This window comes from Phocoena phocoena, chromosome 3 (assembly GCF_963924675.1).
Source record: "Phocoena phocoena chromosome 3, mPhoPho1.1, whole genome shotgun sequence".
NCBI lineage: Eukaryota > Metazoa > Chordata > Mammalia > Artiodactyla > Phocoenidae > Phocoena > Phocoena phocoena.
This window is the reverse complement of record NC_089221.1, coordinates 152,461,390-152,599,923: the sequence shown is the minus strand read 5'-3', so window position 1 is coordinate 152,599,923 and position 138,534 is coordinate 152,461,390. Positions and strand designations below refer to the sequence as shown.

Here is a 138,534-nt window from a genome sequence, read left to right as displayed (position 1 = left end):
CATCCTTCAAAATTAGGGGCCCAGGGCTTCCCTGGTGGCGCAGTGGTTGAGAGTCCGCCTGCCGATGCAGGGGACGCGGGGTCGTGCCCCAGTCCGGGAAGATCCCACATGCCGCGGAGCGGCTGGACCCGGGAGCCATGGCCGCTGAGCCTGCGCGTCCGGAGCCTGTGCTCCGCAACGGGAGAGGCCACAACAGTGAGAGGCCCGCGTACCGCAACAAAACAAAACAAAAACAAAAACAAAAACAAAAAAAATTAGGGGCCTGGAGAGGGACTATGACTTGTCCAGGACCATCCAGAGCCTCTGTGTGTGGGGGTGGGGGGGGCGGCTCGGTCCTTTGTCCCACTTGCTGACACAATTAATAGCTGCCTTTGCATCCTTTCTCAAAGTGTACTCCATGGAACCCCAGCCCTGTAAGATGTCCCATAACAGAAGGGTTCCCTGGTCAAGTCAGTTTGGGAAGGGCTTTGTGCTCTACTTGCTGATTGACAGCTGGGCAGGAACGCTTGGAAAACCTTGCCCTGCCCAGTCTTCTTGGTCATCTTACATTGCAAGCTATCCTTCATCTGGGAAAAGAGGGGCTTTGATTCACTGTCCTCGAGAGATACCTGAACCCCCAAGGCTCTTTCATCCCAAAAGACAATTGTTACCAAAGCAAGAGGGAGAGCAGGATACATTTCGCAAATGCTTCTTGCTCTCTGTCAAGAAAATGTGTTGCGTGCTTGCATGTACATAATCATTCCATAAGACAGGATTTTTATTGCATACTCTTTTGTACCTTTTGGATTTCGTGCTAAGTGAATATATTAACTTTTCCAAAGATAAATTAAAGCTATAAAGCACACAAAGGAACACAGCTGCTGCTAAGCACCCTGACTGGGTCCTGGGCAGCTCCCACTCCTGCCCCAGTACGGCTGAGACAGGCACTGTTTTCCAGAGGAGCCCAGCTCCAAAGCTACGGGAGAACCAAGAAGGAGGGACCCTCACCCACAGTAGACTCCATATGACAGGCCCTCCAAGGGGGATGCGGAATGGCTTCCAGAGCTGAACCTTGACCGTGAAACACATCAGAAACCACAACTCCTCTCCCTCCCACCACCTACCCCTCCTCCTGTGTTCCTGCCTCAGGGATCACCCATTTCCCCCGTCACCCTTGACTCCCCCTCTCCCGAATGTCCCACATCAAATCCAGTCCCTGAACCTCTTACACTGCTCTCCATCCTGCAACAGGCTTCCTCTCTCCCCGGCTCAGCCCTCCTCACGGTCTCCTTCCCTTCCGTCTCTAATCAAGTCCTCTCAACCAAAATTATCCTTCCTCACTCCCTCTAATCACCTTTCTCCCCTGCTCCAAACTTTTCAGTGACTCCCCATTGCTAAACTGCATACAAAGGCTTCGAACAGACCATCCGGCCCTGCTTCCCTCCCTCACACCTCCCACATCCACAGACCCACTCCGTTTTCCCTCATTTTGCATATGCAGTTCCCTCTTTCTGGAATGCCTTTCCCTGCCTTGCTAACTGATGAGCAGCCCCAAGGTCATCTTCTGTCCAGACACTCCTTCAGTGTTCCCACAGGAGGAGTTGACTCCTGCGCTGGCCTAGAGACCTCACCAGACGCTGCTCAGATCCTAGCCTAACCTCTGTAGCTCTCAGGGCCCATTATCTCTTTGCAGATCAGCCTCTCCCTCCAGACCAGGAGAGATGTGAAGGCAAGGTCCAGGTCTGATTCATCTCTGTGACCCCAGGACAGAGCCCAGGGCTGAGCCCAGGGCAAGCTCAGGGGGCATTTCAGAAATGAATAAATGAGTGTGCCAGTGAATCACTGTAACCCCAGAGGCCTGACGTGGAAAGCCTGAGAGATGGGGCAGGGTGCAAGGGGTAAACATACGGGCTAGAGAGCCTGAGGGTCAATCCAATGTAATCTTGGGCAAGTAACTTAACCTCTCTAGGCCTCAGTTCCACCATCTGTAAATTGGGAATAATAACAGCACCTACACTACAGGGTCTGTGTGAGGCTTACACAGTGCCTGGCTCAAAGTATGTTAGCAAAAATATGTCAGCAACTATTATTATGGAGGAGATAAAAGTCTGTCTTCTGCCCCCCTCATCATTGGGAGCCCCATATTCTGCCCTGGCCAGCCTTGGTCACCTCACAGGCCCCTCTCAGTCAATGTCCCCTAGATAGCCAGAGGGACACTGGCACCAATCTGGCCACCATCCTCTGGGCTTGGCTTGCCTCCACCTGTCCTGAAGTTCCAGCTTTAGTCTTCCCCCTTTAACTCAGAGTTGTCTTTGCCCAACTTTGCCCAGATCTACTGGGGTATCAAGAGGGCTGGTCATTTTAAATACCTGCTGACATTTCCTGAGCACCTACTCTGTGCTGAGTACCCTTATTTATCCATTCATTCCCCTAACAAATACTTATTGGGTGTCCTTGATCCACTATGTGCCAGACCTTGTTCCTAGCACTGGGGAGATACAACAGTAGGTATAACAGTCAAGGTGCTGCCTTCACCAAATTTATGCTTAGTGAATAAGGCAGACCCTAAACAAGCAAGGAAAGTACTGTCTAATTGTTTACTGCATTAAGTGCTATGAAGGAAGAGAATGTGGGCATTGCGAGAGTACAGTAAAGGGACACTACTTTAGGCAGTCTGGCAGATAAAGTGGGCTGCAGACTTTTTAAAACTCCTCTCAGCAAGATGTGAGAATTGCTCCCCTTCAATCTGGTGCATTCATCATGTTTTTATTTTCTGTATTTTATGATGCTTTGACATTTTGGGGGCTTTGCTGGTCTGGGAAAGGCTGCCCCTATCAGGGCTAGCTAATTCTTAGAGATAACAAGTGATTTGTCTGCAAACACTCCTCTCATGTATAAACCAACCAAATCAAAGCCTGTATTCCCAGCTGCCACCTTTATCAACTCACACACACCAAACCAATATTCCTGCTGCCTCAAATCTCCCCAGCATCAGGTACTGGATGACTAAGCATGACTCCTATAACCTGCCAAAATTAATCAAACTATCCAATCCTACGCCTGCTCAGTTGCTTAACCTGTAGCTTCCTTCCCACCTTCGTTCCCATGGAAAATGCAGTAAGGGCTCTGGGCCCTGCTTTCCCCTCGCTTCTTCTGCCTCCTGACCAAACCTGGTGCTTCCCCATGTGGCCCTGCATGGAGTGGCATGCCCCCTCCTCTAGGGAACTGTGAGTAATAAAATCTTCCTTCAATGGCTTTAGTCTCTCCAGGTCATCACTACGTCATCTGCATAAATTAAAAATCCTGGGGAGGGGCTTCCCTGGTGGCGCAATGGTTGAGAGTCCGCCTGCCGATGCAGGGGACGCGGGTTCGTGCCCCGGTCTGGGAAGATCCCACATGCCGTGGAGCGGCTGGGCCCGTGAGCCATGGCCGCTGAGCCTGCGCGTCCGGAGCCTGTGCTCTGCAAAGGGAGAGGCCACACAGTGAGAGGCCCGCCTACCACAAAAAAAAAAAAAAAAAAAAATCCTGGGGAATTCCCTGGCAGTCCAGTGGTTAGGACTCCGCACTTTCACTGCCGAGGCCCTGGGTTCAATCCCTCGCTGGGGAACTAAGATCCCACAAGCTGTGCAACGTGGCCAAATAAAATAAACACAAAAATGTACAATGGAGAAAAGATGGTCTCTTCAATAACTGGTGCTGGGAAAATTGGACAGCTATATGTAAATATTAAATTAGAAAAATTTATCATACCATATACAAAAATAAACTCAAAATGGATTAAAGACCTAAATGTAAGACAGGTAAACCGTAAACCTCCTAGTAGAAAACATAGGCAGAACACTTTTTGACAAAAATTGTTGCAATATTTTTTTGATCTGCCTCCTAAATCAAAGGAAATAAAAGCAAAACTTAAAAAAAGGGACCTAGGGCTTCCCTGGTGGCGCAGTGGTTGAGAGTCCGCCTGCCGATGCAGGGGACATGGGTTCGTGCCCCGGTCCGGGAAGATCCCGCATGCCGCGGAGCAGCTGGGCCCGTGAGTCACGGCCGCTGAGCCTGCGTGTCCGGAGCCTGTGCTCTGCAATGGGAGAGGCCACAAAAGTGAGAGGCCCGTGTACCAAAAAAAAAAAAAAAAAAGGGACCTAATTAAACTTAAAAGCTTTTGCACAGCAAAGGAAACCATCAACAAAACGAAAAGACAACCTACCAAGTAGGAGAAAATATTTGCAAATGATGCAACTGACAAGGGCTCAGTATCCAAAATACATGAACAGTTCATATAACTCAACATCAATAAAAACAAACAACCTGATTAAGAAATGGGCAGAAGATGTGAATAGATATTTTTCCAAAGAAGACATACAGATGGCCAACAGGCACATGAAAAGATGCTTGATGTTGAGCATCATCAGAGAAATGCAAATTAAAGCCACAATGAGATATCACCTCACACCTGTCAGAACGGCTATCATCAAAAAGAATAGAAATAACAAATGTTGATGAGGATGTGGAGAAAAGGGGAACCCTTGTACACTGTTGGTGGGAACGTAAATTGGTACAGCCACTAAGAAAACAACATGGAGGTTTCTCAAAAAATTAAAAATAGAACTACCATATGACCCAGCATTTCCACTCCCATGTATGTACCTGGAAAAAAATGAACACTAATTCAAAAACATAAATGCACCCCAATGTTCATAGCAGCATCATTTACAATTGCCTAGATATGGAAGCAACCTAAGTGTCCACCACACACACACATACATACAGTAGAATACTACTTAGCCATAAAAAAGAATAAAAATTTGCCACTTGCAACAACATGGGTGGACCTAGAGGGTATTATACTAAGTGAAATAAGTCATACTGTATCATATCATTTATATGTAGAATCTAAAAAATAAAACTAACTAGTGAATATCACAAAAAAGAAACAGACACAGATATAGAGAACAAACTAGTGGTTACCAGTGGGAACAGGGAAGAAAGGGGCAAGATAGGGGTAGGGGATGAAGTACAAACTACTGGGTATAAAATAAATAAGCTAATAAGATACATTGTACAACACAGGGAATATAGCCAACATTTTATAATAACTAGAAGTGGATTGTAACCTTTAAAGATTGTGAATCACTATGTTGTACACCTGAAACTTATATAATATTGTACAGCAACCATACCTCAATAAAAATAAATAAATAAAAATCCCACAGGTTTTACAATTAAGACATCTGGGCAGGCCCTGTGAGCGAGCACTGTTATAGGGTCCTTCCAGGTTGTACGGACAATACAAGAGATGGCCCCGGGTCAGGTAAGAACCAGGTGTGTTCCAGGAATTGAAAGAGGGGCTGTGTGGCTGGAGCACAGGGACAGAGGGGAGAGGGGTGGGAGATGAGACTGGAGAAGTAGGCTGGGGCCAGATCATGCTGGGCCCTGTAAGACATGGTGAGGATGGTTTGTTTTATTCTAAGAAAAACAGAAGGTCGTTTCAGGGTTTTGAGCAGGGGAGCGACAGGGATTCATTTACTTTTCTTAAAGATCTTTCCAGCTGCTGTGTGCCAGTGGGCTGAAATGGTGGCAGCAGGGCTGGAGAGAAGAGGCGAGAGTAGAGATATATTTTGGAGGCCGGATGTTTGGAATTCACATAATTTAATCTCCTTTTGCAGACAGGGAAACTGGGGCTCAGACTGATCCGCTAAGCATCTCACAGCTAGAAATGAGTGGGATTCAAACACAGTTCTCCAAGCTCAAGGCCCTGGTCTCTCCCATGCACAGAGGGAAGGGTGCAGCCCCACCTTCCACCAGGACTCCAGCAGGGGAGGAAAAACCCAGTTCAGCTGTGGACTCAAAATCTTTAAAACACGCGCCCTCTTTGACCCAGTAATCTAACTAACCTAAAATAAAGAAACTTTTTGCAGGAAGTTGCTCATCACAAGCGATTATTTCTGACCTTGGAAAATGGAAGTAACCTAAACATGAAACACAAGCAAATGCTTAAGAAAAATGCGGCCGAGCCCTTGGCAGAACGTGTGGCAGCCATTCAACATTGTGGTGATGAACAGTAAGAGCTGCCACGTAAGGAACAGCTACGACGTGCCAGACCCTGGCCCGGGTGCTATGTAACACTCACAAGAGCACTTAAGAGTGAAAGCCATTATACCCACTTTACACCTGGGGGAACTAAAGCTCAGAGAGGTGAAGAGCCTTGCTTGAGTTTACAGAGATGAGAAGCTGCAGAGCTGCAGTGGGCAATTCACTGCCCTTCCCTGGGCCTGTTTCCTCATCTGTAGAATGGGAATGATACCTCCAATAAGTGATAAGTTGGGGGCGGAGGGGGGGAGGCGGTGAATGAGAATAGAATGTGCCAGCTCAGTGCCTGGCACACAGTAGGTGCTCAGCAAATGCAAATCCCTTCCTTGTGCATCTTGTGGGGCCATCTTCACTTTATGACTGCTACTCCCAGTGCGGTCACCACAGAAACCTCTCCCATCTCTCCCCTGTGCCCATGATCCTGCCCATGCCCTGAGATTGAGTGTAGAGGTCAAGAACAGAGCAGGGCTGTGTGTGGATGACACCAAGGACTGTATTTCTGGGTCATCACCTGCAGTGGGACTCTAGCCAGTGCCCCTGGGGAAGCGGCTGTGAAAACTATTGGCTTGCCAAGGTCTCCAAAGATGATAGCTGAGGACAGCCCACATGCTGGACAGCAGGGTTATGCTCAGTCAGGTTGGGAAGTGCAGATGGACCCGCTTCCTGGAAGGAATTAATAAGCCCTCAGGGGCTTCCCTGGTGGCGCAGTGGTTGAGAGTCTGCCTACCGATGCAGGGGACGCGGGTTTGTGCCCCGGTCTGGGAAGATCCCGCATGCCGCGGAGCGTCTGGGCCTGTGAGCCGTAGTCGCTAGGCCTGCGCATCCAGAGCATGTGCTCCGCAATGGGAGAGGCCACAGCAGTGAGAGGCCCACGTACCACCAAAAAAAAAAAAAAGCCCTCAGTCCTCAGAATCACGTGTGCTGAGCCACAGTCCTCAGTGAGACGACGACTGTGCTGTGGGGATGGCGATGCCATGAGAGGTGCTGGCGCGATGGAGTTGGGGTTCAGAGAGAGCAGTTTGGTTAGGAGTAGGGATGGCAGAGGGCGTGGAAGTGGTGATGGCGGTGGGGATGAGGTGGGGGTGGACGCAACAGTGATGTTCGTGATGATGCAGGTGGGGATGCAGATGGAGCTGGTGGTGCTGATGGTTGTGGGGCGGAGATGATGATGGTGGTGGTGGGCTGATAGCGGAGATGCAGATGGAGCTGGGCTCCGGTGATGCTGATAGACTGCTGGCATCCACTGTGCGAGCAAAATCCGGGACACTTAACAGTAGCCGGATGCAGCTAGCCCTGGCACCCCCTTGGGGTGTGATCTTGGACCTAACACCCTCACCTCTTTTGCTCCCTCGCTTCCCCTCCTTTAGAGGTGAATCAGCAGCCATAGGACTGTTGGACATTTAAGTGTGCAGCTACAGGTATGCCAGCCGTGCTCCTCACCAAGTCAAAGTGCAGTAGGGAAGACAGGAGACTCCTGTCCTGGGATCCAGTCCCCAGGGGAAGGGAGCAGGCACGATGGCCGAGTGCTGTGGCTGGAACTTTGCACCCATTACCACTGATTCCTCAGTGCACTGTGGTCCTGGATGGGAAGGGCCGTGACCCAATGAGTAATGGGATCAGAACTCAGAGCAGGATGACTGTGCTCTCTCTTGCCAGGCTTCTGGTTTTCTCTTCCCCTTTGGCCAGACTCTCCCACAGGCCGTGCAGAGCCCCCAGGGTCGAGATGGGGGCAGAACAGCCTTAAACACAGGCTTCATTCTGCAGGGTCCCTGAGGCCTCTGCCTCCAGGCCCCCTTCCCCCGCCCAGCTCTACCCATCACTCATCAAAGTTTCTTCTGACTCCCCCCTCCCATTCTCATGGGGCCTCAAGAAGCCTGTGACCCTTACTCAGAGCAGCATGATGACCTTTGATGTTCTGTGTGAGGCACACGGAGTCTTTTACCTGCGTCAAGCCCTCACCATCCCCCGGGAAGGAAGAGAGGGCTGAGTCCCAGGGCAGCTCAGGCTCCTGTTCAACACGCCACGCCCAGGGCAGAGCCTGGACGCCAACCTGCTGCCTCCCGGTCCAGCGCTCTTTCACACTGCCTCGCCCCAGCCCTGGGTTTCACGCAATCTTGCCTCCTCCCTGTCACAAAAACTTTTATAAATGCACACTAACTTGATCATAATGAGGCCAAAGTTCTACAGTCAGAGCATCATCCCCTGGATTCAGTCACCTGAGAAAAATGCACAGAGTCTGTGTGAGCCGGGGAAGGCTCAGGCTGAACCTGCCCCACCAGTGAGCCTGCCCACGTCACCAGGCTCGGCCACTCCCAAGCTCAAACCTCCGCCATGGCTCCCACTGGCTGCGGAAGCCACTTCCTGTCCCTCTGCTTGGCAAGCTAGGGCCTCACAGCTGCTGGGTCTCTTCCCACACACGCCGTTCTTCTCCTCCTGTGGCCCATGGGCATTGAATGCTCCTGTTCTCAGTACACAGCCTGTTTTCCTGCCTCCAGACATTTGCAAATGTCCTCCCCTCTGCCCAGAACACCTTCCCTAGTCTTCTGCATATGTGCAAATTCTCTCTATCCTCCAAGGCCAGGTCAGGTGTGGAGCCGAATTCAGGCGTTGGTGGCCCCTCCACTGGCCCCTAAGCTCGTGGCCCGCCAGCAGGGGCAAGGGACAGAGCGAGCACCAATGAACAAGAAGTGAATGGAGTAAAATAGATAACCAGCAAGGACCTAATGTATAGCACAGGGAACTATACTCAATATTTTGTAATAACCTATAAGGGAAAAAAATCTGAAAAAAGAATATTTGTATAACTGAATCACTTTGCTGTACACCTGAAACTAACAACATTGAAAATACTATTAAATAGAAGAAGAAGAAGAAGAAGAAGGAGAAGGAGGAGAAGAGAAGAGGAGGGGAGGGGGAGGGAGAGGGGGAGGAGAATTGAATGGAGTTGCCCATGGACTATACTGGGGAAGGGACCTGACAGGGCCCAGGCCAGTCCCTTCCCCAGGGCTCCTTCATGCCAGGCAGCCCTAGGCCGAGGCATGGGAGTGAAGGAGGCATGGCTTTCTCCAGGCCCCAGTCCCTGCACAGCTGAGCCCTGGGGCTCTGCTTTGCTCCTCTCTGACTCTCAGTTTGTCTCCTGAAAAATGAGACTACCTACATTCTAGAAATTACAGCTTCTTTTCCCCCAAGCCCCGTCCCCAAAGCTCTCTCTACACTTCCCCTTTCCCAGACCTCAAAAAGTGCTTGGGAAAGGGTCAAAAAGGATGCAGAGGGCTTCCCTGGTGGCGCAGTGGTTGAGAGTCCGCCTGCCGATGCAGGGGACGCGGGTTCGTGCCCCGGTCCGGGAAGATCCCACATGCCGCGGAGCGGCTGGGCCCGTGAGCCATGGCCGCTGAGCCTGCGCATCCAGAGCCCGTGCTCCGCAACGGGAGAGGCCACAACAGTGAAAGGCCCGTGTACCGCAAAACAAAAACAAAACAAAACAAAGCAAAAAGGATGCAGAGGTAAATTAGAGTGGCTCTGGCCCCCACCCCATGAGACACGCAGGCCCTTGGGCCTGTCCCTTTGGGAGGGGCATACCCACCCCCTGCGACAGCCACAGCTCTCAACAGCCCACAGCTCCAAGACTTTCTAGAATTCGGAGGCACTGGGAGTGTGGACCCTAGGACTGCTCAGGGCCTCCAGGAGGGTCAGAGAGGGAGGTGGCCCTCCTCACCCATGGGGCCCCTGCAGGCAGGCTCAGCCACCAGTCACTCCACCACTTCCAACTGACCACAAACTCTCATTTCTGCTTTCTCACCTTCTTGTTTACTTTTCACAGTTGTTTCCCAGCTGTAGGAATTATTATTCTGGGGTCCAGGTGAAGAAACTGAGGCTCAGAGAAGCTCAGAGAGGGATGGCCCAGAGGAAGGGGCAGAGTGTTAGACCCAGACTGGCTCCCAAGCCAGGAGCCCCTGGGCCAGCCTCGATCTGGGCTCCACTTGGTGCCACCAGGGCCCTGGGGCCCCGCCAGTCCCATCCCCAGGCTGCTTCCCTGGTAAACAGACATGGAGTCAAATGATCCGGAGTTTGGATTGCCTCATTTCACTTACCCCAGGCAAGGCCTTATCCTCCTGGCCTCAGTTTCTCCCCCTACCCCACCCCCCCCGCCTGAGAATAGGGTGTGGATAAGAACCAGAGTCCACACACTGGTCACAGCCTGTTTCCATAAGTTGGATCTCAGTGTCCCCAGGCCCCTGCTTTTGTGCCTGGTGCCCCAACTCAGCAGTCCCTGCCTCAGGGAAGAGGCCCAGGCCCGGCTCAGCTCTCAGCCAAGTCCCACCTGGTACCCCAGGGCAAAGAGATGTGTCGGGGCCTGGGAATGTGCCAGAGCTGGGGGCCACCTGTAGTGAGTCCCAGCTAGACACTTCCTTGTCTGGGCCGAGGAGGCACCGGACATCATTACCGACCACAGGCCAAACTGCTCTGGGGCTCTCCAGCGTCTTTCCTGCACTATTACCGTCCCCATTCTACAGATGAGGAAACTGAGGCCCAGAAGAGTTATGGAGCCCACCCAAAGTCAGGATGGAGCTGGGATCTGAACCCAAGCACCTGGAGTTGGAGCCCAGTCCTTTCTCTTTGAGCTCTGGAGCCCCTGGCTCAGCCACCCTGTCTTCCCCACTTCAGGCTTCCCGTGAAAGGGGCTGGGGCATGTGAATTCATTTTTCTAGGGCACCTGCCTCCCTCTGTCCTGAGAAGAAACCTCATTGGATCCAAAGCGCCCAAGGCCTTAGAAGGAAGGGAGCCATCGGAACCTTGAGAATAGGTATTACTAGCCTCACGCTGCAAGAGACACTGAGGCCTTGCGGCCAGGCTGGGACTCACTCCAGGTCTGCTCAGTGCTTGCTCCCTCCTCCCAGCGCTCCCACCCAGCTGCGGGGGAGACCCCCAGAGCACGCCATGGCCCCAACCACCCCACTCAGTCCCTAACCCTGGCCAGGAGACCCCGCACGCCTGCTGCAGAGGAGCTATGCCCTCCCTACCTGTGCCCCAGAAGGGGCCCCGGAGGCAGATGATGGGCCCTGCGGCACAGGTGGGCACCTTCTGGGGCCTGCGGTGGTGTGGCCAGCAGACTTTGACACCACCTCCGCCTCTCCTGAGCAATCATTAACCCTGAGAGAGACCACACCTCCTGGGATGGAAAGGACTCCTCAGGAGGCCCGGAGCACAGATGAGGAGAGGGTAGGAGGGCAGGATCAAGGTGACAGTCCCTGTGCTCCCAGGCCTGGGGGCCTAGGTCACAGGAGCCAGGGTCTGGCAGAACCGAGGGCAGATAATGTGGGAACCAGGCCCAGCCCTGGGGCAGGCGGGAGGCGGGGAGGGTGAGCCCTCCATCCCCTCCTTGCTACAAGAGTCTTCCGTGGCAGAGGACCTGTGAGGAAGGTGAGAAAGGCAATAGGTCAGGGAAGGGAACTAGTAAAATAGCGTAATAATCAAACACGAGGTCTTCACTGAGGAGTGAAGGCAACCTTGATTGTTCCCCTCCTTTGAGGCCCTCAGAGGGTATCTACCCCCCCACACCAGGAGCTCATCCACCCTCAGACTGGCTTTAAATATCCTCCCAGAACCCACGGCCTCCCAGCAGAGGCCGAACCCCCAACTCCTCCTCCAGTCTCAGGCCCAACCATCCCCGTGTTGACACAGGAGAAAGGGGATCTCAAGTTCTTGGGGCTGGGAGGCCTGGGGAAGTCACCGCCCCTCTCTGAGCCATGCTGCCTGTGTCTGGACCATGGGGCGCTGGGTCCTCCCACACCAGGGGCAAGTGAGGGTGGCCAGGGAGACACCCAGCCCAGGATGGGCACTCAGTGAGGCCTCAAACAACCAAAAGAGATTGTGAGATGCAAATACACTCTCAGCTCCAGGGAAGTCCTAGGGGAGGATGTCCTTGAGCCTCCTGAGTGGAGTTGGAATCAGCATTTACTGAGCACCTATGGTGTGCTTTACATCATGGTCTCTGTGATGTCTGACATTGCCCAGGAGAGGCAGGCTCCATTATAACCATGCCTACGCTACAGAGAAGTGTCGTGGGGCTCAGAGAGGGGAAGTGGCCGTAAGCCAGGAACCAACTCTGACCGCAGCACCAAGGCCCTGCAATGAGGGAAGAGTCCTCCTCGCTCACCTCAGCCCTCCCCATTTCTCCTCACCCAGTGGGGCCTCTTCCACACTTACCCATGCCCACCCCCTGTTCTGGCCACCTAGCAGCTCTCCTCGCTTCCCTGGTAACAACACCCAGTTTTCCTTTGGGGAACTTCCTCACCCCTCCTTCTCCTTACCCCATGGGGTGCATGTGATGAGGCCTGACCAGTCTGACACAGCATCCCCCTGGCCAGAGCTGTTGGTTTGAGTTTGGGTATGTGCCCCAAAGCTGGGTCAGTTATAACCAGTGGGACTCAAATAAAGGACTTTTGTTGGAACTGCTGAGAGTGAGAACCTCGTTGCTCCCCGCTGGGATGTCCAAGCTGTGAGAAAGCGACTTCCAACAGCTGTCTGTCTTACTACCATGAGGGAAAGATCTACAGAGAAATAATCCAAGACTGAGTAAAGCAGAGCTGAGAAATGGAGACACGTGGACTTCTGAAGACTTTGTGTGAGCCCCTAGATGTAGCCATGCCTGAAGCCATCACCACCAGACTCTTCCATTATTGAAACAATACATTCTTTTTTTTTGCTAGGTCTGGTTGAATTAGTCTGTCCTGACTACAATGTCCCTCAGGCAGGAAGTTCCCCATCCCTATACCGCCCCACCCAGATGCTAAGGATGGGGCACAGAGTTAGGGTAAGAGAGGCCAGAGTTTTAACTTGGCTTGGCCATCTCCCTGTTAAGCCTCCTGGAGTCCCCACTTCTCCCTGTAGCATGATATTGGACATCTTCATTCATAACTTAGAGAAAATAATATTCCTTACTTCACAGGATTCTTGTGAGGATAAAACCAGATCACTGAGATACTGTTCCTGGCACGGGGACTGGCACATAGCAAGGACCCCACCCACCAATTGTTTGAGCTCCCAGGGCATTGAATCCATAGCTTGCTCAGGACACATGCCCACTGTCTTGTCATCATCCTGGGTGGCCCTCTCCTCGTGGCAGGTGCCACATCTGACTTACACTCAATAGATATGTATCAGGTAGTTAAAATATGCCAGGCACTTTTAAAGAATGTTTGTTTCCTAAACCTTCAATTTTAAAACAGATTATCAAAATATATATGCTGCATGTATACCCGTGTTCATAGCAGTGTTATTCACAATAGCTAAAATGTGGAAGCAACCCAAATGTCCACTGACAGATGGATGAGCGAAATGTGGTCTATACGCACAATGGAATATTAGTCAGCCTTAAAAAGGAAGGGAATTTGGACACATGCTACAAATGCTATAAATGAACCTCGTTACGCTAAGTGAAACAAGCCAGTCACAAAAAGACAAAAATTGATTCCACTTATGGGAGCTACTTAGAGTAGTCAAAATTACAGATAGAAAGGAAAATGGTAGTTACCAGGGGCTGGGGGAGGGAGGAATGGGGAGTAATTGTTTAATGGATACAGACTTTCAGTTTTGCAAGATGAAATAAGTTCTGGAGACAGATGGCAGTGATGTTTGCACAGCAATATGAGTGTACTTAATACCACTGAACTGTACATTTGAAAATGGTTAAGATGGTAAACTTTATGTTATATATTTTACCACAATTTTTAAAAACTGGAAAAATTATGTGCTACAACAAGCTTAAAAAGTGAAGAAACCTGGATGAAAGGAAAACAAATGAGAAAAATGAGGAAAATTTAGGTCTGAGTAGAGTCCATAAAATATTTAAATATTTACCCTGAAGTTCTGGATAAATGTCAGAGGTAGGCCATGAATTGGGTTCTGAGCTTCCCAGCAGGCAAGGCAAAGAGGGAAACAGGATCTGGGATCCATTAAGTTCAGCATCCATGCAACAGAGACCGGGGGTGGAAGAGAGACAGAGGAATCGTGAACCAGGATCTGGGAGCTATGGTGCAATTCCTAATACCTAAGATGTGTTTCCTCTTGTGTGTCTCCAAGGAAAGGATGCTGCAGGAGGTTGGATGGCACTTGACACGGCTATTATAACGTAGCTGTCAAGAGATCAGGTTCAGAGTCGGGGCTGCGTTCAATTGTAGTGAGGCAAGTTACAGAATCTCTCTAAGCCTCAATTTCCTCATCTGTAAATTATGGGCTATGTATGAAACCTACCTCAGAAGGTGGTGGTAAGGAAGAAATGAATTCATGCACTTAAAGTCCCGAGCACAGTGACTAACAGACTGAAGGCTCATGGAATATTAGCTTTGTAGTGGTGTGGTGGGATCACTGGTGGCTTAATTGGTAGGCGGAGAGGTAGGCAACACTGCCCAAAGCTCCAGGCTCCAGGCCCACCGCAGACCAAGGGAGCTAGCCTGGTCTCTCTGCCCAGGACCAAGTAGGGCAGATCCCAACCTAAGGCCCTGCTATCCCTCCCTGCTCTGACCGCTGGGGCCAACAGCTCTGGATCACTGCTCCGGCCCCCACAGGGCATGTCCTGGCCTGCCCAGACCTTTGGCCAGTGTGTGGATGAGCCGGGTATGGCCAGATGGTGCCATAACCATCTCAAGGGGCACCTGTCTGCCTGCCACAAGGCGGCCTGAAAATCTCACTGGGCTCTGGGCTGTGGTGATCCAGGTCTGAGTCACAGATCCAGACCCAGAGTCAGTTTTGGGTACTGGCAGACAGCCAGGCACACAGTAGGGCTAAGAGGCCAGAATGTGGACTCAGATGACCTGGGTCCTAATCATCTCCCTACCGCTTACCAGCTGGGGACTTGGGCAAGGGAGTTCATCTCCCTGACCCTCAAAATCCTCATCTGTAAAATGGGCACAACAGCAGAAACCAACTCATAGGTTTGTTATAAAGATGAAGCCGGGGCTTCCCTGGTGGCGCAGCAGTTGATAGTCTGCCTGCCGATGCAGGGGACACGGGTTCATGCCCCGGTCCGGGAGGATCCCACATGCCGCGGAGCGGCTGGGCCCGTGAGCCATGGCCGCTGAGCCTGCGCGTCCGGAGCCTGTGCTCCGCAACAGGAGAGGCCACAACAGTGAGAGGCCTGCGTACCGCAAAAAAAAAAAAAAAAAAAAAAGATGAAGCAGGTAACATGGTAAAGCACCAGCACAGGGCAAGTGATAAAGAGGTGTGCACCTGAGGTAGCAATTCAGACACACATCAGGGATCCTTCATAGCCACTGTCTCAGGGGTGTGGTTTTTAAAAGTTTTGATCAGAAAAACTTCTCATTGCTTGTCTTTGCTGGCAACCTATTGTGTGCACTCACTATGTGCTCAGAAATTAATCAAGCTGAAATCAAGTCCTCACTTGCCCTCTGACCAGCTGTATGATGTCCAACAAGTCACTCACCTCAGCTGCCACTTCTTCATCAGCAACATGGAGGCGCCACCACTCCCCCACAGCGTGCAGCTTCAGAGGTGACCTGGAGAGCCTGCGCTGAGTGTGGCTCTTTTCTGTGCATGTGTCTGATCCCTCCTCAACCTTCCAGTCATCCCTCCCTGTTGCACACAGCTTTGCAGAGTAAAAGTTTCTTTCATCGCTCTGTCTTATAGCTGAGGGGCCAGACCAAGAGGAGCCCCTTGGTGTCAGAGACTCACAACCTCCCACCTTAGAAAGAACTTGGGGACCCATAAGACCAACTCCTCACCTCCCCCCAGACCACTGAGCCCCTTCCCAGGGCACACAGTCCCTCTAAAGGACCACTTCCAAGGGGCTGTTCTGCCACGGCTTGCACACCTCCAGTGATGGGGAGCTCACCTCATCCCATGACCTCCACTCCATGGCCACAATTGTATTTGTTTTATTGAGTTGAGAGCTGCCCAGCCACTTCCACGGGGCTGGACTTTCCGGAGCAGCAGGCCCCACTTCCCCACTCTGCTCTGGAACAACTCTCCCAGGGCCTTCCCTCGGGCTCTTCCCATCACTCCCCACCACCACCATCCCAGGCCCGCATTGCGGCCAGGCAGACCTGGGTTCCCATTCCAGCTCTGTCCCTTCCTGGCTGTGTGCCCTAGGGCAAACCACTCTCCATTTCTGAGCCTCAGTTTCCACATCAGGAAAATAGGGGGAAGTGAAATGACATGTGCTTTTTTTCTGTCAGTCCAGTTCGTGGAGCTCTGAGATTGAACAGGCCTCTGAGCCCTCTAGGAATGCAACCTGGTGTCACACGGCCCTCCTGGGGTCCCCTGCCACTTCTGGGTCCATTCAACAGACAGGGGCTTACTGCTCACCTTAGCCAGGCACTGTGCTTTGCGGTGGGCACTGGTGGGGTGGGGACCAGCATCCCTGCCCCCACTGAGGGACACTCTGTATGAGAGCAGAGTAGTCCAGGCCAAGAGGAAGGAAAGGGAAGCCCAGACAGAGGGAACAGTGTGTCCAAACCCCACTGTGGAAAGAACTGGGCCCTCGGGGGAACTGAAAGACCAAGGTGGCTGGAACTCAAGGGTCATTTGTTCAAAGGATTAGGTTTCAAAAACTACTGTACATTCATACAATGAATTACTAGACAGCAAGTTAACAAACACAACAAAACTAAAACAAAAAACTTACCTGTGCTCATTGCAGTATTATTCACAATAGCTAAGACTTGAAAACAACCTAAGTGTCCAGCAATGGATGAATGGATAAAGAAACTGTGATATATATATATATATATATATATATATATATACACACACACATACACATACACACACACACACACACACAATGGAATATTATTCAGCCATAAAAAATAAAGAAATCTTGCCATTTGTGACCATATGGATGGTCCTGGAGGGCACCTTGCTGAGTGAAATAAGCCAGATAAAGAAAGACAAGCACTGGATGATCTCATTTATGTGTAGACCTTTTTTTTTTTTAAAGTCAAATACATAGAAACAGATTGTAGAATGGTGTTTGCCAGGAGCTGTGGGCTGTGGGAAACTGGGAGGTGTTGCTCAAAAGATACAAACTTTCAGTTATAAGATGAGTAAGTTCTGGGGATCTAATGTACAGCAAGGTGACTATAGTTAACAGTACTGTATCTATCTTTTTTTCTTAAATAAATTTATTTATTTTTATTTATTTATTTTTGGCTGTGTTGGGTCTTCGTTGCTGCGCGCGGGCTTTCTCTAGTTGTAGCAAGCGGGGGGCACTCTTCGCCATGGTGCGCGGGCTTCTCATTGCGGTGGTCTCTCTTGTTGTGGAGCACCGGCTCTAGGCACACGGGCTTCAGTAGTTGTGGCACATGGGCTTAGTTGCTCCACGGCATGTGGGATCTTCATGGACCAGGGCTCAAACCCGTATCCCCTGCATTGTCAGGTGGATTCTCAACCTCTCTGCCACCGGGGAAACCCTGGATCTATCTTATACTTGAAAGTTGCTATGAGAGTAGACCTTTAATGTTCTCACCAAAACAACAACAAAATGGCAACTGTGTAGGTGAAGGATGTGTTAACTAACCTTATCTTGGGAAACATTTTGCAATATATACATGTATCGAATAATACTGTACACCTTAAACTTACACAATGTTATATGTCACTTAGATCTCAATAAAGCTGGGGGTAAAAAAAGGACAGACTACTGATACGCACCACAGGTTGGATCTCAAAAAACATGGTGCAGAATGAAAGAAGTCAGTATTTATACAGTCAGCCATTCCATTGGCATGAAGTTCTAAACATGAAAAACAAATCTATAGTGATAGGAAACAGATCGATAGTTATGACCGGAGTAAATTGACTCGAAGCGGGTGAGAGGAAACTTTCTGGAGTGATGGAAATTTTCTAGATCTTGATTGGATTTTAGTCATACAGAGGTATACATTTATGAAGAGTGCACTAAGCTATACACGTAAGATTTGTTTATTTTACTGTAGAGTTACAAAGTATACCCTAATTTAGGCTTTAATGTAGTTCTGATTTAAAAAGAAAAACACAAACAAAAAAAAACCCAAAAAACAAACTTGTTTGTTTAAAGGATGAACCAGAGTGGGGTAGAAAGCAGGCTCTGAATGTCCCACCTGAGCAGAAATCCTGAGCCCTGTTGCTTCCTAGCAAAATCCCTTAGCTGGCTATTGTCTCGGTTTCAAATCTATAAAACAGGGACAATAATAATATTCCCTCACTGGGTTGCTGGATTTTATGGACCAACTAAGTTAATTCATTTTAAGCACTTAGTATATTGTTTGGCACGTGGGAAGAGCTCAACAAATGCAAGCTTTAACAAATAAATCGGCCTCGAGGTAGCGGGTCTAAAACAGTCCTCTGCAGGGGTGCCAAGTCCTGGGCTGAGAAAAGGGGGCCTCCTGAGGGCAGCCTCTGAGAGGTGAGGACTTCGGGGACTACAACTCCCGTAAAGACCCAGCCGGAGCGGGGCGCGCTGGAAGTTGTAGTCCTTGACGGCTAATTATACCCAAGGATGCAGGCGGCGGGGATCCCCTCTGGGACTGGGGATGCCCGGCCTGAGCAGGTATCAGCCACGCTCTGGTCCAGGCTAGCTCTAGCCATGGGCACACGCATTCTCTTATCACTAGTCTCCCTACTGCCCAAAGGCGGTATCATCGCTCACATTTCACAGACGAAGAAACTGAAGCTCACAGAACGACACAAAGGGAGGAACCAAGAAATGCTGACCCCATAGTCTTTAATCTTTGTATATCGATCCTTGACACACACACACACACACACACACACACCCCACACACACAATTCCGAGGCTGAGGGAGGGGAACAAACTGTCCGCTAAGGGAAGGTTCTTTGAACGACCACGGAGTCGTAATATCTTTCCTATTTAGTCACTCGCCAAGGGCACACAGTAGTAAGGGGGCGGCTGGAAGGCCAGGCCCCGGACTCTTTGCCCTTGCGCGCCCTTTGCCGCTGGACACTGAGTGGGCGTGGCCGAAACACGCTCCTCCTCCTCCCACCCTCCGCTCCCGCGCGCTTGGTGCAGTCCAGGTACTTCCATACACCCGCGGGAGGGAGGGTGAAGCTGCGTAGCCGGCGTGGACCCCGCGCGCGCGTGCGCGCGCCCGGGCGAAGAGGTTCGTGGACGGTTCCACTGCCTGGGACCAGAGGGGGGGCCGCGGCAGGCGGCGCGAGCCGCAGCTGGACCGGGACCCCCGGCTGCAGCGGGAGCGACGCGCCGGCCTCCCGGTGGGGGTGGAGCCCCGCCGCGGCCCCAGGTAACGCCCGGCCTGGACCCCGCGCCTTGCGCCCCAGGCGCGGGGCCAGAGAGACGGAGCGATAGGGGGCGGCCGCGGGCTGGCAGTGTAGCACAGGGACATCCAGCGAGGCCGCTGCCTGCGCCCGCAGGGCCGGAGCTCGCTGTCCCGGGACCCGGAGCCAGAGCTGCTCCGCCCGGTAGGTCTAAGAGCCCGAGTACGGGAGGCCCTGGGAACTACGAGTCCCAGCGTGCCCTGCGCCCCACTCATGCCCCGATCGCAACCCCTGGCGAGTGTCGGCTTCGGCTGGGCCCCAGGCGTCCGGGACAGAGCTGCAGTCCTTTGGCCTCGTCACGGCTGCCCCAAACACTTTACCAATGCTCCTTGTCCCAGCCGCTGGGGATCCAGAGCGACCCGAGCCCTGCCCTGGGGCTGCTGCGGGTCCGGGAAACAGACGGCCGCGCGCCAGCGGCTTGGTTACTGCTTTGACGGCGTAGGAAGGCGGGGACTCCAGAGGGTCTGTGTCTTCTCCAAGGTCACACACCTTCTGTTGCCTGAGGGCTATTAAGCCTGAGTCGAGATGGTATCGGGGGCAGGAAGGAGATGTGGGTGTAGGAAACTGGTCTTGGATAGAGGGAAAATGGGGAATTCGGCTGGATTCATCTCTCCCTGGGTCTGCCAGGCTCCCCCACTCTTACAGCCCCCGATTTTCATCACCGGATGATGTGGTGATGGTACCTGCTCCTTCCTCTGCAGACCCTGCGGGTTCCAGTGGTGAGAGCTACAGCGGGGAGGTAGTCAGAAAGGGGAGCCCCTCCCAACGCCCTACCCTCAAAGCTCACACATTCAAGCGCAGACCCAGACCCAGAAAGCCAGGCAGGTACCGCCGAAGATGCACACACAAGTGAGAGCCACTATTGACTCATTGAGGTAGGTATAATCACCCCCATTTTACACCTGGACAAACTGTGAGCCTCATAGAGGTGGTGACTTCCTCAAGGTCACCAAGCTGATAAAAGGCAGAGCCAGGGTCCAAGCCTCGGTGGGCTGGTTTCAGAGGCTCTGTATTTAACCATCAGTGTATGCCTGCCCCCTCAGTAGCCTATAGGAGATGAACAGCAGTGCTACACACACTAAGTGCTCAGTAAATGTCATCTGTCATTAGTGTTGTCATCATCCTGGTTTTACAGATGAGACTGAAGAAGAGTGAGACCACATAAGTGACCAAGTCTCAAAGCTGGAGCCAGAGTGCTGCAGCCCTGAACCCAGACCTGGGAACACCTTTACAGACACTCTGCCCTCCCCCATATGCACAAACAGCCTCTGCTTTTTAGGGGAGACAAAGCTTGGGGCTCAGGTGTGTTCAGGCCTGCCCTGAGCAGAGAGGACTTGGCCGGGGGCCTGTCAACCCCCAGCCTGGAGCGTGAGGCTCAAGTCTGATGCCCTGGGGTAGCTGGGAGGTCTGTGTCCTGAGCTGGCTTTACCAGGCTGTGTTGTGTGTCCCTGGATGGTCCCTCAGTCTCTATGTTCTGCCAGCTCCACTTGGGAAGGCCCTGCATCTGGAGGAGAGTTTGAGGGGTCTTAGAAAAAAGGAGTGGAGTACTTTCTGATCCTGATGGAGGGAAGGAGGCAGCCAGCTGTCCAGGTCTTAGGTAGGCAGATGGAACAGGGGAGGGCTCCAGCAGGAACCGATGACCCCACCTTCTTCCTGCCTGCACAGAATCCCTCCCATATCCTGCAGAGGAGGCCTGGGAGTGGAAGCTGGATTGTAGCATCCAGTACTTTGCACTCGAGGGACCAGGATTCAAATCCCTCTCTGCCACTCTTCCACTTTGGGATCTGGAGAGTCTCTTGCCCCAGGACATCTGTGCTTTTGATTATTGAGCAACACTTGGGGACCCTGTGTTGGCATTTGCATTGCATGCACCAAACTTAATGTTCGTTTAAAATGTGATCCCAGGTTTGCCCCTTGATGGCTGTGTGACGGTGGGTGAATCATATCCTCTCTTGCCCAAGCTTCTTGGAGCAAACACTGGTACCTAGCTCTTAGGTCATTGGAAGGACCAATGAGATGATCAGGGTAGGACTTGCCCAGATCATGCAGAAGACTCTAGAACCCTGATTTCTCCACAGAGCTTCGAGGCAGATGCCTGGGCAAGAGTGAGCCACACCCCCACCTGGGCCACACTTCTGGGATCTGTGGCAAGGGGAGTCATTTCCTTAGCCACTTTCCTCATCTGTGTAAGGTGAAAGTAACCTGCCTTCAAGGGAGTGGGGGTGGGGTGACAAGAATGGGGCACAGAGTAGGTATGCAGGCCGTTGGGCCCACATTGGGGTTCCAAAGCATAAGACTTGTCAGTGAACCTGAGAGGAAAGTCCAGACTTCTGACTTCTCTGGGAAATCTGGTAAAATTGAGCCTCCCTCCCTCTTGCTCCAGAGTGATTCTGCATGCACCCAGCAAGGTTTTTCAGAGGGAGATGTGTTATTGGCCTCCGGTCCTGGGGGGAACCCAGAGGTCTGTGGGAATTTACTGAGGGCCTCCCAGGGGCGTAAACTAGAGGGTCATGCATGAGAGAACACAGGGCAAGGATTTCCTGGCCCTGAAGCATCAGGGGCAAGGAAGGGCAATACAGAGTCCCTTCCTTGGGCATCCAAGGAAGTGTGAGCCAGGCCCTGCTGCGGGTAGGGAGAGCAGTCCCATGGAGATACCTTCTGCCATCCTGATGTGGTGTGATAATAGTCATGCCGTATATTGAAGAAGCCAGCAGATGGTCAGGAGAGGCTCCGAGGAGGCAGCCTTTGAGCTGAGCCCCGAAGGTTGAGCAGGGTTTGGCCAGAGGTGAGTAGGGGTGTTGGGGACATTTTAGACTGAGAGAATGGCACAGTCAGAGGCTTGGTGGCTTCAAAGGAGTAACTGGATTGTGGAGTAGTTACTGGAGTCGCTTTCTGAGGGTGGGGAGTGGTAAAGGATTTTCACATTGTGGCCTCGGGCAAGTCACTTTCACCTCCTTGAGCCTCAGATCCTCAACCATAAAATGAGACTGGTTACCCCTGTGGTGTCTGCCTCTCAGTGAAGGCTGAATGTCAGTGCAGTTAAAAATGCTGTATCCTCTTCCGCCAGGAGGAGATTCTTTATTTATTTATTTATTTATGGCTGTGTTGGGTCTTCGCTGCTGCGCACGGGCTTTCTCTAGTTGCGGCGAGCGGGGGCTACTTTTAGTTGCGGTGCGCGGGCTTCTTGTTGCAGTGGCTTCTCTTGTCGCAGAGCACAGGCTCTAGGCGCGCCGGCTTTGGTAGTTGCGGCACGCAGGCTCAGTAGTTGTGGCGCATGGGCTGTAGAGCACAGGTTCAGTAGTTGTGGTGCACGGGCTTCATTGCTCCACGGCATGTGGGATCTTCTCGGACCAGAGATTGAACCCGTGTCCCCTGCTTTGGCAGGCGGATTCTTAACCACTGTGCCACCAGGGAAGCCCAGGAGGAGATTACTGAGTGAGACACGAAGCAATCATAACAGGGTTGTGTGCAAATTAAATGGCATGAAGTGAAGGTCAGGGTGTGTCTAGGCCTGAGTTCAGAGACAGAGGAGTTCAGTACAAGCTAGAGACTTCACAGCTTCCTATAAGAGGTGAGATGGCAGCAGAGCCTCAAGGGACAGAGAAGAGGAATGGATTCGTAGAAAGGAAGAGAGAGAGCATCTCAGGCAGGGAAGGCCAGAGGGAGCACTGCCATGGTCGTGGGAGAGAGGCTGGGGAGAGGTGAGCCTGAAAAGTTTGGTAAGGGGGGCTTCCCTGGTGGCACAGTGGTTGAGACAACGCCTGCCGATGCAGGGGACGCGGGTTCGTGCCCCAGTCCAGGAAGATCCCACATGCCGCGGAGCGGCTGGGCCCATGAGCCATGGCCGCTGAGCTTGCGCGTCCAGAGCCTGTGCTCTGCAACGGGAGAGGCCACAGCAGTGAGAGGCCCGCGTACCGCAAAAAAAAAAAAAAAAAAAGTTTGGTAAGGGAAGCTTGTCTTGTTAAACAGAGCCCTGAAAGCCAGGCATTAGGGAGCCATTGCAGGTTTTATCCCTACACAGGCAAGCAGGGGGGTGGTCTTAACAATGTAGGCACTTCGAATGTGGGAAGGATTTTCTGATTGCTCTTACAGAGTGAGAAAAATAAAAGGTTGGAAGGGATTTAGGAGAAGGGAGAGTTGCTGATAAGGAGATGGTTAGAGAAACGCAACCCCATTTATTCTCATGCACACATAGTTTAACTATGATGGATAGAGTTTGGCATTCCAGGTAACATCTGTAGCACTGCATCATGAACTTGATCTTCTGTCCTTAGAGATATGCAAACAGCGAGTGGGTACCATTTTCAGTCATTGTGTTGCTGGCTGCCATCCACATTATGGTGTCAGATTGTTGCTGGTCTAAACAACACTTGGATAAGCATGTCTGTTCCCCAGCTTCCTTCTGGATTGTTTCCACTGGATACCCTTTCCAAAGGGGGATTTCTGACTCTAAAGGAACACAAGTTTTTTATGGCTTAAAATATTTAAAACGTACTCTTTCACAGTAATTTTCTTTAGAATTTTCAGTAGGTTATACTGTATAGAGTTTTTCTTGTTTTGTTTTGTTTTTAAGGAGCAAACGTACAAAAGCGTATACAATAAAAAGTCTATCCTGACCCAGTGCTCTCCTCCAGTTCTCCCTGAGGACAGTTATTAATCAGTCTCCTGTATATCCTTCCAGGAATATTCTATATACAGCTACTGTATATATCCAATTTTTAAAAACATTGATACTGTTATACTCTGTTCAGTATCTTTCTTTCAGTTTTTAAATTTGGGATTATGAAATATACCAAAGAAGCATAGAAAATCACACACACACACCCAGCAACCCCACCACACAGGCTTAACAAATGTTTATCATTTTTTGCTGGTATCTTGTTTAGGGCTGTGCTGGAGGTAACCCTATGTCAGTGCAGCTGCATACAGAGGAGTCCGGTTATTGATTATATGCATAATTTATTTGACCTGTTCCCAGCTCCCAGCTTTTTTTTTTTTTTTTTTTGCTATCGATGTAGAGATAATACCCCACTTTGTATAACGTCTGCCTGAGGAGGCGTCGAGTCAAAGGGGAACGACGCTGGGCTTTGGCTTGGGTTCAAGTATCTGCTCGGCCATTCTTCCTCGCTTTGTAACCTGGGGTGAATGACACCCCTCTTGATTCTCTCTACCCATCTGTAAAATGGGCAGGTTGTAGTAATGCGTCTCATAATTGCTAGGAGGAGTACAGTAGAAAACTAAAGACTTAATTGGGTTTAGTTCCCCAATCCCCCTAATTAGGAAGCTCTCCGAGGCCTCGCCTAGAGCTATTAGAGCGCGGGACGACTACTGCTCCAGCTTCAAACTGTTCCCCGCCCTTTTCCCGGGCCACGCTGGGGGCGGGGTGTTTAAATGTCTCTGTGACGTCAACGCGAGCCGGGCCAATCCTTCCCGACAAGCGTTAGCTTATTTGCATGTGTTGCCCATTATTGGTTCGTTGGGCAATCCAGCCCCTCCCAACTTTTTAAAGCCACCGCGCAGTATAAACAAGGAGATGCGAGGCGGCCAGGCCATGATGTCATCGCGGCGCAGTAGCTTTCGGGGCTGACGTCATCTCCGGGGAGGTTGCCGGCCCAGGGCTGTTAGAGCCTTCCTAACCACTCTGACTGGCTTAAGAGCCGCTCCTGCCCCGTCGAAGGTCAGGTCCATTGCACTTGTGTCCCAGGCGCCGTCCCAAGAAGGGGACCATGACACAGTAAGTCCGGGCTGCGGCTCTCCCGGCGGGACCCACTTCTGTGGCGGGGAAAATGAGCCTCAGAAGCATGAGTGATTTGTGAGTTTGCATAGCAAGTTAGAGTTACAGCCAATTTGTCTTGCTTACCGCGCTGTCTCCCGTCTTTAGGTCAGACCGTGTGGCCCCGCCCCTTTCCTGTGATGGCTGCGGGCACTTTAAGTGAGGAGGTGGGGGCGAGAGGAGGTTTAAAAAAAAAAAAAAAAATCTGCCTTCCAAGATGGCGGCCCACTAAATCACGTGCCGAGTCTCGGCGAATGATTGGCTCTTGGCGCCCCCGAGAGGCGGAACTCTTAGCAAGGGGCGGGGCCCTCGCGGGGAGCAGCCGGCTACTGTTTGCCGGAACCTCCCGGCGCGCCCCCGCGAGCCCCCCTCCCGCCCGGCGCGCGACCCCGCCGCTTCGAATGTTGTGAATCAAATGTGGGGTTTGTTACATTCCGCTGCCGCCGCGGACAGTTCTTAAAGGGCCAGTCGCCGGCAGCTGCGCAAACCCGGCCACGTCCTGCGCCGCCTCCCGCTACCAGAGGGCCTGGGCCGAGAGACTGACCGCGCGTGGGCCTCGCGAGGCAGACGCCCGGCGGACGGACAACAAAGAAAGAGGGCCGCGGAAGGAGCCGGACTGCCCCCGGACCGGGGGTGGGGAAGGGAGCACATTGTTCCTCAGGGCGGGGGCTCTTAAAGGGTCCAGGCAGCACACTCCCACCCCCCCCGCCTCTTGCCCAGCTTGGCCGTCCTAGATCGGGAACAAAGGAGTCAACGTGTAGCCAGGCGGCCGAAGGTGAGTCGGGGCCAGAGCCCCCAGCTCCCGATTTCCGCATCCCTGGAATTCCTGCCCCCCCTTCCCCTGGGACTGAGGGCTGTGATCTAGCTGGCTCTGCAGGAGTTAATTACGGGCAGTCCGGAGGGGAGATGGCGAGGCCTCTAGAATCCGGGACCCTTCCCCACCCCCAGCGCCCCCCAAGGCCAGGCCGAGTCTCCCTTCTCCAGAGGCAGAGCGCTGCGGTTGGAGAGGAAGGAGCCGCCCCCTCCCCCTGCCGCCGCCACTTCCTTTGTTGTTGCTTTTGTCTCACGCCGAGCACATGGTCCGGGATCCTCGGCTCTTAAAGTCACAGCGCTCTGGCCCCGGCGCCGCCGTATGGCCTCCAGCCCCCGATGTCCCTCCGAGCCCGGCACAAAGGAGTGAGAGGGGGACGAGGGAGGCCCCTCTCTGGGCGAGTATCTGTACCACGTCCTCCCCACCCACGTCTCCAGTCCCAGGGACGGGTGGCTGAGGAAGCTCCCCGAATCCCGCAACCTGCTCCTGGCCCACATTGAGGAGGGGCCTGCTCTTCAGGGACACTGGTTTCCTCCCCCAGTAATGTGACCACCTGGTTTTTTGCGTCTTGCCTCTTGTGGCTTTATTTGGGAGCTCTGGGAAGGAGAGATTTCCACTCCCATTTTACAGTTGTGGCAACTGAGGCTCAAAGAAGGGAAGATTCCCTTGACCAAGGTCACCCAGGGAGTCTGGGCTGGCCAACAACTCTTAACTCAAAGCCTGGTGGTCCTGCTCTCAGCTGCCTCCAGGCACCACAGTTAGGGAGCTCTGCTTGCCCACCAGTCAGTGCTGGGCCCAACCCGCCTCTTTTTTGAGGGGTGGGAGGGGGGCTTCTTAGCCTGCCTGAGTCTGCTCCTGTTCTCAGGGCCTGACTTAGCTTATCTGCAAAACAGTCCCTGTACCTGCAAACAGCCCCCAGGCCCAAATGATATGTCGGGGTCTCCCTAGACCAGGATGGGGATAGGGAGTTGGCTGCCTCCTGGGGGAGGGGGTGGATGCAAGGTGCAGTCCCTGCTTCTGGGCGAGATTGGATTTAGGGACCCTCAAGACCCTTTTAGGGAGACCTCACTGAGAGCCCAGCGCAGAGGAGGTGTGGTGAAAGAGCAGTTAGGTGGTGGCCTTGTTGTTTGACCTTGAGCAAGTTGCTGCTCCAGCTCTGGGCCTTACTTGCTTCTTTCCACAATAGGTCTAGTCAGGATGCCTGAAGGAGAAAGCTCTCCTGATCTCCTTTAGGGCCTGCAGTAGAGAATTGGCATTAGGTAATTCTTGAGGTTACTGATGGTAATGAGAGTCAGGGGTTGAGGAAATCTGGGCCTAACGGGCCAGCCAGGACTAATTCTGTCCTTCTTTGGCTTTGTGGTCTGCAGCAAGTTACTTTCTTTCTCCTGGTCTCAGTTTCCTCAACTGTGAAGTGGGTGAGTTCCCCATGGGCCATCTCTGTCTCCAGTCAAGAACCAGGGTCCCCTCCCTTGCCAGCTGGGAGGGGATATTCCCTGAGGGAGGCATGTTTCCCAGCTGCCTCCTGCAGAGCTTAAAATAGCATCTTTAAGCTGCTTGGGGGGTGGGAGTGAAGGTCAGCCTGTTGTATTTTCTGATAGTGATCGTTCACACCTAAGCTTTACAAATCAGTGCAGCAGCCTTTAAGCAGTCTTGGCAGGTGATTATTGGGCTATTCCCATTTTACAGATAAATAAACTGAGGCTCAGAGAGGGGAGGCAATGTGCCCAATCCTCAGCCAAGACTCTGGCCAGAAGTCAGGGTATTGTGTGTAAGAATGCAAGGGTCAACACTGTCATCTTAGGCACCATCAGTCACAGTTAGAGGCCTTCTGTCTGGTGGTTGGGTTTCTCAGCTCCTTGCCACTTCCTTTCCTGAGGTGTGGGTGTCCTTGAAGAGGCTGGCCAGAGCAGATTCCCATGGGCCTAGGCCTCTGTGATTCTGCACCCCTGAGCCTTGACACTGCCCGGACTTCAAGACAGCCTGGCACAAGAGGAGCAGTTGAAGCCACTGCCATGTCCCAGAGCACTCACAGCTCCAACTCACTGGCCTTGGACCTCACTTCTCTGAGCCTCAGCATGCCTACTTCTGAAGGTTGCTATGAGGACTTATCAGGATGGCACATGGGAAGTATTGTATACTCCTCATAGGCAGGACTGTGGGCTCCCAGGATCTCAGAGGTCAGTTAGAACAGAGGTTCTCAAGCACCTGCCTGTGCTGTAGAAACTGCTGGGGAGTTTAGTAGAAATCTAGGTGCCCTTGTTCCCCAACCCTCCAAAGATTCTGATCCAAAAATCTGGGGTGGGTCAGGAGCCTGTTGTTTTAAGTTATTTAGGGGTTTCCTCTGAGTCTCTCTTGGCCTTTGTTTGCTTGGCTGGATTATCAGCAGGAATCAAGGAGGCTGTGTGTGTACACATGAGTGTAAGGATATGCACTTGGCCCACGCTGGGGGCTCACAACCCCAGTCACCTGTGGTGGGCAGGCAAGGAATGGGCCTGGGGTGGCCTGGAGAGAAAACTCATGCCCAGAGTGAGGTGGGTCAAGCAGAAATGAGGGCCCAGTGGGACCAGATTTTCTGCTTCCTTCCCCCCGCCACACACACAACACACTGAAAGGACAGGTTTTTTTATGTCCCAGTTTTTAATCATTGGCACTAACTTCACTGCTGCCAGACATGGCCTTAGACCTGTGTAATTGGCTCTCCAGTGTGCATTTACCACATCAGGCCTGCCCTGTGCTGGACACAAGCTGGTCACTGGGCCCTGCCCACCCCTCTGCCAAGTGCTGGAGCCCAGGTTGGGTGGGAGAAATGTGAATTTCAGCTCTACTGTGGCTGTGGCCTTGGCCCTGTGCTGTCTTATCAGGTTAAGAGCCTCCCTTTCAGGCTCATTTTGAAAGTCAGGGCCCATGCACATAAAGCCCAGCACAGAGGAAAGGAACAAGGTGTTGAGGGAACAGTACACCGGTTCCCTAGCTGTGTTAGCAGGGAGGTGACACTTAAAGCTGGGTATGAAGGAAGCATAGGAGTTTTGTTAGATAGAGGCAGGGTTCCCTGTGGCAGGAACAGCCAAAGTCTGGTCCTGTTGGATGCGCCCTTCAGCATTGCAGCGTCTGACAGGTTCCAGAGTTTTCCCTCCCAGGGCCTCATTCCAACCTCTGGAGTTAATGAGTGGTCCCCCCAACTTGCCCCACCTGGACCCTAGCTCCTGCCCCCCCCCCCATTCTCACTCAACTTCCTCCCTTAGGTTTAGGTTCTTGCTTCCTCTTTTCTCAGCAAGCCCCACCTCCCACTTGGGGGCTGTGTTGGGTCTGGTTTGCATGCACTCCCCCCACACACAAAGGGCCTGGCTGCACGCCAGACCCACCAGTTCACCAGAGGTTGACTTCCTTCATCACGTCCTGCCAGAACCCTTGGGCTAGACCCCTTCCCATCAGCATCAGTGTGCAGCAAGAGGCTGGTAGTCAGCCCACCTCCCAGCTTTGACACTTACTGTGAGGCCTTGGGCAAGTCCTTTCGTCTCTGAGCCTCAGTTTTCTCTTCTGCAAAATGAGGCCAACAGTACCTTACTTGAAAAGTAGGTGAAGTCCCATTTGGGTAGGCACTGTGGGAACAGATTATGGAAAGAAAGTATACAGTCAGCTCTCTCTATCCATGGGTTCCACATCCATGGATGTAACCAATTGCAGATTTAAAATACTTAGGGGAAAAAATTCCATAAAGTTGCAAAAAGCAAAACTTGAATTTGTCACTTACATAGCATTTACATCATATTTACATAGCATTTACATTGTATTAGGTATCATAAGTAATGTAGAAATGATTTAAAGTCCATGGGAGGATGTGTGTAGATTATATGCAAATATTATACTATTTTATATAAGGGACTTAAGCATCCTCGGATTTTGGTGTCGTGGGGGTCCTAGAACCAATCCCTCGTGGGTACTGAGGAACGACTGTACTGACTTGGCTTGGACTGGGAACCCCGAGGGCAAGAACCAAGTCAGAACCTCTCACCTGTTACTAGTGGAAGGAGAACTAGGCCCCAGGCCTGTTTGCAATCCATCTTGAGCCAACCAGACAGAAGGGAGGAAGCTGGAGTCCCCTCAGGAGCCCCAGTTACCTAGAGGTCAGAGTTGTAGATCCCCACGCCAGGACAGGTTTTCCTGGAGACCCCACCCTGAGGGGGCCTTACCAGAGCCCCCTGGCCTGGAAGCATGCCGGCCAGCCCTCTGAACTTAACCCTGAGGCGGACCCTGATCTCATTTCACAGAGCAGGAAACTAAGGTCTGGACTCCCTGCAGGCCAAGCCTGAACCCTAGTGCCAGAGCGCAGCGCTGCCTGGGGAGCCCAGGGTGTGGTGGGCATCAGTGGCCTCTGGAACCAGGCTGCAGAGGTTTGAATCTGTCTCCCCGACCCCTAATGGAGCAAGGGACTGGCCTTCTCTGTACCTTAGTTCCTTTGTCGGTTTGCTTCCTAGGGTTGTGAGCCCTGGCCCAGCCCCTCCACCCCTCTGCCTCCCCTGATGCAGCCATGGGCTCTGGCAGTGACTAGGTGGCCACCCTCTGCCCCTGTGGGTCAGCGGCGATTCTCTGCAGGACCCAGCAGCAGCCCAGGCCAGCTCTGGGGAAGGTAGGAGGGAACCTCCCAGTCCTGTGGAGCCCGGAGCCCCTGGTACTGGAGCTTTCAGCCTGGGCTGGGGCACAGGGGCCAGGGGTGGTAGGGCACAGGGCCCTGAGCTGTCTTCCTTCCCCAGTGGGTAGTGACCTTGGCTTCTCTCCATGCTCTGTGAATGAGCGGCCCCCGTCAGTGCTACTGGGGCTTCCTCTCTGTGGTGCAGCCCTGGCCGTGAGGGCCCCCTGGCCAGCCCACCTACCCAGGATGAGCGCTTACCCTCCCAGCAGCCGCCGACCCGACCAGCATACCTCCCCGTAGAGGAGCGCCGAGCCTCGGCTCCTGCCGGCGGGAGCCCCCGAATGCTGCACCCAGCCTCCCAGCAGAGCCCGTTCATGGTTGATCTCCACGAGCAGGTAAGCGGAACCCCCCACGCCCACGCCCCGCTGCCCCTGGCCTCTGGCGAGCCGGTCTGAGGAGCAGAGGGAACAAGCCCTGACTTCACCTTCACCAGAGCTGGCCCGGCAGGACTTTGCTTCTCACCTGGGGGCAGCAGAGTGGCCTCCCTACAGTTCCTGGGTCTCTCCTCCTGCAGGTGCACCAGGGACCTGTCCCTCTGTCCTACACAGTCACCACAGTGACGACCCAAGGCTTCCCCTTGCCTACAGGCCAACACATCCCTGGCTGCAGCACCCAGCAGCTCCCAGCATGCTCCGTGATGTTCAGCGGGCAGCACTATCCCCTCTGCTGCCTCCCGCCCCCGGTGAGTGAGCGCCTGGGCCTCCTGCCCTGCCCCCAGCTGAAGGCCCCAGGCACAGGCCAGTGTCGGAACTGAGCTGAGCTTACAGCGCCCATCCAGGCTGTCAGTGTCTGCTCGGCTCCAGGCCACAGCCCTGTCCAGAACGGCATATGTGCGTTCACGTCCAGTGGGAGGGCACTTCAGAGTTCAGGGACCTCCCTGCTCCCAGTGCCTGCTTTGTGGTTTGGAGTGGTAACTGTGGATCTTAAGAGCAAGACATCCTGCCTGGGAGGCCTAGGCCAGGGATGGATGGTCCAGAGGCCTTTGATTGGGACCGCTCGCTGGGTGGAATGGCCCCTGGCCCAGCCACAAGCAGACCCAGCCCAGAGCCCAGAAGAACATTCTCCAGCCTCTGCCCCCTTTCTCAGCAGCTGATCCAGGCATGTACCATGCAGCAGCTCCCTGTGCCCTATCAGGCCTACCCCCACCTTATCTCCAGTGACCACTATATCCTGCACCCTCCACCGCCAGCCCCACACCCCCAGCCCGCTCATATGGCGCCTCTTGGGCAGTTTGTGTCGCTGCAGACCCAGCACCCACGTATGGTGAGTCTGAGCGATGGGTCTGATGCTAGAGGGGATGGCAAGTGGGGCAGGGAGGTGGGGGCTTTCCTTGTCACTGACTCTGCTGACTCACCCCTGCTTCTTCCAGCCCCTGCAGCGGCTCGACAGTGATGTGGACCTGCGGGGGGATCAGCACCCCCTGGGGAGCTTCACCTACTCCACCTCTGCCCCGGGCCCAACTCTGTCCCCATCCGTGCCCCTGCACTACCTGCCCCACGATACCCTGCACCAGGAGCTGTCCTTTGGTGTGGTAAGTGCCACTCCCCACCCAGGATCTAGGGTGACCGGGAGACAGGCCCATGACTGACGTGCACCTGGCCCCCCTCTTGCAGCCATATTCCCACATGATGCCCCGGAGACTGAGCACCCAGAGATACCGCCTACAACAGCCGCTCCCGCCACCACCCCCGCCGCCTCCGCCACCACCGTATTACCCCAGCTTCCTGCCCTACTTCCTGTAAGTACCTGCACATCTGCCCCAGAGCTGTGGTGCCCTGTTCTTCTGGGGCCTCTAGTGGTTAGACCCAAACACAGCCCCGTGGGGTCCCGGGGCCTCTCGAGCCACCTAGCATCCCCGCCAAACCATACATGCACACTCACGCTCACCAGCTGGGCTCCCTGCCCTACTGCGACATCTTGGGACAGACACTGGGGTCCCTGGCGTGAACAGTGCAGAGTTCTGGGCTTTGTTTCATGGCGGGAGTCGGGAGCAGCTCTGCGCTCCTTACACCTACTGACCTTGACCCCGGGCCCGCGTACCTATCTCCCCCTAGCTCGATGCTGCCAATGTCACCAACAGCAATGGGGCCCACCATCAGCCTGGATCTTGATGTGGATGACGTGGAGATGGAGAACTATGAGGTCCCGTGGAGCCCTGTCCTGGGAGGTGGGGGCTTGGGGGACTTCCAGCCCTGGCTGCCACTGACCCTCCCCTCCTGCACACGTCCAGGCCCTCCTGAACCTGGCAGAGCGGCTGGGAGACGCCAAGCCTCGCGGCCTCACCAAAGCGGACATCGAGCAGCTTCCATCGTACCGCTTTCATCCCGACAGCCACCAGTCAGAGCAGACGCTGTGAGTGCCCTGCGCCCCCTCCTGTCTCTCTGTGAGCACAAATGGGTTGCGGTCTTCCCAGGGTAGCGCTTTGTGCTCTGCCGTGAACCTGCCCTCGCCTTCGGTGTGCGGGTGACGCTCTGTGCCCTCCTCCCAGGTGTGTTGTCTGCTTCAGCGACTTCGAGGCACGGCAGCTGCTCCGGGTCCTCCCCTGCAACCACGAATTCCACACCAAGTGTGTCGACAAGTGGTTGAAGGTAACGTAGCCACGCCCGCTCCCAGGTGTTCCTGGCGTAGTGAGGGAGGAGGGTGGACTGGAGGGCTTCCCTTCGTGTCCTCTTCAGCATCCAGAAGTTCCGGCTCCACTCAGGGAGCCAGGTCCCCACCGGGCAGCAGAACAGCCCCGGATGGGTTGGGGGTCCGGTGAGAGTGGAGCCTGATGTGCGGCTGCTCCCCCCAGGCCAACCGGACGTGTCCCATTTGTCGGGCTGACGCTTCCGAGGTGCCCAGGGAGGCTGAGTGAGGTCCACAGCCACCCAGGAGAACCCTGCCCAAAGCTCTGGAAACTCCGGGGGCCCCGGAAGGCCGGGGAGGGCGTGGCCCAGGCCTGCCCTGCCGTTCCTGCCTGCATCTCCAGAGCTGGTGCCAGGGTCAGCCCGAGAGAAGCCCCTGCAATAAGCCCTTGCATTTGCCAAGCTCCAAAGACTCCCTCCCCGTTTGCCCACCAGTCTAAAAGATGCCCGCCAGGGAGCGGCCTGAGAGTCCCTAACTCAGTCTCCCCTGTTTGCCCTCGGGTCTGTCTCCTTTTCTTGCCGGCCCTGGGAGCCAGGGGTTCATTCCCCTCGTGTGGCTGGTGGAGATCCTTGGCCCCGGGATGGGCAAAGGGGGTGCGCTGTCCTCGGTCGCCTGGTCTCTTGCACTGAAGTGGTGTGCTCTCTGCTCAGGTGGCACTGACAGGCGTGGACAGACAGTGGCAGGAAGCCAGTGGGTTCTCCTGCCTTGACCCCAGACAGACTCAGGCAGCCAGCCCCACCCAGGTTGCTGTGGGGTGGGGCTGGCTCCCTAGAGGACCCTCACCTCGGGTACAACATTCCTGCCCCAAGCCCAGGCTGGAGGGCATCAGAGCCAACCTCCCGAGCAGGTGGGAGGCAGGCCCTGACCGGGGACGGCATGTGTCCTGAGGGGGCCTGGACCAGGCCAGGGAGAATGATTTCCTGTGTTGCTGGTGGCTGCCCCTGCCTGGCGGTGACAGGGCCCAGACCCACGCCCCACCCCCCTCTCTGTCGTTTTGCATGAACGTGAGGAGCAGCAGTTTTTGTTTATTCATTTGGCCCAAAATCGCGTGTAGGATTTGAGGGTGTGGATTTTTTAAACAATTTCTTTTCTTTTGGTTTAATGGGAGGGGGGGTGTATAGGGACCAACCAGGACCAGGTGCCCAGGGGCAGGGAATGGTCTGGTGGTGCCGCCTGGTCTGCATGCATGTGCGCGGCTGGGGCGGGGCCAGGCGGCTGGCGGTCATGGGTGGGGTTGGGGGGGCGGGGGGGGGGGGGTCTGTGCTCAGCTGATAACTGCCATGCACTGTACTGCACACGTCCCCAGAGCCTACCGGGACCGTACGCTTTTCAGGGCATTTCTCCCTCTCTAGCCAGGGCCTGTCTCCCACCTGCCTGGGCGTGTCTCCTCCAGGGAAGTCCCAGGGGGACAGGGTCCAAGGAGGGTGTGGACCCCGCCTCCAGGGGCCCCCTCCCAGCCTGAGCCCTGCCCTCCAAGACCTGGAGGAGCCCCCAGAGAGTCTGGCCGAGCTCCCTACCCTCACCCACCCGGGTCCCATTCCGTTTCTTCCTCACCCCCCCGCTGGGGTTGCTGCCCCGAACGAACCGCGTGTGGGGCCGGCACATCCTAGCAGGCAGCCCCTGGCGCCTGCTGCCTCAGGGATGCTCCAACCACCCTCGTTCTCCCGCAGCGGCCCTGGCCCACCACCTCCCCCCAGCCTGCCGTGGGGCCCCATCAGCCTGGCCCCCACCCCATGGAGAACCCAGAGTCTTACTGTATATAACTCCAGGTGACATTTCTATATTTATAGCAGTGTTGAAACCCCACCTGTTTTACACAGCGAACTACCCTCTCCGACCCCCTCCCTTCCCCACCCCCCAAAAAAAAGGTTTTCGAAACCCTTAACGGTTCCTGGGGCAGGTAGAAACAGGCTCACGGATGGTGTGTTGACTGCAGCAGTGATTCCAACGAGCAGCTATTGGGGGGGAAACACAACATTTAAAAAAAAAAAACGTTAAAAAAAAAGAGATTTATAAAACAATTATTTAGGATGTTTGTGATTTGCCGACCTTGCTATAGATGCCATGTTACCAATGATTTCCTGTGGTGGGGGCTTGTCATTGTTTACTCTTTTATTTACCAACTTCTGGCCTAGGCATGACAGTGGGTGCTGTCCCCCAGCCCTGGCTGGGCCCAGTGCCTGTGTTCTGTGTTAGAAAGGTCTTTTATATATATATATATATATATATATATATATATATATATATATATGTATATATATATATATATATGTATAAAATTACATATATATATATAAATATATGTAATTTGGGGGGCCCTGTTCCTTGCACATTTTACAGTTACCTCATTTTTCCCATGTATGTATTTGAGAAAATGCTAATATATAGAGAAAAAAATGGTTCTTAAAGCTTAAATGTGTGGTTTTCTCCATTCCATTGGATTCACATTGGTTTGTAGCATTTAACATAACTAGTATGTTGTATTATATATGTGTATACTGATTGAAATTTTTAACAGATTTGTACTTTTTTTAAAATGAAACTTGCTAGTTCTGCTTGACCAAGTAGTGCAATCATTATTTTTTTTAATATTGTTGCTGATTTCAGAGGGATATTCACTAATAATAAATGTATGATGTATATCGAGTACTGCCCAAGCTGCCTTTGGCCGCCTGTGTTCTCGTCTTTTTGATGGGAAGCGCACGTGGGGGTGTCGATCTGAGGGTGGGTAGGGGACAGGGATGAGGGGGGCAGAAAAGATTGTTCTTCGCTGTGGAATCTTGGGGGAAATGATACCTCCTGATGGAAAGGGATCTACGGGGCCAGTTCAGTGACAACTTGCTCCGGGCCACACTGCTTCACGGGCAAATTAGGATGCTGTTGGCAACCGACAGGATTCCATCTAACTGGTTTGAGGGAGGCGGCACTTAACTAGTCTGTCATTTAAGTTCTGGAGGGAGGTTCTGCTTCAGCCCGACCAGATGGGGCTCAGGCATGTCCTAAGGAACCAGGTCTCTCTTCATCTTACAACGTTGTTCTGCCTGGTGCTTCCTGGTACCTCTAGCTCAGTTTCTTCTAATTTAGCATCATCTCCATGCAAAAACTGTTTTCCCCCCCAAGTAATTCTAATAATTCCTGGTCTGGAGTCTTGTTAGACCAACAGGTTGCACGCCCATCCCTGAAACGTGTGCTACCGTTGGGGAGCTAGAACAGCATGACTGGCCCAGCCTGCATTACATACCCACCCACCCATGGACCCCCCCCCACTGAACCTATAAGGATTTGAGCCCCTGATCCTCAAGCTCAGTGGGGACGAAGGGCCCGAGAGCCACTAAAGGGGCCAGACTGGTGATGTGGGTACGTTCTTCTTCTCCATGGTGGCGTGTGGTATGGCAGGGCTGCCCGCTGACTTGGTAGTATGTCAAAGCAGCATGGTCAGGGGCAGGAGACCTGTTGCGCCTGTCTGTGATGCCACTATCTGTGTGACCTTGGTCAGGGGACTTCTCTTTCAACCTTTGGATCATCGGCAAATTAAGGGTCAGGTTCAGTTGAGTGGCTCCCTAAGTGTGTTTCAGAGAAAGTCTTGCGGAACATAATGGAGTTTGCGCAAAAAAGGACTCTGGTAAGATAAGTTTGGGAAATTCCATGTTGAGAGTAACAGCCTATATCGCAGGGCTTTTCTGAGCCTTGGCTATGCTGATGTGTGTTGTAAATCTCTAGCAGTGGATACGTACTCTGGGCAGCATTTCCTACATTGGGCTTCTTTGGCCACATGCCAGGCCAAGTTGCATTCTCTGGAACACACTGAGGCATGCTGCACTAGATGAGTGGTAGGAGCTGAGTTCCCAGTCTGAGCGAATTGTCAGATGGGGAAGTCTCTAAGCTTTTTTTCAGTATTTCAAAAAGACTGTAGGAAAGGAAAATCACAGATCGTATCAATGGATGCAAAAAATTTTTTTTGGCCAAAATTCAACATTCATTCATGATAAAACTTGACAAGATCATCTATACAAAAACCTACAGCTAACATCATCCTTAATGATGTGAAAGACTAGGTGCTTACCAGCCCTGAGATCAGGACAGGCAAGGATATCTGCTTTCACCAGTTCTATTCAACATCATACTGGAAGTCCTAGCCAGTACAACAAGGCAAGAAAAAGGAAATGAAATTAGGAATGCAGATTAAAATGGAAGAAATCAAACTAACTCTATTGTAGATAATATGATGAAGATCTATGTAGAAAATTCCAAGGAATCTACAAATAACTAGAACTAAATGAGTTCGTCAGGTCACAGGATATAAGATCAATATACAAAAATTAATTGTATTATTTCTACATACTAGCAATGAACACATGGAAATGGAAATTAAAAACCTGATGACACTATTTACAATCACTTGAAAGACAAGAGACATGTAAATCTAACAAAACATAAGACTTGTATGTTGAAAACTACAAAACACTGATGAAACAAGGCAAAGACCTACACAGAGAAACATGTCATGTTCTTGGATTGGAAGACTCAGCATAGTAAGTTGTCATTTCTTCCCAAAGTAATCTCTAGGTTTAATGCAATTCCTATTAAAATCCAGCAAAGTTTTGTGGGGTTTTTTGACATATTGCCATGCTTATTTTAAAATTTACATGAAAAGGCAAAAGAAACCAGAGTAGCTAAGACAATTTTTAGAAACAAAAATAAAGTGAGAAGAATCACTGCCTGATTGCAATATTTCACTGAAGAGATGCATTAAGACAGTTTATCAGGAGAGGGATAGACAAATAGATCAACGGAACAGAATAAAGAACCCAGAAATAGACCCACACAAGTACAGCCAACTGATTTTGGAACATTCAATGAAGAATAGTTTTTTTCAACAAATATTACTGGAGTAATTGGAAAGCCATAAGAAAAAAAGAAAAAAATCATAAATTTAAAGGTGAAACATGAAACTAGAAGACGTTTAGAAGAAAACAAATGAAAATCTTCACTGGGATCTAGGGCTAGGTGAAGAATTCTTAGGTATGATGCCAAAAACTCCATAATGCTCAACATCACTGATCATTAGAGATATGCAAATCAAAACTACAATGAGGTATTACCTCACACCAGTCAGAATGGACGTCATTAAAAAATCTACAAACAATAAATGCTGGAGCGGGTGTGGAGAAAAGGGAACCCTCTTGCACTGTTGGTGGGAATGTAAATTGATATAGCCACTATGGAGAACAGTATGAAGGTTCCTTAAAAAACTAAAAATAGAACTACCATACAACCCAGCAATCCCACCACTGGGCATATACCCTGAGTAAACCATAATTCAAAACAGAGTCATGTACCACAATGTTCATTGCAGCTCTATTTACAATAGCCAGGACATGGAAGCAATCTAAGTGTCCATCAACAGATGAATGGATAAAGAAGATGTGGCACATATATACAACGGAATATTACTCAGTCATAAAAAGAAACGAAATTGAGCTATTTGTAGTGAGGTGGATGGACCTATAGTCTGTCATACAGAGTGAAGTTAAGTCAGAAAGATAAAATCAAATACCATATGCTAACACATATATATGGAATCTAAAAAAACCCCAACAAAATGGTTCTGAAGAACCTAGGGGCAGGACAGGAATAAAGACGCAGACGTAGAGAATGGACTTGAGGACATGGGGAGGGGGAAGGGTAAGCTGGGACGAAGTGAGAGAGTGGCATGGACTTATATATACTACCAAATGTAAAATAGATAGCTAGTGGGAAGCAGCTGCATAGCACAGGGAGATCAGCTCAGTGCTTTGTGACCACCTAGAGGGGTGGGATAGGGCGGGTGGGAGGGAGACGTGAGAGGGAGGAGGTAATGGGGATATATGTATATGTATAGCTGATTCACTTTGTTATAAAGCAGAAACTAACACACCATTGTAAAGCAATTATACTCCAATACAGATGTTCAAAAAAAGAAAAAGTCCATAAAAGAAAAAAACTGAAACTTGAACTTCGTCAAAAATTAAAACCTAATTTGCAAGTCACATATCTGACAAAGGACTCATGTTAGATATATAAACAACTCACAAAACTCAGTGAAAATCAATCCAATTAAAACATGGGCAAAAGACATCAACATACATTTTAGCAAAGAGGATATTTATTGCGTTCAACACAATTAGCCATTAGGGATACACAAGTTAAACCACAATAAGATTATTACACCTATTAAAACAACTAAAATAATAGTGACAATGTCAAATTCTGACAAGGATACAGAGAAATTTGATTTCTCATAAGTTTTGGTGGGAATGTTAAATAGCACAGCTACTCTGGAATATAGTTTGGCAGTTTCTTTTTTATATTTTAAAACCGTGTTTAAAATATTAATTTTGATGCAGTCTATCATAAATAAGTCAGTAGAGATGCATCTGTGAAGTAAGAGCCATGTGCCATTGGTTGGTGAGCACTGTTCCAGCTCATCCCAGCCAGAGCGCACACCTTCCATGTTGTTCCTGTCCATTGATTGCTTGCAAATCCAGATGACCAAATAGTCATTGATCCCCAAAGTAAACTCAAAATAGGTTGGCTCGGCCATTCCCAGCATCTGCACCCCTCTTAAATCCTGGGTAAACCAAGATAGGCATAAAAACCCCCAGCAAGTGGCAAATTGGCCGCTCTTGAAGAGCTGCTGCAGCCCCTGCTCTGCCGCTTTGCCCAGCTTCACCATGGTAATGGCCCAGCATTTTCTTATAAAACTGAACATGCACTTACTATATGACCCACCAACTGCACTCCTGGGCATTTTGTCCCAGAAAAATGAAAACGTGTCTACACAAAAAATATACACACAAAAGTTCAGTAGCCATTTTTATTCTTAATATCCCCAAACTGGGACAACCCAAATTGTCCTTCAATGAGTAAATGGATAAACTGTAGTCCATCCAGATGGTGGAATACCACTTAGCAGTGAAAAGGAATGAATGATTTTTTAAAAAAAAATATGTATGCATGTATTTATTTATTTTTGGGTGGTCGGGTCTTAGTTGGGGCACGTGGGATCTTGTTTTGCAGCACACGGGCTTCTCTCTAGTTCTGGGCGCGCCAGCTCAGTTGCCCCGCAGCATGTGGGATCTTAGTTCCCTACCAGGGATCAAACCCGCATCCCCTGCATTGGAAGGCGGATTCTTAACCACTGGACCACCAGGGAGGTCACCAGGAATAAACTATTGACACTTGTGACAACTTGGAGGATCTCAAGGGAATTATGCTGAGTGAAAAAAGCCAATCACAAAGGTGACATGTAATTCCATTTTTACGATACTGTTGAAATGTCACCATTAGAGAGATGGAGAATAGATTAGTGATTGCCAGGGGTTGGTGAAGGATGGGGGACTAAGGTGGAATGTGTGTGACTACTAAGGGGTAGCAGGAGCAAGATCTTTGTGGTGATGGAACAGTTCCATGTCTTGATTATGGTGAGGTTACATGAATTTACACGGGTGATGAAATTGACAGAACTACACACACCCACACAAATGGGGTATGTAAAACTGGCAAAATCTGTGGATGGTGCCAACGTCAATTTTCTGGTTTTATACAGGATGTTATTGTTGAGGGAAACTAAATGTATGTAAGACCTTTTTGTAATGTTTTTGGAACTTCCTGTAAACCTATATTTATTTCAAAATAAAAAGTAAAGAAAGGGAAATTGGGTAAAGATTCAACATTATGAATCAGAGTAAAATCATATCATCTTTGGGCTGCGATTCTGCTACGTAAGGTGTGGCAGTGGCGGGGGGTAAGAGATTATTGTGGTTACCTCCTTTCTGTCCAAAGCTCTGCCTGCCACCAACTACAACAATGCCTGGCCCATGGTGGCCATTTTTTTGAATGAATGAATTGCCAGTAAAGTGTGTCTTTATTTTAATAACAGTTGGTGTCATTGGCAACACCTTTCCAAGGGTCACACACTACAAGTTGTCCTTGGAGGGAGGAGGGTGGAGCTCCAGGACTGGATGCTCTCTCACTTTTGGGCTCAGTGTCCCTTGAACTCAGCTTGTATGCTGACAGAACATTCAGAGTTCTCCTCTGGGCACAGAGGGTGTAACAGTCTAAACATTCCATAAAGGCAGTTTAGTTGCCACTGGGTCTCAAGGCCTGGTAGGGTGCTTAGTTTGTCATTCAACAAACCTGGCTGAGTGCTTCTGCCCAAAGCCAGGCACTGTTCTAGGCCTTGGGGAAACTCCAGTGAATGAAACAAAGTTCCTGCCTCCCAGAAACTGGCGTTCCAGAAGGAGGGACAGACAAAATACAAAAAAACAATAGTTTCAAATACAACAAGGGCCATGAAGGAGAATACAGGGAGGGGCTCCCTGACATAGCAGTGGTCTTTCAGAGGAGGCAACATTGAGATTACTGAGACCTGAGTGATGAGAAGGAGCTAGTCAGGAGAAGAGCATTCTAGAGGGAGGGGACAGAATGTGCAAAGGCCCAGAGGCAAGAATGATTTTGGGCAGGAGCACAGGGTGAAGTTGGAGAGGAGGCAGGGGCCAGGTCCCATAGTGTTTGCCCCTCAACACGCTGAGTTGAGGTATTTATTATCTTCGGTTTCCATTTGGGGGCACCGAGGTTATAGAGGCCTAGTTTCTAGGCCCAGTTAGAAAATGCGAGAATCAAGATAGCCTTGTAGTCTCCACTTATAAATTCTCCAAGTCAGAGAATCTACCTCTGAAAAGCCTGCACGGAGGCCTCCCTTTGGTCTCTTCTTGCCCCTCTTCCAGGCTCCAGGCGAGCCCTCCCCGACTGCCACCTACAACTTCCTGAATGCAACAGGAAGTGGAAGATCTCTGTCCCTTGGAGGGGTCCTTCGGGGGCTGGCAGCCACAGAAGGAGTTTTGTTTATTTTTCTTTTCCATCGTGCCCTGTTTTCACCCCCTTGTTTTGCGTGCTGTTCTCTCTGCTTGGAAGACCACTCACATTTCGTGAGCACACACCACACCAAGTTTTTCTCTCACGGGATCCTTCTTCTGTTTTCTTGACTGTAAAGCTGTTCCTACCTTCCTCATAGTTCCCACTGGGGAAACTGAGGACTGAGGCTCAGAGAGGGAGATGCCATGTGCCCCCTGCTCCCTTTGGCCCATGAATCACACTAAGTTGCCTCAGATGCTTTGAATTCTCTCCTTCTGGTAAGCATGCTCCCTTCCCAAAGCCCAGCTTGAATGTCCCCTCCTCAAGCGAGCTTCCTCAGACCCGTCCCTCAAGCCACAGCAGGCCACACTTTACTCTGGTTTCCACTGCACACCACGCAGATGGCTCACCTGTTATGAATCCTTCTTGTTGCCCATGACTCTGCTTCACCAGACAAAGGACCATCACATTCGCCACATTCCCAGACCCTAACAAAAGGGCAAGGACACAGTAGGCATCTGTGAGTGTTTCTAAATAGATGACTGAATAAGTGAATAAATGAGTGAGCTCCTGGGAGGAAAAATATGTGGGAAGTTGACCCCAGTCCCAGGGCCCAGATGATCTTACACAGGCCCTGCCCTCTCTTTGCATTGTCCCAGCGTAGTGAAATTAACTGTTCTCTCTCTCATTATTAATTATTTTTGGTATGATGATGTCCACTCCCTGGCCTCCACTGACAAGCTGGGACACACCCATCATGCTTCACTGTTAATCTGACCACAGGTGAAGTGCAGGCTGGGAAAGCCCTCCGAACAGCAGAGGCTCACGGCCAGCCGGTCAGTACTCAAGGCCATGGTAGGTCACCCGAGGGGCTGGCGCCAGGGCCCAGATCGGCCAGAAATTAGCCACATCTGCTGAGTATGAATGGATTTATTTTAGCAAATACGTAAACATTTTAGGTGGTTTTAACCAAAGCATATACAGGAAAAAAAAAAGCTGAAGCAAATATACCAAAATATCAATGTTAATTATTTTGAGTGGTGGGAATGTTAATAAGTGTTCTTTACACTTTTCTGCACCATTTTAAAAGGCTCTGCCTCTGTTGTATGGGGTGCAACTAAACACAGAAACCTCAATCTGCTTGCCAGTTATGCTCCAAAGGTGGGAGTCCTTGACATCTGAAATGTGCCCTCTACCTGCGACAATCCCTTTCCCACAACTGCACTCCACCCACCCTTTCTGAAACCTGGACCCCACCCTTTCTGAGGTCTGGCTTTCCATTCTGGGACCTACCCCATAGTCTTTCAACACATCAGTTTTTCCCTTAAATTAGCTAGAATGGGTTTCCTGTTTGTTTGCTAACTAAAGACCTCTTTAGAGATAGGTGCCAAAAGGCAAAAGCTGTGTGAGAACATCCAGGTGTGTACAGCTCTGTGTGTCAAAACTGGTATGCCAGGCCAGTTATGATTTACATCTACTCTCCTGCCAGTACCTGGGTGATAATGAAGCCAGAGTTAAAAAAGAGTCTTGTCACTGTGATTGATTCTGGAAAACTAGAATCATGTGGTCTAGGCACTTGCCTTCCTGGCAATCAGAGGAGTTTGAAAAATTGACAGCACATCCTTTAAACCATTTCTATTGAATATGAGTTTTCTTGGCCTGGCTTTAGGCAGGAAGATGCCTGGTGTGTCTAGGGAACAATCAAGAGATCTGTGTGTGTTACTTAGTGTGACCATGTGGAGGAACAGAGGAAAATGAAGTTATGAAGTTCCATCAGGGCCCTAGAATTGAGGCCCCAACTTCTAGGCTGGGGAACTGAGAGGCTCTGAATGCTCCCAGGTGACCTCTGTTTTCAGAAAGAAATCGGCAGCAGTGAGGGAGGTAGACTAGTAACTTTTTGTACATATTCCCACCATGTATTCTGGTCTCAGTCTCGCCTGGGCCTTCAGTTTGCTGAGACAGACTTCTGAGTCTTCCTACACTCTGTTCTCCTCTCTTAAATAGCCATTTTAAATCTCCCCAGTCTTCTTAGACCTCTGGCCCATCACTTCCCCCCAACCTGACAGATAGAACAGACACAATCACTTGGGGACACCCTCAACTTCTGCCTTCAAACCTACATTCCAGAAGTCAGAATGCACTGACTTCTGCTCCCATCCTTCCTCCTAAAGCCAAGGCCTCCCACCACTCCCGTGGCATCTTTCTCTATTATCCCTTCTCTGTGTATCTTCAACCTCCTTCTCTAAAATCTCATTGCTTTTAGCATTTAAACATAATGAAGTCTCTCCTACCTTAAAACAATAACTCTTCCTCAGTCCTGGCTCCTATTTCCCCCCATACCTTTCACTGACAAATTTTGTGAGAGCTGCCTATACTCGATCTTTCCACTTCACCTCTCATGCATGACTTCTGCCTCTGACACTGTACTCCTCCACTGAAATAGCACCAGCCAAGGGCACCAGAGACTACTTTTGCTTCTAAATTTAGTTGTCGGAAACCATCCTCAATTTCTCCCTCTCCTTGACCCTCCATATCTAATCAGCCTCCGAGCCTTGGCCACTGTCCCTCCTAAATAGTGCTCAGCCCATCATTAGACTCTCCGTCCCCAGGCCGCTCCTGATCCACGACTCTCATCATGTCACTTGTTGTCTTGCCTGCCGTCTTGCCCCCTCCCATCCAGTCTCCCCATGGTGAGAGAATCAGCTTTCTAAAACCCCAATCCCTTGTTTAAAGCCCCTCAATGGCCTGCAGGATAAAGTGTGAATTCTTTAACCTCGTTTACATATTCTGACCCCCAACCTGTGGGAATGGAAACAAGGCGACGCTTACTCTGTGTCAAATATCAGCTGGGCGACTTCTACATTTTGAAAGGTCTTGTAAGAGGCCAATGAAAATGGTAATTAAGAGGTCACAGGTGGGACTTCCCTGGTGGTGCAGTGGTTAAGAATCTGCCTGCCAATGCAGGGGACACGGGTTCGAGCCCTGGTCCGGGAAGATCCCACATGCCGCAGAGCAACTAAGCCCGTGCGCCACAACTACTGAGCTTGTGTCTAGAGCCCGCGTGCCACAACTACTGAAGCCTGTGCTCCACAAGAGAAGCCACCGCAATGAGAAGCCCGTGCACCGCAATGAAGAGTAGCCCCCACTCACGTAACTAGAGAAAGCCCGCACGTAGCACCAAGGACCCAACACAGCCAAAAATAAACAAATAAAACAAATTTTAAAAATACATTATTAAAAAAAAAAAGAGGTCACAGGTGACCATAAGAGACAGTCAGTGGAGATGAAAGTATAATTAACAGGAGGTTAAGAAAGAAGTGGAGGCTGGTTGTGCAACCTATCTTGGCAGGGAAGGAGACAGGGTGGTGACTTGTGGGTAAAGCAACATTAAGATTTTGTAAGGGAGGAGATGCCAAACAGTTTTTGGTGGAAGATAAAGAGATCCAAGCAATTGGAAAGGGGATAGTTTTTGGTAAAGATCTGGCGATCATGACACAGATGGGAGACTGAGCACACACTGCTGATAGGTATAAATAACTTTTCTGCACCACAATTTGGAGATAACACAAACATTTTAAAAAGTAAAAATTTCCATTCCTTTTTGACGCAGTAATTTCACTACTAAAAATTTTTTTTTCCTGAGAAAATAAACATGGATGTGCATATTTAGCTACAGGGATGTTTATCAATCTATTAGATAATCTATTAGATAAAAGCAAACAAGGTTAACAACCTAAATGTCACAATAGGCTTTTGATCAATTTATGGTACAGCTATTCAGTGAAATGCTGCATAGCCATTAAAAACGATATAGAAGAATGTGTGAAATAGAGATAATACAGTATTTACAATATTATCCCATTTCTGTATTAAAAATGTTTTTATATGCAATGAAAAGTCTGGGAAGATATACATCACAGTATTAACAGCAGACATCTCTGGACAGTGTGGTATAATACATTTTTTTGTTTCTTTGAACTTCCTAAAATTTCATCATGAAAACAACTTATAAAATCACACACACATACATAGGGAGTCCATTTATACAAAGTTTAAGAACAGGCAAAACTTCTATGGTGAAAGAAGTCAGAATAGTTGGTTATGTCTGAGAGGCTATTGATTGGGAAGGTGCACGAGGGAACTTTCTGGGGTAATGTGGTGTTCTGCATCTTAGTTTTGGTGTATACTTAGGTAAAATTTTATCAAGCTGTGGATTTAACAGCTGGACATTTTACTGGGTGTAAATTATATCTCTTTTAAAAGAAAATACACCCACAAGACAGAAGAGAAACAGGAAGCAGGTGACATCACAGAACAATTTTGAGGTGAAAAAGGAAGATGAGGAAGTTCTGTGACAAGACCTCAGTTTTCTCAGGAGGTAAGATGTTGCAGTGGGTTTAGAGTGAGGAGGATGCAGGTGGGCTTGGATTTGAGAAAGGGGGACACAGTGAAGCAGTGCCTATGGTGTAGAAATGCATAGGGTTTCCTAGAGCTGGATCAAAGGAGTGGGCACCAACCCCGAGGGCTCTTCAACTCACTGTGATACATGCTAGGACTCTGCAGCTGAAGGAGCAAGAGGAAAGAAATCAAACGGTTGAGTTTACTTTGGGAATTGTGACAGTCAGTACTGGCTTGTAGTGGAGAGAGGCGTGAAGCCAAGATGACACCAGAAGGGAGACTGAAATGAGGGTGAAGGGACAGGAGGGCTTTGAGAGCAGAGTAAGGACAGTGGAGTTGGGTGGTAACAGCTGTGGTGAGAGGGACTGGTTCTGAAGTCCTGAGGGTGAAGTAGTTCTGAGTGAAGGCCACACTCAAAGCAGGGGACTGCTGGCAAAGGTGGGAGGGAAGCGACCTGTCATCTAAGTGTCCATCTACCCAATGCCAGGCACTCACAGATATCAGCTCATTTAAATGGCACCTGGAACGGATTCCCTGGTGGTCCACTGGTTAGGACTTGGCACTTTCACTGCCGGGGGCCGGGGCACTAAGATCCCGAAAGCCACTCGGTGCGGCCAAAACAAATTATAAAAAAACCCAACCCCCCAAAAATGGCACCTGGACTTTTGCAAGGAATGTACTGCCATGAGGTTTATATAGGAGGAAACTTGCCCTAGATCAATCCGTAAGCAGCAGTTTCAAATCCAGATTTGACCCCAAAGCCACATCCCACCACACTCAGCTGCCACACAAGGCAAATCAGGAGCAGAAGAACTGGAATTTTAGGGAATCCAAATATGTAGATGTGAGTCATCGAGGTTGCTGGTGGAAACTATCAGTTGCCAACATCTGGAGAATGGCCAGTAGCAACCAGAACAGGATAAAGTAGTCCAAGCAGATGGCATGTACTTTGGGAGTTTGCCCTGGAGGACAGTGCATCAAAGTGGCAGAAGAGGCAAGAGGAAGAGACTCTGGTGGCTTGGGGCTTGTGGCTCCATCAAGGTAAAAGCACACGTGGAGTTCCAACTGCAATGATGGAAGTGTGTCAAGAAAAAAGTGTCGGGCACTATTTGCCCATAAGCAAAGCCTCAACCCCTCCCCTTCCTTAATCCATATGGGGTGAATTGCTAGCAGTGGGCAGCCCAAACTACAAACTGGCAAACAGTACTAGGAGCTTTTACCCAACACTTATTATGTGCCAGGCTATCTGCAGCAGCAATTCACAGAATCTTCATGGAAATGGTACAGTTGGCCCTATTTTACTGATGATGAAACTGAAGCCTAGAGTTGAGGTTAGTTGGCCAAAATCACAGCCCCAGTCAGGATTTGAGACCAGGTGTATCTGGCATCAGAGTCTGCATCTTCCTTGACTCTATTAATCGATGGCAAAATTTTTATATGTGAGCTTCACAATGGCGAAGTATTCATTTTTAGTGGATTCTGACCTAAGGTGAGTAAACTCTTCTTGAAAACTTACTAGACGAAGACATTCTAGTTTACACTTAAGATGTGCATTCAAAAAAATTATATATACACACACACACGCATACCCACCTACACACCTTTGGATAAGCAACAGGGCAGACTCTGAAGGTGACAAGAATCCATACTCACAGAAATGAGTTCTTTGCCCAGGACAGACAGTGGGAAAGAGAAAGGCAAAGAATTGAGGCTTAAGTTTCCTCTCAGAAATGAAAATACGAGCAAAAACACCTAGGAGCATAGTTCCAATAGTCCAGAATCTGTTAGATCCAAAGTGACTCTTCTCTAGCCACTCATTTGCAAGGACATGGGTCTGTTCTGCCAGGAGAAACGACATGCCTTAAAAAACTGAGTTATTAATGCTAGAAAATATACCTTCAAAATACACTTCCTTAGAGAAAGGGGAACAAATACTGAATGACACCTGTCAGGTGCTTCATATACATTTTACGTTTTTTTTCCCCATTTATTTAATCTTTTAATCTACAAGCCTATCCTGAGGCAGATGATGTTAACTTTTCAGTTGGGGAAACTAAAGCTCATGGAAGCTAAAAAACTTGTCTGTCATAAGGCTGATAAACGACAGAGCCCCAATTTGAACCCAGATCTGCCAGCTCCTTCTACTAAAGCACACTGCCTGAGCTGCCATTTTCCACAAGAACACATTGTAGAAGGTCTATTTTAACCCCTTGCTTCTTGGCAATGTTCCCTCTGTTCCCTCTCCTGGTGTTTTCCAACCTTGCCTTCAGACAGAGAAACATCTACCAGATCTCCCCTAGACAGAAAGACCCACAACTTGTTAGGAAATTTTTGTTATAAAACATTTAATGTTAACCTACAATACAATGTAAACTTTTATGAAAAAAATTTAAAGTACACTAGATTTCTTCAGTAAATTATCACGTTAACTATTCAGGTGCAGTACAAGTTGGGGCACTGCATCCTTTGTGGATGGATTTCCTGTTGCTGCATCCCTCACAAGTCCTAAAAAAAAACCAGTTGTAAAGTGGAGCTCCTTGTTCAAGCACCAGATAATACACTCCTGATTTTGCATTCTGGGGGTTATCACTCCTTCCCACAGTCATTTTCTGTAACTTTTTCCTTGGCCTTGGCACCATCAGCAATTTTCATGACAGCTCAGTTGAAGATTCTAGGTTCTTTTTATTTTTTTCTAAAAGAAATATTCTCCATTGGCCATCTCTTATCCAAACATCATAGTGAAAACAAGCAAGGAGAAAGAAGTATTTGCTGCAGGAAATTCTGCAGAAGTGAAAGAAAAGACTGAGGCTGCAGAAATTCGACTGACTTCAATTAGGTATCTTTGCTTGGTCAGTTCCTACGGAAATTCAGCTGAATCTACAACTTTAGTCTTGGGAGTACAAAACAAAACTGGAAACAAGTGTTTTTGTTTAGTTGATGACTTGCCATTTGGAAACAACAGCTGAAATAATTAGGAGGTGATTTGGAAAGAAGAGCAAATGCTTGCAGATCACTGGCTTCTCAGTATTTTCTCACTTGCAGGTCCCATCAAGTTCCCAGAGGTCCTTGGGAGTAACATACAGATTGTACGGGCGTTGACAAAATGTGCATCTTTCATGGAGGAGAGGAGATGGCACCTAGGCAGCAGGTCTAGGTCAGCATGAAGACAGGAAGCGAGACTGAGTAAAGCAGGGCTGTTTCAACGCTAGGAAGACTTTAATACTCTGGCATCTGACCTTCTTCACTGGACAAGTTATCAAAAGGCAAGAGGCGTAAAGTGCACATCATAGTATAAGATGCAGATTGAATTATTAAGAAAAAAATTTACAACTTCCCAAAGTGGTGTGGAAAAGATACTTGGTACACCCAGCCTGGTGAAGGTCCTTAATACCCTCCTACGCAGGGAAACAGCTCTGCATTCCAGACAGGGAGGGTGGCTCCGAGTTAAGTGGAAAAATTCATCTTTGCATGGTTGTCAGCAGGAAGTAGACTTCACGTAAGGTAGAGTGGAGAACACAGTTTATCCTTAGTCACTCCAGATACATTTTATGACAACAGTCAGAAAGCGATTTCCCACTCATCTGGACTTGGGACAGCAGGAAACAAAGTGAAAGAAAAACAGGCAGCCAGGAGCAGAATTAAAGTTTCCTGGAGATGGTGCTGCAGACACCTGTGCCAAGGCCACTGGGAAATTCTCAGGCTCCCCAGGTGATACCCATGGGGCTCCTCACCCTGCCCCTTGGTGTTTACCCCAAACACTAAGGGTGGCAGAGAAGAGCAGCCACATCACTGCTACTTAAAAGAATGGTCCTTAGCTTTTAGCTAAGCAAGAGAAAGCCTTTGGAGGCTGCAAGTCTAGCAAGTTATGCTTTATGTTGACGTGAACCCCTGGCCTCACAGCATGCTAGGGAACTGCAATAACTTCAGTAACTTCAGTAGGTTGCAGTGTTACAAGTTCTGCAAGTCTAGCTACAGAACACTTTGGAATACTTGTCAGCTCACGCTGACTTCTGTGAATACATGGCCTGACCCCTATACTCATTACCATAAACTCAACCACAGATGAGACATCAGAGGGAAAAACCCCTACTGCTTCAACACAGCAATAGAGGGAGAGGATAAAACTGCCCCCAGCAGGTGGCTACACCAAAAACTGAAATATGCCTTCTGACACTTTACACAGGCTGAGTTCTGTCTTGGCTCCCTTCGAGGCCTCCGGTTCTTTCAACCCTTAAAACGCCACCACCACCACCACATTCCCAGTGAGACAGGCGGGGTATTCTCACATGGTTCTGCTGGTTCCACCACAGACCCTGCTTGTCCTCTGGAAAGGCACCAAGCTTGGCAATTCAGGAAAGCTCAGGGCTGGGCAGGAATAGCATGCACACGTCAGAACACATATCCTTTGTTCAGATCCCATAATGACCACCTGGTCCAGATTCCAAGGAAAAGCTGCAGTTGTACGTATAGGTTAGTCTACACGGAGTTCATACCATGTATATGGGTGTATCTGTACATACACAGCCTTTGTAGAGCTACAAACCCAGATTTCCTCCCATTGTACCAAGTGGGATGCATAGGTGGCAAGAAAGGACAGCAAGAGTTGGACCAAAAAGAACCTCTCTGGGAACGTGAGAGGGACAATGGCAGAAATAAGCACAAACCAGCCTGGGACACCTTTATTACACTCTTGTGGGCTAAGGAGCCCAGGGCAAGAACTCATGGGTTTAAGAAATGGCTCTTTATCAAATGATGTTAAGGAAAAAAAATACACCTATGTCAGCCTCATTCCTTTGGTCATTACAAAGCAACAACAACAAAAAAATTAAAGTTATTCATAAATTGTGGGAAGTTCAAGGAACATCTCTGCTCTGTGCCTTCCCTTCCCTCTCTTCTCCAGAGGTGGAAGAAGCAAGTCCTCAGGAGATGCTGCGATAGCTGGTTGTTGGAGGTTTTTTCACTTTTATTTTCTATAAAAGCAAGAATGAATGAGATCTAGTGGGAATGTCCCCTTCCCCAGTTGGGACAATGGCTGGGTTGGAGGTGAAGAGTCTCCTTTCACTGGAAGGTGTGGTGCAGAGGCAGTAGGGAAGGGTGGGTTTGCCAGCAGGAACGTTCACTGCTAACCTCGAGTGCACACACAGGTGGTGACTTTTGCAGGCAGCATGGTTTCTGATCCTTCCTGAGGATGCAGCAGTCTTTTAAAAAAAATATTGTATTATAATAATAATAATATGAATTTCTCTCTCTTATTTTTTTGTTTTTTTCCATTTCTTTTAGGGATTGGGGTTGAAAAGGAGAGGAAGAAAAAGTGTCATTCGTCTGTTAGGTCCTGAACAAAGAGAACTTCTGTGTGGCTGAGTCCGGCTTCCTGCAGCGTGGGGGGGTTGGGCCACTCCTCTGAAGGGGTGCAGGGCAGCACCCTCCGGGGAAAATTGGCTTCAATCTGAAACTTTTCAGGGCTTTCTTTCAAGGAGAATAAGAAGTCGTGGATTACCTGCAGAAAAAGAAGGTAATTTTCTATTACCTATAGAAAAAGAAGGGCAGTGAGAAAAAGACAAGGACACACACACACACACAACCATGAAATCAAATATACCCCAGCTCTCCCCAGGGTAACTTGGAGATATGAAGTAATCACATTAGACTGAAATTCCATTTCAAAGTCGATCAATTTCAAAGAGCAAACATGTCGGACAACTCTTTCAAGAGATTTATTACACAGCCCAATGCTAGTCCTACTCTGAATTGACCCATCTGTTTCTTTTTTGAAAACCTGTCTGATATAAAGTTAAACATTTTTAACTTACAAATAATCAAGAATTACAGAAAAGTTGGAAGCACAGGTACAGAATTTTTTCTTTGAACCAGTTGAAAGTGAGCTACCAACTGAATGTCCCATCACCCCAGAATACTTGTGTATATCTTTTTTTTTTTTTTTTTCTGCGGTACGCGGGCCTCTCACTGTTGTGGCCTCTCCCGTTGCGGAGCACAGGCTCCGGATGCGCAGGCTCAGCGGCCATGGCTCACGGGCCCAGCCGCTCCGCGGCATGTGGGATCCTCCCGGACCGGGGCACAAACCCGTGTCCCCACCATCGGCAGGCAGACTCTCAACCACCGCGCCACCAGGGAAGCCCTCTTGTGTATATCTTACAAACAGGGCAATCACCTTCATAATACAACCCTCAAAATCAGGAAACTTAACTGATACATTACTACTGTAATATAATAATGCACATTAAATTTTTATTCAGGCCCCATTCAAGTCTTGGCAGTTGCCTTTTATAGCAAAAGGATCCAGTTTTAAATTGTATGTTGCATTTAGTAGTTGTCACATCTCCTAAGTCTGCTCCTTTTAGCCTGGAACAAATCCTCAGGATTTCCTTGACTTTCATGACCTTGACACTCCTAAAGATTACTGGTCAGTTACTTTGTCTCTCAATTCGTTTATCTGATGTTTACTCTTTTTTTTAAAAACTTATTTATTTATTTTATATTTATTTTTGGCTGTGTTGGGTCTTCGTTTCTGTGCGAGGGCTTTCTCCAGTTGCGGAGAGCGGGGGCCACTCTTCATCGCGGTGCGCAGGCCTCTCACTGTCGCGGCCTCTCCCGTTGCGGAGCACAGGCTCCAGACGCGCAGGCTCAGTAGTTGTGGCTCATGGGCCTAGCCGCTCCACGGCATGTGGGATCTTCCCGGACCAGGACATGAACCCTTGTCCCCTGCATTGGCAGGCGGATTCTTAACCACTGCGACACCAGGGAAGCCCTGATGTTTACTCTTGATTAGGTTCCAGTTATGCATCTTTGACAGGAGCATTACAGAAATGATGCTGTGCTCTACTCAATGCATCCTATTCAGGTGGAGTACAATTTCATTTTGCTCCATTACCTATGATGTCCACTGTGACCACTTGATTAAGATGGTGCCTGCCAGGCCTCTCCACTCTAAGTTTGTCTTTTCTCCTTTGTTATTAATGAGCATTTTGGTGTGGGGGGGGGTACTCTGAGACTACGGAGACATTCGGCTCCTCAAACTTTCTTCAATTTATTTATTTATATTAATATAGAGCCATGCTTTCCTATTTTATTCAATAGGTTCTAATGTTCAAACTGTTTCAGATGGAGTCCAAGGAGCCCAATCAAGCTGGCCTCCACGTCTTTCTGACATGTCTCCATCATTCTTTGAATAATTCCTTGCTTTGTGGTACAAGGTGTTCCAGGCTAATCTTGTATTTTCCCTGTCCCAGTCCTGGAATCAGCCATTTCTCCAAGGAACCGTGATTCTTCTTAATGGACAATGCTATTTAAAAACCACGATCTAGGGAATTCCCTGGAGGTCCAGTGTTTAGGATTCCATGCTTCCACTGCAGGGAGCATGGGTTCGATCCCTGGTCGGGGAACTAAGACCTTGCATGCTGTGTGGTGCGGCCAAAAACGAAAAAACAGAAAATAAATAAATAACAACCACGACCTAGGTGCTAGGTATGTTCATTGCTATTGGGGTGCTGATGTTCCCAAGCACTCTCTGTGGAGAAAGCCAGACAATGTGTACATACATATATGCATCTATATCTCTATTTCCCCCTGTATACTGAGAGCCATGAGTTGATTCCCCTCTCCTCATGTATACCCTCCTTACCTGGTTCTGGATTTAACACCCACCCCATCCCCGGGCCACTTGGGCTCTGACTTCTCTGCACTGGGTGCTCTCACATATGCACACCTCCTTCACTTGATCGAGATCTGACACCTTCCACGTAGACCTCTCTTCTGTGAGAAAGCCCTCTTCACCCTGGCCTGGCTCTGGCAAGGTACAGGTAAATTCTTATTTTCCCCTGTCTCTTAATGCCACACATTAAGAACAGGCACCCTGGATCTGATCTATGGTCCTCTTTATCTCAAATTCTGTTTTTAACAAGACTCTAAGGGATGTGCAGTGAAGGGCACTGCTGACCTCTTTCAGGTCCATCCCAAAGATCAGGAGCACCCCATTCAAGTTACCCTTACTTTTTTGAGGGTATCTATTTCTACTTCCTTTTTGTTCCACCTCTCATAAGTTTATTTCCCTCTGTCTGAAGAGGCTATTGCTACAAATCCATTTAAGGAGTAAATTCATTTTCCTTTCACCTAATCCATTCATGATTTTACAAAATTCTCATATTTTGGTCCATCAACCTTAATCACTTTCAGCTCCTTTCTCTGTCTTTGCAATTTCCATTAACATTCATTCTCCTTTTCTTTTCTTGAGATCCATCAGTTAGACTTGCACCAAGTATTCTTGGTATGAACCCAACAGGGTTTTACAAAATGGCAAAATATCTTGCTTCCTTTTCAGTCACTGCTTGACAATACTCAACACTGATACAACACTGACATTTTCTGTTTATCATTGGCAATGCACCAATACCATCAGGAAACAGATGAAATCACCTCTACAGGTCCCTTGTGGTTCATAATGGATAGAAAAATGATTTCTGGGCTGAGTATAATTCGGTTTCTCTCTTACATGCATTCATTTAGGAGAAAGTCAGCTGCCACTTTTCTGCTCACTCTTGAAGGCTAGAGATTTTTCTACAGTTTACCCTTTTTTATCCTAGCTTTTAACACCTGTCAAGAGCTGAGCATCACACACAAACTGAGCATTTTGCTGAACATTCACTCATTGAGAGTATTTATAAAGGGTAGAGCTCACAGAAGATCACACAAAGTCTGCAGGAGCACTAAAAAACTGTAACTCACTATTCAGTTTCATGTTATTAACTTTATAAATGTTAAGTGAAAGGCCAGCACTGCCAATACACCTCTCCTCTTACACTTCTTTCTTTCCCATCTGATCCTTGTCCCCATTTACGAATTATTTCTCTCCATCTGAAGTTTTTTTCTTCTTTAAAAAATAACTTGTAGTGTAAACATATTTAAAAAGCCTACAAGGATTAAATATTTAACAAATGGGTTGGTTCCTCTTTGGCTAAAAGTCTATTCTATTCCACAATTCTAACAGATTTTCCTCCAAAACTCTCAAGAGAGGAAATTTTGGTTAGGCTTTTCATATACAAAATGATAATTAGAGTTTGGGGAGTAAAAGCTCCATAAGCGCTTGGGCATACTACAGAGAAACTGTCAGTGAACATGGCTGCAAGCTAATACCCACACAGAAAACAGTAGTTAGGAAACACATCAAGGAAAGGGAATGAACATTTAGAAACCATCTACTACATGCTAGGTCCTGTGTGAGGCTCATTCATGTTATTCCCAACTAAAACATCCAAAGTTAGAGATGTGAGCACCTTCCCCCATATAAATCAATGTATAAATGGGAGATAAACAAATAAAACGAGGAAGCTGTTGCTCCTCTCTCACTAGGATGCCTCACAACGTTTTACTCTGAATTAGCTCTTTGAATCGTCTTACATTCCTTACTGGCCAGTAAGCTCCATGAATTCCAGAACCACGCTTTACTCACCTGCATAACCCCTAGGGTGCCTAGCACAGTGCCTGACATACCTTCAGTTTAATGTTATCAGAGGACAGGTTATATTTCCATTTTACATGCAGGATATATCTGAGGCCCTATAAGAGACTCTGTAACTTGTCCAATGTTTTCCAGTTAAACAGGAGAAGTAATGAATGTGCTACCCAGCCTCACCTGACTACAGAGCATCCACATTTCTGTTATGTAGTTTATTCTTGATTATTTCAAATGATCAGGGAAATGGCAGCATCTATTATAGTTGTAAACTTGGACAGGCAACTTACCAACGCTCAATATAAACAGGAACCTCCTTCTGATAATAAACACCAAAAACAATAGCGTTTGAATGCTTACTATGAGCCAGGCACAATGTTGAGCACTTTACATATGAACTTAATCCTAACAATCCTATTAGAGTGATCATTATACCCATGTTAAAGATGAAGAAACTGAGGCTTACAGATTAAGTAAACTGACCAAGGAAACACACCTATTAACACTGGAACAATGAGAATTTGATCTTCATTCTGTGAGACTCTGAGAGTCTCTGCTTGTAACTACATCCCTATGGAATGACAAACACTATTTACCTATGGACACCAGATATACAAGGTAGCCCTACTAAGTGGGGCTTCTAATGGGCTGAGTAGAAAGAAAGAGTGACAACTGCATGCAGGCTGTGCATGCACTTATATTCAGTTGTGTAATTCCAGTCCTTCCAGGGCAGCGGGGATAGAGCTTTTTCTACACAGCAAGGGGTTCTGGTGGGATTCTAAAGCCAATGCGAGTCGAGCAGCTTGGAAGAGCCTCCCACCTCCAACATACAAATCTTTTGTGGAACTTCTTGGTAAGCTATCTTTTCTTCTTAGCAGAGCTCAAACATGATAAAATGAAACCTTAATAACTGCTTTGAGTTGGCAGCTAGACCTGAAGGAACCTACAATAATTCAGTGCACTCTTCTCTCTGCCCCACCTCCTTCCTCCCCTGTTCATCAGAGCAGCAGATACAGCAATAACACTCTTGAGAGTCTTTAAAAGTTTCCATATCTACAGCCCAGACAGCCCAGACTTTACATACACTTCACACAACTTAGGCAGTCCTTACTGTTAGAGACTGTGAAAAGTGGAATCGTCTTTCTACTCGAGAATCATTGGGTAATTTGAAAATGATTTTGACACTTTCAGGGTCATCAGGGGAAGGCTCCGGGGGCAGGCACTCCAACTTCCTTTCCTTCTCCTCTTGCAAATTCTGTAGAGACACAAAGCAAAGGTGAGGCTATGGCTCCAATCAGGGAACAAGGAAACAAGAAACACAATCACAACATGTAGGTTTACTAGGCAGTCAGACGAAAAATTAATGACCAGTATCAGAAGAAAACTTCTTGGCAAGGGTCAGAAACACCCTAATTCAAATTATATTTATTTGATTACATACTATTGCATCACATGTATTATTTATTGACTATGTTAAGGTATGTAACTGTTAGAAAAAAGGGAATGACTAAAAGACCCTGGCTATAATCAAGTGGCAATATGCAATGAAACAAGATGATGAATAAAATGTCAGTGAGCTAGACACTGGTACTAAGAATGAATGCTTAAAATCTACTGCTGTGAATTAGCATATTGAACTGCTTATTATCTATTTATACTTACTTTTCATGGAACACAGCTGTTCTGCCTAACTTTTACTTACTCTTGTATTTGTTTTAATAAACTTTTTAAACAATTAAAAAATACTTTTTGTGAAAATGTAGTAAATATTAAAATGGCATGGAGAATTTAAATCACTCACAATCCTATCTAGTTTTTTTCTTTCACACTTGAGAAAAGACCAGTTTGAGAGTCACCAGAAGTAAATAAAGACAGGCTCCTCACCCGCCGCCGTCTCTCCTCTGCCAACTTCTGCTGCTGCACCTCTTCCTCCTTCCGCCGCTTCCGCTCCCGCTCCTCCCGCTTCTTTCTCTCTTTCTCCTGGTCAGCCCGGAGAGAGGCCAAGTAGGCCTCATCCTGTTGTTGTCTCAGCACCTGGGTCTGGTTTCGTTCTTCCCTGTGGACAGATCAAAAGCATACAGGGAAAAAATAAATCTCACAAAGCTCTGTGTTTTCTTATATTGAAATTTTTTAGGGGGTTAAAAAGGTTGACAATCTTGGCAGATGACCAGTTAATACTACCATAAGGGATTCAGATTCTCATGCAGAATCTGAATGAGCCATCTCTTTTCTTACTTTAATTTGGCAGAAAAAGAAATGGCAAGCTTTTCCCTCTCTTTTTCACTTGCCATGTAAAACTATCCTTTCGCCCCAATCCTAACAGAAGTAACACAATATTATTGCCATAAAATGATCAGTGGGATATTTTATAGGTAAATACCTTTCTGGGTTACATTTTTGTGTATGTTGCTTTCATAAAACCAAAAAACCACATACACACATTTTAGAAGATGTGAAAAATATAGAAACATCTTATTCAGAGTTCTACTAATCAAAGAGAAAACACTGTAACATTTTGGGATATTTTTCTCTCCAAAAAATTGTGTATGTACGTAGGAGTGTGTGTATCTGTGTCTATAAAATTAAAAGAAAATATCCCAGAATGTTAAAAGTGGTGGTAGGATTATGAGTGATTTAAAATTTCTTCTGTGCTTTTCTATGTTTCCTGAATTTTCTACATTAATTAATGTACGTTACTTATGTGATGGGGGAGGAGTTATAACCAAGTTATAAGCATTCCTCATTTTTTACATTTAAGTTCTTTATATAATGCTCAGCTATTTTAAATGACACAATTTACATTCCTGAGCATAGAGTCCTGTCTTTATTTTGAATCACATCTCCAAGAAAAGATGATCTGATGGAGTTATTTAGGTCAAAATATATAAATATTTTAACACTAAATGGACAAGGCTTTTAAAGTTGCCTAACAGAGAAGAAGTCAGGATTTGTGGAGCCCCAGGTAAGGCACCCAAGTCTACAGCTGGTCTCAGTTCCAGAGAGGAACTCCCCTGTACCTCTCGAGGCGTTCTGACACCAGGTAAGTCTGGTTTGCATCCATGATAAATGTCAGCTGGTTAATGAGGTCATCAGGCTGAATGAGGCCTTCTAGCCGTCCTACCACAGTCATTCTCCGATCCTTCAACATAATCATGGCCAGGAATGGATAGGTGTTTTCTCTTAAAGCCTGTGAGACTGACAGAAAGAAGACCCAAAAGATCAAGGGCAGGACTTAGGGATAAAACAGATTAATTCTTAGACTTTACACAACAAGCCAGAGAGAACTGCTTTGGTCTCAGTTGGGAAAGAAGGGAGGTGTCATTTATTCCCTGCCTACCTTTTTCCCTCCTAGTTTCTCAATCTTTTTGCTGTTGTTGTTATATATTTGTGTCCCTATTCCCAGGTAATTTGATTAGAGTAGGACAGGCTTTTCTGGTGGGGTGTGGTTGTCATGATGATGCTAGGGCAGGCTGCAGAGTTCAAGAACAATGTCTATTTGATGGAGGGAAAAGGATCTACAGAGACTCTGGCTACTGCTCAGCATAATTTCCCCCTGTGTCGAAGGGGACAAGGCTGCAAGTCTCAAGCTTTATGTTACTGGTGAGGATCTCCACCATCATCTTCCCTGTCTTTTGTTCCTCTCATCCAATCCCTTCCTTATCCCCTTTTCCTATGTCCCACCCGCCCCCACCCACTAAAAAAGGGCTAGCTTTTCTGTTCTGAAGGAGTTTAGAAAGTTGGTCTTCCAAATAACCAAGATTTTACAATTACAGAGCTTTACCTGTTTTACCTTATGATTTGAAAGAAGAGATTTTAAGCTTCTGTTAAAAATATCCTTAGTCTCCTTCTATCTATCACTCCTCACACCCAAAGCCGTAAGAGAATGGCAGAACATATACTGCAGGAACTTATCAGATGTTTAAAAACCAATTAGGAATAACAATTCGGATTCCAGGATGTAGACAAAACATCTGCTGCATCTTTGGTTCTCAGGATTTAGCACAGCACCTGGTATGCTAGTATATATTCAAAAGTTGCTGAATAGAAGTAGCTGCAAAGTAACTACATTTTCCTTCACTAGATGCCTTTATATCTTATACAGACTTCTAAAGATATTTACCTCCAGTTAAGAGTTAGTTATAGTCAGCAAAGATCTGAGCTTTCTGAATCCCTATCAGCACTCAGGGTACTCAAACTCATTGTGCAAGAAGCTCTGTTAAAATTGCTGATGACAAGAATAAACTCTTCGGTAAAAAGCTCATTAAGATTAAAGGCAAGCTGCTGGCCAGGACTGGGTTTTTTGTTTTTTTTATTTTTGCAGTACACGGGCCTCTCACTGTTGTGGCCTCTTCCGTTACGGAACACAGGCTCTGGACGCGCAAGCTCAGCGGCCATGGCTCACGGGCCCAGCCGCTCCGCGGCATGTGGGATCTTCCCGGACCGGGGCATGAACCCATGTCCCCTGCATCGGCAGGCGGAGTCTCAACCACTGCGCCACCAGGGAAGCCCCAGGACTGGGTATTTTTAAAAATAAAACAGGCTCTGGCAATGGTTAACTGTAATGAATGGGCTAGAGCCTGACAGACCTGAGCTTGCTCCAAAACTTGCTAACTGTATGATCCTGGGCCAGTGGCTTAAACTCTCTGAGCTTGTTTCCTAAACCATAAAGTGGAGGTAATACAACCCCCATCTCTCAGGACTGCTGAGAGGATTGGTCAGCCACAGAATAGTCATGCAATAAATGGCATGTCCTTCCAGATTATTCCAAAGATATCTCAACAATCTCAATGAGGCAAAAGAAACACAACTTACCCCTGTATCCCTCAGGTTTGTTTGTGGAGCATGCCCAGAAGAGCATCCTAGTGTTTATTAGTGAAATAACTTCAGGAGCACAAAGTGTGGTGCTGTGGAGAGGGATGAAGAAGACATGAGAAGAACTTGCTTACTACAAATTATCAGTAGATAAGATCAGAAAAGAGAAAAAAAAAAAAATCAATCCACTTACCGACAGAACTCATCAGAGTCCTGGTGATCATCTCCATGAAGATAAACCAAAAGAAAGCGAAGCTCCCGTTTGGCATCATTAAGTGCCTGTGAGAAACAAAAGATCACAAATTATGATTGATGACTGTGCCTCAAACTTTTAATTAGGCTAAGGGTCCTAATGGATACAGCTACGTATTTAGGAACAAAAGAAGAAATGAGGGAAAAAGGTGAGCAAGAAAACCAGAAAATTCCTGGGCTCCTACCTTCATAACCCTGGCATTTCTCTCCCTACAAAAAGTCCATGCTAACAAGCTTCAATGAAAAAGTTTTTAGTGTTGTTAGGATTTAAATTCTATCAGGCACATAAGAGTAGGCAGGCTGACAAAAAAAAGCCCCCTCCCCACCCAATCACAGAAAAGTCATCTGTTCCCACAATCTAAAGGAAGATGTAAACAGGAAAATCTGACCTGAAAAGGGAGATGAGAGTTTTGCCACTTTACAGCTACAACATAAACAATACTGCGAAGATGAGCCTGATCCAAGGCCACATACCAAGCAGGGATGGGGGACTGAGGGACCCAAGGGCATTTTAAAGAGCATGGGGTTTAAAAGATCTTCAAAGACAAGGCTAGTGTCCCAGATTTCTCTGTATGCTTTTGCATTTGCAGAATCCCAAGTACATTACAATTTAATTAAGATTTCCTGAATGACCACTGGTGGTCTACCTTCAGGATTACAGCAAAGAGGGTGCATGAGAGGTGCCCATCTCATTCATGTCTGTATCTCTAGCACTGAGCACAATGCGTGGCATATAGTACGTGCTTAATGCTCATTGAGTGGGGTGGGAGCAGCCAGTGGGAAAAAGCAGATGTGGGAGAATCACAGAAGGAAGCAAGAGTAAGCATTTTTCTCTTTCTCCAGATAGATCCAGGAATCCTGGAGGCTGCAGAACCACCCTCAGGCATAAGGTGTTACTTCTACATTTTTCTCTGGTAAACTAGAGATATGCCCAACACCCACAGAACTCCTAATTTTTGCTCCCTGAGAGGTAACAACAGTCGAATGTCTGCGTGGCTTGGGTTGAATGAGATGTGTTGCTTTGAGTCTACGGTCTATCCCCTTATTCAATTCTGTGAGGGATACAAGACTTAGGTTTTGCCTATAAGGAGGAGCTTACAGTCTGGTACAGGAGATAAGACATTAACACAAACAACTATAAAATAAGGAAGAATGTGAAATTGCTATAACGTTTAAAAAAAAAGAAAACCACTATGAAAGTGCAAAAGGAAAGACTACTATTTTAGATTGCAAGTAGGCAGGGTAGGGCGCAACAATTAGGAAAGGGTACGAGAGGGGAGTGACATGAGCTGGTGAAGGATGGGCAAGATTCCAATTAGCAAAAATGTGAGGAAGGCATTCTAGATAGAGGAAACAGTAAATCAAAAGCAAAGGCACAGAGGTGGGAAAGTACAGAGTATGTTAAGGGAATGGTCAGCTGGAACCTAGGGTATAGGGAAACAAGTTATGCAGGAAAGACCTCAAAAGGAGGTTGGGATTAGATCAAGGAGGGCCCAGCTAAAGGGCTTGGTCTCTTTTTGTGTAAGCAATAAAAAGCTATTTAAAGTTTCTGAATAAAAGAATGACATGATCAGTGCTAAGCTATGCTTTCCTTTGAGGAGAGAATCATATAAATAAATTGGCATCTATATGGTTTGTGGCACTGACCTGGCTGTACGTTCCCTGGTAGAAGACAGGGTGTGCCCTCCCATATTTCTCTTCAAAAGAGTGCATAAATGAAACAATGTCCCCAACGGGGTCAGTGACCCGGCTGCGAGGGTCAGGCCGTATAAAACGAAGAGCAAACCTGGGGAGGAAGGAATAAATATCACATGAATCGGCTTACTGTAGTGCATATGGAGTGGGCCAGTTTGTAAAGATTCCTATAGCAGAGCCATGGGCATGGCAGCAAAGGGAGGTGAACGGTCTGTGAGTGGACCATCAAACCTGAGAGTACAGGCTAGCTCAAAAGCCACAAAGCAGCAAGTGTTACACCACTGTCTGCTTAAGAAGAATGCAAATTACTAGAATTATAAATTCCAACACTGGCCTAAACAAATCTTGAGTGCTTTTTGCAGAAAAATTTAGGGCTATAAGAATTGGGAAAGGAAGATGCAATATCCAAAAAGATCACAGGTCAGGCTGTGCCCCCAGACTCTCCATAACGGCACTGTCTAAAACAGCAGCCACGAGCCACATGTGGCTATCTAAATTACCAAGAAAATTAATTTAATTAAATACAATTTTAAAAATTCACTTCCTCACTCACACCAGCCACATTTCAAGTGCTCAACAGCCACATGTGGCTAGTGGCTTCCACACTAGACACTGCAGATATAGAACATTTCCATCATCACAGAAAGTTCTATTAGTGCTGTTCTAGAACAGAGCTGTATCTCTGGTTCTTCTACTTGCCTCTCCCTTTCCTTTCTGTTCTCCTGGGATTTTGAATTATGAGTCCACATTCCCAAACTATTCAAATTATGGACAAGAACTTCAAATCCAAACTTGCAGTCATGACTGACTTGCTCTTCAACGGGGCAAGTAAATTCTGCTCAGTGATTTATGGTTGATAGCATCCATGGAGGAAGTTGTAAAATGGATCTAGACAACATGGGCAGAGTTGGAGACCTGGCAGTTACTGTAAGGTTAAAGACGGTACCACACATCTGTTTCTAAAGAGCCCATCTTATCACATTTGTATAGTACCATTTATTTATCCTCTGGGTTTCCATAAAAGGCAAAGGAGCAGGGGCTTGATAAGTCAATGTGCTATGTAACATTAAATAAGTTACTTGGATGATACAGTTGCATTAAAATTAGTAACACATGCCATGCATATTTTTTCCCAAAGAAAGCAAACAATATTCATATACTTAAAGAAATATCACCATAGAAAAGCTGACTAAACTATGATACCTTCCTTACCGAATATTGAGCCAATTCCTTACCCCCTTAACAAATTCCCCATATAAACATGATTTCACTTGGAATTTCTTCTGAGTAATCAAATCAAACTCATTGACACAAACATTCCAGAGCAAATTAAAATCAAAGGTAAGAAGCTGTGTATGTGAGGGAGTGATTAGAAATCCTTAAGAAGATTAATGTTTTGATAACTTTCTCTGAAATCAAGTATTTTAGGATTATCTTATTACTCTTTAAGTTTTCAAATTTTGATGAATGGATAAAGGTTTTAATTTTTTTATTTCTCATTACAATATATTCCAATGGCCAACACAATTTAGGACAATCAGCTTTTTAAAAAAAATAGAGATATCAACTAAGACTTCATTATGATTTTAAAGGTTTTTACATGCCCATTCTTAGGTATTGTCTGATCCTCTGCAGCTGCTGGGTCCTTACCTTCAAGCTCTGCTCCCTAGAGCAAGGCAAAGATTAGCCCATATTTAGAGGAAGGTATAGAATGCCCTGTATGCAAGGCTCCATCTGTTGGCATGGATGCCCATAAAACATTTTAGTTCTCCATGAAGTCTAGGTGTGGGTTCATCTACTACTGAGCTCCAGACCAGACACCCCAAGTCTGATGTGCCAGAAACTTGGGCCCCTTGACATTTTCCAGCCTTTCTGTAGCTTCCTGTGCTGAGCTCTCCAAATGGTACATGAAGGGATTAAGAAGAAAGGTGAAAGTGTGAAGCAAGTGGGTACACATATGGAAGGGTTCCAGTGCCAGCAACCTATGGGTTGCCAGGACAGAGGAAAATGTACAGAAGGTGTGTCTAGAATGGTGAAACTGTTATAGGAGGAATCTAGAAGAAAGTACGTCATCTCAGAGCAAAAGAATTTGTTGGAATTATGAGTTGTAAAATGATTTAGGGTAAAAGTTACAAGGAGTGTGAAGCTAGTAAAGATAACAGAGGTTGGAAAGGAAAGGGTGTGAAGATTAACTAGGGAATGTAGGGGGACAAACATGTGGGATAGGGAGGCAGACTTATTTGTGAAAATGATAACATCTGTTGTTATGTCTGAAAAACCGAAAATATTTTCATGCTATATGAATACTTCAGGAAAAGTATTCAATCTGATGACAAACTGGCAGCCAAAATTGATAGAGCATAAACCTTATTCTGGTCTATGTTTCAGCTCCAACATCTACCTTGTTACTACTAACACATACATACAAAGGTACATACCTAAATATATCAAGTATTGTATAATAGGTAAACCGGAATGGAAGCATTATCAAGTAATAACCCCATCCAAGCAGCCCCTGAAATTCCAAAAACAAAGTTAGATATCATTCTCTCAATCCCTAATACCTTAATTGCTAGTTAAGATTTTCATTCTTTTTTGTCCTTTTCTTGTAATTTCTCCCTCTGCAAAACAAGGTTCCCTTTTCCTGGCCCACCTCATCCTTCTTAAAAACCAACTACCTTTGACCTCACTTCATCTAATACTATTATATTTTTCTTTTATACAATAATTTTTGTATTAAATTTGCTTGAACACTTATTCTGCAGCTACTTACATACATTAGCTGTCAAATTCAGTTGCAAGTTTTCCTCCCTAAATCATAAATATTCATTCTTTCCTTTTTAGACTTAATACATTAAAATGTGGTATATAGAAATAACAAGAAAGATAACCACTACTGCTACCTTGAACATTTGTATATAAATGACAAAAAATTATATTAACCACAATTATAAATCTCCAAACAGCTGCTAATCTTGGTAATACTCTTAATTATTATTTTAACAGTGTTGATTACTGCTGCTCTTATTATTAATTAGCAAATATAAAGGGCTCTATAGCTTACAAAACATTTCTTACACGGTATATTGTGTTAATCTGAGACCCTCTGTGTCCATGGCCAGGGAGCTCTAGAGCTCTGGAGCTCCATTAGTGGATATTAGGGTCGCAAACACATTCAAGCCCAAAACAACTGGAGAAACATTGGACATATACAGAACTACTCCTTTTTTTTTTAATTTAAAAAAGAAAAAAATTTTCTTTTTCTTTTTTTTTTGGCCACACCACACGGCTTGCAGGATCTTAGTTCCTTGACCAGGGATTGAACCTGGGCCCTCAGCACTGAAAGTGGAGTCCTAACCACTGGACCGCCAGGGAATTCCCTAGAACTACTCCTTGAATCATATAATTGCTCTAGGAATCTGTGCTGTTCTACTTCAGAATACCCCAAAACATCTACTTAGAAACTATTTTTAAAACATTATCAAGTACTCCACAAAAAGGAGTGATGGAGTAAATTCTAAATCCAAGTATAAGAGGTGAGTGTAACTCCAAGAATAAGAAACTCCAAAAAGTTCTCTGGAGTGTTCACTATCAGTATACACACCTGACTTCCCTAATTTGACTGTGAATAATTTGAAGAGGGAAGAATGCCTCTTTATTCATCTCTAGATCCCCAACAGCAAAATATCAAGTACCTTGGAACACTCTTATATGCTTGCTGAATTTAACTGAACCACCTCCTTGCGGCTAGCCCTTCAAGACTAATTTCTCCCACAGAGATTACAAGTACTTCCTAGAAGTAGCTTAAAATTAAGTAAAATGAAGCAACAAAGAACTCAGTAAACACTCTAACTTAAGAGTGGAAGATCTATTAAACATGTAGCAAACATTTTTAGACATGTAAATACATGTAGATGAAGTGCTATAAACAAGGCACAGAAAACTCTTCAAATAACTGGCATGGAAACAGGAAAAAAAAGGATACTTTCATTGGTTCATTAAGGAATAAAGGAAAAATGATAAACCCAATAAACCTACCAAGGAGCTAGGCCAAGCTAACAGGTTTATATTCTGAATATTCCTTTTGTTCCTATCATACAGAGATCAACATAACCAAGTGAAAGAACTTTTAAAATAAAAAAGGGAGAAATTCCAGCTATGAAATAACTTGCCCTTGGTTGTGGTCTTGAAACAACATAGCTGTAGATCCTGTGGTCGGCTGTATTAACTTGCAAGGGTCGGGATGGTGGTGGGTTGAAAACACTTGGTACACCCTCTTGCTCATTCAATCTGTCCTGTACAGCAGCCTGAGAAGAAAAGAATACCAAGAACTTCAGTGATGCTCAAATCAACCTAGAAGAGATGAGACAACCATTGCTGGTGTTTCGAAATAGGTCACCAGGGAGTATATATTCATGAACCTTTCTTTAACTTGCTATGGTGGGAGGCAATGTGTGGTGATGGCTCCAGAATTCATACACAGTAGAGGAGTACTAGGAACTTGTCTGGAAGCTCACTGCTTTTATTAAGATGGCAAGTATTATTTAGGGTGGCTGGGATACAAGGTGCTTCACTGTACAAGCGTAAGGAAAACCATCCACAGAGAACACAGCAAAGCAGACTGTGTCCCCAGAGCTGTGCAATGGAGCAATCCTGATGGGTTGGTGTTTGATGGAAGGCTTGGCTTTGGAGCAGAGAAACTTAGGTCTGAATCCTAGCTCCAGCACTCAGAAGAGTTGCTTGGATTCTGTGCCTCAGTTTTTCATGTGCAAAATGAAGAAACAATACTTCTCAGGGTTAATTTGAAAAATTAAAGAGGTGACCATACACAAAGATTCTAATATAATTCCTGGCAGACAGACGATCTTCAGTAAAAAGTCTCATTCCTTTCCTAACTCTGCCCCTGAAAATGGATATTTGTCCCACTGTAGTAAAAAAAATTTGGCCTTACACAAGAGGAGGTCTGATCTCTGCCTTCGACTTCTGGAGATAATCTATGTCACACCTGGTAAGAGTATCTTTGCTATGGGAACCTAGGGTAGGGCTGACCACCCTAGAAAGACGAACCATTTAATTTAGGCTGGGGATTTTGGGTAATGCAGTATCAGTCAACCTAGAGACTGAGTTCAATTACATAGGCAACCAATCAAATCAATCATGCCTATGTAATGAAGCCCCAGTGAAAACTCGGGACACTGAAGCTGAGGTGAGCTTCCCTGGTTGGTAATACTTCATGCATATTGTCACACACTTGTGCCAGGAGTGTAACATGTCCTGATTCCATGAGAGAAGTAAGGAATCTTTGTGTTTGGAACTCAAGACTCTGCACTAAGTGTCTCTTTCATTAGCTGATTTTAATCTGTATCCTTTCCCTGTAATACACTGTAACCATGAGTTATAATAGCTTTCGGTGAGCTCTTCTAGTGAATTATCAAACCTGAAGGTGGTTTTAGGAACACCTTGAACTTGCAGTTGCTGTCAGAAGTGAGGGTAGGGACTTCCCTGGTGGCATAGTAGTTAAGATTCCGCCTGCCAATGCAGGGGACACAGGTTCAAGCCCTGGTCCGGGAAGATCCCACATGCCACGGAGTAACTAAGCCTGTGCGCCACAACTACTGAGCCTGCGCTCTAAAGCCCGCGAGCCACAACTACTGAGTCCATGTGCGACAACTACTGAAGTCCGTGCGCCTAGAGCCCATGCTCCGCAACTAGAGAAGCCACCGCAATGCGAAGTCTGCGCACCACAACAAAAGAGTAGCCCCCTCTCAACACAACTAGAGAAAGCCCACAGGCAGCAACGAAGACCCAACGCAGCCATAAATGAATGAATAAATAAAATTAATTGATTAAAAAAAAAGTGAGGGTGGTCTTTTGGAGGACTTGTGTACCCGCTAACCTTGACAGTTGGCTTTAAACTTTGCCATGTGGCTAACTTCATGTAGTCCTCTAGGTTTCATGTTTTCAAATATTAAGGCACAATTCAATGGGGAAAGAATAGTCTTTCAACAAATGAGGCTGAGACAACTGGATATTCATATGCAAAATAATGACGCTGACCCCGTAAATCACACTATATACAAAAATTAACTCAAAATACATCAAAGACTTAAATATAAGAGCTGAAATTATAAAACTCCAAAGAAAACACAGGTGAAAATCTTGTGACCTTGGATTAGGCAATGGTTTCTTAGATAAGACACTAAAAGCACAAGCAATAAGAGAAAAAAATAGATAACTGGACTTCATCACAACTGAAAACTTTTGTGCATCAAAGGACACTAACATAGAGTCAAAAGACAACCCCACAGAATGGGAGAAAATATTTACAAATCATATATCTGATAAGGGTCATCTAGTATCTACAGTATATATAAAGAACTTTTACAACTCATCATTGAAAAGACAAAAAATCCAATTTAAAAATGGGCAAAGGATTTGAATAGACATCTCTCCAAAGGAGATAAACAAATGACCAAGAAGTATATAAAAAGATGTACTACATTATTAGCTATCAGAAAAATGCATATCAAAATCACAAGATACTATTTCATAACCACTAGAATGACTGTAATATAATAAAAGCCAGATGTTACAAGTTGTAGGTGAGGATGTGGAAAAATTGGAACCATCATATACCATTGCTGGGAGTGTAAAATAGTGTAGCCTCTTTGGAAGCAGTCTGGCAGTTCTTCAAAAGGTTAAACATAGTTATCATATGATTCAGCAATTCCACTCCTAGATATATACCCAAGAGAAATGAAAACATACGTCCACACAAAAACTTGTACACTAATATCCACTGCAACATTAATGACAAGATGAAAGGGGAAACAATCCAAATGTTTATCAACTGATGAATGGATAAAGATATTGTGGTAGATTCATACAAGGAATATTATTTGATAATAAAAAATAAAGTATTGATACACGTTGTGACATGGATAAATCTTGAAAACGTTATGCTAAGTGAAATAAGCCAGACACGAAAGGACAAATATTGTCTGATTCCACTTATATGCGTATCTAGAATAGTCAAATTTTATAGTGACAGAAAGTAGAATTGTGGTTACCAGAGGCTAGGTGGAGACAGTAATGGGAAGTAATTGTTTAATGCGTATAGAGTTTCAGTTTGGGACGATGAAAAAGTTCTAAAGATGGATAGTGGTGGGACTTCCCTGGCGGCGCAGTGGTTAAGAATCTGCCTGCCAATGCAGGGGACATTCGATCCCTGGTCCAGGAAGATCCCACATGCCACGGAGCAACTAAATCCCTGTGCCACAGCTACTGAGCCCGCGCGCCACAACTACTGAAGTCTGCACGCCTAGACCCTGTGCTCCGCAACGAGAAGCCACCACAATGAGAAGCACGCACACCACAACGAAGGGTAGCCCCTGCTCACCACAACTAGAGAAAGCCCACGCGCAGCAACAAAGACCCAATGTAGCCAAAAATAAATTAAAAAAAAAAAAAGATGGATAGTGGTAACTGTTGAACAACAATGTAAATGTAATTAAATTAATGCCACTAAATTGTAATGCCACTTAAAAATGGTTAAAATGGTAAACTACCTACCTGGGTGAAGCCAGATTTTCTTCACATACTTCAACTAAAACTACGTATCACAAAAGATTACAAGCAGGAGTGAATATGAAAATCCAGCTGTTTTCTATTAAGCCAGACAAAAAAGTCTGCAAACATTAATGTTAACATGTAATGAGTTTATTTATTTATTATTATTTTAAAAATTTTTTGGCATTTGGTCTTCGTTGCTGCGCGAGACTTTCACTAGTTGCGGCGAGCGGGGGCTACTCTTCATTGCAGTATGTGGGCTTCTCATTGTGGTGGCTTCTCTTGTTGCAGAGCACGGGCTCTAGAGCACAGGCTCAGCAGTTGTGGAGCACAGGTTTAGTTGCTCCACGGCATGTGGGATCCTCCAGACCAGAGATCAAACCCATGTCCCCTGCACTGCCAGGCGGATTCTTAACCACTGCGCCACCAGGGAAGTCCCGAGTTTATTATTTTTAAAGTGAATTACTAAACAGAACAATTTCAGTTTTAATTTGTCATATGGTAATAGATATCAATAGATACAGCCCATATAAATAGAAGCTCTTTGGAGAAAAATATACATACTTTTAGACAGGCACAAAAATATCTGGGAAAAAAGCAAAAGAAATTGTTAATATTGCTATGTTGGGTGTGTAGGACTGAGAAACAGTAGTAGGCAAATGATCTGAGCAGGATTTTTTTCATATTTAATCTTAGGCTTTGTTTGAACTTCATGTTGCTGCAAATGGCATTATTTCATTCTTTTTTATGGCTGAGTAGTATCCCATTGTATATATACACGACATCTTCTTTATCCATTTATCTGTCAATGGACATTTAGGTTGTTTCTTGGCTATTGTGAATAGTGCTGCTTATGAACACAGGGGTGCATGCATCTTTTTGAATTATAGTTTTATCTGGATATGGGCCCAGAAGTGGGATTGCTAGATCGCACAGTAATTCTATTTTTAGTTTTCTGAGGAACCTCCACATTGTTTTCCACAGTGACTGCACGAACTTACATTCCCACCAACAGTGTAGGAGGCTCCCTTTTCTCCACACCCTCTCCAGCATTTGTTATCTGTAGACTTTTTAATGATAGCCATTCTGACCGGTGTAAGATAGTACCTCATTGTAGTTTTGATTTGCATTTCTCTAATAATTAGTGATGTTGAGCATCTTTTCATGTGCCTATTGGCCACCATCTGTATGTCTTCAAATGACAGTTATCTTTATGTATTATTTTTATGAGTTACTAAAAGTGAAAAAATGTAAATATAGCATAATCCCATTTGTGTAACAAGAAAATTATATTTAAATCTATATAGCCATATAAACTAACAAAAATAGTCTGAAAGGATATACACTAAAATTTAACACTAGCTATCCATGAAATGATGGGATTAAGGGTGAGCATTTTCTTCTTAACACTTTGGAATTCTTTTCCTGTGTGGGTGCATGGGTATTTTTGCAACAAGTTTTTAATATTTCTATACGTCATTTCATGTTAAAGCATGGTTGACATTATACCAGATTAGTTGTAAAACAATAAATAAATAAAGCAGGGGCAGCAATAGTAATAAACCAAATCAGAATTTAAAGTAAAAAGCATCATCTGATATTAACAAAGGATATGTTATTACAAGAAAGTTCTAATGGCCACGGGTCTTCATGCATCCAATAAAATAGTCAAACTATATAAAAGTTAGAACATCTCCCCCACCAAATAAACACATAATTTATTAATGCATTTTATTTGCACCATGTACTGTCTTCCCACAGCATACAGAAAAGCATTCTCTTTGATATATTTGTTATTAACATTCGGAAAGTTAATATTATCAGCACACTAAGCAGAGGTGTATATATAAGAAAGTCTGGAAGGACATATAATATACTAAAACATCAAAAGTAGTTATCTCAAGTATGGTTATTAAGAACTTTAATTTTCAACTTTATAAACTCTTAAATTGTTTGCAGACATGTATTGGTTTTGTAATCAGGAAAAAACAAAGATATTACCAATGAAAAATAAAGAAATCTATAAAACCACATTCAAGTTCATCATGTCAAGTAGTCTTATTAAGTAACCAGAAAAAAAGAAACAGATTTTAATTGTACATTTAATAAGCTTGATTGAATACAGACACCAAACCTTCATCCCACAAAAAACACATTCCTTGACAACCACTGTTGTTGATAGTGGTTACTTCTAGGAAAGAAGGGAAAGAAAGGGAGGGGGTGCAGACAGGATGACATGCAAGCAACTGACAATGGGGGCTTCAATTTTATCTATATTTGTTTAAGAGAAATTTGAAACAAGTATTGCAAAATGCCTGCTTTCAGGAGCTGGATGGTAGGTACATGGTGGCTCCTTTTATCTCTATATTTTTCTCTAAATTTTAAGAATTTAATTTTTAAAAAATATATATTTCATAATGTTATTAAATGACAAGAACCTTAACATATAAATATTAAATTATATAAATAAAATGAAAGATTAATATGAAAAGGATAAACAAAAAAAAATAAGCTACTAGGAATTCCAAATATGTTTCTAAATAACTCTTGGGCCAAAGAAGAAAATGAAAAACTTTTAAAATACAGTTTCAGAAGAAAATTCACAGCCTTAAATGCAAGAAAGAGTACAAATAAAGCTGCAAAAATCATAATGCTAAAAAAAGGAACGTAAACCTACAAAAGTATGAAAAAATACATTAAAGAGAGATTTTGCTTAATAAACAGAAAAAAAAGAACTGATAAATATAAGAGCTTTTCATAAACAAAACAAATAAAATAAACTAGTCTCCAGCAAGTCTTGTTTTTAAAAAAGGAAAATAAGCGTAATAAAAACAATGAGAAGAGAGGATAATAGAACAGACACAGAAGAGAGTAAATGATATGCTGCTTTGTATAGCCTATGCTAAATAACCTGGAAATCTCTAAGAAAAAAGCATCTTCTAAGAAAGCTTATCAACAAGTAGATTATGAATAATGGGGAAACCATGAAGAAGTTAATAAAGAACAGGCAGAAATAAGTTTTCAAGTGCTTTCTTTAAAATCTATGCTATCTAGGCTTCTCAACTCATTTTATCAAGTCAGTCATTTTATAAAGCCAGCATCTGCTTGAAATCAAAGCCTAACAAGGACACAACACCAGAGCAACATCATTCCCTCTGCCTAAAATGCATTCCCCTTAAATGTTGACATTCATTATTCCTTTTCATCATTCAGGTGTCAGCTCAAATATAACCTCCCCAGAAAGGCCTTACTTGACCACCCTATTAAAATAACTTTCCTGATCCTCTTTGTTCTATTTTCTATACTCATCTTATTCATAGCATTTATTGCAAAGTTAAATTACCTAGAATTAAGCTCCATGAGAGTAGGGACTTCGTCTTATTTGCTGGCATAGTGCCAGAGCCTAGAATTTAATTGCTCAAAAATAGTGCTGAATAACTAAACATCACTTAGGAGTATATTTTCAGAAGTCCAGCACCCTATTCAAATAATATACCATAATTAAACAGTAATTTCAACAGATATGAAAAGGGTGCTTGATTAAATTCAACATCCGCGCTTGATATATATTAATATACCAAGAATGGAAGAAGAGTCAATAAATATTTTAAATTCAACATCCGCGCTTGATATATATTAATATACCAAGAATGGAAGAAGAGTCAATAAATATTTGAGAGCCTAAGACGTACTAGGATCAAATTTATATGCTGGGAATACAGCAGTTAACAAAACCAAAAGAACTCTGCTCTCATGGAGCTTATTACATTCTAGTAGTTCTATCTCAAAATAATAACGTAACCAGCAACATACCTGATAATAAAACATCACAGGCATTATAGCGAGGACAAGATGTCTGCTATTACCATTATTAATTGAGACTGCTCTGAAGTTCTAGCCAATTCAATATCAAAAAAAATGAAAGATCCATATACTGAAAAAAAAAATCATGCAGTTGCAGATGATACAACTATCTAGAAAATCCAAAAGAATAAATTATAAAATATGTAAGAAAAAGGTTCACATGATGGTATCTGGTTACAAATCAAATATTTAAAAACCAGTATTTTTCTCGAAGAGTAATTAAGAAAAAATAAAGAGAGAGGGACACTATACTGAGAGATTTGGTCACAATCTTTTCTATGATTTTATAAACTTTGATCATAAAATTCACCTTTCTCACAAATTTGTTTTTAAAGACTAAAGAGCTGTAAATCTGAAAAAACATCTATTGAGAGAAGATTCCTGCTGTGAAAAAAATACGTGTCACCTGCCATCCACTGGCAATTCCACCCAGAAGCAGGCATCCAAGACAGCCCTGCGTGGTGACTGCAGGCTCCTTTGTGATAGCAAGACAGTAGAGAAAGGAAAAGCCTTAACAGGGCGGTGGGGTTTTTTAATGGTATACTCATAGAGGAGACCTGCTATACAGGATGAATGAACCGAGCTAAAATGTATCCAAAATGGATAATCTCAAAACTTAACATGGATTGCAAAAGGAGGGACTTTGCAGAAAAGGTACAGTTTGTTACCTTTCACAAAAATTTTCAGACATTCATAAAAAAACAAAGAAACAAACAAAAAAAACACGTGTCTTTGAGATTTGTTATCATACCAGGGAAAAAGAAATATAAGTAAGCTCACAATGAATCCTATTATACCTCTATGTTCCAGTTATGCTGTTCCAAGGTATGGCGACATTGATCCATAGATTCTATGCCAGTCAGATCCTGAAAGATTAAAAACAAAAAGTTACTTAGGGAAAAACCAACAGTACATATTGGATATTTTTACTCCTAATAGAATACTTATGAATACCGCTGGGAAAATAAAGTTTTGAAGGCAGATATTCAAGTATGGTAAAATGTCACTATTCAGAATTTATTCAGTCAGTTATTGTAGATGTTACTCCCATACAACAAAAAAAAATGAAAATTCCTTGTCTTTTAAAACTTCAAGGCTTTCAAGACTACTTGATCAAAATCAATATTCTCTCAAATTCAAGTTTAAAAAATGAAAGACTTCTTCAACCTCTGTGCCCAGCAAAATAGTCTTTAATGCTAAACATCTATTGTTTATCATACTGATATAAAAATGCAGGTTTTCTGCAAATGTAATGGCTTTCACTAACTTACATCATTTTACCTATTAGCTTATAATGCAAAATGTGTAAAACTTTTTATCAAAGGAAGTCTGTAATTCAGATGCTTCCCTCCAATATGTACTTTCCCTACTCCCTTCTCCTTGTACTATTCTTAGGTTTCACTTTGTCTATGACCAAATTTCCTTCTCTGGCTCTTCTCCTATCCCCTCTAAATGTAGAAATTTCCCTAAGGATGTGTCTGTCCTTGGCTTTTGCCTCTTCCTGGCAATCCTCAATGACCCTTTCTACTCAAATGACTCATAAATTTCTGGACCTGTCATCTTTTCTGAAGTTTAGCAGCACGTTTCCAATAGCCTATTCAACATTTCTACCTAGATGTGGCACCAGTACCACAAATGCATCATTTAAAACCACTGTATGTGTTAATGACATCACCATCTTCCAAAATATACAGGCAAATATGACATCTGGAACCTCAGCCTCATTTTTGAGTACTCTATCCCTTGAACTACATACTTCATCAGTAATCAAGTTCTGACTGTTTTCTATATCTATAATCACATTTCCATTCCCTGAGCCGGCATCTTCAATCAAGCTTTAATGACACCTCAAGTGAATTGTCAAAATAATTAATTTCTCCTCCTCTTTCTAACTCTTCCCCACCTCCCCTGGTCTCCCCACTCCCCTGTGTGTGTGTTATTTCTCTGCTCAAAAGTTTTCAGCTGACTGGATAATAAAATCCAAAATCCTTAGCTTGGCATTCAATTGTTTCTATAATGTAGCCCCAACCTAGCTTTCTACATTATTTTCTATTTCCCTTTAGGTATCCGATACTCAACAAATCTAACAGCTTATGTGTACACCTAATGACCAGAATTTCCACAGAGCTAAATTCTAGCCTTCCTTCAAGGTCTAATACAAAAGTCAAACCCATCCATCCATCCTTTCATGCAACACATGTCTACTGTTATTTCCTATTCTGTGTATTACTTACTATGTCCAGGGATATAGGGATGAATACAATACAGCCTCTATCCTCAAGAAATTCCTCTTAATAACCAGCAAGCAACAGGAAAAAGAGATTGATCTCAACCTGCTAAGAATGTCGTAACATGTACTGGTGAGTCAGGAGCCTGAGATTCTCGCTTTGGTTCTGTGCCCTGTGATCAGCGACCAAGCATGCTTTAATTCTAGCTTCCTTTATGTACAACATGAGGGATTTAATTTGGACTATTTGACTACCCTTTCCAAAGCTTAGAAGAAAAAAACCAAAAACTGAACTTTGCATTCTTTAGGTATGCAGTTGTTTATTTTTTTAAATTACACAAGTAGTATAGAAACTTTGCTTTTTTCTTTAAGCTGAACTATTTATTTATTTATTTATTTATGGCTGCGTTGGTTCTTTGTTGCTGCGCACCGGCTTTCTCTAGTTGCGGCGAGTGGGAGCTACACTTCGTTGTGGTGCGTAGGCTTCTCATTGTGGTGGCTTCTCTTGTTGTGGAGCACAGGCTCTAGGTGTGCAGGCTTCAGTAGTTGTGGCTTACGGGCTCAGTAGTTGTGGTTTGTGAGGTCTAGAGAGCAGGCTCAGTATTTGTGGTGCATGGGCTTAGTTGCTCCGTGGCACATGGGATGTTCCTGGACCAGGGCTCGAGCCCATGTCCCCTGCATTGGCAGGCGGATTCTTAACCACTGTGACACCAGGGAAGTCCCTGCTAATATATTTTTATGTTTAAAATACTACAAAATTTTCAATACTGCAATTGGAAAGCTCTGTTAAGAACTCTAGAGCTCTATTAAGAACCACTGGCTTTGACAGCTCTGACAATGTGGATTTTTTCCTGACCCCCGCGGGCCTCTTACCAGTTTGGCTATTGCCTTCTGGCTCATAATAGGATCGCCTTTAACTTTTGATTTCCTTACAGCCCATTGCAGATAACTGGGATGTCCAGGGTTCCACTCCCTCTCTGTACATTCTCTTTAAGAATTGGACTTTACTTTTACCTTCTTCTCAGGGTATGAATGACTACTCTGTCTTTACCAAAAATGTTTTCTACCTCTCTTATGAACCTATTATTTTCTATCAGCTATTATGACTATTTACACTCATTCTACTGCCTTATCAGAGGATGCATGCTCCTTAAGAGCAGTGTCTGTGATTCATCTCTATATAATGCTCCCCAGTACCTACACACAGTTAAGGGCTTAAAAGGCTGCAGAAAAAGTCTGTCCGAGTTAAAAAGACCTTTTAGTATAAGCTTCAATAATCATAGCTACTAAAGTGAAATCCTCTAGAAAATGTCACCAAAACTCATTGTACATTAATACCCTGGGGTTTTAATTAAGCTCCATCTAGTCAGAACTAGATGCTAAGCTGGCTGTTAAAAATACATATTTGCAGACTCTTCCTGGAGATCAATAAGTCAGGGATGGAGCCAAGGAATCAGTGGGTTTTTTGAAAAGCTCCTCAGTTGATTCTAATGTACAGCGAGGCCAGGAAATCCATGGTACTGTACAATTCTAAGTGGGACCAGAGATTATACGTCACTTATTAAAATAACTTTTTAAAAAAGGGGTTATGAACACTGTAGGAGAGAACAATCAGGGTAACTGCACATCTTCAGTATACTGAAATACTTAACCTAATGCAAGCAAAACCCTTTTATTGTATAAGTAGTGAATCAGGGTAAACTAGAAGCCCAACTTGAATAAGCCTGCTTTTCAGTCACTACTGATGAGTATTAAAAACATGCACTAGCAATATGCTAGGAAAGGACTATTCATATATCAACAAATATTCACTGATCTGGTATTCTAGATATCCAGGATACAAATACAGTCCCTGCACTCATTAGGCTTGTATCCTACTAGAGAGAGACTGAGCAAAACAAACCACACACATAGAGAAAATAAATGAACAAAAATTTAGGCTGGGGGATTCCTTAGGATAGGGTGCTCAAAGAAGGACTCTCCAAGGAGATAACATTTCAGGAGAGACCTGATGAAAGATAAGGGTCCAGTCATGGGAAAATATGTGGGAAGACTATTCCAGGCAAAAGGACAAATGCAAAAACTCTGAGACAAATGGATACATGACACTATGCATTTGTCAAAACCCACAGAACTTTACAGCAGAGTGAACCTTAATGTACAGAAATTTAAAAAATAATTTAGAAGGTGAGAGGATCCCAGGATGGAACACAGACTGTGACAAAATAATCTAATGGTATTAAAAATATATGAAACAACCTCACTGAATGGGGTGGGAGGAAAAGGTGTTAACCTAAAACTCTGGAAATGAGTGAAGTCTGTAAGACTAAAGGCAAAAGGAACTGCACACAAGCACTGTGCTCTAGCTGACAGAGTTGGTTCACTGTATATGTTCATTCTGAAGCACTATATCCATATACTTATACTGGAAATGAACAATAAAACAGAGAGTGGGAGCCAGTTTTCTCATTGTTGAAGTGGGAAGTTACAGATAGTCGAGGGGAGAAGGCTGGAATGATCCATGTGGGTGAGAGTTGGAAACATCTGAATCAACTCATTTTTAAGTTTAATTTAGACAGATGGCTGCATATAGAACTAGTTAGCTTAGCATACACATATGTATGTCTTTGCTCTATCAGCTGAGAGGGCCTAGAGGCAACAACACACACCCCAATAGCAAGCACACATAATGCCCAGATTCTGGTTTATAATACTGTTCTCCAATAAAAGGAACCAGGTTCCTTGGAGAAATGGCTAATTCTAGGACCGGAGCAAAAAATACACAAGATGAGCCTGGAGAATCCTGTAGTTCCAGAAAGTAAAGGAGTGCTCAAAAAACCCCATAATGATGGGAATATATCAAAGTGATACAGGAATCAACTGAAAGAGCACCCAATGGCCAAAGCTGGTACAATTTGAGCAAGAAAATAAAGTAGTAATAGGTTACAATCCAAAGTACCAAATAAACATCCTTGAGTCCATATGAACAGAAATACATGACTGAATAAATAAATAAATGGGGGAGAATAGACAAATCCTGTGCAGAATTCCAAATAACTATGTAGATAGATACTTTGCCTTCTAGGAGGTGGAACATAACTCTTCACTCCTTAGGTATGTATGGGCTGTGCATAGTGACTTCCTTCCAAAGAGTACAGTACGGAAAAGGAGGAAAAAAGATTAACTTCATAGTGGAGAAACCTGACAAACACTACCTGAGCAAGATGATCAAGGTCAACATCAATAGCGATAAATCCTGTTGATAATATGTACCCTTGATAAAATGTAATGAAAAGGCACTTTACCTCTGTGGTCTTCCTCCCCAAACCCCAAACTCCAGCCTCATCATGAGAAAAACATCACAAAAATCCCAATTGAGGGACAACCCACAAAATACATGACCAGTGCTCCTCAAACTGTCAAGGTCATCAAAAACCAGGAAGAGTCTGAGAAACTGTCACAGGCAAGAGGAGCCTAAGAAGGCATAGTCACTAAATGTAAGGTGGGATCCCAGAACAGAAAAAGGACATTAGGTAAAAACTAAAGAAATCTGAATAAAGTGTGGACTTTAGTTAATAATAATGCAATAATACTGGTTCATTAATTGTGACAAATGTACCAAACTAGTATGTAAGATGTTAATAAGGAACACTGAGTGAAGGTATATGGGAAGTCTGCATACTATTTTTAAAAGTTTTCTGTAAATCTAAATCTATTCTAAAATAAAAAGTTTATTTAAAAAGTGGAAAAACAGGACTTCCTGGTGGCACAGTGGTTAACAATCCGCTTGCCAATGCATGGGCCACGGGTTCGAGCCCTGGTCCAGGAAGATCCCACATGCTGTGGAGCAACTAAGCCTGTGCACCACAACCACTGAACCTGCGCTCTAGAGCCTGCGAGCCACAACTACTAAGCCCACGTGCCACAACTAAGGAAGCCTGTGCACCTAGAGCCCATGCTCCATAACAAGAGAAGCCACTGCAATGAGAAGCCCGCGCACCGCAACGAAAAGTAGCTCCCGCTCACCCCAACTAGAGAAAGCCTGTGCGCAACGAAGACCCAACACAGCCAAAAAAAAAAAAAAGTGGAAAAACAAAACAAAACAAAACAAAACTGGGGTGGGAGAGACACATCTGAGACAGAACAAGCTTGGCAAGTTGGCAGATAAGGTCTGAGAAGTAGGCAGGGTAGGGAAAGTTCATCTAGGGTCATGTTTCTCAACCCTGCTTGCACATCAGAAGCATCTGAGGGGAACCTACAGCTATCTAGACACCTCCCCCCCACAAAAGCAATTTAATCAGATTCTCTGAATATGCAGGCTAGGCACAGGTAAATTTTTTCCTGGAAGGGAAGGAGCTTCCAGCTGAGTCTAATGTACAGTCAGAGTTGAGAATCACTAACCCAGAGCCTTACTTCGAAGTTCAGCAGGAGTGTCATGACCATATGTAGCCAGTCATTCTGGCTGCTTTGTGAATTGACTGTAGAGGGCATGACAGAGAGCAAGAAACAGCAAGGATACTATACAGGAATCCTAGGGAAAGAGAATGCTGGTTTAGCATAGGATCGTAGCAGTGAAAAGGGAAGGAAGAGGATAGATTGAGGTTATATTGTAAAGACAGAGCCAAGAAGATTGGATAAAATGTGGAAGTAGAAGAGAAATATTAAGATACAGTGTTCAAAAAAATTAGGAGGAAAAGTGGAAACAGACCGCCGAAGATGAATGCACTCTTATTCATTATATCATGATGCTAAATGCATCGTGCGGGCATGGATTTCCTGACCTCAAAGCTAGCCAACAGGATCCAAAAATGAAAAACATGCCGAACTCATCTGGCACTCACTGTCTGAAAACAGATGTAACTCATAACCTAGACATGGGTTGGCTACCTGGGTTTTCTCTCAGTTTTGTACTTTAAAAAACCTAGTATAAGTTAGGTTAAGACAGTTTAAATACTAGAGAAAGATGAGGAAGGGAGAGGTTTCCCTGTGGTCACAACTACTACCACTTCCCTGTATTCCAAGAAAAGGATTTAGAGTTTTGATTCAATCTCCTTTCCAAACTTAAAAACAAACAAACAAAAACAAACATACAGGGGGAACTGATTAATGGTCTTTGCTTCTCCTTTCTAGACTGTAAGCATCTTGACAAAAATCCATTCACCTTCGCTTTCTGATCTTCGTAGGACTCTTCTGGTGTTTTCTCTCCTGGCTTGGGAACCAATCTTTCCACCTCATTCTTTCCACTAACCAGCCCCACCTTTCACACATCACTGCATACAGTCAAGGTTTGGGGAGATTTCTCAATTTTCTCTTCTCCATGAGAGTCTTCTCTCCAGGATATGTACAAATTTGAGCATTCTTACTTATTATACCAAGTACTCCTTTATGCATTAGTCTCCCTACCCATTTTAATGATTATATAATATTCTAATTGGCTAAAACAATTTACATATAGATTTTGCAACTGCTTCTGATGTTCTGCTATTAAAACAGCACTTTGATGAACATTTCTGTTTATAAAGTTTCTCTGTATTTAGGCTTTTACCCCTTAGGATCCAGTTAAAATTATGGGCCAAGGAATATACATTTTTTTCCCCCACATTCTCAGTTTTCCCTGAGAGGAATATACATATTTTTATGTTCTTGATACATACTGCTAAAATGCACTTTAAAAGAACTATTCCAATTTACATTGAATAGGGCTGGTTTCAACGTGAGTCAAAAACTAAATATGTGTCAAGCCAATAGTCATTTCAGTGCCAATTAAGCTTTGCAATGCCAGCTTTGTTCAAAAAGAAAGAATATTACAGGTTTGGCTGGAGACACTGTATTAGCTTTGCTACCAATTCTCTCCTCAGCAATAACATGTTTGGCTATAAGCACTTACAGAAGAGAGATGAAACACAGAAGTTGAGGGAATTTTATATTTAATAACCTCAGTCATTGGTTTCAAGCTCCTCCCAAACTAATTTCTTTAGAACTCAGCAGGCTGTAATTCTTTTAATAGGAACTTTCTTTTGAAAAGAGAACCCATTTATCTCTCTATCCCCTAGACCTAGTGTAGTGCCTTAGCATACAGTAGAAAATGTTTAAATGAACATCTTGCCCTCATGCCAATGATCAACTTTTACTTCTTTATCTCTCTCTAGTTTTTAAACATTGTTCTTTTCATTATCACTCATTTATTCCTACTTTGTGTAAGGAACTATACAGTTTCCTCAACAATCCCATGAGATAGTGCCATCATACCCATTATCAGTTGAGAATATCGAGACTCTTTAAAAAGAATTATGTGGAAGACACCGCGCACTAATTCAGGTACACAGTAAGTGATCAATAAAGGTTAGCTAAATCTGTAATTTCACCTAACTGGCCTGCTCTTCAGAACTCTGGTTTACATTTAGATCTACTGACATCTGAGGTGATCTGAGATGGTACCGGACAAAAGAGCTTCAAGGAGTAGAAAGTTTAACTTTGGCACCTCCTTCTCCCTCTAATCTTTCAGGACCAGTGTGTACCACAAATCCCCTATTCAGGCAGGCCCATCCAAGTCTGTCTCACTGAGAAATATCCCTTGTTCCAAGATGATCTCTCCCTTCCGCCTCCCCTCAAAGCTCTCAAAGCTAACTCCTCTTCAATGAATTGCCCTCTCAAGGATTTAGCATAATGTTACATTTAGTTACATCAATTTACACAAATGTAACAGACTGACAGCATTAGTAGGAGAAAGGAAGTACTTACCTTTAGGGCAAAAAAGACCCAGAACCCCAAATCAATCTCTAACTAGCAAAATGCATAGGGGAGATTGGAGGGATGTGTGTGAACCATTCTATATCCTTCTCCTATTCCAACCTTAGTCTAACTTCCTCCTCCCAAATCAGATGACAGTAGGATGTCAACACCACTTGGCAACCTACATCTGAAATATTGTGATCCTCGATCTATCTCTTGCTTAAGTATAACTGAAGGAAGGTACCACAAACAACAGACGTACAGTGTTGTAACCAGATGTCTCATTCAACTATTTGGATAGGGATTGGGTAACGAGTTAATCACTCTACAGTAATCACTAGAGTGCTTACCTAAGAAGTGTTTCTTTCCACACCTCATCTGTTTATTATACTAACAAACACTGCAGGAGGCTGAGTTGAAATCTAAGTACTCTCTAAATTCCACTTGGCTTGTTGGCTCTAGCTTGTTGAGGATGCATATTTTAACTTGTTTTCAGTTATTCCCAGAGAGAAACTTGGGAAAAAGCAGAGATCTTTGTTCTCTCTTTCCTGCAACACAGATAGCTTTGCTTTATGCAATAAGCAGTATGCTCTCACTAGTAGTGGCAGGAGAAATGGAATTTGAAGTCCTTTAAGGAAGTAAAGTGATCACACCTCGGCTCTAATCTGTAACTAAAGCTCTTACACTCAGATCTTTATTATTCACATTTAATTACTGATTTACCAAATTAAATACCAGCGGCTTCCATTTCCTAAGCACCTATTACTATGTAATAGGCAATGCAAGTAATAAAGCCCTCATTTTCACCGAGAAACCCAAGGATTCAAGAGGTTATATACTTTGTGTAAGAATATCCTTGTTTAAGAATAATGATAAGTGGTGGAGCCAAGACTGAAACCTAGAATAACTATGTCCAAAGTCCAGGTTGTCTCCTATGCTATACTGCCTCCCATTATTTAACTAATTCATCTTAGAAAACAAGAAGTTTTCAATAAATTCTCAATTTGGAAAATTTCAACAAAATTTTCATTCAACTGAGAATAAAACATCTGGAATTCTTCCAATTTTCACATTAAAGAGTAAAGATAAACTGAGGACAATATTTCAACCCCTCATTTTGCATAAAAGGAAACTGAGGCTTAGCAAAGTGAACAAGCTTTCCCAAGTCACAGAGCATGAAGGTGGCAGAACGGTCCAGTCTTCTTATTCCCAGTCTCTTCTATCATCACTGTACCTACCGGTAGCTAAGAAACAGCTCATAGATGTACATAAAATTTTTCTCCTTTATGCCCAGGGTCAACAATTAAGTTTTGTTCTTTTGAGTTTGGTGTCAAATAAGACTGGAAAATGCTGCTTATCAAATCCCCTTTCTGGAAATTCCCAATACATCTTTTAAAGGCTTTGAAAAGTCCTGCCTTTACTTAAAAAGAAAAAAAATTTTAACTTCACCTAAAGGAAGGTCTTATCCAAGCAATTAAGAGTAGGTGGAATAAGTGGTGGACCTTTGTTGGAAATTTAGAAGACACCAGAATCTTGAATAATCCTTCATTCTAATTCTACTAGCTGGGTGAACTCAGGCATCTTTCTGAGGTTCAGTTTCTTTCTTTTTTTTTTTAATTTATTTTTGGCTGTGTTGGGTCTTTGTCACTGTGCAGGGGCTTTCTCTAGTTGCGGCAAGCAGGGGCTACTCTTTGTTGTGGTGCGTGGGCTTCTCATTGCGGTGGCTATTCTTGTTGAGGAGCATGGGCTCTAGGTGCGTGGGCTTCAGCAGTTGTGACACGCAGGCTCAGCAGTTGTTGCTCGCGGGCTCTAGAGCGTGGGCTCAGTAGTTATGGTGCATGGGCTTAGTTGCTCCGTGGCATGTGGGATCTTCCTGGACCAGGGATCGAACCCGTATCCCCTGCATTGGCAGGCGGATTCTTAACCATTGCGCCACCAGGGAAGTCACAAGGTTGTTTCCTTATTGGTAAAATGTAAATTAAAATACTAATTAACCCACTGGGTTGTAAAGATTAAGTGTAGAATGCTCAATTTAGCTATTATTTTTAAGAAACATGAAGGAAACATTAAAAATGAGAATGTTATAATGAAACTATACTTAGTTCATGTGGACAAGGAAGACATCTGTACATCAACTAAGATGACCATGTGGATTTTTCCCTTCATTATTTAATGTGGAGTATTACACGGATAGAATTTCACATGTTGAAGCATTCTTGGCATTCCAGAGATAAATCCCACTTGGTTATGGTGTATAATCCTTTTAATATGCTGCTGAATTCAGTTTGCTAGTATTTGGTCGAGGATTTTTGCATTAATGTTTATAAGGGATATTGGTCTGTAGTTTTTTAGCAGTACCTGGGTATGGCGGTAACGCTGGCTTCAAAGAATGAGTTAGAAAGTGTTCCCTCCTTTTCAATGTTTTAAAAAAGTTGGAGAAGGACTGGAATTAGTTCTTTAAATTTGTTTGGTAGAATTCACCAGTGAAGCCATCAGGTTCAAGGCATTTCTTTGTTGGGAGATTTTTGATTATGGATTCAATCTCCTTACTGGTTATAGGTCTATTCAGATTTTCTATTTCTTTGTGATTTAGTCTTGGTAGGTTTTGTATTTCTAGGAATTTGTCTATCTCATCTAGGTTATCTAATTTTTTGGCATACAATTGTTCACAGTACTCTCTTCTAATCATTTTTTCCTTCTGTAGAATTGGTAATAACGTCTCCATTTTCATTTCTGTTTAGTAATCTGAATCTTTTCTTTTTCTTAGTCCACCTAGCTAAAGGTTTGTCAATTTTGTTGATTTCAAAGAACCGATTTTTGGTTTCACTGATTTTTCTATTCTCTGTGTTGTTTACCTAGGCTCTTCCTTATATTACCTTCCTTCTGCTAGTTCTGAGTTTAGTTTGTTCTTTTCCTTCTAGTCCCTTAAGTTATACAGTTAGGTTGTTGATTTAAGATCTTTTGTGTTTTAAAATTTTTTTTAATTTTTTGGCCACGCCGTGTGGCATGCGGGATCTTAGTTCCCCGACCAGGGATCAAACCTGTGCCCCCTGCACGGGAAGCCCAGAGTCTTAACCACTGGACCACCAGGGAAGACCCTTTTATTATTTTTTTAAATTTTATTTAAGATCTTTTGTGTTTTTTAACATTTGTGTTTAATAGCTACCAATGCCCCCACCACTCCCCAAGCATTTCTTGCTGCATCCCGTAAGTTTTGGCATGGTATGTTTTCATTTTCATTCATCTCTACATATTTTCTAATTTTCCTTGTGATTACTTCTTTGATCCATTGGTTATTTAAGAGTGTGTTGTTTACATACATTTTTGAATCTTCCAGTTTTACTTCTGTTATTAATTTCTACCTTAATTTCATTGTGGTTTGAGAAGCTACTTTGTATGATAGCTATCTATTAAAATCAATTGAGACGTAACTTCTTATATGTAGAAAACTCTAAAGACCGCCCCCCATCCCTGTTAGAGCTAATAAATGAATTCAACAAAGTAGCAGGATACAAAGTCAACACACAAGTTTCAGTTGCATTTCTTTACACTAACAATGAACACTCTAAAAATGAAAGTAAGAAAACAATTCCATTTACAATGGCATCAAAAAGAATACTGTGAATTAACTGAGGAGGTGAAAGACTTGTACAATGAAAGCTACAAAACACTGCTGAAAGAAATTAAAGACCTACATAAATGGAAAGACACCCAGTGTTCGTGGATTGGAAGACAATACTGTTAAAAACCCAAAGTGAGCTACAGATTCAGAGCAGTCCCTATCAAAATCCCAATGCCTTTTTTTTTTTTTTTTTTTGCAGAAATAGAAAAACCAACCTTAAAACTCATACGGAATCTCAAGGGACCCGAAGAGCCAAAACAATCTTGAAAAAGAACAAAGCTAGAGGACTCACACCTCCTGATTTCAAAACTTACTATAAAGTTACAGTAATCAAAACAATGTGGTACTGACACAAAGATAATCAAAACAATGTGGTACGGACACAAAGACAGACATATAGGCCAATGGAATGGAATAGAGTCCAGAAATAAACTCTTGCATATATGGTAAAATGATTTTTGACAAAGGTGTCAAGACCATTCAATGGGGAAAGACCAGTCTTTTCAACAAATGGTGCTGGAAAACTGGATATCCACATGCAAAAGCTGGATCTTTGCTGTGAAATATATATACTGGTCTCTGCCCCCAGTTTCTGACATAGAGCTCCTAAAACCCTTGCAGATAGGGGTACCAGGAGATTCTTTTGTTCTAACATTTAGTTTTTGACCCCAGTTCCTGACTCAGAGCTCTCAAAACCCTTATAATTTCCTACGTGATAAGAGCACTAGGAGCATCTTTTGTTCTAATATTTGTTCTTTGATCCTGGTTCCTGACAGAAATCCTAAATCCCTTGGAATTTCCTGGATGATATCGTTGTATTTTGTTCTAATGAGGTGACTCCTGGTGGGCTCCTGGATAGGGACTGGCCATCAGACAGAACAAACCATGATTAGAAGCTTCAAATTTTCAGCCCCACCTCCCAATCTCCAAAGAGGGGAGAGGGTCTGAAAATGGAATTTAAATCAATCATGCCTAGGTAATAAAGCCTCCATAAATATCCCAATAGTATAAGATTCAGAGAGCTTCTGAGTTGGTGAAGCCATCTACATGCCAGGAGGGTGGTGCACCCCAACTCCGCTGGGATAGAAGCTCCCCTGCACTTGGGACCCTTCTGGATCTTGCCCTAGATATCTCTTTACCTGGCTGTTTTTCTGTATCCTTTATTATATCCTTTGTAATAAACCAGTAAACGGAAGTGTTTTCCTGAGTTCTGTGAACCACTCTAGCAAATTATCAAACCCGAGGAGGGGGTCATGTGAACCCCAATATATAGCTGGTCAGTCAGAAGTTCAGGTGGCATCTGGGACTTGTGATTGGCATCTGAAGTGGGGGCAGTCTTGTGGGACTGAACTCTTAACTTGTGGGATCTGATGCTAACTTCAGGTACACAGTGTCAGAACTGAACAGAACTGAATCTAGGAGAACTGCTTGGCAGAAACTAACACAATATTGTAAAGCAGCTATACTCCAATAAAGATGTTAAAAAAGAAAAACAGTACACGTTCCACTACCTCACACTGCATCATTTCCTCCCAGCAAAAGTCCTACGCTCCAAGGAAAGTCAGGTTAATTCCATGACTATAACTTGAAGAGTAAAATATTGCCTTATTCGTCCTGTAACTCACCATGAATTTGCATAGAATGCTCCTTAGACTCTAATGCCATGGACTATTTTGCTTTATCAATAAATGATGAGAACTTGAAAAAAAAAGAATTGCTTGATGTGTGGAAAACGTACATGTCTATTCAGAGAAAAGGAGAAACATAGGAGGAGTGTGTTTTTCCTACTCATTTACCTAATACCATATACAAAAATTAACCCAAAATGGATCCATGACCCAAATGTAAAACCTAAAATTATAAAACTCTTAGGAGAAAACATAAGCTAAAAACTTGAATGTGACACCAAAGGCACAGGCAACAAAAGAAGAGAGACAAACTAGACTTCATGAAAATTTTAACAATTTGTACAACAAAAGACACTACCCAGAGTAAGAAGTCAACCCACAAAATGGGAGAATATATTTGCAAACTGTATATCTGATAAGGGATTAATATCCAGAATATAGAGAACTCTTAAAACAACAGAAAAATAAACAACTTGATTGGGCAAAGGACTTGAATAGACATTTCTCCAAAGAAGATATACGAATAACCAATAAACATATAAAAAGATGTTCAACATCACTAATCATTAGGGAAATGCAAATCAAAACTATAAGCTACCATTTAACACCTGTTAGGACAGCTACTATTGAAAAAACAGGAAATGAAAAGTGCTGGCCAGGATGTGGAGAAATTGGAACCCTTGTGCAACACTGGTGGAAATGTACAATGGTACGATTGTGGAAAACAGTGTGCAGTGCTTCAATAAATCAAAAACAGAACTACTATATGACACAGCAATTCCACTTCTGTGTATGTACACCCATGTTCAGAGCAGCATTATTATCCACAGTAGCTAAGATGGGAAACAACTCAGTGTCTGTCAACAAATGAGTGGAATAAGCAAAATGTGATATACACATACAATGGAATATTATTCAGCCTTCAAAAAGGAGAAAATTCTGCAATATCCTACAACACGGATGAACTTTGAGAAAATTATGCTAAGAAAAACAAGCCAGTCACAAAAAGACAAATACTGTATGGTTCCACTTAAATGACGTATTTAGAGTACACAAAATCATAGAGAAAGACAGTAGAACGGTGGCTGCCAGGGGCTGGAGGAGGGGGAAATGGGGAGTTATTATCTAATGGGTATAGTTTCAGTTTTACAAGATGAAAAGAGTTATGGAGATGAATGATAATGATGGTTGCACAGCATTACGAATGTATTAGTTATCACTAAATTGTATGCTTAAAAAATGGTTAAGGGGCTTCCCTGGTGGCGCAGTGGTTGAGAGTCCGCCTGCCAATGCAGGGGACACGGGTTCGTGCCCTGGTCCAGGAGGATCCCACGTGCCGCGGAGCAGCTGGGCCCGTGAGCCATGGCTGCTGAGTCTGCGTGTCCGGAGCCTGTGCTCCACAACGGGAGAGGCCACAACAGTGAGAGGCCCGCGTACCACAAAAAAAAAAAAAAAAAAAAAAAAGGTTAAGATGGTAACTTTTATGTGTATTTTGCCACATTTTAAAAATTGGGGGAAAAAGACATTTGTAGTGTGTTGTGAGATGAACTTGAACTTGATTAAAAGGTTCTAAAGTACTACAATCAGATTGTTTTCTGGGAATCAAATAAATTACTTTTCACTAAGTTCCTATTTCAGTATCTATTCTTTCATTTAACACACTTAATTCCATTAAAAAACAAACAAAAACCACTTTGGCCTTATTCAACCTTTCCTAATGTGACTCAGCTACTCAGAATCAAGCAGAAAAGTTGTTTAGGAAGACATAAAGGTGTTATTGTTTTCTTCTTTATGAGAAACATTACAAAGGCACCAAACTTTACTAGTCTTCCAAAATGTCATCTGAGAATCTGGCCTTCCCTGTTCCCTCCCCACCCTCGAGGCCAACAGTATCTGCCACTGAGTATGTTTCAAAATAATGTGAAATTACACTTCCAAAACTTGACATGCATGAGATTTGTGTATGTATATATACATACATATATACATGTATCTATATATGTATAATCTAATGTCAAGTGACAAAATGTTAACAATTTACTTTTAAATTTAATTATACTTTTCAGCCTCAAAACTTGGCATTACAAAATGCTCCATGATTTAGATTCAATTATTTATTAAACATCTATGAGTCAAGCACTGTAGTATGTGCTTTCTTATCCACTCTTAAAACAACCCTGTAAAGTTAGAAATATCAGAGTCATTTTGCAGATATGGAAACTGAGGCCTAGAAGGATTAATTAACTGTCAAGATCTCAAATGGTGCAATTCCTAATATGGAGCTCTTTCCCCTACATCATACTGCAAAGATGAGAATGTGGCTAACTGCAATTTTTGCTTTTCCCTTCCTCTTAAAAATGGGATACTTAAAGCTGCTGCAACTGCTTTAACAAAGAAAGAGAAACAACATCAAGAGCAACAACAACTAAAACAAAACCCCTCTGGTTAAGTGAGATTTCTGGTGAGTTATTAAATTCACTCAACAAATATTAATTGAGCATCATGCAGCAAGCACCACAAAGAAATCACAGTCCTGATCCCCAATAATTTTGTGGAGTAAAAAGACATGTAAATAGGGACTTCTCTGGTGGCGCAGTGGTTAAGAATCTGCCTGCCAATGCAGGGGACACGGGTTCGAGCCCTGGGCCGGGAAGATCCCACATGCCGCGGAGCAACTAAGCCCATACGCCACAACTACTGAGCCTGTGCTCTGCAGCCTGTGAGCCACAACTACTGAGCCCACGTGCCACAACTACTGAAGCCTGCACGCCTAGAGCCCGTGCTACCAACAAGAGAAGCCACTGCAATGAGAAGCCTGCACAGCGCAATGAAAAGCAGCCCCCGCTTGCCACAACTAGAGAAAGCCCGCACGCAGCAATGAAGACCCAATGCAACCAAAAAAAAAAAAAAGACATGTAAATAAATAAACTATACACCAGTAATAAACAAATCCAAGTCTTCCAGGGAACTCAGGATGGTATCAGAGTTCTGAGCTGAAAACTAGCAGAAGGAGGTGTTTCAGGGCAATAGAGGAGTATGCATGGAGGCACAGAGGCATGAGAAAGAATGCCATGTTAAGGGAACTGAAAAATATCACGGGAATAGAAATGGAAAGGGTAGAATTATGGAGTTGGACAGTGAAATATGGGTCAGATCATAAGATGCAAAGATTTCATGCTGCTTTAATCAATGCAAAGCAAATGAAAAATCTTAGGGCCACAATCAAATCTTTGCTAGAAAGATTATTCTGGAAAGAGTAAGACGGCTGAATTGAAGAGGACAGAGACTTGAAATTAGGGGCAGTGGTACAGTTACTGAAATATTCCAAAGGGGAAATGAAGTGTAAACTAGGGTAGAGGCAATGCAGATAGAGTGGAGGGTTAATTGAGGGTAGTGGATTTTTTGGTTTCACTTATTTAACTCCAACAGGAATTTATAAACACTAATACATATATACATGCATACATACTGAAAAAAAATTCCCCAGATACTTAAGCATGAAAATATTTTCTCTTCTAAATTTATACCAGGAAAATGAAAACATTTTCAAAATTTCCTTGGTGGGAAAATCCAAAGCCAAGAGGCACCTCAGTGCTCATAGTGATTTTGCTATTTACCATTTCTGGCACTCTCACCAAACGGTAGTTTAAAAACACACGAACACAGAGGACGCATTTAACATCAAATCTTCAATTTTATTACGTTACTATTTTTTTGCTATTCATTTTAAGGAAAAATATTAAATGGAGAAATAGCCACTAAGATTTCCTAAATATGTCAAATGACCCTCAACTGGCTCAAAAGCAAATTGGCAGAATTAATCTTTATCAATATCCACCTCGAAGATATGCTTCTAAAAGAATATCTGTAATACAGATATTCTTTTATACTACTCTGCCAATTACACAGATGTTATTCCTTGAAACACTTAAAGGAGTGCAAAAACAAACAGGGATGCCCAGCCCATTCTGAAGAAATAACCCAAAACTTGAACCAACATGATCATAAATGCCTGATTGTTACATAAAAATGTAACAAACGAAGCCTAGCAAGCACTACTGAATCAGTCTGTCAAAAAGCTTCTGAGAGGACAATAACTGTGTTCTTGAATAAGAAGATTCAACAACATAAAGATGTCAATCACATCCCCTCAAATTCATTTTATAAATTTAATAAAATTTCAATTTTGAGAAGCTGATTATAAAGTTCTTTTGAGGGCTTCCCTGGTGGCACAGTGGTTGAGAGTCCGCCTGACGATGCAGGGGAAACGGGTTCGTGCCCTGGTCCGGGAAGATCTCATATGCCGCAGAGCGGCTAGGCCCGTGAGCCATGGCCGCTGAGCCTGCGTGTCCGGAGCCTGCGCGTCCGGAACCTGTGCTCCGCAACGGGAGAGGCCACAACAGTGAGAGGCCCGCGTACGGCAAAAAAAAAAAAAAAAAAATCCTAATATATAAAGATTTTTTTAAAATACAGAAGAAAAAGGATGGGACTTCCCTGGCAGTCCAGTGGTTGGGGTTCCACACTTCCACTCCCAGAGGGGCATGGGTTCGATCCCCTGGTCGGGGACTGGGTTCCCGCATGCCGTGCAGCATGGCCAAAAAACCCAAAAAACAAACAAACAGACAAAATGACAACCCCTCCCCAAAAAAACCCCCAAAAAACCCAGAAGAAAAAGGATAACTTGCTACAAAAGTGGGTAAGAAAAAGTGGACGATTCATAGAAAAATAAACTCAAATGGCCCTTATATATATGAAAAGTTGATCAACCTCACTCATAAGGAAAAAGTAAATTAAAACTATACTGGGGCTTCCCTGGTGGTGCAGTGGTTGAGAGTCCGCCTGCCGATGCAGGGGACACGGGTTTGTGCCCCGGTCTGGGAAGATCCCACATGCCGCGGAGCGGCTGGACCCGTAAGCCATGGCCGCTGAGCCTGCGCGTCTGGAGCCTGTGCTCCGCAATGGGAGAGGCCACAACAGTGAGAGGCCCGCGTACCGCAAAAAAAAAAAAAAAAAAAAAAAAAAACAAACCTATACTGAATTTGACAACATACTCTATTGGTGAGGTTGCCAGGGGCCCACACATTGCTAGTGGGAATGCAAAATGGTACAATCCTCACGTAGGAAAATTTGGCAATATCTAGCAACACTACAGGTTCGTATACATATATGTAAGCATTTAATCCTTTGACCCAGAAATCTTTCTACGAATCTATCCCAAAGACACACTAGCAAAAAATAAAATGTTGGTACACAAGGCTACTTATTGCTCTATTATTTATTACAGCAAAAGATGAGAAATAACCTAAATATCCATCAATCTAAATTATGATATGTCCATACAATAGAGTATTATACAGCTGTAAATACTTAAGAGAAATAAATCCCTATACTGCTATGCAGTGATCACCAGGAGATAATAAGTATAAAAGTTGGAAAAAAGTGTGTAATATACATCACCATTTATCTTTTTTAAAAGGGAGGGGTCCACAAATATATATACTTATTACTTAGATTTTTTAAAAGAAAGGTTTTTGTTTTTGTTTTAATTCTAAAATTCTCTGCAGGGGAAGGCAGGGAACAGGGTATAAGAGAGAAGAACAGAAGTTAGAGTTCTCTAAATATATTGTTACATGTAGATTTGACTTTGGAATCCTGCAGCTGTTTTATAAAACAAAATTTAGAAAAAGCAGCAGCAGCAATTTCTAAACATCAGAAGCAAAAATCAAATGTAGAGTTGGTAGCATAACTATCCAAAATGAAATTATCCCACATGACTTTAAAACACAGTAAACTGACTATACATTCTGCAATAAAAGGGCTTAAATTGTTCTAAATAATCAAATGGTTGTTACCAGTAAGGGTATTATTATTTTGAGACAAAGTATTGATTATGTGATAAGGCAAATGAATAATCATGTTGATCTCATTAAGAACCAATTTTTTGGGTATGGAGAAAGAAGAGAGGTAAAATGTAGGGCTGAATTTGAATTGGCAATCCTGAATTTGAATTGGAAATATCAAATTGTTTTATCATGAATTAAATAAATACAAACATATGTGTGTGTCTGTACTATATATTATATGTATTTCCTACTTCTGTTAACTAAAAAGTTCTAGACCAACCCAACAGCAATGAGCACTCATAGCTACCAGACCTGTGGCATCTAAATATAATTTCTTACCAAAAAGTAACAAGATTTCCTGGAGAAACACCTGATTCTAGAAAATGCACAAGATGAGTCAAACATCTTACAATGTCAAAAAGCTAAAAACCTATCAAGGACTACTGGGGCCATGACAATATGATAAAAGTCTTCAGGAAAAATAATACAAGGCTCTTCCAAATTACAAATTCAAACGGTAAATCTTTTCTGTGACTCTGAAAAAATAAAATTATGTAAATACTAGGATTTCCTAAAAAATAAAAGTCATCAGGAGCCAATCTAAATAGACTCACAGGGCTTCCCTGGTGGTGCAGTGGTTGAGAGTCCGCCTGCCGATGCAGGGGACACGGGTTCGTGCCCCGGTCCAGGAAGTTCCCACATGCTGCGGAGAGGCTGGGCCCGTGAGCCATGGCCTCTGAGCCTGCGCGTCCGGAGCCTGTGCTCCGCAACAGGAGAGGCCACAACGGTGAGAGGCCCACGTACGCAAATAAATAAATAAATAAATAGACTCACAATTGTCAAAGATGGCACAACCTAAGCCTTAATAAGCACAATGGCAATGAAATGTAATACGTTAAATATATTCACATCCATGAGTTCACTGCAAATTTTAAAACTCTACAATTCAAAATTTAAAAATCTCAGTGGTAAACAAATGACCTAATGAAACTTAAAAGCTTTTGCACAGCAAAGGAAACCATAAATAAGACGAAAAGACAACCCTCAGAATGGGAGAAAATATTTGCAAATGAAGCAACTGACAAAGGATTAATCTCCAAAATTTACAAGCAGCTCATGCAGTTCAATATCAAAAAACAAAGAACCCAACCCATAAATGGGCAGAAGACCTAAACAGACATTTCTCCAAAGAAGATACACAAACTGCCAACAAACACATGAAAGAATGCTCAACATCACTAATCGTTAGAGAAATGCAAGTCAAAACTACAATGAGGTATCATCTCACACCAGTCAGAATGGCCATTATCAAAAAATCTACAAACAGTAAATGCTGGAGAGGGTGTGGAGAAAAGGGAACCCTTTTGTACTGTTGGTGGGAGTGTAAATTGATACAGCCACTATGGAGAACAGTATGCAGGTTCCTTAAAAAACTAAAAATAGAACTACCATACGACCCAGCAATCCCACTACCGGGCATATACCCTGAGAAAACCATAATTCAGAAAGAGTCATGTGCCACAATGTTCATTGCAGCTCTATTTACAATAGCCAGGACATGGAAGCAACCTAAGTGTCCATCGACAGATGAATGGGTAAAGAAGATGTGGCACATATATACAACGGAATATTACTCAGCCATAAAAAGAAACGAAATTGAGTTATTTATAGTGAGGTGGATGGATCTAGAGTCTGTCATACAGAGTGAAGTAAGTCAGAAAGAGAAAAACAAATACTGTATGCTAACGCATATATATGGAATCTAAAAAAACCAAAATGGTTCTGAAGAACCTAGGGGCAGGACAGGAATAAAGATGCAGACGTAGTGAATGGACTTGAGGACACGGGGAAGGGGAAGGGGAAGCTGAGATGAAGTGAGAGAGTGGCAAGGACATATCACTACCAAATGTAAAATAATAGCTAGTGGGAAGTAGCCACATAGCACAGGGAGATCAGCTCAGTGCTTTGTGACCACCTAGAGGGGTAGGTTAGGGAGAAGATATGGAGATATATGTATATGTATAGCTGATTCGCTTTGTTATAAAGTAGAAACTAACACACCACTGTAAAGCAATTATACTCCAATAAAGATGTTTAAAAAAAAAAATCTCAGTGGGACTTCCCTGGTGGCGCAGTGGTTAAGAATCCACCTGCCAATGTAGGGGAAATGGGTTCGAGCCCTGGGCCGGGAAGATCCCACATGCCACAGAGCAACTAAGCCCGTGTGCCATAACTACTGAGCCTTCACTCTAGAGCCCACGTGCCACAACTACTGAAGCCTGCGTGCCTAGAGCCTGTGCTCCGCAACAAGAGAAGCCACCACAATGAGAAGCCTGCGCACCGCAACAAAGAGTAGCCCCCTCTCGCCACAACTAGAGAAAGTCCATGCGCAGCAACGAAGACCCAACACAGCCATAAATAAATAAATAAATAAAAATTTAAAAAATCTCGATGGTTACTTCATAGGATGCTAGGAATCAACTCATTATTTAAAAACTAATAAATAATTGAAAGGATCAAATGTTTATCCTGCCTTTATTATATATACTATAACTCGGTGTAACTAAACAGGGGCGGGAACATATATCTTTATCCCTATTAACAAATAAAGAAGGGCTGACAGCGTCAGAATGTCATCATTTTGTATGAAAAGGTTAGGCAAAAACTAATGAAATACAATGTATTAATGCTAATCTTGTGGAAAATGTATCTAAGGATACTAAAACTAAGCTAAATTTGAATTTTCAAGTGAAAAAACTTTACAAAGTTTAACTGTCAACACTTTAAATTCCCAAATCACAGGGTTAATTCTGTAAATTTGAAAAATATCAGACAAGTCTTCTGTATATAAAATATTTTCTATATGTATCCTTTTTGAAGAGGGCTTGCACTCCTTCGAGTATACATTAGGCTACTTGATAAGTGTTTCTTATCTTCTAATTCCAGTTTTAAAAAAGGACAGTTTTGCAAATTTTCAGTTCTACCCTTTATTAAATATTCCCTGGAAAAAAAAAGAGAAATGTAACAGAACATGTGTACAATTGAACATTCTCCAAAACTGCCCCTTTTTTTGATAGAGCCCTAGTATTTATCAGGTACTTTACTTGCGTTGTCTCATATAACCCTTTTAAGAACCCAAGACACCCTTTCAGGATAAAAACCTAACTGGGAATAGAAGGGAACTTTGTCACCCTGATCTAAGAAACACTCACAGCTAACATAATAATGGTCAAAGACTGATGATTTCCTCCTAAGATCAGGAACAAGACAAAGATATTTACTCTTGCCATTTTTATTCAACATTATACTAAAACTAAGCAAGAAGGAAAAAAAAGAAATAAAACTATCTATTCACAGATGACATAATCTTGTATATAGAAAAAACTAAGAAATTTACAAAAAAACTAATAGAGAACTAATAGAGTTCAACCAGGTTGTACGATATGAGATCAATATACAAGAATCAGTTATATTTCTATATGGTAGTAATGAATGACCTGAAAATAAAATTAAGAAAACATTTCCTTTCCCAGTACCTTCAAAAAGAATAAACTTAATAAAAGAAGTGCAAGATTTGTACACAGAAAACTACAAAACATCGAGAGAAACTAAAGATGACTTAAATAAACGGAAAGACTTCTCATATTCATGGACTGACAGACTTAATATTGTTAAGATGGCAATGCTCCCCATATTGATCTAGAGTAACAGCAATCCCTATCAAAGACCAGCTGCCTTTTTTTGCAGAAATTGACAAGGTGATCCCAAAATTTATTTGGTAATGAAAGGGATCCAGAATAGCCAAAACACTTTTGAAAAAGAACAAAGTTGGAGGACTCATACTTCCTGATTTCACACTTATTACACAACTGCAATAATCAAGGCAGTGTAGATACAGATAAGGGTACACAAAGATCAATGGAACAGAAATGAATCCAGAAATAAACCTTTAGTTATGGTCAACTGATCTTAAACAAGGGTTTCAAGGTTATTCAATAGGGAAAGAATAATCTTTACAAGAAATGGTGTTGGGAATACTGGATATCCACAACCAAATGAATGAAGTTGGACCCCCACCTCATATCCATTAACTAAAAATGGATCAGACCTTACGTGTAAGAGCCAGAACTACAAAAGTCTTAAAAGAAAACAGGTGTAAATCTTTGTAACCCTGGATTAGACCATGGTTTCTAAGACATGACCAAAGCACAAGCAACAAAAGATAAAACATTAAACTGGACTTCATGAAATTAAAAAACTTCAAAAGACATGATTAAGTGAAAAGACAACCCACAGAATGGGAGAATATTTTTGCCAATGATATATCTGATAAAGGACTTGTATTCAGGATATATAAAGAACTCTTAACAACCCAACAACAAAAGACAAATAGCCCAAGTAAAAAATGGGCAAAGGACAAAAATAAACCTACAGTCAATTAATCAATGACAAAGGAGGCAAGAATATACAATGGGGAAATGACAGTCTCTTCAACAAGTGGTGTTGGGAAAGCTGGACAGCTACAATGAAACTAGAACACTCCCTCACACCATACACAAAAATAAAAATAGTTTAAAGACCTACATATGACACATGATGCCATAAAACTCCTAGAAGAGAACATAGGCAAAACATACTCGAACATAAATCATAGCAATATTTTCTTAGATCAGTCTCCCAAGGCAAAAGAAATAAACACAAAAATAAACAAATGGGACCTAATCAAACTTAAAGGCTTTTGCACAGCAAAAGAAACCATCAAAAAAACGAAAAGACAATGGAATGGTAGAATGGTAGAAAATATTTGCAAATAATGTGACTGACAAGGGGTTAACATCCAAAATATATGAACATCTGATACAACTCAATATCAAAAAAACAAACAACCCAATTAAAAAATGGGCTGGGACTTCCCCAGTGGTCCAGTGGCAAAGGATCCACCTTCCAATGCAGGGGACACGGGTTCAATCCCTGGTCGGGGAAATAAGATCCCACATGCCACGGGACAACTAAGCCTGCACACCACAACTACTGAGCTTGTACACCTCAACTAGAGAGCCCCCGTGCCGCAAACTACAGAGCCCATGTGCTCTGGGGCCCACATGCCACAACTACAGAGCCCACGTGCCCTGGAGCCTGGGCGCCACAACTAGAGAGAGAAAACCCACACACCACAACTAGAGAGAAGTCCACGTGACACAACAAAGATTCCGTGTGCCACAATAAAGATACCATGTGCTGCAACTAAGATCCGACACAGCCAACCAGCCAGCCAGCCAGCCATAAATAAATTTATTTTAAAAAAGGGCAGAAGACCAAAATAGACATTTCTGCAAAGAAGACACACAGATGGCAACAGGCACATGAAAAGGTGTTCAAACATCACTAGTTATTAGAGAAATGCAAATCAAAACCACAGTGAGGTATCACCTCACACCTGTCAGAAGGTCTATTATCAAAAAGAACACAAATAACAAATGTTGGAGAGGATGTAGAGAAAAGAGAAACCTTATACACTGTTGGTGGGAAAGTAAATTGGTGCAGCCACTGTGGAAAACAGTATGGAGGTTTCTCAAAAAACTAAAAATAGAACTACCATACGACCCAGCAATTCCACTCCTGGTGGGTATATATCCAAAAACACAAAAACCCACACCAATTTGAAAAGATACATACACCCCAATGTTCACAGCAGCATTATTTACAATTGCCATTATATGGAAGCAACCTAAGTGTCCATCAAGAGATGAATGGATAAAGAAGATGTGGTATATATACACAATGGAATACTACTCGGCTATAAAAAAGGGTGAAGTTTTTGCCACTTGCAGCAACACTGATGGACTTGGAAGGTATTATGCTAAGTTAAATAAGTCAGACAGAGAAAGACAAATACTGTATGATATCACTTATATGTAGAATCTAAAAAATACTATGAACTAGTGAATATAACAAAAAAGAAGCAGACTCTCCAATACAGAGAACAAACTAGTGGTTACCAGGGGGGAAAAGGGGGAAGGAGTGATATAAGGACAGGGGATTAAGAGGTACAAACAACTATGTGTAAAATAAGCTACAAGGATATATTGTACAACACGGGGAATATAGCCAACATTCTATAATAACTATAATTGGAGTATAACCTTTAAAATTTGCAAACCACTACATTGTATACCTGTAGCTTATATAATATTGTATACCAACTATACATCAGTTAAAAAAAAAAAAGATGTAATGTGTATATACACACACATAACACACACAAATGGAATAGTACTCAGCCATAAAAAAGAACGATATATTGCCATTTGCAGCAACATGGACCTAGAGAATATCATACTAAATGAAGTGAGACAGCGAAAGACAAATATTATATGATATCACATATGTGGAATCTAAAAAAATAGTACAAATGAATCTATATACAAAACAGAAACAGATTCACAGACATAGAAAACAAACTTATGGTTACCAAAGGGAAAAAGAAGAAAGGGGAGGGATAAATTAGGAGTATGGGATTAAAAGATACAAACTACCGTACATAAAATAGATAAGCAACAAGGATTTACTGTGATACAAAGGGAACTATATTCAGTACCTTGTAATAACCTATAATGGAAAAATATCTGAAAAAAATATAACTGGATCATTTTGCTATACACCTGAAACACAACATTGTAAGTTAACTACACTTTAATTTTTAAAAAATGGGCAAAAGATTTGATTTTGTATCTCCAAAAGAAGACACACAAATGGCCAATAAGCATATGAAAAGATGCTCAACCATCTTTTCAGTCATTAGGGAAATGCAAATCAAAACAACGAGATTGAACGAGATTAATACGTCACGCTTACTAGGATGGTTTCAAAGATGGATGATTAACAAATGTTAGTGCAGATGTGGAGAAACTGGAACCTTCGCATACTACTGGTAAGGAAAATGGTATAACTGCATTGGAAAAACTGGCAATTTCTCAAAAAGTTAAACAGAGGTACCATGTGACCCAGCAATTCTACTCCTAGGAGAACTGAAAATATGTCCAAAAAAAATTGGTATACAAATATTCATAGCAGCATAAATATTAATAGCTGAAAAGTTGAAACAATAAAAATGGCCATCAATTGATGAAATGGATAAACAAAATGTGGTTTATCCACACAATGAAACATTATTGGCCATAAAAAGGAATGAAGTACTGATATAGGCTACAATATGGATGAACCTTGAAAACATTATGCTAAGTGCAAGAAGCCACGCACAAAAGGCTGTACAGTGTATGCTTCCATTTATACCAAATGCCCAGAATTGGCAAAATCTATGGAGACAGAATACAGATTAGTGGTTGCCAGGGGTTAGAAGGAGAGAAGAATGGAGAGTGACTGCTAATGGGTTTCTTTTTGAGGTGATGAAAATGCTCTGGAAGTAAATAGTGGTAATGGTTGCACAACTTTGTAAATACACTAAAAACCACTGAACTGCACTCTTTAAAAGGGTTAATTTAAGATACGACAATTATATCACAATAAAATTGTTACTAAAAAAAAGAGCCCAAGAGACAAAACTAGAAAATTAGTAATAATCAGAAAACATGATAAGAAATTCGATAGAAGATCAAAAATATCAAGATAAATGTACAAAATGCAACAGCATTTTTATCAGTAACCATTTAGAAATAAAGAGATATCCCATTCACAGGGTGACCAAAACTACAAAATACCTAGGAATAAGTGTAATAAGGAATATCCAAAAACTAGAGGAAAGTTAAAAAATATATTTTAAAGGACATGTGACATATGAATAAAGAAATGTACATGTGCCTGAATTTCAACCAGTCCCAAATTATTATTTTAAGCAATTCCAATAATTCCACGGCTGCACAAAATGATTTTTTTTAAACATCTTTTTTTTTTTTTTTTTTTTGCGGGCCTCTCACTGTTGTGGCCTCCCCCGTTGCGGAGCACAGGCTCCGGACGCGCAGGCTCAGCAGCCATGGCTCACGGGCCTAGCCGCTCTACGGCATGTGGGATCTTCCTGGACCGGGGCACGAACCTGTGTCCCCTGCATCAGCAGGCGGACTCTCAACCACTGCACCACCAGGGAAGCCCTAAACATCTTTATCGGAATATAACTGCTTCACAATGGTGTGTTAGTTTCTGCTTTAGAACAAAGTGAAGCAGCTATACATATACATATATCCCCATAGCTCTTCCCTCTTGCGTCTCCCTCCCTCCCACCTGCCCTATCCCACCCCTCTAGGTGGTCACAAAGCACTGAGCTGATCTCCCTGTGCTATGTGGCTACTTCCCACTAGCTATTATTTTACATTTGGTAGTGATATGTCCTTGCCACTCTCTCACTTCATCTCAGCTTCCCCTTCCCCTTCCCCGTGTCCTCAAGTCCATTCACTACGTCTGCATCTTTATTCCTGTCCTGCCCCTAGGTTCTTCAGAACCATTTTGGTTTTTTTAGATTCCATATATATGCGTTAGCATACAGTATTTGTTTTTCTCTTTCTGACTTACTTCACTCTGTATGACAGACTCTAGATCCATCCACCTCACTATAAATAACTCAATTTCGTTTCTTTTTATGGCTGAGTAATATTCCGTTGTATATATGTGCCACATCTTCTTTACCCATTCATCTGTCGATGGACACTTAGGTTGCTTCCATGTCCTGGCTATTGTAAATAGAGCTGCAATGAACATTGTGGTACATGACTCTTTCTGAATTATGGTTTTCTCAGGGTATACGCCCAGTAGTGGGATTGCTGGGTCGTATGGTACTTCTATTTTTAGTTTTTTAAGGAACCTCCATACTGTTCTCCATAGTGGCTCACAAAATGATTTTTAAATGTACATGAAAGAACTTGTAAGAATTACCAATAATTAAAAAAAAGAATAGGGAAGGAGTCCTGTCCTATCAGATATTATCAGTAAAATTTGGTAGAAAGCTATTATTATTAATTCAGTAATGCCACTAGCAAATAGGTTATCGAAAACAGAGTACACTATGATAAAGAGGACTACTCAAATCAGTTGGGGGAGGGATTGACTATTCAGCTAAACTATAGCCTTTCCTGGAAAAAAGCAAGTTTGGGTTCTCATCTCATACACAAAAAATTAATTCCACATGGATTAAAGATCTGATTTTAACAAGAAATCTACAAAATATTTTGAAGAAAACAAAAGAGAACATATGTATAATGTCATTAAGTAGAAGGTATTCTTAGACAAAAAAGAAAATCCAAAAGCCAGAAAGAAAAAAATGCCAATTTGATGACATAATTTTAAATAAGGGTAAGTGAAGAGATTAATGATCAAAGATAAATGATGTCACGAAAGAAAATATTTGCTATACATGACCAGTATACATAAAGAACTCGTACAAACTGATAAGAAAATGTCAAATAATCCAATAGAAAATGAATAAAGGATAAACAGGGAATTTATACAATAACTAACCATAAGTAGCAAAAAGGAGCTCAATCTCATCTATAATCAGGAGTTTATAGAACGGAATTCAATCTTAAAATCAGCACTTTTTATTCTGCAACCAGAAAACAAACCTTCCATAATACCGTGGGACATCTGCAAAGCCAATCCCTCATTCTTATGTCCCTACTCTTTCCCATTTGAAATAGCTTAAAACAAGTGTTTGCATTAGCTGTTCAAACTCAACTGACTGCAAAACAAAATCAAAAACTACAAACACCACTACCACTAGAAATGCAAATTAAAACAAGGACTCTGAAAATTTAATCAGATTAACAAAAACTGAAGACACCATCCAGTGCTGGCAAGGATGTGGGGAAACTGGTCGTCTCACATCCTCTTGGTGAGAGTGTGGGCTGCCAAAACTCCCTGGAAAGCAGTCTAGCAGTAGCTATTAAAATTTACAACGTACATTGTTTTGACCCAGTAACACCACATTTTTAGGATTCTGTTTAGAATTAAAAGCCCTGCTATGCAGCAATATCCCCTAGGATCCTTAACTTCCGGAACACTTCCTTCATCTTCATGGTCTAACTGAAACCTGGCTTTTCCCTGAAGATCCTCCCCCTGAAGCCCTCTCTCCCATTTTCTCTCTCATACCTGTGGGTATGGAAGGGAGAGAACGGTCCTCCTTGCTCATTCCCACTTTGGGGGATTCTTCTTCCTTTCTCCTTAAAAAGTCCATCTTCACGTAGAGAAGATTAAGAGAATTAACATTAGTGATGATGTCCAGGATTAGAATCACACTTTTGGACTTCCTTTGCTGTGTTCTCCTTCTTCAAAGTGTCCCATACTGTTTCTGTTGGCCCTACTCACCTACCTGTTGTTGAAAACAAATCAAAACTTAGGGCCAGAGCGGCAGTGCTAGGTAGTAAGAAAGAGAATCCAGAGTTCTGGATTCAAATCTAAGCTCATCACTGACCTTAGGTAAATTATCTCCTGATCCTAGTTTACTCAACAATACCAGAACCTACACCATGTTTACTGGGAGGACTTAAAGATACAATGGATCTAGAGCACTTTCGATTAAGTAAATGCTCAATAAGTGTTTAAACAAATGTCAAAAACAAAAACACCTTCGAATCTCAAAATTTTATACTCCTGTACAAGCAGAAAAGGACTGTTTCTTCCTCTATTGGCCATGTATAGCTCCTTTAGTTGCTTCTCTCTTTATCCATGTCATCCTTCTAAAGGTGTTCAAACAGCAACCTAGAGGCAGTAAACCAAGACACCAGGGGAATCGGCTATACTTGGAAATTTGGAAACATGGACTTCAATACAACTGACCTTCCCCATATTTGTATTAGCTCCTCTTAAAACTCATTATTTCCCATTTGAAGAAAATGGGGAAGGCCTAAAATAAATATGGCATTAGCTATTCATATTCAACTGCTTCTAAAATAAACAGGAGAAAGTAACTAGAAGAATCTTAAAAGACATCAAACAGACTTAGAAGCCTGCTAAATATAACCTAAGGAGTTCCAATCAAATCATGTCACAAAAAAAGTGAAATAGAGGAAACCTGAGATTTCCAAAATATTTCACTTTTGCTAATTTCAATATATCAAATGAAGCAACTTATTGAAAACTGACTCCTAGCAGTGTCATCCTGTTCTGTCCTAATCCCTGTGGAGATTCCAAGCACATGCTCCATACTGTTAGTGAAGCAAAGCTGAAACCTAGTGTTATTTCACTCTCTAGTTGAAAAAATCTTTGATGGCTCTTCAAGCCTACAGATTAAAGTTTAAACCACTGAGCACAGACCTCCAAAATCTGGCTGTAATTTACCTTTCCAGTGTTATTTTCATCTTCCAATTCTCTAAATCCATCACAACAAACACATTCTACATTATTTCATATCCATGCCTCAGCTTTGAACATACTCCTGCCCACCACCTGTTATTCCATTCCTCCTTCAAAGCAGCAAAGTACAGTGGAAAGAGTCCGGCTTTTAAGTTCAGATCCAGATCCACTAGATTTCTAATTCTAATTCCATCCCCACTACTTAAGAGCTTAATGATCTGGAGCAAATACTTTACTAGACCTGTTTCCTTACCTAGGAGGAGGCATATCACCTGTGGCACTTTTACAAGGCTATTGTGAGGATTACGCATAATGGTTCTAAACTATCTAGCACCAGGCCTAAGGCACGGTAGAAACTTAATGGTAACTACTGAGCCATCCTTCTTTCCCCCTCCATCCTCATCAATACTATCATTTCCTAAATTTCCACAGCACTTTGTTTATACTACTACATATATTACACCATGAGCACTAATATACTGCAGAATACTCATTATTTATATATGTGTCTGGCTTTTTCATTAGGTTATAAGCAAGATGGTTATGGGTATGGATTTCTAAATCTCTGCCACTTACCACCTGAGCAAGTTATTTGACCTCGCAGAACCTGTTTCTTCATTAATAAACTGAATTGGGGTTAACACCTTACAGTGTTACAAAAAGGTTTAAAAGAGTTAATGTACATCAAATACCTCGTATAACGCTTGACACCTAGTAAATTTCAGAGGATGTTAATGGTAATCTGGATGATGAACCTGATCCAAGCAACTGCTTAAAGAATACACAAATGTATTTGTCTTATTAAATCTAATTTCATAAAGCAATCTTAATACAACTTTAACCTGCTACTCACCTCTCTTACTGATAGAGACAGCCAATGAAGACAAAAACAGAGATTCCTATGCACTTTATCTCAGAAATGCTACCACATATTCATGTTCTTCCAGGACCAGACTAAGTACTTCACGACTTATGGTTCACCTCACCTCATTACACTTTAAACATGGGTGCTTATCCCTCAAGAGTTGTAAGGGATAAAATGATCTGCCAGAGTTAAACAACACTCTGAAATTAGTAGTCTGTAAGGAAGTAGAAGCTAGTTGCTCTTCATTTTTTTTTTTTTTTTTTTTTTTTTGCGGTACGCGGGCCTCTCACTGCTGCGGCCTCTCCCGTTGCGGAGCACAGGCTCCAGACGCGCAGGCTCAGCAGCCATAGCTCACGGGCGAAGCCGCTCCGCAGCATGTGAGATCCTCCAGGACCGGGGCACGAACCCGTGTCCCCCGCATCAGCAGGTGGACTCTCAACCACTGCGCCACCAGGGAAGCCCTCTTTATTCATTTTAATTCTAATGTGCTGTGTCATCAATTTCTCTACTCAAAACTCCAAACAAATGTCAACTACTTCTATGACAGTATTTTCCAATTTATACACTTCCAACCCACTGCTTGATTTAAGAGAAAACACTTCAAAATTAACTGCAGTGAAATCAAGGAAATCACAGAAAAGTGAAAACTTGCAGAGAGAAAAAAAAACAATATTAGAGCATTTGCATTCCACTTTCAGGTGTACACTGCTACTTACATGGGTTGTACAGCACACACGTCAAGAGCTCAGGAAGGGTTCTGGAAGATGGACCCGGTTTTAAATCTGACATCACAACTTACTAGCTGTGTAACCTGAGCATGTTACTTCTTAAGCCTCATATCCCTCATCTCTAAAATAGGGATTGTAACAGTATGACTCTCACAGGGTTGCATTAAATACAATAATGTATATTGTTTCAGGAAAGTACCTACAACACCATACTCAATAAATGGTATTCTATCCATTTGTTGTTATTGCCTGAGCACTAAGGTTTTTGGTAAATATTGTGTAATTAATGAATATTTAGCATATTTTATATTAGGAAATAAGCGTACCACTAACTTTAATTCTATCCTAAGTTAAATAATGATTAATAGTTGCAATACTGTTTAAGAGCAGTTTACTGTTTACAAAGCCCTTTAGACATCCATAGCTCATTTTGATCTCCACAACATCCTTAGGGGATAAACACTTTTAAGAGACGTATTCTAGAAATAAAGAAACTGGTACCCATTAGGGTAACACAGAGTCAAGGTTACCTAAGTCTCCTCCAACCAGATTCTCCAGCTCAGGGATAAAGTGCATAGTGTCCAAAGTTCTTAACCCAAACATCCACTAAAAGGAGGCAGATTCCAGCAAGTTTCCCACCCTCCTCAAACAGAGTCAAGAACGTGAGCCCAGGAATAAGACCGAGGTAATAAACCCCGTCAGACGGCACTGATGACATTTACCATGCACTGTTTCATTACGAGGTGTCCTCCCACATCTTTAGGGCGGGGGCTAATCCTGACCCCACTGCCACCAGAGCGCCCAACACAGGGCCTGGCACCCAAGAGGCCCTCAGTAAACGTTTGTGGAAACGGCATGGGAGCCTGGTAGGAGGCCTTCCAGAGACCCGAAACGAAGCCAACTCCACGGTGGGGATTAAGCATCCCAGTAGATCCACAGTCGTTGGCGGAGAGGGTCCAAACGGTAACCAGGCTGGAAAAAGGATGGCTGAGGACGGGCGCCGCTAAGGGGAACCCGGGAAGCTGACCCTCTTGAGGGGAGAGAGGGGGAGCGGGTCTGCCCGCAGCCATTCCTGGAAGGCTGGGGACCGACAGAGGCTCGGGCGCCGGGGGCTGCAAGCAGGGCAACTGGCGCCTGGGGGGGAGGAGGAGGCCGCCTGCTGGTCTGAGAAGAATCTCGGGCCCAATCTGAGCAGGGTTCTGGGCTCCTCTAGGGACCCACTCCCTAGCCCGCGGTGGCATTCGCTTCACCGAGCGCTCGCTGCTACCTGAAACTGCAGCAGCTTCTCTGTCTGCTCCTGTGTTAGATCCCGCTCCTCAGGCGCCGCCATTTTGCAGCCGCCTCTACGCTTCTGACCCGTCCGCACCGTCACCCGCCGGAAATGACCTCAGCAGCAACCACATCCGGTCTGAACAGCCGCCGGCGCGCAACTGCGTCTGCGCGTGCCGGCCCAACCTGGAGGCCGGGAATGGTGACAATTTCCGCCGCTAGAGGGCACCACTCTCGGGCCGATCCCTAACACTTCCGAAAATTGTCGGGGGACTGTCTGCCCAAGTCGCCCTTAGGAGTTAGGCGACGAACGGATCTACCAGAGACTTGACTCTCGAATAGATCGCAAAGAACCGAGAGGTCCCGAATGCCCCTCGAGAAGCTTCGGAAATTCACGAATGCCCCTCGGCAGATTTCGCCTTCTTCCTAACCATTTTCATCTCCAATGTTTCTGAATGTTTCTTAGGAAATTGCAGTCGTTCAGAAATATCGGCCGTTTGATTCCTGCCATGATGTTTCCAAAATCCCCTGACCATCTCTCAGGAGGTTCCGAAAGCCCCCGAATACTGGGGGCGGGGTGGGGGTGGGGGCATTTCCCACGCCGCCTTCGAGCCGGAAGCTGTGGAAGGTGTGCGCCCCTTGAAAATGGTTGGGACTTGGCCACCCGGGCACTACCAGCCTTAGGCAGAGCTTTCCGTCCACGCCTCTTGCGACTCTGATCCTGCCTCAGGCCCTCACTCGTCTCTCTGCCCACTGGCCCGTCTTCCCTGTGACCAACCGAAGGAAGATCCCAGGACTGGGATCAGGAGACTTGGATTCACGTTCTAGTGTCCACCTGGCAAAGTGCTGGACATCTCCGGGCAAACCACCTCCTCTCTGCTCTAGTTTTGCCATTGATGGAATGAGATTCACCAACAGCCCCAGACGTGCTGTCTAAGCTCATTCTCCTTGGAAGCAGTCCCCCACCCTTTCCACTGCCTTATCTCCACCCCTCAATGTCTGCCTTCTTCTGCACTTTCCTTGCCCCTTTTAACCCGCCACCTCTCTTCAGGTCTCCCATTTTCATTTCCACTTCTTTTCTCCTGCCATCCGCCTTCTCTGTCCACTGTCCAGAAGGCCTTGGGAGGCAGAGGGTTCATGGTCTGGTGCTTTTCCACAGACTACCCGTCTGACTCCTAGCAAGGCACTCAGCCTCCTGGGGCCCCGCTGTCCTCCCCATCTATGGAATCTCACCCCATGAACTTCACGGGTTGAATTAGGTGAGACAGAACCGGAAGTGCTTTGAAAGCTGAAGTTCCGTGAAGAGTACTTTAAAGGATGGAAGGACTTAAGTTTTGGCTATTTCTTTCTTTCAGGCCTGAATCAGGTCTTACTAGGTCTGCACAAACTTCATAACAATGTCCTAGAATTTTTCTTAGACCCTTAAGGTAAAATTGTAAGCAAGTAGAGCCACTTTGGAGAATTTCTTTTACATCAACTCAAAGCTCAAATGAGATGCAGTACTATTCAACGTCTCCAATAATGATGGATCCGGAAGAACTAGATGAGGGATTGCAAAGTCAGGTGCCATCTGGAGTTGTTGCATAATTCTGATTTAAGATGTATTCTTTCCACACACAAACTTTGTGGTTATATTAAACACCATTGAATGTTCTTCTCTTCCTTTAAGACACAGACACCCTCTTAGTCTACATTTCCCTTTTCTTCTTTGAATAAAGGTGTGGCTACAAGAAATATTTTACTTAAAAAAAAAAAAAAAAAAGCAACAGCAACAACAACTTGACCATAGGAATACAATATGGCAAACTGGAGAATCCATTCCCTGGGCAAAGGCGGCTTCTGCTTTTTAGCTGTACCTTTTGGCTTACATGTAAGACCAGTACTGGGGAGGGATTAATTAGGAATTCGGGATTAACAGGTAGATACTACTATATGTAAAATAGATAAACAACAAAGACCTACTGTATAGCACAGGGAACTATATTCAGTATCTTATAATAACTTATAATGGGAAATAATCTGAAAGAGAATATGTGTACGTATATGTATATATATGTATAACTGAATCACTTTGCTGTACACCTGAAACATTGTAAATTGACTAAACTTCAATTTAAAAAAAAAGAAGAAGACCAGGGCTTCCCTGGTGGCGCAGTGGTTAAAAATCCACCTGCCAATGCAGGGGACACAGGTTCGGGCCCTGGTCCGGGAAGATCCCACATGCTGCGGAGCAACTAAGCCCGTGCACCACAACTACTGAGCCTGCGCCCTAGAACCCGCAAGTCACAACCCCTGAGCCTGTGTGCTACAACTACTGAGGCCTGTGCGCCTAGAGCCCGTGCTCCACAACAGGAAAAGCCACCGCAGTGAAAAGCCTGCACACCACAACGAAGAGTAGCCCCTGCTCACCGCAAGGAGAGAAAGCTCGCGCGCCACAAGGAAGACCCAACGCCGCCAAAAATAAATAAAAATTTCTTTAAAAAAGTCCAGCATTGCCACAACTTCCCCTTTTCTAAGAGCACCTAACAAATAAGGATCTGTGTATGAAATCTCCCCATTTTGAAATGGTAATAACTAATTCAGTTTTTAAGAAAATTACTGTCAACCATAACTGCAAGCCACATTTCAACCCAAGAGCTACAAGCCCACCCCTCTGACCTAGGTAGAATCCTCATGGCCTCTGTTTGCCATGGGAGAAGCTGGCCTTGGAAGAAACCTAAGCTTTTTTGATAGGTTCAAGATGAAGAGCATGGAAAGCGGCATCAAATATTGGCTTGCCATCTTCTTTAAGAATAATTTTTTCTGACCTTTATTTTCCTTTTTAGAGCCGTGTTGTCCAATCAAAATACAATGATAGCCACATGTGTAATTTTAAATACTATAGGAACACATTTAACACAGATGAGATTAATCTTAGTAATATATTTGATTTAACCCAATATATCAAATATATTATCTTTTTTTGTACTAAGTCTTCAAAATCTGGGGTGTATTTTACACTTCCCTAAATCTCTATTTGGACTGGCCACATTTCAAGTACTGGGTTACCACACATGGTTAGTGACCACTGCATTGGACAGTGCATTCTAAAGCATTCTGAAGATATTTTTAATAGATTTATTAATTATATTCATCTACATATCACCTATGTGTGGCATCTAAACTACAACACAAATGAACTGCTAAAAAGAAACAGACTCACGGACATAGAGAACAGACTTGTGGCTGCCAAGGGAAAGGGGGGTGGGGGGAGGGAAGGACTGGGAATTTCGGATTAGCAGATACAAACTATTATATATAGAATGGATAAACAACAAGGTCATACTGTATAGCACAGGGAATTATATTCAATATCCTGTGATAAACCATAATGGAAAAGAATATGAAAAGAATGTATATATGTGTGTAACTGAAACACTTTGCTGTACAGCAGAAATTAACACAATATTGTAAATCAACTATACTTCAATAAAATTTTAAAAATTATATTCATCTACAGATTTTAGGAGTCGATTAAACAAACATTTACTGAGTGCTTTATTCTGAGCCAGGCTCTGTACCAGATGCTATAAAGTTAAGACACAGCCACTGTTCTCGAAAGAACACACAGTTTAATGAAAAATTAAATGAATTTTCATCAGTCTCTGGACTGGTGTGTGTGTGTGTGTGTGTGTGTGTGAGAGAGAGAGAGAGAGAGAGAGAGAGAGAGAGAGAGAGGTTTTGAGTGCACACAGGGATTTGTGGCTGAGAGCTGTCTCAGAGAATCTAATGAATATTTGTTTCTCTAATCCTAGTAATAAGGCTTTGCTGACGCCTTACCATTTTGTTCCTGATAAAGGATGAATTCTGTCCTGCTGAGTCATGGAAATCCTAGAACAAGTCCTCAATTTCTGAATAACTGGAACATAAGATATTTTCTGTCAGTTGGGGACATTGCATTTTGATTGCCGAGTAAAGCAGACCATTGAGATGTCAGCAACAGTTTTTTGTTTGTTGCCCTCTTATCCATCAAATTATTCATTATTGGCTAAGTGGAGCTAGCAGGAATTAAGGTGACTCAACTAGATTCATCCAAAAAGTAAGGCGAGTGAGAGAAGTAATACCTGCACCCAATAGTGTATTTTAGATTCTCAGGCTTCTGCTAGGGGTTTTTGGACTGATGAAAAAAAATTAAGCTTGGAAGCAAAGTTTTGCCTTATGTAAGTCACAAAGTACATCTCATGCTCTGCAGGGACACCTGAGGATTGCACCATTAATTGTGTGGTTTTGGAAAGTGAACCTCTCTGTCTCAGCTTGCTCATCTCTCAGCTGTAAACAAATAGTCTCCACCTCACAGTTTGTGGCAAGGGTTAACTCAGAGAGGACATGTAAAATTCATGCCCTCATCATAGCCACCTTGCAGATTTGGGAGAGGACAGAATGAAATAAAGTATTAATGGAAGGCTTTATCCAGCACTATTCACAATAACCAAGACATGGAAAAAACCTAAATGTCCATCGACAGATGAATGGATAAAGAAGATATGATTGATACACACACACACACACACACACACACACACACACACACATATCCAATGGAATATGACTCAGCTATAGAAAAGCATGAAATAATGCCATTTGCTGTAACATGGATGGACCTGGAGATTATCATACTAAGTGAAGTAAGTCAGAAAGAGAAAGACAAATACCACATGATATCACTTATATGTGGAATGTAAAATATGACACAAATGATCTTATCTACGAAACAGAAACAGACTCAAAGACAGAGAACAGACTTGTAGTTGTCAAGGGGGAGGGGTTGGGGGAGGGGTGGATTCGGAGTTGGGGATAGGCAGATGCAAACTATTATATATAGAATAGAAAAACAACAAGGTCCTACTGTATAGCACAAGGAACTGTATTCAATATCCAGAGATTAAATCATAATGGAGGGCTTCCCTGGTGGCGCAGTGGTTGAGAGTCCGCCTGCCGATGCAGGGGACACGGGTTCGTGCCTCGGTCCGGGAAGATCCCGCATGCCGCAGAGCGGCTGGGCCCATGAGCTATGGCCGCTGAGCCTGCGCGTCCGGAGCCTGTGCTCCGCAACGGGAGACGTCACAACAGTGAGAGGCCTGCGTACCGCAAAAAAAAAAAAACCCATAATGGAAAAGAATATGAAAGAGACTATATATATATATATATATATATATATATATATATATAAACTGAATCACTTTGCTATACATCAGAAACTAACACACATTGTAAATCAACTATACTTCAATAAACTAAATTTGGAAAAAACGGAGAAGGCTTTATCATTGCTAAAGCCCTTCGCAGAAGTTAGATTTTGCTATAGATTGATTCAATATGTGTTACTGTCTTACAGTTACTCAGTTCTGGGGATGACCTAGCCTCAGGAATCTCCTAGAATAACAGGAAGTCAACTGCAGTATCAGGTGGAAAGTGACAGAGACCCAAAAGTCGATAATAGACTGTATCTGTCACATAGGTCCTCTTATCTCCCTATCTCATCTCTCCCCTGGAACGCTGCAGTTCCCTCCTAACTGGTCTCCTGGATTTTACATTTGCCCCTCTCTGATTCAGTCTCATCACAGACGCCAGAGAAACGTTTCAGAAAGTAAGTCAGGGGACTTCCCTGGTGGCGCAGTGGTTAAGAATCCGCCTGCCAATGCAGGGGACACAGGTTTGAGACCCGGTCTGGGAAGATCCCACATGCCGCGGAGCAACTAAGCCCGTGCGCCACAGCTACTGAGCCTGTGCTCTAGAGCCTGCGAGCCACAACTACTGAAGCCTGTGCGCCACAACTGCTGAAGCCCGTGCACCTAGAGTCCATGCTCCACAGCAAGAGAAGCCATAGCAATGAGAAGCCCGCACACCTCAGCGAAGAGTAGCCCCCACTCACCACAACTAGAGAAAACCCACATGCAGCAGAAAAGACCAATGCAGCCAAACATAAATAAATAAATAAATAAATAAAATTTAAAAAAAGTAAGTCAGATCCTATCACTCCCCAGCTCCAAACCCTCTATTGGCTTCCCATTGTCCTTAGAATAGAATCCAACCTCCTTCCTGTGGCTGACAAGGAAGCCTAACTTACGCTTCTATGACCTCATTACTGTGAACACATTACTCTCAAACCTCCACCTCATTATTCTTATTCATTACCTCAGGGACTTTGCATTTGCAGTACACTCTGCCTGGAACACTTTTCTTGAGTCCTCACATGGCTGGTCCCTTTTGACATGCAGATCTCAGTACATGTGTACAGCATCCTCAGAGAAAACTTAAAATGTATGTTTTCTTCAAATCACTTGTCATTAGATGATACTGTCTTATTTACCTGTTTATTGTTTATCTCCCAGCTCTGCATTCCAGGAAGGAAAGAGAGGCCAAGTTGGCTTGGGCCACCACTGAGTCCCCAGTACTGAGAGCTGCACTGGGCACAAAGTCAAAGGTCTGTAAATATTGGGCCCAGGCTAGATCCTTAGAGCAAGGGCCTCATGAATGTGGGTGGACTTATGGAAGCAGAGCCTTGGGAACTAAATCAGGAAATAAAGCTATTGCCTGTGGGATATAGAGGGAAATTCTTTAATTAGAGCGTCTCAAATCAGAGGATAAAAGGAGGACCACCTCAGTTTTGCGTGATGGAGGAAAGGATGCTGAATACAATGACCTTTAAAGCAGAGATTCTTTTTTTAAAGCAAAGATATTTTATTTCTTTTTAAAAACCCTGTGTTCATAAAAAAATTTCATGATTTGTGAACTGTGAACAAGTTCAAACAACACCTCAGTTGGCAGGGTGGGAAAGGGAGGAAAAGCAGGAGACCTATTTAGAGATGGTTTAAATAACTCAGATGCATTGAAATTGTCCCTACAATCTTAGACTCTGTCTGGCTTGGGGCAGGGGGAGGGGAGCATGTTTCCCAGGGGATATAGTGTAGGTTCCACTGAACCAGATGCTGGGATTACCAACTGGATACTTTGGGCTCAGTATGCCAATGAACCTGGAGGTGGAGGAGTTATCATACTGGCAGGACAATGCCCCTGATTACAGTGAGGGGCCAGGGTTGCTGTTACACACAACAGAGTCAGAAAGAGTATGTCTGGAGCCCAGGGGATTCACTTGGGACACCTCTGGGTGCCTCTATACCCAGTGACAACAGAAAACAAGCAATTGCAACAACTACAAACTGACAAGGACCAGGTAACTAAAGGCTCAGACTCCGCAGAAATGAAAGTCTGGATCACTCCACTGGAAAGCAATCAGGCCAACTGAAGTATTAGCTAAGAGTGACAAATTTTGGACTGAACAGTGCAGGAGGGAGATGACGTGATTATCACTTACAGCCTTGGGACCAGCTTCAGCTGCGAACTGTAGCTTGACTCACTAACTCATTTTCCCTAAGTCTTAAGAGAGATTGTGGCTGGTTACTGCCTTAAGGGGAATTTTATGAATGATTGGACTTGTACCACCCCTTTTGGAAGGAGTGAAGGCATTTTGTTCCCACAGTAGAGGAGAACCCATATTGTCATATGAGACCAGGTATAATGAGAGGGAATGAATAGCACGGAGGGGTCCAAGGGGTGTGCTGTATCTGATGCCTCTTATGTTTTCATTTCAGATCTTTGCAGTCTCACCTGTCTCCAAGGCCCTTGGCCACTTGTTTCACCTTGGCCACTTCTGTGGGACCAACTCTACACGGATTCTTTCTAGTCACCACCATGGTGACCCATTTACACAGACACAACCCGACAGCACTTCACCTCACCCGTGCACCACCAGCCTCCCGCCTCCCCCGCTACAGCTTGCCTGTTGCTACTGGAGCACAAGACACTGGGGATCAGCACGGTGCCCACACATGCACTACCCAGAAATGTGGGGGAATTCATGTGCCATGGGGCAAAACCCTGACCAGTGACAGACGGGAATCCACCACATGAAAATTTCTCACTTCCTGCCCCGTGTTGAGCTGTCTTGAGATGCGGTCATTTATATGGTCTCTCTGAGGCAAACCCATGGGGTGGTGCAATGTACTTCCTACCCTGTACTTGTCCCTATTCCTTGCCTCCCTGCTTCATTCTCTCATGCCTGATACCTTGGAATTGTACTCCCCAGTAAAGTATAAACATGTAAGCTTTTGATTCAGGCTATGTTTTCTATGGGACCTAGCCTATGATGTTGTGTATCAAATTAGTGGCTCAACCACGGAGAAAATAATAAGAAAATAATAATTTCAAGTGAATTTAAAACACAGTAATTTGCCTACAAATTCCTGATAGGCTATATCCTAAAAACAGAAAGAAATCTTAAATGATATTTAGTAATCATAGGTCAGTAATAATATTGATGTTGTTATTTTAAAACTACACAGACAGGGCTTCCCTGGTGGCGCAGTGGTTGAGAGTCTGCCTGCCGATGCAGGGGACACGGGTTCGTGCCCCGGTCCGGGAAGATCCCACACGCCGCGGAGCAGCTGGGCCCGTGAGCCATGGCCGCTGAGCCTGCGCGTCCGGAGCCTGTGCTCCACAATGGGAGAGGCCACGACAGTGAGAGGCCTGCGTACCGCAAAAAATAAATAAATAAATAAAAAATAAAAACTACAAAGACATAGAAAACAAATTTATGTTTACCAAAGGGTAAAGGAGGGGGAGGGATAAATTAGGAGATTGGGATTAACACTTACACACTACTATATATAAAATAGATAGACGCACATATGTATAACTGAATCACTTTGCTGTATACCAGAAACTAATACAACATTGTAAACAACTATACTTCAATAAAAAATAAATAAAATAAAAACTATATATTCATGTAGATAGAGCAAAAAAGAGAGATTATGTTATGCATTAGAACCAAGATTTTTGGTGAAAGAGAAATATATATATCTAAAATCAAAAGGATTGAGTAAAAACATTGTAATCTTAAACTTGAATTAGAAATATTAGTAAGAACACAATGTATTTTTCTCTTTCAAACAGAAAATGCGTTGTCTAGTTCTGTTGACTGAAGAGGTCTATAAGAAATAACTACTGAGGAGCCCAAACAGTGGTTTCTAAATATTATTTGCCACTAACAGGTCATAGAACTCTTTGAAGAAACGGCTAATTCCAGTCTGGGGGCAGGAAATGTACAGGATGAGCCAGGAACGTGTACCAGAGAACAAAGAAGTTGTCAAACTGTTACAAGGGGCCAAAGATGGGAAAATTTAAGCGTCAAAAAGTGTAGTGACTATCTCTCTTCCACTGAATTGCCTTTGCAACTTTGTCAGTAATCAGTTGTCTATATATGTGCATGTCTTTTTCCAGACTATTTTCTTCCATTGATCTATTTGTTTATCTTGATACCGATACCACACTGTCTTGATTACTGTAACTGTATAATAAATTTTGAAATCTGGTAATGATAGTCCTCCAACTTTTTCTTTGCTAAAGTTGTTTTGACTATTTTAGGTCCTGCTGGGATTTTGTGATTGCATTGACTCTGTAGATTAATACGAGGAGAATTTACATCTTACTATTGAGTCTTCTAATCAATGAACAAAGAATATCTCTCCGTTTATTTAGACCTTAACTTCTCTCAGCAATATTTTATAGTTTTTAGTGTACAAGTCTTTCATTTTATTTGTTAGGTTTATCTCTAAATACTTAATATTTTTGATGCTATTGTAAATGGCATGTTAAATTGTTAATTTCCTCTTGGTCACTGCTTGTGTATAAAAATACAATTCATTTTGTGTGTTCATCTTGTATTCTGTAAACTTGCTGAACACACATATTAGTTCTAGTAGCTTTTCGTAGAATCTATTTTTCTACTTAATCATATTGTCTATATATATGTATAAAGGTACTTTTATTTCTTCCTTTTAAACCTAGAACCTCCAGTACAATGTTGAAAAGAAGTGCTAGAAGAGGACAACCTTGTGTGATCTCTGATTATAGAGGAAAAGAGTTCAGTCTTTCACCATTAAGTTTAATGTTAACTGAAGGTTTTTCATAGCTGTCCTTTATCAGGTTGAGGAAGTTTCCTTCCATTCTTAGTTTGCTGAGAGTTTTAATTAGGAAGATGTTGGATTTAGTCAAAGGCTTTTTCTGCATTGAAGTGATCATATGGTTTTTCTCTCTTGGTTTTTTTTAATGTTGTCAATTACATTCATTGATCCTTTAAAAGTGTGGTAAAAAGTATATAACATAAAATTTACCACTTTAATCATTTTATAGTTACAATTCAGTCTTTTTATAGCTGAATAGTATTCCATTGTATGGGTGTACCACATTTTGTTTATACACTTGTCAGTTGATGAACATTTGGGTTGTTTCCACATTTTTGCTATTGTTAATAGTGCTGTTATGAAGATTTGTAGGCAACTTTTGGCTTGAATACTTGTCTTTGATTCTTTTGGATATTAGGAGTAGAATTTCTGGGTCATATGGTAATTTTATGTTTAACCTTCTGAAGAACCACCAAACTGTTTGCCACAAAGGCTGCCTCATTTTACATTCCACCTGCACTATATGAGGGTTCCAATTAGGCAACATCCTGGCCAATATATTTTCCTTTTTTAAAAAAATTACAGCCATTCTAGCAGGTATAAAGTGGCATCTCATGTGGTTTCAGTTTGCATTTCCCTAGTGACTAATGGTGTTGAGCATCTTTTCATGTGATTGCTGGCTATTTGTATGTCTTCTCTGGAGAAATGTCCATTCATGTCCTCTGCATATTTCTTTTAATTGGGTTGTTTGTCTTTTGGTTGTTGAATTATATGAGTTTATTATATATTCTGGATATTAGATCCTTACCAGATGTGTGATTTGCAGGTATTTCCTCCCATTCTGTAGGTTGTATTTTTCCCTTTCTTGATAGTGTCCTTTGATGCACAAAAGTTTTTAATTTTGATGGAGTCAAGTTCATCTATTTTTTTCCTTTGCTGCTTGTGCTTTGGGGTCATCTCTAAGAATCTATTGCCAAATACCAAGTCATGAAGATTTACGCTTAGGTTTGAGAGTTTCACAGTTTTAGGTCTTACATTTACATCTTTGATCTATTTTGAGTTGATTTTTTATATGTTATGAGGCAAGTGTCCAACTTCATTCTTTTGCACTGTGGGTATCTAGTTGTCCCAGCACCATTTGTTGAAGAAGTTATTCTTCTCTTATTGAATAGTCCTGGCACCCTTTTCAAAAACATTTGATGATAGGTATATGGGTTTATTACTGAACTCTCAATACTCTTCTATTGATTTATCTTTATGCCAGTACCTCACTCTTGATTACTGTAGCTTTGTAGTAAGTTATAAAAGTGGGAAGTGTGAATCCTTCAACTTTGTTTTTCTTTTTCAAGATTGTTTTGGCTATTCATGGTTCCTTGAGATTCCATATGAATTTTAAAACCTTACCATTTCTGCAAAAATGGTCATTGGGATTTTGATAGCAGTTACACTGAACCTGTAGACCACTTGGGGATGTATTGTCATCTTGACTATATTAAGTCTTTCAATCCATGAACACTGCATGTCTTTCCATTTGTGTAGGTCTTCCTTAAATTTTTTCAGCAATATTTTGTAGTTCTCAGTGTACAAGCCTTGCACTTCTTTTGTTAAATTTTTTCCTAAGCATTTCATGCTTTTGAGGCTATTGTAAATGAAATTGTTTTCTTAATTGCATTTTTGGATTGTTCATTGCCAGTGTATGGCAATACAACTTTAAAAAAAAATTATTTTATTAAGGGCTTTCCTGGTGGCACAGTGGTTAAGAGTCCGCCTGCCAGTGCAGGGGACATATGTTCGAGCCTGGTCTGGGAAGATCCCACATGCCGTGGAGAAACTAAACCCGTGCACCACAACTACTGAGCCTGAGCTCTAGAGCCCTAAAGCCACAACTACTGAGCCAGAATGCCACAACTACTGAAGCCTGCATGCCTAGAGCCCGTGCTCCACAACAAGAGAAGCCCCCACTCACCCCAACTAGAGAAAGCCCGCCTGCATCAACAAAGGCCCAACGCGGCCAAAATAAATAAGTAAATAAAATAGAACATTTAAAAAAATACTTTATTGAAGTATAGTTGATTTACAACATAACTATTCTGTCTGTTGATCTTTTTATTAATAAATTAATTAATTAATTTATTTTTGGCCGCATTGGGTCTTCATTGCTGCGCATGGGTTTTCTCTAGTTGCGGCGAGTGGGGGCTGCTCTTCATTGGGGTGCGTGGGCTTCTCATTGCGGTGGCTTCTCTTGTTGTGGAGCACGGGCTCTAGGTGCGTGGGCTCAGTAGTTGTAGCTCGCGGGCTCTAGAGCACAGGCTTAGTAGTTGTGGCGCACGGGCTTAGTTGCTCCACAGCATGTGGGATCCTCCCGGACCAGGGCTCGAACCCATGTCCCCTGCATTGGCAGGCGGGTTCTTAACCACTGCACCACCAGGGAAGTCCCTGTCTGTTGATCTTGAACCCTAAAACGTTGCTAAATTCATTTATTAGCTCTAATGGTTTTTGATGTGTAGTCTTAAGGATTTTCAATATATAAAATAACTTCATCTGTAGATAGAGAACATTTTACTTCTTCTGTTCCAATTTGGATGCCTTTTATTTCTTTTTATTGCCTAATTGTTCTGGTTAGAACTTCCAGTACAATGTTGAACAGAAGTGGCAAAAGTGAGCTTTCTTGTATAGGAAGGTTTTTAACTAAAAATTCTGTTTCTTTAACAGATATATGGGCATTCAAGTAGTTTGTGCCTTTCAAGGAAAATTCATCATAGACTTAGATGTAAAACACAAAACTATAAAAGTTCTGGAGGAGAACATTAGACAAAAATCTTTGCGAACTGGGGTTAGGCAAAGATTTCTTAGATATAATACAAAAGTATGATACATAAAAGAACAGATAAATTATAATTCATCAAAATGTAAAACTTCTGCTCTTCAAAAGTCTCTGTTTAGAAAATAAAAAGACAGACTGGAAGAATATATTTGCATACTACATCTGTTGAGAGACTTTAGTCAGAAAATATAAAGTATTGTCAAAACTCAATAGTAGGGACTTCCCTGGTGGACCAGGGAAAAAGAATCCATCTTCCAGTGCAGGGGATGCGGGTTTGATCCCTGGTCGGGGAACTAAGATCCCACATGCCGAGGGGCAACTAAGCCCCCAAGCCACAAGTGCTGAGCTCTCGTGCCTCAACTAGAGAGCCCGTGTGCTGCAAACTACAGAACCCACACGCTCTGGAGCTGCGCACCACAACCAGAGAAAGAAAAAATCTGTGTGCCACAGCTAGAGAAGAGCCTGTGCGCTGCAACGGAGAACCCGCCATGCCGCAACTATGACCCGACGCAGCCTAGAAAGAAAGAAAGAAAGAAAGAAAGAAAGAAAGAAAGAAAGAAAAACTCAATAATAAAATAAACAAACAGTCCAATTTAAATACTAGGTAAAAGCCTTTAAATAAAATATAATAATATTATACTAACTTTAGTTAATGATGTATCACTATTGTTTCATTAACTGTGACAAATATACCATATTAATGTAGAATGTTAATGGGCGAAAGTGGGTATGGGATGTATGGAAACTCTCTGTACTACTTTCACAATTTTTCTGTAATCTAAAACTCTTCTAAAAAATTAACTTTTTAAATAATAAAAATAAAAGTTAAGCCTACTCCTACCCTATGATCCAGCCATTCCACTTCTAGGTATTTACCTAAGAAATAAGAAAACATGTATTCACACAAAGACTTGTACACAAATGTTCATAACGACTTTATTGATAAACTGGAAACAGAAACAGAAACTGGAAACAACCCAAATATCTATCAACAGGTGAATGGATGAACAAATTTTAGTACTCAGCACAATAAAAAGGAATGAACTATTGATACATGGAACAACATAGATGAATCTTTAAAGAATTACGCTGAGTAAAAGAAGCCAGACAAAAAAGAATGAGTCTTGTATGATTCCATTTACATAAAACTCAAGACAAAATGTAAAACACATCAGCGGATGTCTGGGTATTGGAGGGAGGCAGGGAGATAAGGGAGAGAGGGAACAAAGGGAACAAAGGGAACAAATACATGTTTCAGGTTATTGGAGATGTTCATTATCTTGATTGCAGGGAGGATTTCCTAGCTGTACACATATGTCAAAATTTCTCAAATTGTAAACTTTAAATATGTGCGGTTTATTACATGTCAATTATACATAAATAGAGGTACTTAGAAAATATAATGCCTACAATGAATTGAAACTCATCAAGTATATGTAAAACCAGGAGCTTATTATGATATCAGAAAGAGAACAACCACAAACCCATGCTCGTTAATTGCTTTTGGAGATTGCCAGCACATCAGTTCATTTTTCTGAAAGCTGATAAATTAAGAGAAGCAATCAAGCCTTGGTCTTACCTGTCCTCTATGAACTCTACCTGTGGGCAACCAAACTGATAACAAGAGAAACTTCTTTAAGAACTTCCAGCTAACGCATCACAGAAATAATGAATTGGGAGATGGGGATTGACATGTATACACTGATGTGTATAAAATGGATGAATGATAAGAACCTGCTGTATAAAAAATTAAACTAAATTAAATTAAAAACAAACTAATTAATTAAAAAAAAAGAATTTCCAGCTAATGCAAATATAGTGAGAGAAATAGAATCACCACAGTTTCAACCCCAAATAACGTAACTGATTTAGATAAAAATCACAAAGAGCGCTAAGAGCCTGAGATGAAAAGCTGATCTGAAACTTTATTATCAAATGATCAGGCTGACAACACCTAAACCTGCTGATCAATGTTAATGTTACTAAGAGGCGACTAGACATGATGTGATATATGATGTGATGCAATGGGAATTTCCCAACATCATGTATGAAATATTCTTGCAAAAAATTCATCTGGAATCTGCTCAAGCCTCTAGATCAGGGTTTCTCAGCTTGGGCTTTACTGACATTTTGGGATGGATAATTCTTTTTTGTGAGGGGCCGTTCTGTGCATGTAAGATGTTTAGCAACATCCCTGGCTGCCACCCACTAGATGATATTAGCAGCTGGCAAGTTGTGACAATTAAAAAAGGTCTCTAAACATTGCCAAATGGTCCCTGGGGGGTGAGATCAACCCTGGTTGAGAACCACCACTCTAGATCTGACTACTAATTTATAGGAAGTAATTAAGGTCCTGAGAGCAAGTTAAACGCCACCACAGGAATGCAAATGGATAAACCTACACTGAGATAAACTCTACAAAGCAGTAGGATTTCTTCAACAACAGCAACAACAAATTGAAGGAAAAAAGGGTGTGGGGGGAAATGTGTAAATTAAAAAAGATTTAAGAAACATCCTTAAATCCAGTGAGCTAGGAAACCCCGCAGAGTTAAATTTCACCACATATGGATAGAGTGAGACCCTAAGAGACCCCAAACTTTAAGGGTAAGTAAGATATGGACCTCTCATACCTTAGAGACCAGCTACTTGCCCAGGACAGGGAATTAATGGAGGCTTCTGTGAGGGAAACACTCCAGTTTGCATTACAGAAGGGAAAGAAAGGTTCCTCCAAAATGCTAATTTAGAACTAGGACTCAGGTACAGAACAGATTGGTGGTTGCCAGAGGCAAGGATGAGGGGTGGATGAAGTGGGTGAAGGAGGTCAAAAAGTGCAAACTTCCGGTTATAAAATAAGTAAGTCATAGGGATGTAATGTATATAGCAAAGTGACTATGGTTAATAATACTGTATTGCAGATTTGAAAGTTGCTAAAAGAGTAGATCTTAAAAGATCTCATCACAAGAGAAAAAAGTTTGTAACTATGTAGGGTGACAGATGTTAACTAGATTTATTGTGGTGATCATTTCACAATATATACAAATATAGAATCATTATGCTGTACACCTGAAACTAATATGATGCTATATGTTATACGTCAATTTAAAAAAAAAAAAGAAAGAAAGAACTAGGACTCAGGGTTTGTTTCACTGGTTTTTAACCTAGCGAAAAGGCAAAGGGCAGGACCATCTCCTGAACAAGCCCTGTCAGCCCAGGCCCAGAAAAAGCAGGGCTACGTTATAGGCAGTAAAGATGCTGAAAGTCAGGAGAACAAGAAAGGCTTTGGGCAGATCTTAGAGAAGAAAATGTCAATTTCATGTTTGGGCATAAAGAAAGAGTCTCGGCACAGCCAGATCCTTTAATTGGATGACCCTGAAGCCTTCAGTGACCTCTGAGGGCCTGAATTTTCTAGGCAGAGACAGGTATATCAAAGACACAGACATCTCAGGAAAATTGTGAATTCCCAAGGTCAACAATAGTGAAGGCATTCTCCTTCCTTCCATGGCCCCCAGGGTCCCTGTGCCCAATCCAGCACCAGCCCGGATGCACCAAGAATGTCAGGAACCTCAGAATGCCATCTCCATCTTTAGGGATGTGTATTCATTGTCAACCAGAAAGCCCTCCTCCAGTCTCTACAGAGAAGAAAATTTTGCTCAAAGAAATGTCTCCGTTCAGTTTCAGCAACTCCATTAAGTCTTGGAGAAGCACATTCTCTAACGAAGTTTAACTCTGCTTTTCACAAGCAGTGATATTTATCCTTCATAAACACATTCTTTTTTTTTTTTTTAAAGATTAAGAGGAGATTTCTACTTTTCTCCACTGGCCATGAAGGAGTAACAGGGTTCAAAATTACTCTCCCACAATACACAACTAGAAAACTGGACAAAATATGTGATAGAATTGTTTTTAGACATTGACACAGCACAGAATTGTGATCCCTGAGAGAAGAGAAACAAATAAGTAAGCCCTGTGATTTTCCAGGCTTTCTGCCTGAAGGAATTTCTAAACTGCTGAGTATGAAAGGGGAACACAAACAGAGCTCAGTGGTTTCAAAAATCGGAGACAGAGATAGGAGTTTGGGGAGATTGAAGTGGATAGGGTTTACAGGGCAGGGTCCTGGAGAGGAGGGAACGAGGCAGAGCAAGTATTCCAGAAATGTGCATAGGAATTGCCCTTGATTCTATGACCAAATAACAATCTATATGTGGTGACATGATTTTATATGTAGAAAACCCTGAAGATTCCACACACACACAAAACTATTAGAACTAATATTGGGTGGGCCAGAAAGTTCGTTCGTTTTTTTCCATAAGGTGGATCTAGTAGTACTTACTGGTCTTCAACTTCATTCGAAACAATTTTATTAGATTGTATGTGACAGCTGTCATATCAGCATGCATTTAAAAAAAGACTTATCAAAATTGTGTAGCCATTTTAATACTGACGATGGAAGAAGAAAAGCAACATTTTTGGCATATTAGGCTTTATTATTTCAAGAAAGGTAAAAACGCAACTGAAATGCACAAAAAGATTTGTGCAGTGTATGGAGAAGGTGTTGTGACTGATCAAACGTGTCAAAAGTGGTTTGCAAAGTTTCGGGCTGGAGATTTCTCACTGGACAATGCGCTCCACAGTCGGGTAGATCAGTTGAGGTTGATAGCGATCAAATTGAAACAATAATTGAGAACAATCAATGTTATACCACGCAGGAGATAGCCGAAATACTCAAAATATCCAAATCAAGCATTGAAAATCATTTGCACCAGCTTGGTAATGTGAATCGCTTTGATATCTGGGTTTCACATAAGTTAAGCGAGAAAACCTTCTTGACCATATTTCCATATGCAATTCTGTATTTAAACGTAATGAAAATGTTCTGTTTTTAAAACAAATTGTGACGGGCTATGAAAAGTGGATACAGTACAGCAATGTGGAACAAAAGGGATCGTGGGGTAAGCTAAATGAACCACCACCAGCCACACCAAAGGCTGGTCTTCATCCAAAGAAGTTGATGTGTATGTGGTGGGATTAGAAGGGAGTCCTCTATTATGATCTCCTTCCAGAAAACCAAACGATTAATTCCAACAAGTACTGCTCCCAGTTAGACCAGCTGAACGTGGCACTCAATGAAAAGCATCCAGAATTAGTCAACAGAAAATGCATAATCTTCCATCAGGATAACGCAAGACCGCATGTTTCTTTGATGACCAGGCAAAAACGATTACAGCTTGGCTGGGATGTTCTGATTCATCCACCATATTCACCAGACATTGCACCTTCGGATTTCCATTTATTTCTGTCTTTACAAAATTCTGTTAATGGAAAAAATTTCAATTCTCTAAAAGGCATCTAGAACAGTTCTTTGCTCAAAAATATTAAAAGTTTTGGGAAGATGGAATTATGAAGTTACCTGAAAATTGGCAGAAGGTAGTGGAACAAAAAGGTGAATATGTTGTTCAATACGGTTCTTGGTGAAAATGAAAAATGTGTCTTTTATTTTTACTTAAAAAAACGAAGGCTCGAGCTTCCCTGGTGGCGCAGTGGTTGAGAGTCTGCCTGCCGATGCGGGGGACGCGGGTTCGTGCCCCGATCCGGGAGGATCCCACATGCCGTGGAGCGGCTGGGCCTGTAAGCCATGGCCGCTGAGCCTGCGCGTCCGGAGCCTGTGCTCCGCGGCAGGAGAGGCCACAGCAGTGAGGGGCCCGCGTACTGCAAAAAAAAAAAAAAAAAAACAACCGAAGGCTCATCTTGGCCCACCCAATACATGGATTCAATAAAGCAGCAGGATACAAAGTCAACATACAAATTTAAGTTGCATTCCTTTACACTAACAATGAAGGTCTGAAAAGGAAATTAAGAAAACAACTCCTTCAATGAATGGTTCTGGGAGAACTGGATATTTACACACAAAAGAATGAAATTGAACCCTTACCTAACACCACATACAAAAATTAACTGAAAATGGATCTATGACTTAAATGTAAAACCTAAAACAATAAAACTCTTAGAGGAAAACCCAGGACAAAAGCTTCCCAATATTGGATTTGGCAATGATTTCTTGGATATGACACCAAAGGCCCAGGTAAAAAAAAGAAAAGATAGACAAATTGGACTTCATGGAAAAACTTTAAATTTGTGCATCAAAAGACACTATACACAGAGTAAAAAGGCAACCCACAGAAAGGGAGAAAATATTTACAAATCATAAGGAATTAATATCCAGAACACATAAATAAATCCTAAAAGTCAGCAACAAAAAACAAACAAGCCAACTTAAAAATGGGCAAAGGGGGACTTCCCTGATGGTCCTGTGGTTAAGAATCCGCCTGCCAATGCAGGGGACACAGGTTTGAGCCCTGGTCCGGAAGGATCCCACATGCCGCAGAGCAACTAAACCCGTGCACCACAACTACTGAGCCTGTGCTCTAGAGCCCGTGAGCCACAACTACTGAGGACACGTGCCACAGCTACTGAAGCCCGTGCACATAGAACCCGTGCTCTTCAACAAGAGAAGCCACCGCAATGAGAAGCCTGCACACTGAAACGAAGAGTGGCTCCCACTCGCCACAACTAGAGAAAACCCGTGCGCAGCAGCGAAGACCCAATGCAGCCAAAAATAAGTATGTAAATTAATTAATTTTAAAAAAAGGGGCAAAGGACTTCAACACACATTTCTCCAATGAAGATATACAAATGACTAGTAAGCACATGAAGAGATGCTCAACATCACTAACCATCAGGGGAACGCAAATCAAAACCGTATTGAGGGGGCTTCCCTGGTGGCGCAGTGGTTGAGAGTCCGCCTGCCGATGCAGGGGACACGGGTTCGTGCCCTGGTCCGGGAGGATCCCACGTGCCGCGGAGCGGCTGGGCCCGTGAGCCGTGGCCGCTGAGCCTGCGCGTCCCGAGCCTGTGGTCCGCAATGGGAGAGGCCACAGCAGTGAGAGGCCCGCATACCGCAAAATAAATAAATAAATAAATAAAAATTTAAAAAAATAATAATAATAATAATTTTAAAAAAACCGTATTGAGAAACCACTTCATGCCCATTAAGATGGCTGCTGTCAAAACAAAATAAAGCAGAAAATTAAGCAAGTATTGTCAAGGATATGGAGAAACTGGAATCCCTTGTGCACTGTTGGTGAGAATGTAAAATGGTACAGTCACTGTGGAAAACAGTATGGCAGTTCCTCAAAAAATTAGAAATAGAATTACAATATGATATAGCAATTCCACTTCTGGGGATATATTCAAAGGAATTGAAAGCAGGGTCTTGAAGAGATATTTTCACATCCATGTTAACAGTAACACTATTCCCAATAGCTAAAATGTGAAAACAACCCAAATGTTCATCAACAGATGAATGGATAAACAAATTGTGACATACACATACAATGGAACATTATTCAGTTTTAAAAAGGAAGGAAATTGTGACATATGCTACAACATGAATGAAACTTGAGGACATTATGTTAAGGGAAATAAACTAGTTATACAAAGATAAATAATTCATGATTCCACTTATAAGAAATACTTAGAGTAGTCAAAATCAGAGACAGATGGTAGAGTGGTTGCCAAGACCTGCAGGGAGGGGAGAACAGGGAGTTATTCTCCCCCTTGTATGGGTAAAGAGTTTCAGTTTTACAAGATGAAAACAATTCTGGAGATGGATAGTGGTGATGGTTTGCACAACGATATGAATGTACTTAATGCTCTGGACCACATACTTAAAAATGGTTAAGACAGTAAATTTTATGGTATATGTACTTCACACAATAAAAAAATTAGAAAAATTGACAGGAAAAAAGACAATTGGCAGTTTAAAGCAAAAAATCATTAATGTATTGTGTGGTTTAAACCGTAGATAGAAATAAGTGTAGAATAAAAGTTGCACAAAAAATGAGAGGGAAGAAATGGAGGTATAATGTTGTAAAGTTTTTATACATGAAATGATATTACATTATTTGAAGATAAACTCTGATAAGTTAAGGATGAGTATCATAAAACCTAGAGCAACTACAAACAAACGAGCAAACAACAACAAAAGACATGCACAAAGAGGCATAATTAGTAAGCCAATAATGGAGGTAAAATTGAATCCTAAAAAATATTCAGGCAATAAAAAGGAAACAAAGAACAAAGAGGATGAGGGAGGAGAGAAAACCAATAGCAAGATCTAAACCCAGTCAGACTAATAATTATATTAAATGTAAATGTCTGAACACTGCAATTAAAAAGCAGAGAATATCAAACTGGATTTAAAAGCTAGACAACTATATGCTTTCAATAAGGAAATCACTTTAAATGCAAAGACACAGGTAGGTTAATAGGAAAGGATGAGAAAAGATATACCATGCAAACACTAATCATAAGAAAGCTGAAATGCCTATATTAAGATCAGACAAAACAGATTTCACAACAAGGAGCATTATCAAGGTTAAAAAGGATCATATCATCATGTAAAAGGCTGAAATTCATCAGGAGACCTTACAATCCAAAGTATATATGCACCTAATAATAATAAAGCTTCAAAATGGTGAGAAGCAAAAACTGATAGAACTAAAAGGAGGAAAAGACAAATCCACAGCTATAGTTGGAGATTTGAACACTCCTCTCTCAGTATTTGATCGAATTAGTATAAAGTAAATCAGTAAGGATATAAGAGAGAAACAACGCTACCCACCAACTTGACTTAATTGACGTAAAATACTCCACCCTGAAACTGTAGAATACATATTTCTTCAAGAGCACATGATAGACTGTATGTGTCATAAAACAAGACTCATAAGATTTCAGACTATTGAAATCATATAAAATATATTCCCTGTAGAACCCTCTAAATATTTGCAAATTAAATAACACACTTCTAAATGACTGAGAAGTCAAAAAAATCATGAGGGAAATTAGAAAATATTTGAAGTAAATGAAAATTAAAAACAATATATCAAAATTTGTAAGATGAGGCTAAATCAGTGCTTAGAAGGAAATTTATAGCATTAAATACTTGTATTAGAAAGTAAGAAAGGTTTGGGGAATTCCCTTGCAGTCCAGTGCAGTGGTTAGGGCTTCATGCTTCCACTGCAGGGGGCATGGGTTCAGTCCCTGGTCCGGGAACTAAGATCCCGCGAGCTGCTCAGTGTGGCAAAAAAATAAAAAAATAAGAAAGGTTTAAAATGAGCACACTAAGCTTCTCTAAGTAGGTGGAAGAGGAAACCCAAATTCAAACTCAAAGTGTAAGAAATGGAGTGATAAAAACAAAATAACAAAATGTTAGCAAATTGAATCCAACAATATACAGAAATGATACTGCATCATGACCAAGTGAAATTTATTCCAGGAAAGGTTGGCTTAACATTAAAAAATAAACTATTCTTTAGTTAACTTCTCAGTAGTTGCAGAAAAGGCACTTGACAAAATTCAATACCCATTCATGATAAAATCTCTCAACATACAAGGTGGAAAGGAACTTCCTCATCTTGAGGAAGGGCATGTATGAAAAACAGCTAGCATCATACTGATGATGGACGACTCAAGATTTTCCCCTAAAATTGAGTCCAGGACGAGGATATCCACTCTTACCACTGCTATTCAGCATGGTACTGGAAGTCCTAGCCTGCACAATAATGCAAGAAAAAAAGGCATGCACATTAGAAACAGAAAATAAAATTATCTATATTTGCAGATGATATGATAATTATGGCAGATTGTATTTTCAGAAGATGTTTTCACAAATATCTCCCATCCCATATGCTCTTCTTATAATGTGACTTGGACACTTTCCCAATTGAGAGGTGGCCTCTATGTCTCCTTCTATTGAAATTGGATGGCCTTTTGTGACTTTCATGACCAATATAGTATTGTGAAAGTGATGCTTTGAAACTTTGAAGGCTATAGGACACATAGGTGATACAGCTTCTGCCTTGCTCACAATAGTACTTGTTCTTGAAGCCTTCAGCCACCATGTAAACAGTCTGATTGTCCTGAGGATGTTATGCAATAAAGACAGCTCAAATAGCCCACACAGTAAGAACATACAGAAAGGCTCTGAGACTGTCTGACTAGAGAGAGATGTCCACCTTAGCCTCCCTGGTTTTAGCCCCCTTGCTCTTTCAGCTCTACCTACCATCTGAAACTCTGAGTCAAAACTCTGCACCTGAGCACTTTCCAAATTCCCGAACCAAAGAAAATCTGAGAGATAATAAAATGTTTGTTGCCCTATCCAGCTAAGTTTTGGGGTAAATTATTTTCTAGCAAAACTTAGAAAATCATGTACATAGAAAATCTTAAGAAATCTGTTTTTTAAAGCTGTTAGAGGGGACTTCCCTGGTGGTCCAGTGGTAAAGAACCTGCCTTCCAATTCGGGGGATGTGAGTTCGATTTCTGGTTGGGGGACTAAGATCCCATATGCCTCTACAGAGCCTACGTGCTCTGGAGCCCGCATGCTGCAACAAAGAGCCTGCGCACCACAACAAAAGATCCCGCATGCCTCAACAAAGATTTTGCGTGCTGCAACTAAGACTGATGCAGCCAAAAATATATAAATAAAGCTATTAGAATGCATGAGCTTAGCAAAACCATAGGATACAGGGTCAATATATTTAAAAAATCTAACAACACTAGGAAAAAAATTGTAACTATGTGAAGTAATGGACATTAACTAAACTTATTGTGGTAATCATTTTGCAATGAATACATAGAGCAAATCGCTATGTTCTACACCTTAAACTCTAAAGCGTTATATGTCAATTATATCTCAATAAAATTGAATATATTTATTTCTATATACTAGCAATAAATAATCAGAAAGTGAAAATTTGAAATATGTCCTTTACAATATCATCAAAAATCATGAAACACTTAGATGGCCAAGAAATATACTTTGAAAGCTACAAAACACAGCTGAAAGAAATTGAAGAAGAGATTAGTGGAGTGATATACTATGTTCATTTATCTGAAGACTCAATATTGTCAAAGCATCCATTTTCCAAAAGTTGATCTGTAGATTTTGTTCCTTTCCAGTCAAAATCACAACAGCTTTTTTGGGCAGAAATGTAAAAGCTTATTCTAAAATTTATATGGAGATGCAAAGGATCAAGAAGAAGCAAACAATTTTGAAAAAGAAAAACATAGGTGGAAGAAATACACTATCTGACTACAAAACTTACTTATAGCTATAGTAATCAAGATGTGTAGTATTAGCATAAGGATAGACACAGAGATTAATGGAACAAAACAGAGAATCAAGAAGTAGACCCACATATATATGGTACGTTTATGTTCAACAAAGAGGCAAAGTAGTTCAATGAGGGAAATTATATAGTCTTTTCAACAAATGAAGCTGGAACAGCTGGACATCATATGGAAAAAAATTAGCCTCAATCCTTATCTCACACCTTACGTAAAAATTATCTTGGAATGGATCATAGACCTAAGCATAAAAGATAAAACTTCTAGAAGAAAGCAGAAGAAAAACTGCCACCTTGATGTAGGGCAAAGATTTTTAAAAATAGGTCACAATGGGCTTCCCTGGTGGCGCACTGGTCGAGAGTCCGCCTGCCGATGCAGGGGACACGGGTTCGTGCCCCGGTCCAGGAAGATCCCACATGCCGTGGAGCAGCTGGGCCCGTGAGCCATGCCCGCTGAGCCTGCGCGTCCGGAGCCTGTGCTCCGCAACGGGGGAGGCCGCGGCAGTGAGAGGCCCGCGTACCGCAAAAAAATAAAAGTCACAAAAAGCATGAACCATAAAAGAAAAAAATTGATAAATTGGACTTCATAAAAATTGATAAATTGGACTTTAAAAACTTCCGGTCTCTAAAAGACACAGTTACAAAAGTGGAAAGGCAATGGGAAAATATTCACAAAACATATATCTATTGAAGAACTTGAATTTAGAGTAAACGTAAAGTATTCATAACGAACTCAACAATAAGAAAACAATCCAATAATAAAATGGACAAAAGATTTGAACAGACACTTCGGAAGAGAAGATACACAAATGGCTAATAAGTGCATTAATAATGATCAACATTATTAGTTGTCAGGGAAACACGAATGAAAGCCATAATGAGATACCACTGCACACATAGAAAGGCTAAAGTTAAAAAGACAAAGTGTCGGTGGGGATGTGGAGCAACACGAACTCTCACAATTTACTGGTAGGAATGTAAAATGTACAACCACTTTGGAAAACAGTTTAGCTGTTCCTTATAAAGTAAACGTACACTCTCCATACAAACCAGTAACTCCTTCCTAGATGTTTACTCAAGAAAAATGGAAATATGTCCAAAGGCTGTAGCTTTTGTATCATAGCAAAAACTTAGAAACAATTCTAATGCCCATCGATAGGTGAAAAGATAAAACAATTTATGTTTTATTCGTATTACAGAGTTTTTGCTTTTGTTTTTGTTTTTTTTATTTGGCTGTGTCGGGTCTTAGTTGCCGCACCCTGGATCTTCGTTGAGGCATACGGGATCTTTCGTTTCGGTGCACAGGCTCTTCTTTGGGGGGCGCGGGCTTCTCTCTAGTTGTGGCCTGCAGTTTTGGGTTTTTTTTAACATCTTTATTGGAGTATAATTGCTTTACAATAGTGTGTTAGTTCCTGCTTTACAACAAAGTGAATCAGCTATACATATACATATATCCCCATATCTCCTCCCTATACCACCCCTCTGGGTGGTCACTGTTTTTTTTTCTTTTTCTCTCTCCCTAGTTGTCGCGTGTGGGCTCTGTAGTTTGCAGCATGTGGGCTCTCTAGCTGAGGAGCGCGAGCTCAGTAGTTGTGGCACATGGGCTTAGTTGCCCTGCGGCACGTGGGATCTTAGTTTCCCGACAGGGGTGGAACCCGCGTCCCCTGAATTGGAAGGTGGATTCTTTACCACTGGACAACCAGTGAAGTCCCTACTATTACAAAGTTCTACAGTGCAGTAAAACATTGATATATGAAACAACATGGGTGAATAACAAAAAGTAATCTGTAGTAACACAAGGCAGTCGTTGCTTGGGGTTGGAGGTTGCAGGCAGTAGCGGGAGTTGACTGAGAAGTAGCATGGGCTTCCCTGGTGGTGCAGTGGTTGACAGTCTGCCTGCCAACGCAGGGGACACGGGTTTGCGCCCCGGTCCGGGGAGGTCCCACAGACCGTGAAGTGGCTAGGCCCGTGAGCCGTGGCCTCTGAGCCTGCGCGTCCAGAACCTGTGCTCCGCAACGGGAGAGGCCACAACAGTGAGAGGCCCGCGTACTGCTTCTTAGGGTAATACATGTTTCTTATCTTGAGTGTGTTGATAGTTATACAGGTATACACATCAGAACTCATGGAATTATACACTTAAAATGGACACACTTTATTGATTATAAATTTTACCTTATAAAGCTGATTTTTCAAAAAGACTTAAGAGACATAAGTAAATGTAATATGGAGACATTGTTTAGATCGTGATTCTAACAAACCAACTGCAAAAAAATAAGACAATTATGAAAATTTGAATACTTACTGAATATTTGCTGATATTAATATTCTTAATTTTTATCTATGATAATTAATATTGTGATTATATTAAGAGGGGGTAAGAAATCCTTCTATTTTAGAGACATATTTATAGATGAATTGATATAGCATGTGGGACTTGCTTTAAAAGAATTAAAGCACGGGGCAGTGGTGGGGATGTAGGTGAAACAAGTTTGGACAAATATTGATAATTATTGAAGCTGGCCGATGGGCACACTGCAGTTTAGTATATTATTGTAATTATAATTTTATGATTATATTATATGTTAATTTTGTTATCTCTATATTTGTATATGATTGAAATTGTCCATAATAAAAACTTTTTGTAAGGAACTTAGGAGTTATATCAACCAAATGCAATGTTTTGACCTTGTCTGGATCCTAAGTGAGTAAACCTACAATAGAAAGATATTTATGGCACAAGTGGGGAAATCTGAATACGGATTAGATAATGGATGACACTGCAGAATTTGGAGGAGAAACTTTTTTTGATGTTATAATAATTTTGTGGTTATGTAAAGAAGAAGATGAAGATAAGGACTAAGGAGGAGGAAGAGGAGAAGCTTCAGCCATAACAAGGATCACACCTGGCACGTGATCTTGGTTTCTTCATCTTCCTCTCAAAGGTACCAGAAGTTCTCATAGAAATTGTTTATTCTTTCCCCTGTCAGCTTTATTGAGATATGAATGACATACAATATTGAGTAAGTTTAAGGTGTACAAGCAGTTGACTTGATACATTCATATATTGCAAAATAATTACCACCATAGCTTTAGCCTGCACATGTATGACATTAATCATCACCATTTCTTTCTCTTTTTAAATTGAAGTATAGTTGATTTACAATATTGTGTTAGTTTCAGGGGTACAGCAAAGTGATTCAGTTATATGTATATATTTTTTCAGATTATTTTCCATTAGAGGTGATTAGAAGATACTGAATATTGTTCCCTGTGTTATACAGTAAATCCTTGTTGCTTATCTATTTTATGTATAGTATAATTGTTTGTATCTGTTAATTCCGTACTCCTAATTTATTCCTCCCCCCATTTATCTCTCCCCTCCCCCCCTTTTCCCCTTTGATAACCATAAGTTTGTTTTCTATGTCTGTGTGTCTATTTCTGTTTTGTATGTAGATTCATTTGTATTGTTTGTTAGGTTCCACATATATGTGATATTACATAATAATTGTCTTTCTCTGTCTGACTTTCTCTAGGCCTATTCTCTAGGACCACCCATGTTGCTGTTGCTGTGCCATATATATATATATATATATATATATATATATATATATAGCACATCTTCTTAAACCAATCATCTGTTGACGGGCACTTGGGTTGTTTCCATGTCTTGGCTGTTGTAAATGGTGCTGCTATGAACATTGGGGTGCATGTATCTTTTTGAATTAAGAGTTTTTGTCTTTTCCAGATATATGCCCAGGAGTAGGATTGCTGGATCATATGGTAACTCTTATTTTAGCCTTTTTGAGGAACCTCCATACTGTTTTCCATAGTGGTGGCACCAATTTACATTCCCACCACAGTGTAGGAGGGTTCCCTTTTCTCCACACCCTCCCTAGCATTTTATTCTTTGTAGACTTTTTGATGATAGAGAAATGGTTTATTCTTAAGCCTGGAACATTTTGCTGTGCCAGAAAGTGAGAATGCTCTCAAAGAATTATGTAGACATATCAGAAACACAGGAGCCAGCTTGAAGGGGCTCCCAGTGACCCAATCTTGGACAATTTGAAGCACTAAAATAAATAATGATAGCAAAATACTACAACCCACTTGGATCAAATGAGTCTATGAATCTTGCAGACATAGCAAACAAACAAACACTTTCCCTATAGTAGAAAGCCAACTAATAAATGTATAAGGAATGATGGAACTAGAAAATTACTATTTGGCAACTATCATTATAATACCTGAATCATGCAAAAATCAATAGATGCTATAATGAACGAATCAGTGTAATTTTACAGAGCAATATAAAATTTACAAGTATTAATGTACCCTCCACAAGATATTTATTAATTATAAAGGGAAAAGTAGTAATTTTACAGTGGAGAAACCTAACAGACACCACCTTAACCAAGTGATCAATGTTAACATCACCAGTGGACATCCCTGGCGGTCCAGTTGTTAAGACTCCGAACTTCCAATGCAGGGGATGCGGGCTTGACCCCTGGTTGGGAAACTGAGATCCCGCATGCCAGCGGCTAAAAAATAAAAAATACATAAATAAGCATCACCAGTAACTGGAGAAATTGACATTATGTGCTTCCTGACATGATGCACTGAGAGGAACTCAGCATCACATTTGTATTATTCCTGCCAAAAATGTTTAACCTGAATCTAATCAGGAGGAAACAAAGACACCTCAAATTGAAGGATGAAATAACTGACCAGTAATCTTCAAGACATCAATGTCATGAAAGAGAAATAAAGAGAGGAACGGTTCTAGATTGAAGGAGATCAAACAGAGAAGGTAACTGAATGCAGTACATAAATACATTATTTGGGATTTTCTTTTCTTCTATTGTTGGGACATTTGGTGAAATCTGAGTAAGTTATGTCAATTTGATAATGGTATTATATCAATATTAATACCTGGATTTTTTTTTTTTTTTTTTTTTTTTTTTTTTGTGGTACGCGGGCCTCTCACTGTTGTGGCCTCTCCCGTTGCGGAGCACAGGCTCCGGACGCGCAGGCTCAGCGGCCATGGTTCACGGGCCCAGCCGCTCCGTGGCATGTGGGATCTTCCCGGACCGGGGCACGAACCCGTGTCCCCTGCATCGGCAGGCGGACTCTCAACCACTGCGCCACCAGGGAAGCCCTAATACCTGGATTTTGATAATTGTATAATAGTTATATAAATGAATGTCCTTATTGTTAGGAAAACACAAAGTGAAATATTTTGGGATGTAGGGTCATGGTGTCTATAACTCACTCTCCAACAGTATAGGAGAAAGAGAGACAGAAATAAAAAGAATAAAGACAATGTGATAAAGTGTTATCATTTAAGGAATCTGGTGAGAGGCCTATGGGAATTATTTACAGTTTTCTGTAAGTCTGAAATTAAAAGTTGAAAAGGGTGGGGGGGGAACCTTGAAAGTAAAATCAAAAAAAAAAAAAGGAGCTTATTAGTGGGAATGTAAAATGGTGTAGTGGCTCTGGAAACCAGTGTGGTGATTCTTCAAAATATTGAAAATACAATTACCCTATGATCCAGCAATGCCATTCCTGGGTATATATCTAAAAGTACAGAAAGCAGGATCTCAAAGAGATATTTGCACAGCTGTGTTAACAGCAGCATTATTCATAGTAACTAAGGTGGAACCAACCCAAGTGTCCGTGGACGGATGGACGAAGAAAATGCGGTATATACATCATACAATGGAATATTATTCAGCCTTAAAAAAGGAGGAAATTCTGTCACATGCTACATCTGTCAGAACATGGTGAACCTTGAGAACATGCTAAGTGACATAAGGATACAATACTGTATGATTTCACCTTCGTGAGGTATCTAAAGCCGTCAAATTTATATTAGCAGGAAGTAGACTGATGGTTGCCATGGGCATTGAGGAAGGGAAAGTGAGGAATTGTTTAACAGGTATAGAATTTTTTTGTTTGTTTGTTTTATACATTTATTTATTTATTTTTCCCTGTGTTGGGTCTTCGTTGCTGTGCACGGGCTTCCTCTAGTTGCGGTGAGCAGGGGCTACTCTTCTTTGTGGTGCGCAGGCTTCTCATTGTCGTGGCTTCTCTTGTTACACAGCA

General features: G+C 43.2%; 2 protein-coding genes and 1 pseudogene across 2 annotated transcripts; 1 reads left to right on the top strand and 2 right to left on the bottom strand.

Annotated features, from left to right (window-relative positions):
* Window positions 1-30,463: 30,463 nt before the first annotated feature.
* RNF44 (ring finger protein 44) lies at window positions 30,464-33,487 on the top strand. The gene is made up of 10 exons (XM_065874859.1): window positions 30,464-30,570; window positions 30,779-30,968; window positions 31,148-31,315; window positions 31,723-31,896; window positions 32,003-32,164; window positions 32,247-32,371; window positions 32,688-32,775; window positions 32,864-32,985; window positions 33,122-33,221; window positions 33,425-33,487. Exons 1-10 carry the CDS (start codon window positions 30,464-30,466, stop codon window positions 33,485-33,487), a joined length of 1,299 nt encoding a protein of 432 aa, XP_065730931.1.
* Window positions 33,488-39,045: 5,558 nt separating this feature from the next.
* LOC136120324 (mitochondrial import receptor subunit TOM7 homolog) lies at window positions 39,046-39,973 on the bottom strand (annotated as a pseudogene).
* An 11,231-nt stretch (window positions 39,974-51,204) lies between these two features.
* On the bottom strand, window positions 51,205-108,530 carry FAF2 (Fas associated factor family member 2). Its single transcript, XM_065874317.1, has 11 exons — window positions 108,420-108,530; window positions 75,007-75,075; window positions 66,949-67,083; window positions 65,215-65,291; window positions 62,729-62,867; window positions 61,023-61,108; window positions 60,830-60,921; window positions 59,035-59,212; window positions 57,902-58,073; window positions 57,129-57,272; window positions 51,205-52,048 (listed from the first exon to the last, which is right to left on the bottom strand). Exons 1-11 carry the CDS (start codon window positions 108,480-108,482, stop codon window positions 51,866-51,868), a joined length of 1,338 nt encoding a protein of 445 aa, XP_065730389.1. The 5' UTR covers window positions 108,483-108,530; the 3' UTR covers window positions 51,205-51,865.
* Window positions 108,531-138,534: the final 30,004 nt, after the last annotated feature.

Bases quoted from the DNA above. Each gene is read 5' to 3' on its own strand.
- RNF44 (XM_065874859.1), top strand. From the start codon at position 30,464: ATGCAGCCATGGGCTCTGGCAGTGACTAGGTGGCCACCCTCTGCCCCT. The intron at 32,986-33,121 runs GTGAGTGCCCTG...CCCTCCTCCCAG, and splicing joins CACCAGTCAGAGCAGACGCT to GTGTGTTGTCTGCTTCAGCG. The intron at 33,222-33,424 runs GTAACGTAGCCA...TGCTCCCCCCAG, and splicing joins GTGTCGACAAGTGGTTGAAG to GCCAACCGGACGTGTCCCAT.
- FAF2 (XM_065874317.1), bottom strand. From the start codon at position 108,482: ATGGCGGCGCCTGAGGAGCGGGATCTAACACAGGAGCAGACAGAGAAG. The intron at 75,076-108,419 runs GTAGCAGCGAGC...TTAATCTTTCAG, and splicing joins AGAAGCTGCTGCAGTTTCAG to GATCTGACTGGCATAGAATC. The intron at 57,273-57,901 runs GTGAGGAGCCTG...GTGTCTCTACAG, and splicing joins CAGAGGAGAGACGGCGGCGG to AATTTGCAAGAGGAGAAGGA.